This window comes from Oenanthe melanoleuca, chromosome 2 (assembly GCF_029582105.1).
Source record: "Oenanthe melanoleuca isolate GR-GAL-2019-014 chromosome 2, OMel1.0, whole genome shotgun sequence".
Lineage (NCBI taxonomy): Eukaryota > Metazoa > Chordata > Aves > Passeriformes > Muscicapidae > Oenanthe > Oenanthe melanoleuca.
Window position 1 is genome coordinate 121741951 of NC_079335.1, and position 140735 is coordinate 121882685.

General features: G+C 39.5%; 2 protein-coding genes across 2 annotated transcripts; both read right to left on the minus strand.

Annotated features, from left to right (window-relative positions):
* Window positions 1-17260: 17260 nt before the first annotated feature.
* Window positions 17261-20276, minus strand: ARL4A (ADP ribosylation factor like GTPase 4A). The gene is made up of 2 exons (XM_056485321.1): window positions 20014-20276; window positions 17261-19797 (listed from the first exon to the last, which is right to left on the minus strand). Exon 2 carries the CDS (start codon window positions 19729-19731, stop codon window positions 19129-19131), a length of 603 nt encoding a protein of 200 aa, XP_056341296.1. The 5' UTR covers window positions 19732-19797; window positions 20014-20276; the 3' UTR covers window positions 17261-19128.
* A 15164-nt stretch (window positions 20277-35440) lies between these two features.
* Window positions 35441-81380, minus strand: SCIN (scinderin). Its single transcript, XM_056484442.1, has 16 exons — window positions 81123-81380; window positions 77453-77607; window positions 75821-75982; window positions 64402-64551; window positions 49922-50014; window positions 48454-48586; window positions 46680-46768; window positions 46273-46488; window positions 45048-45169; window positions 44775-44865; window positions 42194-42364; window positions 41536-41713; window positions 40982-41103; window positions 39232-39309; window positions 37893-37953; window positions 35441-37139 (listed from the first exon to the last, which is right to left on the minus strand). Exons 1-16 carry the CDS (start codon window positions 81319-81321, stop codon window positions 37006-37008), a joined length of 2154 nt encoding a protein of 717 aa, XP_056340417.1. The 5' UTR covers window positions 81322-81380; the 3' UTR covers window positions 35441-37005.
* Between the last annotated feature and the right edge of the window lie 59355 nt (window positions 81381-140735).

Here is a 140735-nt window from a genome sequence, read left to right on the forward strand (position 1 = left end):
TCTGTGTTTGCACAGCCCTTTGCACAGTGATGTGCAGGTCCATAAGCAGGTCTTTAGTACAATGTTCTTACAAATTAGACCAGTAACATCAACCAACTGGGAGAGCCCTGGCTGTGGTACAAGTCCTAATATACTTGCTGTCTCAATTGTAAGAACAGTCAGTATTGGCCAACCAAGGACAAGAGATTTCAGTCAAAAAATCCTCCCAAGGAAAGCCAATCCCAGCCTTCATGTGCCTAAGAGTCCTGTCTCCATCAGTGACAGCCATGGTTGCTCATTAGTATTCCCAGTGCTCAACAAGTTTGGTTAATAGCCTAAAGCTCCATCTGTGATAGGCAGTATTTACTTAACAAGGAGATAGCCCACAGACTTCAGTGGTTGCTTATTTCTGCTCATGCTGCAGCAGGCCCACAGACTTAATACAGATGGAAGGAAGCAGATAGGATGTGCTTCTCCTTAGCTGACACAAGAGTCTTTCTGCTAAGAGGGCATAGAATAGGAATCTGAGTCAACATCTGCTGAAATTGGTGGAAAGACTCCTGCCCTTTATGCTCACTGTTTTTCTCCTTGTCTCCTTTTCTAATTCAAGGCCTGATGCAAGCATATGCAAGTAAGTTAAAATACATATTTTTCGGCCACTTACATTAAATCAGACACAAAAGTTCAGTTTTGGCTTCTTCAGCTTAGTTCAATCTGTTATCATATTGCTCTGGTTGGGAAAATCAGTTTAATAGTTTTTATTGCTTGCTGTAGGTAGATATTTCAGGCATCTAGCTCATTTCCAAAAAGAAAATTTTTCAGACAACACCCCCTCTGCACACACTATTTGTTCATAATGTATTTCTAAGTTTGTAGCAAGAAAGCATCTTTCAGTGGAATAAATTTAAACTTTCACTTTGAAAGAATCTTAGCTAAATTGAGACTGTTCACAAAAAGATAAATATAGGTTCTAAGATGAACACATTCCTACTAGAACATTCAATCACAGTGTTACTGTAGTAACAGTCACACATACTTGCACCTCCTCACAGCTATGGAAAAATAAGAGATGGATGACTGTCAGGCAAGTGCTGAAGCAAAGATCTCGGATCACATCCAAAAAGTGGTCATATCAGCTGAGGTGGCATCAAGAAGTGTGACTGATATTTCAATAACTCACTTTGGTTTTCATTAAGCAAGGAATGCTGATTAACATAATTCAGCTGCCAGGTTTAGCCAGCTAAGCTATTCCAGAATCATTTCCTCAACCTAGAGCTGTCCCTGCACACAATGCTGGACACCATTTGCATCAGACAGAGTAAGTAGGAGTCCAAGGCTCCTGCTACAAGGAGTCCAGACCCTACTGCACTTTGAGATATAAAGAAAAGACAGATTTCCTCAGAATTTCACTTGATTTTAGCAGCAAAGACTATATATTATGTCTGTCTGTCTGAAGCAAACTACCCAGAATTAAGTATACAGACCAAGGAAGAGTGCAAAGCCCAGCATCATTATTTATTTTTGTTCAGGCCCCACTTGCCTTTGAAACATGCAATGCTTGGCTATGTAGAGCAGACCTGGGCTGTTGTAGATGCCTGACCTAGTCCTGTGATGTTGAAGAAAGGACTTTGCCTCTGCTGTACCCTGACATGTGCCATAACGTGTACAGGGACAAAGTGGCCATAATTTCCTCCCAGGTGTGCCAGAGTCACCCCAAGCACATTCCAGATAACAGACTTGGTCACCAAATGAGCCTTGGAGACAAGCCCCAGTTCCACTACACACAGCCAGGAAGGTGTGTAGTGGTGTGGAGCAGTAACATCAAGGCAGGAACATATTGAAGGAGCAAGTCTTTGCAGTCACCATGGCAGATGACAGGCTAAGGATGCTGGAAGAAAGAACTTTTTCAGCTCTGACAGAGACTTCTTCATACATGCAAGTGTCTATAGCAGTGCTAACAAATGAACCAGCATTGGTCCCCTATGCCTTCACAAGCCTTGGAAGGAAAGAGACTACCAGATAAGCATCTTGTTATGAGCAAAAGTGACAATCCTCCCTTTGAAATTAATCTTTTCTAACTGATTATCCCCATTAGTTTATATGATCAGATTCAGATTAGGTAGGATGAGAAAGCCCCACCAAGATCACAGACTTCCCTAAGATAGACTAGTAAAACTGGAAGATCCTTCCTTATCTGCTACTTCATGTTATGAGTAAAGGTTTTTTTATTGTGGTATAATGCTTTAACTTCACTTACCTACCCAGCAAAATTATACCCAGCACAAGCATTTCTGTCTGTTGTGATCACATCTACGACACCAGCACACGTAAAAGCAATGCCAAAGTGTCATTCTGCATCAATGCCTCGCCAGCTGCAATTTCAAAGACGGAAGCACAAAGTCCAGCAGGTAAGAGATATAACTGCATCCTTGTTGGACCTTTTTAATACCCACTACCCCCTATCAGAGAATGATCACTGCAAAAAAAGATGGCAAAAAGAACAGGTGTATGAAATACTAACAGTGCAACGATAAGAATAACATCTGGGGACAGCAAGCAGGCAAGTCTCCCACGAGAAGGAGAGAGGGAGACATTCCCAAAGGCACTGCTGATCCCTTACATTTGATCTCATCCCCCACATCACTATCTACGCACGGGTTTTGGCAAGATGACAGGTAGATGGAGAGCAGTTTAACTCCTCTAGCAGTGGGATGACTTGGCATGGTACAAGAGGCACGTATCCTCACAACTACAAAGTTGGAGGGCTTAGCAGAACCACCCTGTTTGCTCAACAAAGTGACGTCAGCCACACAACCACGCAAGCACAGCCTTTGTTCTTTCCTCCAGCTATCCCTGTTTTTCCTCAGTGCCCTCCCACTAATTCCAAGTCTAGCCCAGAAGTCTGCAAACCTTAAAGCAGGTCCTGCATCTTTATAATGTCCAGGTGTGTTCTGAGCAGGCACTAAGCGTAGCTAATCACATAATAAACCTGAATTCCACTGTTGACAACTAGAATGGCCCTAGAAACACCACAGATACATATATATATATGGTTTACCATTAATAAATTCTGCTTTAGGAGGCTGAGCATATTAAAGAAATGATCATGCCTTACAAAGTATAGATGAACATTATTTATACCAAACAATTAACAGATGGTTATATAGTGTTATACTATTATAAGTTCAATTCTTAATAGAGATAGTTTACAGATAAAAACAGTGAAGCCTCCTATTGAAGTACTTAAGACATGCTACTTGTGTAACAGGATTATGGCATCTATTAATCAATTCCATTGAGGATAAACTCCTGATTTCTGAAGTGTGACAGAAAAAACAATTACCTCATACAAAACAGACTAAGCAGATCATAACAGATATTTACCCATACATCACAAAACACACAATCAAGGTAAGGAGAATCATACCTATCCTTTTTTATTATTACTATATATCTCAGCAGGCTTGTTTTCAGAAATTTAAAGATCTTTTGTCATTCCAGTACCCAAACAGAGAATTCACAATGAAGTCAGCCAGATTTAAAGGTAAACCACATTCCTTAGCTAAGACTATTATCACTTTAGATAATACAGCAGAACATCATTATATTTTTTTTGTCTAAACAGATGTAAGTGAAAGTCTATGAGGGACCAAATATGACTTGTCACCGTTTGCATTTATAAAACAATGAATACATTACTACTGTTTTATTAGCCCAGGTGTCTGGCCTGATACAGGCAGCACGCAGAAGGCAAGTGGGTGAGCCCCAGGCTGACAGGGCAGGGGTAGAGGGATGCTATGGGTGGCAGACAATTCCCTCAGCCAGCAGCACTGACAGGGAGGCCAAGGAACATGCAGCTTCCAACAGGGACAGCCCAAGCTCCCAGTGCTGTCACAACAACAGCTTGCTAATTTAGAAGAGAATGAAGAAGCTGAAACTTCCTTAAGTGCACACCCACACGTATTTAAACCCTAATAAATCCACACACAGGAAGTGAGACGGTGCTTTACCAGGAAAGAGGGAGCTCCTCTGCCTAAGTTCCAGTGTGTGCAGTCACCAGAGATAGAGAAGCCTCAGCAGTGAATCATCAGTTCCCAGGATCAATGTGAGCAGCACAGCAGACAGATGCTCTCTGTCTGCCAGAGCACCTCCTCATGCTGGAGTGAGAGCACCCAAACCAGCTGGAAGTGGCACTCAGGCTGCTATTGGACCTGTCCAGAAGCTCCTGGTGCAGCATCCTCCTGGTTTATGGCTCTTTTCCAGCCCCAGGAGCAGCCCCTGCTGCCTCTTGCCTCATGGGCTGCCCCTCCAACTGAGGAAGGAAGAGAATGGCAAAGCTCTGCTGCCAGGGGAGATCAATTACTAGGTAACCTAAACACTAATCAAAGAATTTGGCACAGTAACAGTAGCCAACACGGTCACTACTGCATCTTTTCAAGAGTTATTTATATCCATCTCAAAAGAAGCTACAGCTCACCTCCATCTGAAAGGAAAATAAACACCATCTGAGCCAAACAAATAATGTCTCACTTCAAACATTCAATTCAAAAACTTAAGTAGTGGAAGTAAAAGGGACATTTTGCTTTGTTATCAGCTTTCATACATGTCTAAAATTCTCTAGCCAAGAACTGAGTTGAAGCTGTCATTAGACAGTATCTACTAGATTCTACAAATATCACTTCAGAAACTGAATATGAAATTTGAAGAAAAATAATTTCACATCAGAATTTAAGCTGCAATATTACTTAATACTGAAGTTAGATATTGTGTATATTGAACAACCCCACATTAATTGAAGACAAAAAGCTTTAAGAGAAGGTACCTAGCAATGAGTTAAGAAAGCATGACATTTCTAAGGTATCACTTTTTCCTAACAGAGTTGGTGGGGGAACAAGAATAGGTAGAATTAAGATCAAGGTCTGCCTTTCTTATGCACATCAAGAAACAGCCAGTCAGGCTGAGGTACCACAGCATGATCCTCAGAACAGACAGTTCCTTGTCCTGAATCACCATGGTGTCTCCCTGGCTTTATTTGCCAGTCTTCAGGAGAGGAACAATCTGTCTTTGAAGGTTAGGAAAAAAAAAAAATCCCCAAAACAACTAACCGAAAAAACCAAACAAAACCCCACAACTAAACCTCCACACCAAAAAATTCCATAGGTATCACAAAAAATACTTTCCAACTCTTGGACAGTCATCACATCTTGTAATTGACCTCACAAACTTCCTGGTACCTGAGAAATTTTAAAATGCAATAACAGCTTTCAACCTCTGACTTCACCTTTTTTTCTTTCCAGACAGTTACTTAAAAGTGGCTTATGACATACTAGCCTACAAAATTTGCAGAAACAAGCTCTTATTCTGATCAATGAATCAGAGAGCAAATAAGTATAGCAATTGTACACTTGCAGTTTTCAGAAATTCAGACTCTTTGCTTTGAGACAGAAAAAAGATGACAGCAGTACACTGACAGTGATAGAAGAAAACATCGAAACAATACTAATAAGAAACTTCTTTAGATTATGGCAGACACTGTTAAGAACTAAGTTTCACCTCTTACTTCTGCTTAAAACAATTCCAGCTCATCACTTCCATGATGACAGCAGTGAGACCAATGACACCCCTCTAGGAAGGCTTTCAAGTCTGTAACAATTTTTTTCAGCTTTCACAAAGAAAGTATTATTTCATTTGTGCACATTGCCACTACTTTGCAAACACCAAGGGCCTGATTTCCTGATTCTTCAGCAGCAGTTAGGTACTCCCACCATTCAGCCCTGTCTTCTCTGCATGACTCCCTCCAGTTGTGCTGGCCTGGAGTCCAGCCAGCTGCAGTCTGAATTGATAAAAGGGAAGATAACCCAGGAATTTCACTGGAGCCAGATCAGCTCACTGTGAGGGCCACAATACAGCTGCACAGGTAACTGTGCCAGCACAGCTACAGCATGCAAATCAACATTTTTATTGACTGCTTCGTACCAAAGAGCCAAAGAATCTAGTTGTTCACATTTCTGAAAAACTTTTAAACTCTTCTGATTCATCCTAGTTATATGCACAAGTCAGAGATTCTATTTGCAAAATAAAATAATATCTAGCCTTAATACTAAGCTTAAGAAATAAATACACCATAATCCAAAGACCAAATAAACCTCCCAAGTTACTTTTAAAGATCATTAAAACCTTTGATAAGAAATTGTTGATACTGGAAATAACATTCTTAAAAGACAGAAAATTTGGTTGTGGGAAGGCCTTTATCCAGACAATACTCCCTGGGAGAAGCAGCACTCCATTGGATTATATCCCTTTTTCTTCATCACAGTGAAGAAATTTGGAGACTGTTAATACTTGGAAGCCACAGACAAGTTTGTAAGGAGACACACTGAAGTAGCTTCCCTCAAAAGGACCAGGCAGACAGGACAAACCCCAGAAATGGCACTGTTGTGCTGAAGCACCAGGAAAAGGAGTCAAGTACACACTGCCCAGACTGGATCTCTCCAGGTGCCTCGGATGGGCAGTGAGCAAGAGCAGATCCATCTCCCGCTGTCTTACAGAGGATGCAGAGCTGGCAGATCAGATCTGTAAGTTTCAATCAGGAGCTGCAACAGGACCCACTGTTCAGGGCAGGGCTTAGCACTGCATTTCCAAAGGAAGCACTCTGCTCCCCACTGATTATCAGAAGGGCAAGGGGAAGGGAGGGAAGGGAAGGGTGGCTTGCACTGCCAGATACCTCTAGCTGAACAAGTGAGAACAATTTATTGCCAAAGAGTCACCAGTGAAAGCATTCAAAAGGGAATCATAAGAAACACTCACTGCTTTTTTTTTTTCATATTAACTTCAGCAAAAAACAGATCATTTCATCAAACCAGCACAAACTGAAAGAGAGCACTATGGTGCCCAGAAAAGCCATAACCAGCCCAATGACCAGCAGTGAGGCCACCCTACCAACAGCCCATGCCAGAGGGGCTCTAATCCCTTTCCCCAAGGAGGGACTGCGAGCAGCAAGGCACATTTGGGAGCTCATTTGGGAGCTGGATGAAGTGCCTGGCTGGTCAGTCACTGCTCTGCAGGCCAGAGACACCCCATTGACAGTCTCTAGCTTTAGACACCCTGACCAAAGAAGTGCAGCAAAAGGCTCTTTAAACACAGTAACAACAAATTAGTCACTGCACTCCCCACCAAAATATTTCTCAAGAGATCCTACCTTAGGTTTCCATTCCTTATGGAAGAGTAGCAAGATCACTGCAATACTCTCAGTGTTCTCTTTGAGTTTTAAAATGCAGGAAAGAGGAAGAAAATTCAGCAGTCTGCTTGGCTATGGGATTATTTGATGTGCATCAGGATTTAAATCGAGCTTGTCACAGTACAGTACATGGATGGAAATGCATTAGAGTCCAACACCATCACTGCAGGGCACAGGAGTCTGAGAACATTAAGGAGGAATACAAAATTGGATCCTTGCTCACAGGTGACCTGTGCTGGCACTGAAAGAGCTTTTAATTGCTCAGAACACACAAGTTTGGGGGAGTCCTGCTACAGAGCTGGGTAAGGCAGACTCACAGAACATAAACCATGCTAGAGTTTGTTAAGAGGAGGGTTTCTGGGTGCCAGCAACAAGCTCTGGCTTTGCAACAAAAGTAACCGTATTTTTTTTTACAATAGCTCCCAAACATTGTCACATCTTTTTGCAGACTTTATTTTTTGAACTGGCGTAAGTCTTTGCTCCCACATCTCTGCTTTTAATTTTGTAATAATTAAAGCATGCTAAAAAAAAAAAAAAATTAAAAAAAATAAAAAAGCAACGGCCCAGCAATGTCCATATTAGAAATGGGATGAATGTTTGCTGGGTTCCAATCCTAAGAACAGAAAAACTCCTAACCACTCTACCCAAAACATCCAAGTGCAGCCTTGTTGGTCCTCTAGTCCTCTGCAGGATTATAATCCCTGCACCACTCTCCTTCAGAGCTGAAAACTCTTTGAATGCCAGTGTAACCACTTACTAGAGCTGAATTTTCCCTGTTATGCATTATTAAGTCGCTGCCCCAGGCCTGAGAAGCAATAGGTAAAGGCTTTCTAAGCACACCTGCAGAGGAAGAGAGAAGGTGAGCTCACAGGAACAATGCAGTTTCCAGCAGGAGTCTCAGTCCCAGTTTCGATGTCTTCCCAACCCGGTTTAATCCACACAATACACAGAGTGAACAGGATGTTTAGGGAAGCAGATAGTATCTGCTTTGGAGACCATGTACAGTTACTTTCTCACTAGAGATAACAGATAGGCTGTCGTAGCACCTGGTCTCACATCAGAGATAAGCCCCCAGGAGGTACACCCTCACTGTGCTTTCACATGGTGATAGGATGATTTAGGGAATGCAGAAATCCCCAGAAGCCTGCACAAAGGCTTTCTTTTAAGATCAAGCAATTAACTCAACAAAACAAAGTCTCACGCTTTCCCCGAGCCTACAGGAATACACAATACGGTCCTTTTAGTCATTTGCTGAAACCAAAACTCATAACAGCATACCTAAAATCTCTACTTTCAAGCTATGTTCCTCCCTCTACCCCAGCTTCCAGAACTTCAGCCTAGTTCCTAAAGAAATAAGTTATATGCAATTCCAAGTATTATCTGTAGTGGATTGAGCCTTCTAGGCAACAAGAAGTTCGACCATTATAAATACTTTAGAAAATATTAAACTATCACAACTTTCACAACATAGGGACAAGGAAGCCCCTTTTCCATACCCCCCTCTAAAGTCAGGGGTTTCTCATCAGGAAGGTTTTCAGTTACCTTATTAGACAGAAGGAAGATGGAGACATCACAGCAGGTTATAATGTCCTCTGCTTATGGAGCTCTGTGCTCACAGCCTGTTTCTCTGCTCAGGTCAGCCCAGAAGGCCAGCTAGCAAACTCTCTTTCAGCCACTCCCTCTCACCCTTTAACAATTTCAGGTTGATTGCCAGTGGCCTTTGTGTGGTCACAGCAGAGCAATTGCAACTCACAACACATGCAAAAGCAGGTGCAGATGCTGCTAGACTCAATTACATTATCAATGAGTAGGTGGGGATCTACTTTCATTTAAAAGAAAACCTGAAAAAACAACAACTAAAAAAAAACAACCCCTGACTCAAAAAAAAAAAGAACAAAAAAAAAAAAAGTCTAATACTTAAAAGCTTTTCTAGATGATTTCCTAGACAACAGTTTTGTTGCACAATTATAAAGCCTTATCTCCCACCCACTGAATTTGATGGAAAATCTACCTTTGCATGCACAAGTAGCTTTACTGAGACACTGTAAGAGGAAGTAATTTGGTTTACAATCTCTCTAACAAGAATATCTGGACTGTGAAATGTAGTCTTCATGGTAAATAAAACGTTTCACTGCACTTTGTAAAACAGATATTGTTTAATATACTGGTCTTTCTGTTTTCCTTCAAAGAGTGTTGCCATTGACCAACACCCAGCAGCACTGGGGTGGGTTTGCCAAGGCAAAGCACTGCATGAGGCTCTCAGCTGCCATAGATTGACACAGATTTCAAATGGCAGACACCTGCATTTTCCAGCAGAGGAGCTGGCACAGATTTGGGGCTATCATTTCAGATATAAATACAGACAGTTGGTGTAAAAGGCAGGTGTCTATATTTGAGTTAATCAGTTGATGCTGTCTGTAGAGCAGAGAGAGAAACAAGCCACAGCAGAGGGTGATTTATCTGACCTCCCTTAGATAGCACTCCTGAACTGAGTTACACCCTAGACAAAACTTGCTTTCCATGAATTGTGAAAAGACCTAGAGATGCCTAAATGAAAAAATGCCTAATTTTTATAGTTTTAATATTAAGTAAGTTGAATCCTGACTGCTGTGCCTGTGTTATAATAAAAACACACAGCATTTCTACTAAAGGGTATTATGGATGTGCTAAGTTGCCCATAGGTAAGAGAAAGAAATCAGGTTGAGTGGAAGAATACTCTAAACTTGACCCTAAAGTGCTTGAAGTGAATAAGGATTTTCCAACACAAAGCAGATAATTATGGCCTTCCCACTGAACCTGGGATTTGAATGGAAGGAGAAAAAAAAGTGGTGGGTTTTTTTCAACTCTAGAGGTTTTGTACCTTAATAAAACTGGCTGAGCAAAGAAAGACTGAAGAGCATGTCTTCTGAGCAGATCAGTGCTCCTTGAGAGGAGGAGAGCTTTGTGCAGGCACGTACATGCAGATGAAATGAACTCAAAGCAAGAATAAAGTACTGCAGATTCAAACTTGGATTCTTTACCCCCTGTGCAGAGGCTTAAGTGAATCCATAAGGGAAGAGCCAGAAGTGATTTAGGTTAGACTAAAGCTATCATTAATACAGGATCCCTGTACTAGTTCTGCCTTTAAGAAAAAATACACATCTATGCAACAGAGTATTATACCCAAGCAAGCTACACCCTTAGTAACCCTCAGGATAATTCCAGGGTTATCTAGAAAGGGTGAACAAACATCAAAAGATTCAATACTTCTATTGAGACTAGAGCCTGCTCCAATTTTTTTTTTAATAGTTTAGAAAACAGCCTGGAAATTTTACAAGCATGGGGATTTTTTTCCTCAAGATGGAGAAAAGCCTGCATTTGATTTACTTCAACATCAACCACTGTTAAGAAAATGGACTTTATTAAGGAGAGGATTTTAAATTATTAATTAGAAAAACAAATGAAAAGCATGTTCATCTTTCTGTTCTCTGTACATGTTCAATTTTACAACTGTTACTGCACAGAAATAGCTCTACTGACAGTGATGAGAGAGTTTCACTTGCTGTGAGTGAGCTCTGCAAGTTTGTATGATGTGTGTAGGCCTGATTTGCAAATGCTAAATATTGCAACTTAAGAAAAAAATTTCAAAGGTTTCCATTTGGAGCTACAAGTTCAAACCATTTAATTTCATAAACAAAATTAACTTTGAGATGGAAGAAGCAGCAAAACACAAACTTATTTTTTGTTTATTTACATTCCCCTCTAATATGTTTTTTTTATTTAATGTGGTAAAACGAATACTCTGTGCCAAGTTTTAGACATGTATGAAATTTCAAGGCTTATTATGTTATTAAGCTTCTGAAATAAGGATTTATATTTATGAAAGAAGTGCTGACACAACCTGAACTCTGAGCAGTGGTAATGTTACCAAGCAAGAACATGGTTCCCATGCAATGTGAACAGCCTAGATTACCTTAGCCCAATAAAATGAAAGATTTAAAACAGAGGAAATAATTTCAAAGAATCATATTTCTGCTGTCATGTTTGCAGTCACATTTGGGTTGAATGATGGGAAAACGTGAATCTATTTATATATTCTAAAGTTACACCCACAAAACAGGATCCCAGAGAAATTCTCACAAACAGGGTTTTCAAGAATACAGCAGAAGTGTGTGTAGGTAGATGTGGGTGCCTGGATGGATTATGTATGCAATCAACATGTAAAGCTCTGTAATACTGAAAATAATGAATTGTTGTGAAGGGGTAAGGGTGGAAAGTGCATTTTACATGGATTATCTGCCCTAGTTCCTGTTCTTATTTTTGGAAAGCAATCAGCTCTTCGTGAGAACTCAGCACCACGCTGAGCCACCCTGGGGCTTTTCATGGCCCAGCCCTTCACTTTGCATTATCATCTGTTAGCAGCCACATCCTGTGCAGACTGATTCATTACAGCCAAGAAAGGCTGCGAGAACAGGAGACCCTCTGAACCCTGAGGTCTGAAATCACACTAACATACTGCTCTCGGTGCACTATAGAAAATAAAGCTACTTTTCCAGAGCCATTTCTACTCATTTTTGTAATTATTTCAAATAAAAGCTTATTTTAAGAAAACATGTTATTTTAACTCAAGATCTTTGCAAATCACCATTACTTGAAAAACACTCATATAACTGATTTGGAAGACCATATGTTCATCCCAATTTAATTGAGACATAAAACTAAATACTTTTGATCACTTTTACTTAAGAGCTATGGTCAAACTCAAACAAAAATCAGGTAATCATAAACTGATTCAGTTTATGAATATTTAGTCATTGATGTATATGAAATATATTATTATTTTCAACTGTGGTAATATTTTTGCTTTCTGTGAAGCTAAAGTGCAGTCAGAGATAATACACTATGTTGAACTTGTATTTTTAAGCTCTAAAATGCATTACTTCTGAAATAGTATGATTTCCTGATGCATAACTATTGAACATAAGTATGTTGCAAGCCAATTGAAAAATCTGAATTAGTGTCACAGTTTATTACTTTTCATTTCACTGTATTTTTAAATATCCTAATATCTCACAGCGGTTTTTAGCATGAATTTAAATGTAAGAGCAACTACAAGATTCTTGTTTAACATATAGATGCAGAAACTTCAGAGGTAAAATGACCAACAAACAGTGGCTGGGCTGAATGTACTAAACTTCAGGCTTAAACTTCCAGTTTCCTGCATTAACTCTGGGACTTCAAATTCCATTTTTTGATGTATTTGTTTCAAAGTTGCAATGTACACCTGAGTCATTGTGCAGAATTTTTTCTGTGTCCTCTCATGATTACAGCAATAGCAGGACATAAGCAAGCTCTGCATATAAGCCAGTTCTATGACAGAGTGGCAGAAACACAATTGCTGAACCATGTAGAAACACAGCTTGCTGGTACCAGTGCTAGCATAGCAAAGAGTGAGGGATGTGTATTGATGTGGCAATAGGAGAGCTGTCAGAAAGCATCAGTGTGGGCACAGTCCATGAATCCATTTGTCTCCAGTGTAACACGACTGATTACAGCTAAATTACAGTGCCTTTAAATGTACAAGTCAATTTTCTCACCTAATTAAAATCAGGGAGACTAGTACTTCTACAGCTAGCAAAATTCAGCTTCTATACAAAATACAGCATAATCAAGAACAATGGCATATATATGTATGATTTAAATAGAAATTCACTGGCTGGAGTTCAAGGGAAACAGCACTACTAATAATCCATAGATTGCCATTTTACTGAATCCCTTATAACAGGAACCAAATAGGCATAAACTGTGTTTGCAGAGATATTGATACATTTCCCAAAGAATCAAGGTTCTATTAGAAACTAAATTAACCCACAGAAGCACCTCAAGACAACTGAAAACATACATCAAAGATATATATATATTTTCAGAAATACTGGGGAGACTTTTCACCTGTTGTCTGCAAACTACTGAAGGCAACTTGGAAGTCATCATGCAACTGGTGTTGCAACCCATGCTTCAACAGCATACAATAATTCTCAGACCTGTGTAGTTCAGCTAATGTTAGAGACAAGAGGATATTTTTAGAAAATTTCCCTCTTTATGGTCATCTTCATCCTGTTAAGCCTGCTTTACAAAAAGACTGGTTTTACCTAACCAAGTCACTAAAACGCAGGTGAACTCTTTCCTAATCCTCTCCATTCACAAACTCATCCTTTTGACACCAAATTCATTGATGTTCTAATATTAAAACAACCTGTTAAAGCTTTCAAGGAAAATTACACTAAAACACAAAAAAAAGGGATGAAAATGTTATGCTGCTCCAAAGGAAATCTTCCTAAATTATCATCAAGAAGATAAGAGGTTACAGGGTTGGTGGTACCTCTGGACTATGTGTAGTGTCTGAGGTATCAGGCTTCACACCTTTACTTTGTCTGACCTAAATTCTACCATTCTGGTATTTTTAGAAAGAGCCTTGAAATGTGGCAGCTGGTGAGCCAGCCAGGAGCCCTCAGCACATTTAACAAGGCTCAACAGCCCTGCTAACTTTCTCTTTTGTCAATTGAGATTAAGGCAGTGATTAGGTGACTTTCTTAAATGAGGTATTGTTTCATTTCAGCAATAGGAAAGCTACAGTGTATAAAATAATAAAGATTTTGAACCAATTAAGCAATCTAAAATCATATCTCTTTCCCTAGGGCTCAATGTGTCTTGAAACCCAACAGTTTCAAATCCTCTGTCCCTCCACACACCCCACAGCCAACAACCGTACTTGACCTTCTCCTTTCTAACTATTCTGTCATCTTTAGCTCTTAATTCTAGTGGAGCAGCTGTGTAAATATAGCTGGAACTAAGAAACCATAATCTTCAAAGCTCAGGGATTATTCTCTCTTACTTTCCTGAGCCGTTTGCAAGCAGGTATTTAGCCTGGAAGTGCTGTCAAGCCTCCCTGCCTACTTTTTAGCCTCAGATTTTGGGTTTGCCTTTGAATAAAATCAGTGTGTGACTACTCAGTCCCGTGGTGAGCAGGCAGGCAGCATCACCCACTCACCCGGAGGCCCTGGGCTCACTCCCAGCCAGCACCAACAGAACAGGACACTGGCAGGGAGGAAACCTGAGTCCTTCATTTGATGAGTGGGTCTTTTGTCAGCTATATCTACAAAACTGCATTTTTGCTCTTTTACATGTGGTTTAAGAAGACTGACTAATGCTCTAAAGAAGGGCAAGGTACCAGCTATGTATTGGCCCTTTATTTTGTTCTCAGATAGGCAGGATGGCTGTGGGAGCCCACATGACAGCCCCCAGCATTACCCTGCTGTGAAGCCAGCCTGTGTATTTCCCTTCAGTTTATTCACACAGCTCTGCAGTCTCGTACTGCTCCTAAAAATAATCACAGCCTGTAGAGCAGCATGAGGGGAAAGCCTTCACATACCTATGTCAGGATAAAAAAAAAAAAAAAAAAAAAAAAAAAAAAAAAAAAAAAAGAAAAAAAAGCTTTCCTCAACCCCCAGACTAAACAAACAGCTCCCTACACATCCCTCCCAGCAGCAACAAGGGTTGTTTTGGCTTGGGGACACAAATCTATCAGAGCAGGCTGTAAACTGTGACCCTCTCAAAAGATGAGTCACCCACCAGCAAAGTGAAAACACTGATCCTAAAAGCACTGATTCATGCCTAGATTTCTCTCTCAGAAGTTAGGCAGCATTATGAGCACACATTTGCCAGCCTTCATGCACTGCAACCTGACAGCTGATTCACGACTGCATGTTAGGACTAGTGCCCTATATATAGTGGATGCAAGTTGACTATGTTTTCCACACTCTGCCTTTCCAACTCCTTTGTACCATCAATTTGTAGTATCTAAATCCTCCCTCCGTGTCAAGAATGACACTGACCTCTCAACAAGTTTCAGCCAGACACTAATTAACACTCTGCTATTAGTAAACAAGTGATTCAAGATACAGATAATATCCCCCAAGAAGACAAAACTGCCTTCACCCAAAACCTGCTGAGGTCCAGAAGGGCTTAGCTAGCCCCCACCTGTCTGCTTCCAGCTCCTTGCTGGTCTGTGACCACAAAGTCCTAGGTGATGAAGTCCTGCAGGACCAGACTGCTGTGATCCAAGTCAGGCTGGGAAGCATGGGCTGGCTGTGGGTATTACTTTCCACACAAAGGATCAATCATGTCTCACTAAAACATGAAAACTTGAAGAGCAAAATGTTTCACTTATTTTTTTTCTTTTTCAGATATAAATGCACATTCAGTGCAACGCAATTTAAAATTGATGTGAGAACCTGAAGGAGCCTCATCACCCTGCAGTATTTTTCCTAGGTGAAACAGTCCGATGCTAATACACAGCTATGCAGCCAGAAAACAGAGACCAGGTCCTGAAGGCTGGTTAACTGTGATTGCATGTGCATAAATAGCTGAGGCAATGCTATGCAAACTTTTGTAAGATAAAACAAGTGATAAGGTGACAAGGCCTTGTGGTTGGTTCAATAACACCAATTCAGATGCAATTCCTTACCTGCTTAAAGAAGCAGGTTAAGATAGTCACCTGAAATCTTGAGGAACACAGTGTTCATGTGTAGCCCTTCTACTATAGCAAAAAGTATTTTTAAGATTTGTTACCCCAGAACTGTAACAAAATGACACCTGCTTATTCAGCTACTCTAAAGATTTTCTCACACATACCAATATTTAGGCTAGAACTGACAATTCATCATATGGAAAAAAAGTGATCCACAGCAGGCAGGACTGTGCCAGCAGGAACTCAAACAGTTCAGATACTGAACGCTCTCCTGCACCCATTGTTTTGTTCATAGTTGGAAGATTTTGTCATAGTAATACAAAACACAGTTTCAGAGGTATAGCTACATTTGTATACTGTACTCTCAGAACTGTCACTGTAAAATCCAGCAAAACACTTCTAATACAGATGAAGGCACAGCTTGAATTTAAAACTCATCCCCTAGAGTCTTCTACTTCCAAGTCAGTATTAAAACAGCAAGAGCCATGACATTTTAGAAACAGTACTCCCCACCATCTCTCACTTTTTCCTCCAGAGTGCTAGAGTACAGATCTGTCAAGTCTTTGTAATAAAAATCATCCACTGTTGTTTTTATGCATAGAAGAGTTTAGGGAGACTGCCACCAGATAAAACACTAGCATATTTAATATGCAGAACAAAACACAGGTTTTTTTTCTCAAGCAGTATGCCTTTTCATCTATTCCCAATAGAAGCCTAATGAGTATTGAAAATGAAGCAATTAGTATTTGGTATCAGTTTGTTTACCAGGTAAAAAGAGCCAGCCTGCCATCTCACCTTCCTTAGCCTAGGAGTATAGTGCATCCAATAGGAAGGAAAATATTAGCCAGATGACACCAGTTATACACCAAATTCACAGGACTCAGCATCACCAATATAACTTTTTCCTCAGGATTAAGACTAACCTACATTTTGATGTGCCATCAGTTACATCAACAAAAATTAAAACATCAGGGTTTTGAGAGAGATGATTGAGTATTCTTGCCCAAACTTAGCCATTTTCATTTGCAGGCTAAACAAAGTTTTTCTCATCTATGCATGGATCCTGAAAATAATTAGAAGCTTGCCATATGAACACATTCTACCCATTGCTGTAACATCCCAGAAGAAAACTCATTCAAGGCTTAACTGCAATGAATTCCCTCAGACAGCCTCATATACACAAGGCTAAAGACACTAAATCAAGTGCCACCTGATGTGATATATGCCCAACATTGCCTATTAAGTGTTGCACATAACAGGCTCAGCTATAAAGAAGATGTTTCAAATTAAGAAAGAGCCATCACTTTGGCAGAGTCACGGCAGCAGGTATTTTTTCCACGAATATAAAGTCATACTGTTGGTCCAAAGTTTTCAATGAGATATGTCCAATTTCTAACACTTTATAAGCCTCACCATATTTTAAGACTTTGGTTATTCAACAGAAATACTGATTTGAGTAACAGCAGAACTACGAGTACAGAGGTTGATAAGAATGTATCATTGCAGCACAAGAAGTCAGACACCTTCTCTCTGCAGGCTTGTTTTCAATTGTTTATTGAGGTTTAAGAAGTCATCCACATTTCTATAAATATAGACATTACTTGAGTAAGTGACTTACAATGTCACCAGTGCAGGTACATATATAACCAACATACAAAAGCTCCACTGGAAGCTACTTCAGTTTATTCAAAAAGGACCAAGATGTCATTAAAAAAACAAACAGCTGTCACTTTCAGTTATCGAAGACACTAAAGTGCATTTTTGGTTACCTCCTGGTTGAACAGCTGCTGGTTAAAAAGTTTGATTTTTTTTTTGTTTCTCAACATAGCTAAATTACATCAATTGACATTCAGGTTTGTAGCTGTCATCCTCCTGATACATGGCAGCAGGCAAGAAAAATGTGTTACTTTGCTGTTTGAGAGGAGGAAATTGATTTTGCTATTTTTTACTTTTTTTTAAAATCTGGTATTTCCAACAAAAAAATTTAATGATAATCTAACATTCTGATGAATTTCTACAGCACCACTAAAGTTAGTCTTAAAATTCCAGGCTCTGCTTTAGCCCTTTTAATTGCTAACCAAATATCTAAAGAGTCACTTGAAGCTCTGTACCAGTAAGAAAAACTACCCTCCCTTTTCTGTCAAGCACTATCCTGCCCAGTTAACACTGTTTGCACACTCTGTAAACAAGAACAGCTTAAAGCATAATTAAAGCAGAACACAGGCCCATCTTGAAAATCTTCTTCCCCTTTCCCTCCCACCCACCCCCGCCCCTGGTAGTGTCTAATGTTTTGAGTGTATAAAGCATTATTACATTCCTAACCACAAAATACTGTAAGAGTCACAAAAAAAAAAAAAAAAAAAAAAAAGCATACGTTGAAAGTGACATAGCAATACCACTTTAATAAAATGGGTTATTTTGGGGAGATACAAGATGTGCTCTGCTAATTTTAACTCCATCTTTACTTCATTATAATTATGCTATATTGCCAGGAAAGTCACCAATAGGGCAAAGAATGCTGCACTGGTTAGAACCACAGCAGCCATAGTTGTTCTTTATAGCTCCTTTACTGCAATTCATTGACTTTTGATACTAGGAGGACATAATACTCCCCATTCCGAAATAAATTACTGATTTTGAGTAACAGTTTAAATCTGATTAGCACTGTATAATGATGAATGGCTATTTCTAAAAAATAAAAACCTTACATATCAAAAAACATGCTATATGTTGGGAAATCACTTTTTCATGCTCCATCGTGTTGTTTACAGTTTTTGTCAGTCTTTCTTTTACCAGCTGAAGAATCCAAAGCACTTAAAATTTCAAGTGTTTGAACTGAACATAATTCAATTCCAGAAAGTGCCAAATTAAAAAAAACTACACGTGTAGCCAAGCTTTCATAGAAATCCTCAAATAAGGTAAAAAACCAGCCTCAACGAAAGTATGGGTTACTAGCTTCATACATGTTTTTAAAGCTGTATAATGTTCACCTAAGCACTCCACTTACGAGCATCAGAAATTTAAAAACACAGAACACCTTCAACGCAAATTGCTTGCAGAGGGCACCCTCAAACATATGAGTACAACACTAAGCAGAAAACCCTCGTTTTATTTGGCTATTTAGACATCCATGTCACATATACCCACCCATCCATTTCCTGATAGCATTACATCATCTATTAGGGCTTCTGAAATAATACAGAGCCAAAAAACTCAGAAGAGACTAGTTTAAAAAAAAAAAAATCCACAACTGCACAGCCTTCCTGCACACAGCAAGGTTGTGCAACTGATTGTTTAACGTAACTAAGCTTAACGGCATCCAAACAGGCAGGCCTGGGTTTGGACGCTGTCTTACGTCAAATTTTGACCATGTAACTACTCTAAAATAGAAAGGTCAAAAAAGAACTCATCTCTTCTTTTTCTGCTGCCTCAACATTTTCCTTCGCTTAATTATCATATCATGTAGTTTCTCCAGTCCCTCTTTAAGTCCGTCTCCAATGATTGCACAGGTAGGCTGCAAATGCCACGGCGTTGAAGAACTCAGCTCACTCATCGCCAACATTTTCTCGATTTCAGAAAGGGAGAGAGAGTTCCTCAGGTCCTGCTTGTTAGCAATGATAAGGACAGGCACTCCTTGATTCTCAGATATCCTAGTAATCTTATGAAGTTCTGTTTTGGCCTCCTCCATCCTCTCAACGTCGACGGAGTCCACCACAAACACGATGCCATCGGTGCACCTCGTGTACGACTTCCACAGCGGCCTCAGCTTCTCCTGGCCGCCCACATCCCAGAAGTGGAAAGTGACCGTCTTCGAGTTGCCCAGCGTCACTTTGATTTTCTCCGTATTAAATCCTTTAGTGGGGACCGTGTTGACGAACTCATTGAACTGCAGTCTGTAGAGCACCGTCGTCTTCCCGGCGCAGTCCAGCCCCAGGATGACGATGTGAAAGCTCTGGAAGGAAGGCAGGCTGGAGAGGATCGGCGTCTGGTCCGAGAGTCCATTCCCCATTGCCAGCAGGGAAGGTGACAGCAGGCTGCCACGAGCAGAGGCGGCTCCCGCGGCGGCGCTCGGATCCTGCCAACGACACAAGCGGCGTCACCGCCCGCTCCGCCGGCACCGGGGCCGCAACGCGCCGGCCGCGCCGCCGCCCCGACTGCGGGGGCGGCCGCGGGCAGCGCGACGCGGAACGCCGCACGTCCCCCGCCCCGCCCGGCGGCTGCGGCCGCTCCCGGCACTGCGGCTCGCCCGGCACCTGCGCGCCCGCCGCCCCTCGCCGCGCCCCGAGCCTACCGCTGCTCCCTCAGCGCGGGGAGGCGCGCGCTGCCCGCGGCCCCATGCCCCGCGCCGCCGCTGCTCCCGCTGCCGCTACTGCTGCTGCTCTCCCGCGGCCGCCGCTGCTCCCGCTGCCGCAAGTACTGCCGCTGCCGCAAGTACTGCCGCTCCCGCTGCCGGCTCTCCTCTAGCTGCCGCTCCCGCTGCCGGCTCTCCTCTAGCTGCCGCTCCCGCTGCCGCTGCCGCCTGTGGCGCCGCCGCCCGCGCGACTCTCCCCTGCATCTGCTGCCGGGGGCGCCTCCCAGCGCGCGCCTAGCCCCGCGCGCCCCTCCCCGCGCGTTCCCATTGGCCGCGCCGCGCGCGGGGGGCGGGGAGCGAGCCGCGCTCCGCCTCGCCCATTGGCCGGCGGCGCCGGCCACTCACGGAGAGCCCGAGTCCTACCGTCCGCAGCCGAGCGCTTCGGGCCGAGCGCGGCCGAGGGAACGGGCCGCCCCCGCCCACGGCCTGCCTTGAACGGCCCCCGCTCCTCCTCCTCCCGAGGGAGGCGGAGCCGCTGCCTCACGCGGCCGCTCGGGGGAAGGCAGAGCGGCCGCGCCCTCCGCCTGCGGCAGCGCCCCGCCCCTTCTCGGGAGAACGCGCGCTCATTGGGCGCTGTTGCTGTCTGTCACTCCATCCCGGCCCCGCGCTGCCCCGCCCCTCCTCGGGAGAGCGCTCGCTCATTGGATGAGGCGCTGTCACTCCAGCGCGCCCCCTGCCGGCCGCGGGCGGAGCCGCCCCGCGCACCTGCGCCGCTGCCGGGGGCGCGCGGCCCGGCCGGGGCGGGAGCGCGCCGTGCGCGCGCCCCCCTGCGCCGCTGAGGGCCCCGGGCGCGCCCGCGGCACGGGCGGTCTCGGAGGTGCTGCTTAAACAAAAGTGCCCCGGGCCCGGCTCTGCGCTCTCATCGTGCGTGTTGTGTCCGCCTGTGACCTGGCCCCGCGAAACCGGAGACACAGAGCGGAAGGGGCCGGGAATAACGCGGTGGATGACACCGTTCTGAGGGACGCGGCAGTGCTGGGGTCTGAGTGAGCACGCCACGGTACCTGCCGGGTTGCAAGAAAGGTTTCCCACAGCACAGAGATATGTTAAGTGATCCTGCATTTTCATATCTCAGGCTGATTCGAGCAGTGAAGTGTTTCCCAGAACTAATTAGGAGTGTGTGATAACACATTTTCTGCATTTCCTGTTTCCAGAGATGCAGGTGTCAGGGGAGGCCTGCAGGAGTATTTGTCTCAGCCCTTCTTGCTGTCGCACCACGGTTCTGCTCCTTCCCACTGCCCTTCCCACTTCGCCGCTGCAGTTTGCACAGCTGTGGCGATGCCACAGGTGGTTACTGCTGCCCGGATCACTGCAGCATACCACAGAAATCATCTATAGCCCTTGGATAAAAAATTAATAAAGCAATCTGTTGATAAAAGCATGCGTTTAACTGTTAGCTAAAGCTGTTGTGCTACTCTACTCTACCAGTCCAGTACTGTACTCAGTATCACAGTTATAGAATCATGGAATGGTTTGGGCTGGAAGAGGCTTTAAAGATCATTTAGTTGCAACCCCACTGCCATGGGCAGGGACACATTTCATTAGACCAGGTGGCTCAGGGCTCCATCCAACCTGGCCTTGAACACTTCCAGGGATGGGGCATCCATGGCTTCTCTGGGTGACCACCCAAACTTCGACCAGCTGGGCTTCAGTAAAAAAGGAGTGGCATTTTCAATTTTAGTCTTGCCTTTTTGTCTAGAGGACTTTACAAGAATATTCAGACAATCATATTTCTTTTTTTCTCCCTTTGAAAGCATTGTACTCCATATTTTAAATAACAGACAATTCTAAATAAAATAGAAGTAATTTAATAGTAAAGGGACATATAGTAGCAAAAAAAAAAAAAATAATCCACTGTGTGCTGTAGGCAATGTTTCATGTTATTAAAGTGTTAAGGTACCCATTCTAGTCCTACTAAAAATAGCAAAATTCTAATTTGCTTACATCTGAGATTAATATTTCAAAGCTTTTATCTTTGTTAGTTATTTACATCCTGATCTTGCAGCTGATTCTCTTTAGAGGAAGTGGCCTGTTGGTATAGGAAGGTGATTTTACATCTATGGAAAGGAGGGTTAAGTTACTACCCCTAAGGCCAGCTGGTAAGGCTTCTGGTTTGGCAGTATTTTACAGACTTTTGGAAAACATAAAGAACTGCACAGCGTATGTCTATAGTATGTAAAAGCAGAAAAAGCATCTATAGTGGCAGGAAAAGTGGGCCTTAATTATATCATGGATGGTTTTAGTAATTCAAAATGGGAGGAAACCAGCTAAAAATACCATATTAAGGAACATTACTGCAGATAATAGATTTATTCATAAAGCTTGACAAGCTGAAATAAATCAAATTGACCTTTATCTCCACCTCCAAAATTAACTATCCCCTATTTTTAATAGAAAAATAAGCCTATTATGGTCTTCATGTCTGATTGTTACCAAGATCTGTTCAAACTTTAACAGAGCTTCCTAATAATACATTTTACAATTAATTCCATGAGAGTGGGTATTGGCTAGATCCTACCCTCATGGAAGGTATTTTGATTTTAAACATAAAATGCATCTTGTTCTCTTGTTCTGCTGAAAAGCAGTCAATACATAATATTTTATTGAAAAGGGAGGGATAAAGATGTGTTTTTCTAAGGTATAGCATATCCAACACAGTAAATGGAGAAGGAATCTCATAAATTTTGCATTTCTTTGGAAAAAGAGTTTTATGTCATCAGGGAGGTCGTTTTAAGATTAGACAGAAATTAACATCTTCAACAACATGAGCGTACCTGTATTTGTAAATATATACATGGAAACAATCCATGCTCTCCAGAAAATGCTTGGACACTCCCTACAGTTAATTTATTACATTTGCCTGTTGTAACTTGCTATGAAGTCAATTATGATCTCTCTGGGGCTGAGACTATTTTTCACTGTAAGTCTTCTTTGCACCTTGATCTTAATTAATGCCTGTAGGCACTTCTGCAAAACAGCTATTAAATAACAATCCAAGTGGATCAACTCCTCCCATACACTTCATGCTACTTTAGAAGTCAAACGTGCAGACTGGGCAGGTGTTATGGAGTAATGGTATCTAAATTAGGGGGAGTGTAGAAGAGTTGACACATTCAACCTCTGGTAATTGAAGGTAAGGGTAAAGCAAGGCTTTGATTATCCTGTAGAAGTCTTGAATGAAGGAAGTGTACAGAAAGAAGTGTACTTTTCAAGTGTGTAGTTAAATGGGGGGAGTGGGCTGTTCTTAGATGTCTGCTGAAAATAACTGCAAGATACATGTAAGAGGAAACAATGGTGAAAGGCTTGAGCCATGTGCAGAATTTTTAATGCAAAATAAGGAGGTCCCTAATTTCTGTGTTGGGGTAATTTCACATACTGATAACTTTTCTCATTTCCTATCTAATCTCTACAGATCTGAGTTCTTTCTGCCTCAGCATTCCTTAGCTCATGAAAACAACTGCAACTTCAGCTTCTCTGGGCTAAAAACCTTCTCCCCTTTCCTGGATACGAGTTTACCAGTGGTTTACCAGTGTATATAGTAATATATTATTTTCTACATAGGTTTCTTACATATATGCTATAAATATTTCCCACACAGAAGAAGGCAGGACCTGGGACAAATCATTGTGTTTCAAGAAAAAGAAGCAGTACCTGCATAACATGCAGCTTCTTCACTATGGTAGTTTTTTTGTTGTTGTTGTTGTTGTTTTTGGTGGGTTTTTTTTTTGTTTTTGTTTTTGTTTTTGTTTGGTTTTTTTTTTGTTTGTTTGTTTGGTTGGTTGGTTTTTTTTTTTGTTTTTTTTTTTTTGTTTTGTTTTGATTTTGTTTTTGTTTGTTTTTTTTTAAATTTCTTAATGGCCCAAGGATAATTTTGGTTCAGGGAAGGTTTGAGAGGGTCACGCTTCCAATGCTGCAATTATTAACTGCCTCTGAGAAACCTAGATAGTCCTTATTAGGGATATGGACCATGAAATTGGTTGAAGTGTTGCCAAGAAAGAATTGCCATACAGTGGGAAGATAAGATTCTTGGAAATTTTAATATTATTACCCAGCAGAGACTTAGGTTACATGTTAATACATATCACCTTCTTCACTGCAGGAGCTGTCTCACAGTGCCCAGAGAAAAAAAATGCAAAGGATCATCAAACATCTACTTGCAAGGCTGTGTGTATTCTTCACAAGAAATCGTCTTTCATATGGAAATAGCAAGTCATGGAAATTAAATCTAGCAGTTCGTGAGAGGTTCACTGTACCAGGACATTAAATCAGAGCTTTCATTAGTGCTGGTCATTTTAAAGTTAAATTCCACTCAAGTAGATATGACTGTTGTTATACAACCACATCTAGTGATGCAGCAGATGAGAAATTACTTCCAAAGAAAAGATAGTGGGCTTGAATTTTTGTGGCCAGATAAGCACAATATTCCTTTTGTTTTCATTAAATATCATCATTCTGAAGAACAGGCTAATGGAATTTATTATCCAGTTCAATAGCTAATCACCTTAGAGTTATTTTTTAATAGCACCACGTGTTGTGTGTAGCAAATTTGATTCAAATCAAATGAAAAATGAAACATCAGACAAATGATCTTGAGGCCGTATACTGCAGATGCAGAGGGATATGGCCAGAACTAAAGAACAGTAAAAGACAGAAGCAAATATGAGCAAATGCTGAAGGAAGGATAGGAAGGAACTAGCTGCATCACAGAGCAGGGATCCCAACAACCCATCTTCATGAGACAGATGTATTAGCAACCTCACACCATGAATTATTGCTGCTGCATGGGGAAATCGAGCAGATTTCTCAATGTGTATGAAAGAGAAAATCAGTTGCATTTCCGTACAATGACATGGCAAACCTAGGCTGGGCTAATATGTATTAATGTTTGTGTAAAAGCAATAATGTTTATAATTGCAGTAACCAACTGCAGCTTGGTTGTACATTCAAAAATTGAAGTTACGTCTCTTCAACTATACCGTAGATCTCAGATTAGAGCTAAAAAATCCTGCTTTGAATTGGTATATGGTTCTGAAAGTATTGCTTTGAGTTGTTACATGGTACAGCAGTTTCACCATGAATTTTGAGAACCATCTTGACTGTGAGCAGTAAGAATGAAATAGCTGACAAATGGCAACACATGAGGTTTTAAGACTATCTCTTAAATTGATGTACAAAATGTTTTGCACAAAGAAGCCTTTTATCATCTTTGCTACGTCTGCTGAATTCTTTTATGATAGCTTACAAACTGCATGACTTTGCTTTGATTATTAAAAAGTAGTTGGTGGTAGAAAATCTAATTTATTTCCTCACAATAAATAAGCTTAGAGCAGTAGGAGATGGAGTTGCTGTGTTGCAATTTAAGTTACCACTCTGATTAGACCAGTTTATTAAATGTACTGTCATTTAATACGTATCTTCACATGAGGTCTAACATCTATGTTTTGCTACTTTCATTTTCATAAATAAACATAATGCCACATAGCAGGTTAACAAAAGCCTCTAAACAAAAAGCCTCTTCTTTGATACTGGCTTTGTTGCATCTTCAATTCTATTCAGGTGTGTTAGCTGAAAGCAAGCTGTACTAACTCATAAATGTTCTTAGTCACACTGAGCAAGTGTTGGCTCAGGGTAACTGAAATTGTAACCTCTGCCTTCCAAGCTCTATGAATTTTGGTTATTTCATCCTCGATGGGATGGCTGTAATGGTGGTGACTCCATGTTTGTGGAACATGGGGAATGGTCTGACCATTTTGTGTACACAGGGTTGTACGAGCAATGCACCTTCTGTGATAGGGTGGGACAGCAGAAGGATTGTCCCAAACAGCATCTCTTTGTTAAGGACTTGTATCACAAAACTCTCAGCTGCAGAGTGTTCATTTAATAGCAGAGTGTAATTAATAAGGGTTTAGCATAGAGCCTCTCTTCATATGATACAGAGTTTATAATCACAAAATCCAAATCCAGACACAGGAGTTGTTATGGGGAGTTTTAAAGAATAGAAAAAAAGCGTTTTGGGTTTTTTTTGTTTGTTTATTTTGTTTTGTGGGGTTTTTTGGGGGTTTTTTTTTTGTTTGTTTGTTTGTTTTTGGTTTTTTTTCAGGATCCCCTGGTTTCTGCCTCCACTTCACTAAGAAGCTGCTGCTAAAAACCCCCCAGCAAATATGTTTATTTAATAAATGGACAAAATACCTCCTACTTTAATTCTTTATTATGTGAGGTAAGACTTCTGCACCATGAGCAATTCCAGTGTTCAGTGTGTGATACTACAAACGAGCAAGTCTTGGCTTGCACATTTTCTTCGATGGTTGTGTACTGATCAAAGACTTACATTCATCTCAGCAGCAGGTTCCCCACCTCCTACCCCAGATTTGTGACAGCACTTTTGCTTTTATTGGGTTTTTTCCCTCTGGAACTACTGACTTGAGTCATCACACTCTTTTGCTGAGAATGCAGTGCTACTCAATGCTACTGTTCGAAAATCTTGCCAGTTAAGAAAATGGCTTCCAATATATTTTTTTTCCCCCAGTTTTTTTATTTTCCCCCAGAAAAGCCATGGGCACTTTTGAGGTGTTTGGTTTTTTGGGGGCATTTTTTGGTTATTTTTGTATGCCAGGGTGATTCTAAACAGTTTAAAATTCTATCAAACTGAGATTTCAGTTATCAGCTACTGTCTTTTGATATTGCTTCCTTTGAAAAGGGTTGCAGAGTTTTTAAAAATTTTTAATATGATGAGAGCAGTTTGCAAGAAGATTAAAAGCACTACAATTACAAATATAAGAGCAACATGTTTATTTTGCCCCTGTATTGATGGATTTAATATTTGAAGGTATTTTCTCAGCTTCAGAATAATAATGGAAATGTTGGTAGAATAACTACTGCTGTTTGAGATATTGCTAGCACAGAGTAACAATGAAGGAAAGAAAAAACTGCTGTTAAATATTTTTATTTTCTAAAGAACTTTATAAATATTGTATAACTGTTTAACATGTATAAAGGTGCTGACATTTGCTGGAATTGTAATAGATAAGAAAAACAAACAGACCTTGGACATCAGAACAAAGAAGGCTTTTCTTTGATAAATTTGTATCTCAGTTGATTTACTGTAGTGGAAAAAAGAGTTACAAGTTCTGACTGAAGCTTCTGACTAAGTGTTCATGGGATGAAACATTCATTTAAGCCAGTTATTTCCTAACAATCCATCTGCTTGCAACAATTACTTATTTAAAAGCTATGCTTTGTTCTTCAGGTGCTGCATATATCCAAAAGGAAGTGCCAGGACAGGAGGAAGCACACAGCACTCAGTTCACAGAGTCAGAGTTAGCATATGGTTAATGAAATGCTTAAATGCCAAATACAGTGCACTGAAACCTGCCATGAGTGCGTTTCAAAGACAGTCATAACAGACAAAGCACTGAAGCTCCACTACTTTGCAGGGACTGGCCTGTTCCTGTGGCTGGCTGGAGCAGGGAACCTGTGCCTTTGTGGTGTGCACAGCTGGCTCTTGGATGTGTTCTCACCATTTTGGCAACAACTGAGAGATAATGCCCATCGAATATACCAGCTTCACTGTGAGAACAAGCAGGCTGTTGGTCTGTAATAACTTTGTGTAAATCAAGTTAAGTGCACACCTTGAAGAGGAAATTCAGTTGCTCATCTCTCCTAAAAAGGCACAGCAGCAATAGAAACAGATTTCACAGAGATTGCACTGTATGGAAATAAAATTTTATGGGAGATATGCCTAAGCTCCCAGGAGGGCTGTGAAAAATCTAAAGTCTCTGCTTTAGTGTATAATAATGTAGGTAGTACAGTGATAATGTCACAGCTCCTTGAGCCTGGTGCTCAAGAGGCAACAGCTGAAAGAAGTCCCCATTGAGACAACGAAATACACCACAAAGAATTTGTTTGATGTTCTCCAACCACTGTTGGTAATTTATCAGTGCTCCTAATGATAGGAGCTTGTGAATGCTGCTTATTACTCCTGGTCACATACAGAACAAATAATATGGATTTTAACTATTCTCTGGCATTCTGAAAGCATCTCTTTCTTAGATGAGTGAAAACAGAGACCTGCTGGCTCCCTAGATAGAGGGGAGGGTTTTATTTTTATTTTTTGAAGAAAGAAACAATTTATCATTAATTTTAGATAACTGAGCTCAAATAAAGTTGTAATATCTTTAATGATATTAATTAATAGATTAACAATGTTCCTGAAGAAAATAAAAAAAAAACATGTTTTAACAGATAAATTAACTTGGTCTTTTCAAATCAGAGAAAACTGGTAAAGCCTACTGAGCATCTGTGCAGTCCACTGGTCTCATTCTCTGCAGTGCTTGCTTCACTTCTACCCGAAGTCTTTCCCAAGCACTTGATTTTAGCTCTATAGTTGTGAGGCATTTGTGAGTTTTGAAAAACTGTGTGTCACTAGCTGGATCTTTAACCTGTCTTTTTAGTCAACAGGCATCTGAAGTGCACAGTGAAATCCTTAATACAGCCCAGCAAAATAAAACATCAATTTTAATTTAATTTAAATTTATATAATTCAGAATTATATATGACCCAATTCTTTGCTTGCAAAGATGGTTATAGTTCTGAGTGGCTTTTCATTTGGAGACTTCCCAGGCACTAGGAGTTTTGAACTAGGACTTACCTGTGTTTGCCTCATTCCAACACAACAGCACTCCCAAGTGTAGTACATGCAAACCCTGAAATAGCAGGTCCTACAGCTTTGCCAGCTGTGTGGCAACTGCATCCAGTCCCTGTGCATGTTTGGATTTTGACCAATATATTAAATTTTATTTTGAAGCAAGAGGGTGTTAAAAATCAGCTTTCGAGGAGGGAATGGAAAGAGCAAATATTCCTTTGCTTTGATTTCTGGTATGAAAAGTAAACTTCAGTCAGCAGAATATGAATGAGAGCTAAGCATTCTAGATTGGATTTTTCACAAGCCAAAACAGAGTTGTTTGGCTGCCAGTGATAAGAACTACAGAGTTTCAGTCTTTCCCCCCAGGGCCATGGACAGTTTCACCAGCTAGCCTGAGCTGTGGCATGAAGGTTTCAGTCTCTTCCATTGAGAAATGCTGGGCATTGTATCCTTAAATACTGGCTATTTGTTGCAGTTTCTAAAACTTAAGCCAAATTAAAGAAAAGGAAAAAAAAAAAAAAGGAATAATTATTCTTCTCAGTTACAATACTTAAGAGGTTCAATGTGAAATCTGAGCCTATTACAGTGTGCTATAGCAAAAGGAAAGCCAACCCCTATTATAGAATTGTATTTATGTATAATACAAACCCTCTCAGGTTTGTATTTATGATGAGATGAAAAAGGGAAGAAGAAACAAACCAAAGAGAGGACGATGAAAGAATGTTTCAGGGAAGACAAACAGTGTGTGGGTGGGGAGGAGTAATTTCATCTCCTTGCTCAGCTGTAGCCCAGACTTTTAAAATCTTATCAGCTCACCATGTCTTCTTTTTAAGTTAACAGTAAATCTCAAAATTACTTCAGTGAATCCTACTGCTTGCTAAATGTTAAAAGCTAAGTCCCTTGAAAATTGATTTGAAAGCTAATCACAGGGGTGTTAGGCAGAAAGCTTTCTTTCACATCCTAGGTTTCAATTCTTGGAGGGAAACAACAGTAAACTCACCTTGAAGACATTATAAAACCTGTCCCTGCACAATCGTTTTTTATTTCCTCTTCCAGGGAATACGATTCAAACAAACCACATCACACATTCCAATTCCATAATGTTGAAAAAGAGAAGCCTTTCCGAGAATTCGGCACAGCTTCTACCACTAGGATTGTAAACCCGCACAAAACTCTGCCAAAATACTAATTTTTAAATGCATAATTTTTTAAGTTTTTTGTTGACATCACAGTATTTCAGTATTTTATCAGAATATAGGTTTCCTCTTCTCTGGCTCTCATGGCCACACCACACTACTTAGCACACTACTTAGCACACTACTTAGCAGGCTTTAAACAAAGTAAGGAATGCAAATAAACAAACCTGTGGAGGAACAGATTGTTTAGCTGAGATTTTAGTTGTGTTACTGAATTCCAGTGAATGGAGGCAATACTGCAAGAGCCAGTAGTTGAAGTGCTGCAAGAGTAAGCTCTACAGTTTTCATCTGTCTTTCATCTTTCTCTTCACCTCTACCAGGACTGATGATAGAAGATTAAGAGTCCAGGCAGGACTGTAGGGAGCTGAAGCAGCAGTGAGACACTAGGAACATAATAAATTTTTTTTTTCTAATTTAATTGTTTTATTCAAGGCCTCTCTACTCCTGGAAAAGTCAAACAAATAATACCTCCTTATGTGAGGAAAAAATAATCTATAGTAAACAGAAAGAATCTGTTTAAGGAAGTCTTCATGCTTTGAAGATTTTGTATTTCAGATGGTATACGATAAAGATACGATACATTCAGCACATGAGTAGATGCAACCCCAAACTGAATCTTCAGAGGAAGCATGAGAAAGCTTTAAAGAGGACAAATGGTTATATCCCTTCCTCCTGGTTTACTGATAGGACTCTGAAGCCATAGGTCATTCTGTGAAAGCTTGTTACTAAATCTGAGAGACTGTGCCTGCTGAGGGTCACTTAAAGAGCCCTGCCCTTCTGCTTAGGGACACTGATATCTGCAGTCTTTCATCACAGCACAACTGTAGATACAGGGATTTTAAAGTTAGCATCACTGCACTCCCTGCAAATCATTCATCTTTGAGTTCTTGCTGAGGATTGATTGAAGGCACAGCAGTCTGGCATATAAAGCATGTATGTGTTCCTGTGTTTTTCAGACCTGTGATAAGTCAGAGTTGAGATAAAATGATAACCTTAGCAGTCACCACAGAGGCCCTAACCCCAAGCTTTCACTGGGCCAGAGGGTTGAAATTGTGTGAAACCAACAGCAGCAGCCAGCAGACATTTGTTGAAGAATGGAGACCACATTTAAGTGCAAAACCAAAGCTTCAAAATGAACAAGAAATTGGTTAATCTTCATCCCTCCATCTGTAGTCAGTGAGCACTTTTTGTTTCTCTCAGTTCTACCCTTGACTGTGGACAGGACTCCTCATGCTCAGTCTCTGGACTGAAGCCATGTGAGTGGATGTCTGTTACCCAGTATAACTCAGTAATAATGAAAGGAAGATCCAATACATTATCAGCAGTCACAGTCCTTAAGTCAACCACAAAACAACATTTGCCAGAAACAAAATGAGCTGTACTGCAGAGAGGCCTCGTATCTTTAACAACAGATACCATCCCTTTCAAAAGCAAATCTTTTCATTCTCCAAGTTGAAGTAAAGAAGCACCTGAAAACTTTGCTATTTCTTTGTAAACACAGCAGAGCCTTATCTTCACTTCATACTTATAATCCCCAGAGCAGTTGCTCCCAATATGGAGAGAAATTTTTATGGACCTGATGCAAATACAGCCCTAGTTATAGCTTTCATGGAGTTCATGGAGTGTCAAGGCTGAACAGGCAAGGGTGAGAGATCTATTTTAGCTTATATTGTATTATAACATAAAAGCCTTATTCCTCAGTCGAGCAGGCCTCTGTCCTTCCTCTGCTGCCCTAATGCCATGGCTGGTGGAACTGCACCCATTCTTCAGCAGGTCTCTGGACAAGATGAGGCATTGCACTCATCCTGGCTAATCCTGCTCTGAGCAAGTCTGTGCAGCCTGGCACCAGTAACCTGGGCAGCTGTCTGGATTATGAGCAGTACTTACAAGATGACAGTGTTGAGAAGTGACTTGACTAGGTCAAGCACTGTACAAACACATGGTAAGAGACAGAGCAGCTTAAATAAACAGGGAATTGAGGAAGTCTTCATTTAATAATTAGAGAATAGGACTGAAATTCAGTGATTCACTTCACACAGACAACAGGAAATACAGGTACCAGAATTACTGTTTGCTACTTTGATTATCAGACAACTTTTCAATACCTTTCATCACACAATCTTAAAAACGATCACTTTAAACTATGGGAATTCCCACATGGGATTATTTGGATGCTGAAGTGAATTTGCAGATGCTAGGATGGGACAGCAGAATGCTGCCTGGACCTATCTAGAAAGAGATAGGGGATTTTTAGAGTGGGCATCTTGCCTGCTCTTGCTGGCAGGACATTCACAGCCACTTCTCACCCAGGTACAGTAGGAGAGTAGCAGGTTAGTGTTGGGAAGGACAGCAATCTTTGATTAGAGATATCTGCAGCTCGCTCAGCTGGTTAAATGGGAACTCTGATGTGCTGCAACGCCCAGTTCAGGAAACCTGTGACCTTTCTGAGACCACTCTGTGAAAATCTACACCTGGAGGGAAATTTGTAATCTTCCAATCAGTGTTCTAATGTAATCACAATTGTTTCTGTAGCTGCTTGTTCTGTAGCAAGGGTATCAGACAACACAAAGCATGGTGAACTGTTGGGCAAATGAACCAAAATCACCTGATTGCATCCAGCCTTCATGTTCCTATAACCAAATGCTGCTAAATCACACTGAGTCACCTCTGTGATATCTGTTGAGCAGCAAATAGAGCTGTTCAGCACCTGTCAAGAGGCTTTTTTAAAATAATCAAATCATTGTTACTGCAAAAGCAAATGTGTGTCTCGGCCTTTCAGTGGGATACTGTTCAGGTTGTTGCAGTCTCCCCTGCTTGCCTCCATGCAGCTAATTTTTGAGGCAATGATCTGCAGTTTAACAATAAAAATCAATGCTTTCACCTGATGCTTTCATTTCATGTGCATGGAGGCCCAAATTTCACTGCTGACTGATTAACTGTGATGGTAAAATATACATTGTTGTGGTTCTCAGTACACTCATAACAACCCTTTGAGAGAACACTCACAGGGTGGAAGTGTGGATGTGTTTAGGAAGAAATCTGATACAGGCTTTCACCTTCTGCTTGCCCTCCTGGAATAACTCTGTCTGCTATTATTAAAAAAAAAAAAAATTAGCTTACATATTCTATTCTGTAGAGGCTATTTTTTCCCCTGCAATGCAAATATGCTTTAATGTGAAAAGGAAAATGACAAGCAGAGGGAGAAGAGCCAAAATAATCATCCCTTAATTTTATGCCCTGGTGGGCCTCCCAGTTCCCATTGGTCAGCCCTTCTCCTCCTTGCACCCTGGAAGCTTTAATTGAGGTGAGTGTATTATTTTAATTTTTAACATAAAGTAATGGGCAATAGGCAGAGAAGGTCAAAGTAACTTTAGGCCGGTCAAGAGAGGATGCATTAGACATTAAGGACCTGTAGCAGACTAAAGATCTGATTGTGTTTTCAGAAGTTCCTTTGATTTTAGCATCAGAACTGCTAGCCATAAGAAGGGAAAAGTGTACTATTTCTTTATCTAAAGACAAAATTATTGTCTTCAAAAAAAAGAAAATGCAAGGACTTGTAGAGTCAGCAAAGTATTATATAGCTCTGGCTTTATTAAATAATAATTTTTGGCTTAAATACTTGCATTTGGCTCAATTAAGCCATAAAGGCTGAATTTCAGCGAAATGTTGCTGAAGCAGCTCTATCCTAAAGCAAAGTTTGAAGGTTTTTTCTGAAGCATTCCTATAATGAAGTCAACTCTGAAGAAGAATTTCAGTCCACAGAAAAAATAACCTTGTTTGGGCCAATTTTTTCTTTTTAATTCTTTTATATTCAGTAAAAATGAAGACTAAAAGAATATTAAAAAGTTCGTAACAAGAAGTGTTCCTATAGCCTGTAAAGATATCTAAAGATGTTTGAGAGCATCTCCTGCTACAGTCTAGTGAGCAAAACATTTTCTGTATGATTCCTCAGTTCTCTTGTGAGAGTACTGTCTACCATCTCCCATCACCAGCATTTTCTTGCTGCAGTTGAAGCTGCACTGGCAAGAAATCAAACCATTCAATTGAATTTAGCTGCATTTAACATAATCATTTACAGCAGATCTAATTTTATGTAGCACTATGTGCTATGGTCAAAATGGCTATTTAGAGCAGTGATTCCAGGAGCTGACTTCTGTCCTGTGCATAATCTACAGTTATACTTCTAAGATTGTGATATTTTATGTAATATAAATACTATGTAGTACTATGACATCCTGTTAGTTCTAAGGATTCCTAACACCTTTCTCTCGCAATGAAATAAAGATGAAAAATGATGCTGTGTTTATAGCCAATAGAACATGAATGCTGTTTTGTAGTAGCATAATGAGACTCCTAAATCAGGTTCTAATTTTGCCATTACAAGTAGAGTGAGCATACTATTGCTCTGTGATAATCCTGCAAGACATAGCTTATTCTTGACTCAACTTGACTGTACACAGATCTGCAGAATTTTTTCTATTATAAAAACAAGGCAGATTTGATATGTGTATTCATAAAGTTAGGTGCTTAAGTATTTTCTTGTAAACAGCTTAATCTTTGACATTTCTAAGCCCTCATAGTCCATCCTGTCTGTCCTGTCTCCTTCTCATTCTTCTTCTTGAGAAAGAAATACATCTTTGTGTGTACAGTGGATATACGTATGAAAAATAAACTTCCTCACTGGCAAGTAAACCCAAGAACAATGTTGCTAGCAGCTGTTGTGCTTAAAGCCCAGTGGAGAACACTGTTCCCTTATGAGCTCTCAATGCTCTTCTCAACATCAGTAATCAACATGCCAGAACAATGTATTACAAACTCAAAAGCCCAGGCCAGGAGACCACAAAAGCTCCTCTGTCTTGTGTGAGGGAACTGAAAAGAGGCTTTCACAGAGCTGGAGAATATGCTGGCAGACTGTGCCAGTTCAGAGCCCTCAGTGTCCCAGAAGATGTTTATGTACAAGAAGGACAAATCTTGTCTAATCCTTGACTCAGAAGCTATTATAACTGTTATTTTTTAAAAATGAAAAGAATCATATGTATGTGTTGAAGATGACAATCAGATAATTACAGGCTGCTCAGTGGCTGAGGCATTGAAAGGGTCTTTGTGCTCCTTCCAGCAGGAGAAGGACATCTTATCTACTGTCCCAAATAAAAAGCAAGATGTATCCTTTAAAAACAAACATAACCTATTTCCTCCTATTTTATAAAGTAGTTATTTCTGTACTCAATTATTTTTGCAAGCAAAAAGTTATAAAGCCAGAGAATTCGATTAATAACAATGGTGTTTTTTCTCAAAGATTAAAATAATCTAATAAGCACCTAGTTCTTTGATTTTCACTGAGGTTTGTAACTGTCAATTGTTGAGAAGAGTTAAGCTTCCATTGGGTAAAATGGCACCAAAGACAAAACAAGTAACTTCTCACTGCACTGTCCATTTAAAAGGAAGGTTAGGTTTTCAGAAGTCTTGCTAGATGCCAGTGGAAGCACTGCCCTACAATATGTCAGAGAGAGGAAGATCAGCTTGGCATATAGAATACTGGTTTTTGTAACTTTATTTTAAATGAAATTACATTCACATACAGCCCAACTATATTAGCAGACATTTAAACAAATGTTTAAAGCTAACTCGTATAATTAAGCTCTTAGCTTCACAATTCTTTTGTCATCAGTATTATAAGCTTAGACTAAATTCATTCTTTTGCATTACCCTGATTTAAAATCCCAAGCATGTTAAAAATATACAAAAATGTCTAAAATTTCACTTTCCTATCTAACTTACAAGAATAATAAAACTGCTGAAATGCTGTCATTAAAAAGCCACATTGGTATGGTTTACAATCGAGCTGTACAAACTGTTGTTTAAAACAAGCATTACTGGATAAGTGATCAAAGCAGTGCTAAAGATTTGAAAGAAGTTTTACCACTGCCCTTAAGCAGATTTTTTTCTGGCTAAGTTACAAATAAAAGCCACTTTGAAAACATACTTTTAAATACAACAGAATAAAAAAAAGCTCAAGTTAGTGTGCCTGAGAGAAAGGAGAAGGCCATATTCCATGGTGCACACTCACATTCCTAATTCCCAGAAATGCTACTGAAACCAAGGGTTTCCTTGCTTTTGATGTGTGTGATATTTGTCTAACACCTGCATACAAAATTGGAAAGACATTCTGCACCTGACAAGGTGAACAGTCTGCATGCTGAAGAAGAAGTGAGTACTGCTGAGTAAGGCAACTGAGGTGAAGTATGGCTTGAGAGCAATCTGGTTAAGGCAGAGTATGTGTTTTCAAAGCTGTTACTTTTGCTTCCACTTCAAAGCACTAGTGCACTACAACGTGTTTAAAAGCTTTAGTTAAAAAGACCTGGTGGAGCTGGAGCTGGTTCAGAGATAAATCTAACAGAACTCATCACAATACACCAGACAGTCCCTCAAAAAAACCTCTCTTGATTTCACATTCTGACAGTATTCAGTCTAAAGCTCCACACATATATGTATTAACAGGGTAAACAAACATGTTAAGCCCAGCTTTCTCCAAATATCCATTTATTATTTGCCCCCTGTGAGCCACAACTCCCACTGAGCATCAGACATTATCTGAAATTTTCAATGAGATTAACAATACGTGGGCCTAGTAATGAAATCAGGTGCATTCCTTTCCTTGTAATGGATAGTTTTATTCCTCTATCAGGCCAAATTCTGCACAGTATTATCTTGACCTTAATCTGAAGGAATTTCTGTGGCATCAATTTGGATTTTTAAGTGAAGAGAGAATTTGGTCCATTTTAGCACATTAAAATGAACTGACCCACAGCTTCTCTTTAAAGAATCAGTAAATTAAAGAAAATTTATTTCTTTCTTTTAAGATTAAAAATTGGTAGCACTTTCTGTATTTAGCACTAGAAAAGTCCCACTCACCCCATTTGGCCAGTTTACAAATATCATTTATCCTTTCCAGTGCTAAGAATTTCTAGGTTATTCACAGAAAAACATCAAAGCTCAGGAAATGCATGGTATTGTTGCATAAGTTTATGCTTAAAAATACTAGAAAGTAGCTAGGCTCTGATAATCCTTTGGCATGAAGCTGGGGTCTCCTTGGAGAGATCAGTTCTTCCATTTGTTTGAGTCCCAAGCCAGGAACCAGCCAGTGAATGTGGGGGGTTCATACCCTTGCTTCACAATTACAATGGGGGTTCCCTTATCTCTGCCAGAAGGATCTGTTTCTATATAGCGTTTGGCTAAAAACAGAGAGGAAATAAAACATGGAATATATTAGTTCATTCCTGTGGTATAAAAAATACATTGAAAGACATAGTGAAAGAACACAGGGCTGTTATAATACAGTATTCAATTAATTATTTCAAAGGCAATGAGATGATCAGGTAAAGGCTGATTTTTCCCAGCTGGCAGTGAAGGAATTTTCCATGAAGTTAAAACAGAGGGATTGCTTTCCTGAGCAGTTTGTTGCCATACAGCTGGGTTTTGGCTCTTAAACAGAAGAAAGCATTTGCTGGTGCTGTGAGGATGCACAAGCTTCATTCCCATTTTGTCCATGTAAAAGCCAGTGAGTGTAGTTTCCCTTGACATCTCAACATGACATCAATACATATGGAAACACAGGCAGGTAACCCTAGCTGCTCCAGAGAAACACGTGCAAGGGTTTTCAGCACAAACTTTGTCAGAATAGCTCAGCTGTATGAAGTCATACCAAGGATGACACATGATTTTTCAAGGAGGTATGTGCCACATAAGTTGTCTTGATTTGTTCTGTTTATTCTGTAATTGGAATTTCCTCCTACAAATTTAACTCAGTGAAGGGTGGCACTATAAGGACTTGCATATGTAAAGCACATCTCCTGTATTAAATCCTAATAAGCTCAGTAACACTTTGAGACACTGTAAACATAATTAGATTTCTACATCATATTTTCCCCTTTGTTAAGTAATATTGATGCTACTTCACTCAGAAATCTGCCATTGATTTGATTTACCTGATTTAACAGATTCCTGTCGCTCAGTTTCATTAGCGTCCTTCCCAATCCAGATGAAAACCTGCAAACAGAGGAAAGACATAACTCCCCTGGTGCTATAAGGATATTGTGTACAGCTGGTAAGGTACAAAATAGTTGATTCCTCTAGGAGAAAGAATACATGCTATGAAAAGACTGCAGAGATACAGAGCTCTCACAAACCACAACTGGTGTTTTTTTCTCCCTTGTGAGAAAGTGCAGTTATGCCCTCTGAAATCTCACTGCTTTCTATGACACTGGAAGGCCAGACCTTTATTCATTCTGATGAAAGGATCTCTAATTACCTTTTCCATAGGTATCTTTGACTTTTACAAGGAAATTGCTCTTTGGGTGCAGGTAGTAGTACTGTCTCTGGTTTGAGCTCTGTGTGCACATCAACATTTGTGCCCTGTGAAATGTGCTACCCTAGGTGACTGCTAGGTAGCCAACTGAAAAACCCAGCAACCAGAGCCTTGATCTGCAATCCCCTACACACCTTTTTTTTCTCCAGGATTTGCTTGGAAAATAGCTACATGTCCCAAGACTTCTTATCTGACTTGGTATGTCCCAACTACTTTCCACCCAGCTCTTCCCCACCACCCCCCATCACTCCTTTTCACATGAACCATGGACATTACTTCTTATTTCCAAAAACCTCAGCCTTTTGTTCCTTAAGGGTTAAGCTGAGGAAGACAAATAGGGCATCGTCCTTCTCTTCTTTCCCTCCAAGAGGAGAGGAAGGGTAGAGAGAACATACTGTGAGAAACAGATGTGTTCTCTAAATCTGCAGTGAGTTTGCCTGTCACTCAAAAAGCTCTCCACATTTTCAGTTTTCAGTGAACTGGGCAATGATGGGGATTATTTCTGTCACCCTTCATTCACTTTCTAGTATGAAGAAATTTTTGTGTCTATCTAGTGTTGGTCCCTTTCTCTACTAGGACTTTTTGTAGGTGGCTCCTGCTACAAGAATTTAGTGAATTCTAAACACATTTAATGCAAAAACTTTTAAAATAATTAATACAATTTTGTGATGAAGTCAAGAACACTATTGAAAACCTTTCCAAAACACTGCTGGGGCTTATTCTCTTGCAGCCTCCATTATTGGTTTAAATAAGAAGTGCCTGCCATGGTCTCACATTATGCTTGGAAATTCAATTGTATGTGTGAAAACCAGCACCACTATATAGCTTGAAAAGTATAGCTTTTTTTGGTATAATTTAAAGAAAACAAAATTGTTTTCTGTCAAGGTGATTGTTCCTCCCATCTTACAAACTATGTGATTTGATTATCACATAAAGCAGTGGTCAAGTACACATCTCACCTGCTCCCAAGCATCCAGCAACATGACATCATCTTCAGCCAAATCATCCTGAGTGAATTCTCCTGGGACCTCTTCAATCTAGAAAGGATATGTTTTAAAGGCGTTTTTTTGTTTTTAATGATTTATCAAGACATAAAATTTTGCAAAGACCTAACCTATTTTTATAATGTTAAGTGCAGAGGTAGATGAACAATCCTTTTGGCTCCTAAAGGGTCAAACCCTAAACTGATTTGATGAATGCATTAAGGGTGTTTCTCTGAAATGAAACAAATCACATAATGGCATGTCCTATAAAATCAGCTCTGTTTTTCAGAATTGGTAAGATATCCTCAGGAGAGGCAAAGATCTACATGATAATTGTTGACTACTGTAAAGTTGGGACTGAGGTCTGTCAGAAGAAGGAGACAGGGAAATTTGAACCAACCAAGTTGATATCAGCTGATACATTCATGCAGCTTACATTCATTAATTAGGAAAAGAACTGCTTTGGTTTGCAGTGGGTGAGCTCAGAGATGAAATACACACCCAACCAAGCTTCCCAGTCACTTGACTATGGGACAGTACAGTTGACTAAGCCACTGAGGATTAGTCCCCAAAGAAAAGGCAGAGTGCTTGCTTCTTCCAGGAAGATAGAAAGGTGGTTTAATATTATTCTGTACAAGAAGAGAGAATAATGTAGCCAATGGCTCCTACTTTTAAAGGATTGTCAAGGGTTTGGCTATGTGTGGTCATGTAAAAGTGTTAAAAGGAAGATAAGCAGATTGTGCTTAAAAAGACATTCCTTTTCCCCACCCTGTGTTACAGAGGCCAGAAGTCAAAGTGGTCTCACCTGCCTCCTCTGGGACCTCTAATGATGGTGATTCAGTTACTAGAGAAAGGCTACAAGAAAGAGGGGATTTCACAGAATTTGGAGGGAATTTAAAATAAAAACTAAGTCCATAGCTCCCAGCAGACAACTGCAGAGAAGTTGGTTCCTATTACTGTATTTCCCAGGAGTATTTTAGAAGCTTGTTAGAAGAATACACTTTCCTACTCTCATAAGATTTTAAAGTCCTTATTAAAGGATCCTATTTGTTTTATCCCTCTCCAAATGACTGCTGTGCCTTAAGGAGACTGCCAGCTATGTCCCCTACCTAAAAATGAGTGTGTCCTTGCCAACTGGTGACATAACATTGCCCTCCCAGAATACGGTAAGTAATTAAGCCTGAATCACAGACTTAATACCCAGTGCATAGCTCTGGGTATTTCTGCCATGGAAGTAGGTTTTCCTACCTCCTTGAGCACAGGCCAATACCTTACAGGCATAATTACACATCTTAAATCTCTATGGAAAATTTCAGACTGCTAGGGATTTTTGGCAAGCAGCATTTCTTTTCCTCACCACCACTGTCAAACACGTTAGGTGCAAGGCACTGACCTGCTCTTTCTCAACAAATAGATAGCAATCTGGTGATGCTCTGCAAGAATTAAATTGCTTTTGACTGGGCAAATGCCTTATCTTTTTGCATCTGCAAGCCTCTATTTCCAGACTGGAGCAGGCTCTGGATGCAAACTTCTGCAGTATTAATTATTCTGTTCATCCATCACATTTGGATTTAAAGCATCAAAGCATCAAATGTCCACTCTCTAGTTTTTGCCAAGCCTGTCTAACTAAGCCAGATCCCCAAATTCATTTAAAGACCACTGATTTCTAAGGCAAAATATACCAGAAACTATATAATTAAACAGAAAATATCCATCATATACTCACAATAAATCTGCCTGTCTTATTAGAACAACCATACAAGCGAGGGGGATGATCTTCAGCATTTGTCAAGAGTTGTGATGAAGTCTGGTATTGTTTTTTACCTCCAAGTGCTTTCCAGAATTCCCCTAAAATACACAATATATAATTTATTCACCAGCTGATTAAACATTTGATGTTTTAACTTGTTAGATAATGTTTCAGAAATCCCCAAACAATCTCTTTGCTGTCTCAAAGATAAATGTGTTTTCTTACAGTACTTCCTGCAGTTTGTCAAAATACCAGTATCAGTTGCATACCTAGAAAGAATCATAGAATTATAGAATGGCCTGGGTTGGAAAGGATCTTAAAGATCATCTAGTTCCAATGCCCCTTGGGACACCTTTCAGTACACCAGGCTGTACAGAGCTCCATCCAACCCTTCCTTAAAAAATTCCAGAGATGGGGCATCCACCACTTCTCTGGGCAACCTGTTCCAGTGCCTCACTAGCCTCACAGTAAAGAATTTTTTCCTAATATCTAATCTAAACCTACTGTTTCCATGCAGGCCTCATACAAACCTGGTTCCTGGCCTTCATTAATCTTAGTGGTCTGGCATTTGAGAACATTGGCAATGTATTGAGCTCCCTGTTCCTCTTCTTTACTTGCTCCTTTTCCTATCCACGTGTAGCCAGAGTTGTTTGGCAGTTTCAGAACAAAGACATCATTAGAGTTTAGTGACACTGCATCAACATCAACCTAGATTAAAAAAGAAATTGTTTTATTCTTCAGATCTTCAAATAATGTAATTACTATTTTGCACATTTGTATAAATGTGTAGACATGTTAATCTGCTATGCTTTTGGTCTTCAGTTCTCTTATATATTGATACAAGTTAGAGAAGGATTTAAGACAGGGAACTGACTTGCAGGGCAAACTTAGGACTGTTTGCAGTAGGAAAGACCATCTCATAGGGGTTGCTGACTTCTTGTCTATTCTTTGTTAACTGCTCACTGTGTGTATTCTTACAATTCCTCTGAATGATGCAGACTGATTCCAGCCAGCTACAGCATATTCTCTTTGGTTTATTGGACAGGTTCATCAAACAGAGCAGTGGATTGGATTTGGAGTTCTGTGTTCCTACCAGATATGACTACCCAACAAGATTAGTCAGAGAAGCTCATGCAGCTCTCTCATTTCCCCCTGGGGATGGCTGGTTTACTTAGCAGGTGACCCTACCTCTGCAATCCTAGTGATGGCTGCCAGGTTCCTGCGGATTTGGAAGAGTCGTGTCGGTGGGGCAGGTTTCTGACCTTCCTTCCTGGATGTCCCATCCTTGTAGACTATAAGTGGTTTGTTTTTGAACAAGCTCAGTAAATGTGCAGGCTCTTTGCCTTGACTGACTCGGATCTGTGCATACGTAAAGAAACGCAATAAAAGAAACAAAAGGACACAAGTGGTTATTTTTGGTCTTTGCTGAATAGCTTAGGGGATCTCAGCCAACAATGCAAAGTATGTTAGCAAAAAGCAGAAATGGCAAGCTGAAAGGGTCTAAAAATATAGTTCCAGACATACAGAGTTAGAGCATTTGAGAGACTTTTTTTTGTCAATCACAGTGACACAAAGACAAGATTCAAACTTCTAACACCATATTTAGCTGATTAAAATGGCTGCTATCTACTGTAATAAAAAAAAAATCACCCATTTTCAAAAGAACTGTCATTTCACAGTGTTTTATAGAATGACTTAATTCTCCTGAAAAACTGTCTTGGAAGTTTAGGTGCCCTGTATTTAAGTTGAAGAGAATGGTTGTTCATTTTATTCATTATTTCTATATGTGTTTTATCTGCAAGAGGATGAAAAAGAGTAGCATAAATTTTTCATCCAGAGGATAACATGGATGATGAAAATGAACTTCCATTACAGATGTAAAAGATGCTACTGCCATCTAAAAAAACCACATTGCACTATGAAGAATGACTATTTTTAGGTTGATGTATGATAAAAGTAATTTGTATGCAACCATTTAATTTTCCTTTATAACAGTACCATTGGCCAATGTAGAGGTCTGCAAGTCCCTGCCTTTCATTCCCATTAAGAAAGGGAATGAGACATGCTGTGTAGCATGTGGAGAGCCCTCAGTGAGGCCTGTGGCAGCTGAGAGCTGGGGTGCCCAGAGGGGCAGCTGCTTTTACTTATTTCACAGGTAGACAGACTGCTACAGTAGTTTGGTAAGGATAACCTAAGACACATACACCTCTAAGGGACAAACTGCAGCAGGATTTTTCAAATGGGGAAAAAAACCCCCCTCAAACCACAAAAATCCCCCCAAAAACTACAACCCAAATAAACTCAAAAAACCCCAAATCACCTAAACAGCACCGTGAAACACATTCATGCAAGCCCAACGTTTTAGCAGTCATTTGTACTGTTGTGCCATCTAGTGACCACACAAAATAGCACACTTAAAGCTTTCAGAAAAGCTGATAGAGATGTTAGGCACAGGTAATATATTCTGTTTGCATAAAAATGCACATATACATACATATGTACATATATATATACATAGAGATAGGTACACACATATATTCCTAAACTCATTGCAGGCTGAAAGTAGTTTTAAGTATCACATCTTCTGCAGTAAAATGGATCTCCTTCAGCTTTAATAAAAATACTTTTTAAGCACCTTACAATCGCAACAGTAATACTGTTAACAATGGTGATAATATTGTTATTACTTTAAGGTTTATATTATATATTATTATATATTAATATATAATGAGGCTGGACACAGTCCAAATACAGAGCACATGCTAGGAATATTTCAAGAAGCAATTATCTAAAGGTGTTCCAATCCTCCCTTAATATAATTTCTATCAGCAATCATAACAGATTAGTGGCTAAAAGTATGGGCTGCCATCTGAATTAACTGTACCTTGGTGAGTGGGGGAAGCCTTTTGCTTTTGTAATTAAGAAATGGGAATCATAGAATTATCTCCTGCTGCCTAGAAAATCTCTGCTTGTCCCTTGTCATCTTATAGCTTGAGCTTTTCTGTGAAAAAAGACCTCTCAGGTCTTCACCTCCCCACAACTCCTCAGTAGTGATAAAAGGAGAGCACACCCTGTCAAGCTAGGGACTAGCTTATCTACTCACACCTTTAGTTGCCAAGGTCCTGTGCCTTGCTTTGCACACTCCATTTCTCTGTGTGAGGATGTGCATCCTGCTTCCATGGAGCTGCAAGCACTATGGGATGGGAAAACCCATGTTCCTCACTGAGGCAAGGAAAAGTCAGACCCTGTTGCACAATTCCAGCAGGCTCTCCTCTTCTGTCTTTCATGTGGCTTTCAGTTCTCCCAGTTTTGACCCTCAAAAAGTCAAGTGTCTTGTCTGGGCTAAGTATCACAACTTCCTCCATAGTCACAAGGAGACGGGGAGCTCCCACAGGGCTATTGACTTGTCACACTCCTGTTTGGAGTGAGCTGCCCTGGGACAGTCTTATCACTCAGTCTCCACTGGCTAGCCACAGGGTTTGTAAGTCTTGGGAGGACTGAAACCTAATTCTAAAACAGTGGAAATCAAAGGAAAGAAAAGGCAGTTTTAGGTTCTGGCATGTCTGTGTTCTTTTGGACAACTGCATACAGAAAGGACGATTCAAATGGGCAATCTCTGGCAACTTTAACAGGATCCCATGGTGCTTGGCTTGATACAGACTGGAGCAATTGGCCTTTCCAGTCTTTAAATGCTAGCTCCTCCTTTCAATTCTCATCAAAATCTGCATATATCATATGCTCTGTTGGATTTTATCCAAAAGACACTAACCTGCACAGCCTGATCATTTAATGACCGATCCAGCTGAACAGTCAGAAATGCAGATGCAGTCAGTTCATCTTTTGTAGCATGAGCTCCTTGCCTGAGGAAGACAAGGAGAAAGACAATGGTTAAATTTAGCTTCAAAGTAACCCAGAGCTTGTGCTGTATGACAATTTCACAGTGAATGATCTAACATTTACGTATGTTCTCTCAAAAGGACATGGAGTCAACATACAATAATATCCACACACTGCAGGTCTGTGCAAAGGCAACCAAACATACCACGTATAGATGATCTGCCCTTTAGGGTAAGTGTAGAGGATAATGTAACAGTCACCCCCATAGAACTGTCCATATGTCTCGGGTCCCACAGGAACTCGGCCGCTGCTTTCCACACGCCAGATCTGGGGAAACAGGGAAATCACTGGAGATTGCTGAACTTCATCCTGAGACTCCTCACAAGGTATTTTACTATCTTATCCCTTGAGTGTCCTGTCTGTGCCCAAGTGTCATTGAATAGAAACAGGGAGGATTCTTCATGAAGTAGGTAAATACACCCTGTGCCACTGAATGAATGACAACCATCAACAAGGGACTGCAGCACACTTCTCTGTGTCTTGGTGCTTTATTGCCAACAATCACTTCACAATGCTATGCTGAACTTTCTTAACACCTTAAGGTGACAATATGACGTGGCACAACATAATGATCCATCATAAAACTAACATATCATTTTGGACAGGCACACTGCAGTCAGAAAATGTGGTGTTAGGCAGATTTATTCCTATTTTGTTCATTGAAGCCCAGTTCAGCTAACAATTGGCTGCTCAAACCTATGAGCCATCCCAAGTGTGAGGTCAGAAACCTAGAAAATACCCCAATGAGACTGTAGGTATTCATCCCTTCTTTTTCTTCCAGAAGCCCAACATGCAATTTGCATTCAACAGGCCATGTGGATACAATGCCATGCCAGCCCTGTGTAGCCCAGATAGTCCTGAAGTGGGATATGGGGAGGTGTAGTAAGACTGTACAATCATCTTTTTCTCTCCAAATCCAGGCTACTTGAGAGACACACTAAGCACAAAGAAGGTTCCTCCAGAAACCAGCCTACATAAAGACAGAGAACAGATTTCTGATTCCAAGCACAAATCTCCCCATTCCAGACTTCAAGCTGGTATGAGCTTGAAGTTTTTCCTTGAGACTAAGAATCATATTTAAAGTAAATATTTACAAGGTATTGTGTAGAAAGGGTAATATTTCTGGTGTTTGATTTCTCTTTGTGACTGGTACATCTTTTATAAGTAGCAAAAGAACACAACCCAGCATACAGCTGATATTCACCTACTTTAAAGTATCTTTTGTGGCACTAGAAGTAACACTTCTACTAATAAAGTGTTAATCTAAACAACAGTATAAAAATTAAAACATAGAGTAGCAGTTTATCCCATTACAAGTAGCAGAATACATTAGTCAGATAAGATAAAATTTATTACAACATGAAAATTACCTCTACTTTCCCTGAACCATCATCTACCATGTTATGCTGGGCAGCCATTTGTGGAGACTCATGTAACTTGGTAGCATCAAATTCAACCTGCTCAATTTTAGCCACTCTCTCTGTGACATATACTTTGCCAAAGCCATCACTTTGATCTTTATCCTTCCAGTCTCTGAAAAACTGTTTGAACATGGGCGTTTCCCCTCCTTCGGGAAGGACTTGAATCTGAAATGAAGGAAGACACATGAAACAGAAGGAAAACAGAACAGACACAGTTACTCAAACAGAAACTTTTATAGATTATATGTGAAGCATTGCCCTTATAAGCCCTTAAAAATATTTTTCTGCTGACTTAAAAACAATGTCTTTAACAGAGCTGAAGCTCTCCTGGTATCACCTCCATAAACAGATCGCACCTGTGTGTTGGCAGGATAATTCATCTGCTGAATGAATTGTTCAGCATTCTTCATGGCAGCTTTTCTCTCCTGAGGGTTAGCATCTTTGCCTGATTAAAACAGAAGGATAACAGTACATGGGAAAGGGCAATAAGCTCACAGAACCTTCAAAAAGCTCGAGCCAGGTTCTCTTTTACATTGCTCTTCCCTCAGTCCTAAACAAACACAAATGCTGGGCTTTGCATGAGCAAGAAGATGCATGTGAAGCTGAATGGCCAAAACAATACTTCAGTAGCTTTGAAAATGGTTAATGTAAAGGGGAAAAAAAAAAAAAAAAAAAGAGAGAGAGAGAAAAAGGTGGCATTTTGTTTTACTTAGTGTTTCTACCAAAATAAAAACTGTCTAATAATGCCTGCTTGGCTCAAGGTACCCTGACTCCTTTCTCTTACCTTTCCTTTGCTGGGCTGCAATATGGTCAATAAAGCTGAACTGCCTCCAGTTCTTCAGGCAGTGCAAAAGAGTAAAGGAAACTCCTGTTTTGTCTGGCTGGGCTTTGCAATTTATCCATTTCCCTAGCCACTGCTCCTTGCTCAGCCTTGCTCAGTGTTAGATATTTCTGGAAGTCTCTGTGGGATTGACACTGTCTAGAGGGTCTGTGTCCCAGCAGGCTGCAGTAACTACATTCCAAAGACCTCACAGTCTAATCAGGTGCTCTGAAAAGGTGTTCATTTGTGTCCCATTTTGAATGATACCACTATTGAAGTAATTCACACTTCTCAGCTTAGTGCCCTGAAGATTTCCAGCAGAGATGATAGCTGCAGTCTCCTGTGCAAGGGTGAGACTCACAGTCTAATGGGGGTTTCCCACACATTATTTTTATTGGCAGTAGCAAACTGAGGATACACAAAGGAGCACACAGGGCCACAGTTGAAGAACTTAAATCATATTTTATTTATTTTATGCCTGACCCTGTTGGCTTGGTTCTTCTAGGAGCTGTCATATGGAGTGACAATTGGGAATCAGGGGGTCAGCCATCTGAGCACAATGCTCCCCAAATGTTTTCTTTTAAAGGATGTTTCCCTAACTGCAAATAAAGTTTTAAAGCAAAATGCTTACAACGCTTCCTGGGCTGACTTGAGAGACTTGACAAATGCATCAAGTAATTATTTGGTATATAAAAATGCCAAAGAATAATTAATAAGCTGCCTCAGACCAAAAAAGGAGATACTCAGCACTGGATTTAATGGCAGCATTACAGCAATCCAGCTACAAAGTGTCAAGACCTAATTCCACAGTAGTAGTATTCTTCTCCAGGGAAACATTCAGACAAAGCAATTGCCAACTGATGATACCTCAGAGAAATATTTGCACAAAAAAAAGAGACATTACAGTATTTGCAAGCTTATGCTTTTAGTTTATGCCCTGGACATGCACCTTTCAATTTCACACCTCTGTGGAGGTGCCTCCCCACATGGAACGCTCAGATTTTGTCCCAGAAGATAGGGATTTGATGACAATATACAGAACTCATGGAATTATTTATGTTTGCTTTGTAATTGCCATTTAGATAAGCATTTAATCACCCAAGCTTACAGATATCTCAAAAATAGGGTCCTCAGACAAGACTCAGTCTTGAGGTCCTTACACAGGTGAGTAATCCCTTTCCACAGCCTGTACCAGGGAAGAGCTGTGTGCAGGGTACACTGTCCAGCCAGAATTAAATCCTTGCTAGTGTCCCAAGGTCCTTAGGTATCACTGCAGAGCTTCTGCATGTGCAATGCAAGTGACTTCTTACCTTTCCACACAAAGATCTTCCTGGCAGCACCATTGTCCAAAATGAAGCACTCCTCAGACAAAAGCATAGCCATAGAGAAGGGGTTTTCCTCTGCTACCAAGGACACCTTCATGGATCCACTTGCATCTGACACCTAAGAAAACAGTAATTTCAAATTTAGATCAACTCTGGATTTTATAGACAAAATTAATTTTTGTTCCTGAAATTAGTATAAAAATCAGTTGCCATTCCTATATAACTGGCTATATTACATTTGTGCACTGCTGGGAAGTAAAGTAGGCTAATGATTATTATTTTTTGTTCATTTCATTTTACATCCAATAGAGGGAGATGTAGTGTTAATTTTTAGAGTTTGTTGAATCCTTGTTTCGCAACTTCTTAAAACAAATCCATTTCTCTTCCACTGGTGTTGTCCCTGCTGCCAAGCAGCTCACACTGAAACCAAAGGTTCATGTACATGCTGAAAAACAGCATTTGGAACCATAATAAAACAGTCCTACACTGACACTAACAGGTGAAATGCCTACATTTATAACCTGCTGTTATTTTAATTGGAAAGTCTAATGTAAGACCTGTTGTAGAATCTGCTTTGTACCCTACACCACCACTGTAAGTTCATGTAGACCTCTAAAACCTTTTAAAAATCACTCCTGTATAGCTGAAAAGACCAGTTATTACTAGTGAAAATAGATTATTACTATTGTAATATTGTAATATTACTAATTGTAAAATTGTAATATTGTAATTTTCCATCAGTCTTTATTTCCTTTAATAATTAAGTATTAAACACACCATTATTTCTTGCATTTTATATTATGGAAATTCAAAGAGGAAATTACCACTGCACACAACAAATAAGTCAACCCTTATACCCACTTTGAGGGCTCACCATAGACCTGACTCCTGCCTTTGACACTCACTTTTAAATCTGCTAGACATTTAAATCTAGCAAACAGAGCTTTGTTAGCATGACCTGTGACTTACACTAATTTATCACATACTCCATGCTGTCAAGAGTGCTGCCACTTGTTAGCCAAATCCTCCTTGTTAAGTGATATTGGGAAAAGGAATAAAGTTACAGATATAGAAAATACAATGTAACTGTCCATCTTTCAAACTCTGCTAAGAATAACTAAGTCATATATGACTACTAAAAGTCTCCCTGTTAAAATTAAGAAGACAGGATGATTTAAGAGCAGTTAATTCTTCTTTGACCTCCACTGCATGGTGCACAGCCTATGCTTAACTTGTTTCCTGAGTAAACAGAAATGGAATTAATTTTTTCCCCTCAAATTACCTGCACTATCTTGATTGTACTCCTTTGAGAAACTTGTCCATTGGCTGCAAATAAACTAAATAAGAGCAGTTCTGTAAACGAAGCCAGAACTCCATATATGAGGAAGGAATGAATAAAAACATGAGTACTGTTGAGCATACCTAATTATAAGTAAATAAATAAATAACTTACCATATATAGCTTAGCACTTCTCCTGTTTGTGACATCAGCCCGTTCATCATCATCATCCTCACACTCAGGAAGCTCTGGCTTGTTCCCTAAAACCTGTATAAGAGAATAACAAATTCAATGCAGAGAGAGTAGGTGCTGAAGTGTAAACATCTGTACAGTAATGGGATAATTATAATAATAATTATAATAATTGGGATCATCTTTATATATAAGACAATCTGAAACCAAACTCATAGCTGACACAAACATACAGATACTTTTTAAAAACTGTGTCAGATCTCCAGCAACTTTATAGCTACATGATGCCTTTTCCACGGGTCCATTTGCTGGTTGCCTACATGGCACAAAATACACATAGAAAGGTGTATGTGATCCTACTCTATGTATGTGTTTACCTGTCTGTCTTCCTTTTTTCTTCCCAGTAACTTCTGAACTGTTGTCAAGCACATCTTTTAGTTTTTGGAATGACATTACTCTTAAAATGTTTAACAATACTAAAATTAAAACTGGCAGAATGAAACATATTAGTTGAAATTATAAAGTAATTAAATTAACCATATAAAATATCAGATTATGAGTTCTTTAATCTTAAAAGTTACAGATTCTTAATACCATTGAAGGGGAAAATTTAGCTAGGGTCTTGAAAATAATTTATGGTGTGAGAAAAACATTTTCTTGCTCTACCACCAGGCTATCAATTTTAACACTGTGGTAGTTTTACATCATGGGCAATATTATAATAACTATCACTACAAGAAATTTCCAGAGGTTCATCAAGAATATATTAGGTCAAGTAATCATTATTAAGTCCTAGTTACCCTTTCTTGATGATCTTGCCTTAATGATTCATATATGTGGATGGATCCAAAGGTTACACACAGATTATTATGTACTGCTATGAAATTATGTCCCAGAATGAATGCAATAATTGATATGTCTGAGAGACTAAATATTAACATAAAGTACAAGGGCAGTGCCAGCCTCCCTGTGAATTTGTGCATTATCTGTGTAACATGCTGTGCAATATAATGTGGAGTTGCAGGCAAAAGCCTTGTAAATATTTGATAACAGGGAAGCCAAATAAAGTATACAGCTGCAAACAATTTGGAAAGAAAAACAATATAAAATGAATATTTAATAGAAATCTGCCATCTGTGGAGTTTTCTTACCTGGTAAAGTCAGTAAAATAGTAAAATAAAGTAACATGAAAATAGCCTTTTCAAGTGCAATTGCTGCAGTTTAAGCCAGAAAATCTGTAACTCACTGAATGCAAGAAGACAATGCTCTGTTTAAGAAGGATGTTACCTATAGCTCTTCAGTAGCTATCAGTCAGCATTTCCTGAATTTACACTACAGGGCTGCAGATTTTCTACTCTATAGGCCAAGCAGGGCTCCATGTCCACCACAGAGTGCTGGTGAATGGCTAGAACAGTGGGCATGTGCAGTTTATTGGCACAGATTTCTAAAAATGTTTCCCTTCCTACCTGTCTTTGTAATGCCAGGGTCACAGAATTGCCAAATAACAATACTAACAATAATAATCTTTACCTGAGCAGGCACTGAACAAGTCTGGTTTTATAACATTTGACTTTCAGTAACCAATAAGAGGGTAAAAGAGTCCTGTTAATAAAACTCTCAGAAGTTTGTACTCACTAGTGCTCTGCTTAATTAGGCATTTACATTAAAAGAAAAAAGTAATCCCAAAAACCCAAAAAACAAAAACAAAAAACCCGAACCAAACAACAAACAAACCAACCAACAACCTCCAAAACAAACAAGTAAAAGACCCAAAAAACCCCACTAAATTTTGATTTCTGATACAAATAAAGTCAGTGTTTTCCCTTGCTGTGCATATAGAATACCTATGGCACCACAATTATTTTGCAGCATCTTTGTAAGTCATGCACGATGATATAAAATCCCTTTTTAACTATGCAGGTGTCACTCTGAATATTTCAAAGCAAATAGTGCCTGTTGGTGTTTGTGAAAGCACTTTTTTCAGAAGCTTCTCTATTTCCAGCAAGGTCTACATGCTGCAGTCTGGCAGCAATTAAAATTTAAAAATTGGGGTTTAAATTTGGGCCCAGCACAGGTCAGTTTGCTGGCCTGACCTGTTGCTGTCTTAAAACCAAATGCAGAAATGTTTTTCTGAAGTAGATAGAGAATTATGTCAGACTCACAAAGCTGGTCTTAGGAAATCTCAGTTCATGGGTACTAGCACAGGGAAAGGGGTTAGTGCAGGTTGTGCAGGTGCAGCTATAGATATGAGACATTCTGGTTCCAGGGAAACCCTTCCACAGCTCATTAAACAGCAGCTTCTCTGGCCAAAGAGCTTCTCTGCCCCTGTGCTTCAGGCACAGGAAAACAGAAAATACAAATTATTAATTTCTCTAATTCTTCTTCTCAGAAGGGCCCAAAAACAAATGGAGAAGGGCTTTGAGAGTGTCCCCTTCTCCTGCATTTTACGTCACAGCTGCTTGTAGATCCTGGCATTGTGGTGACCCTTGTTAAGAAGGACACAATGTGCTTCTCCTCTCACCAGGTAAGGAAACCCTGACTTGTGAGGAGGGCTGGGAGCCAACACAGCTGTCAGAAAGTGCCCTGAGCTCAATCACTAGCTGTACCTGCACGTGTTGGTATCAAAACCAGAAGATGATACGAGGTTAAATGACCTAAGGCCTGTGAAGGCACCAATTGTGAAGACATGTAGCATATATACATATAGATGTATACTCAATACATGAAGTGATATTGTATGAAATATATATAGTCAGTACATATCTGTATTGCTAGGAACAGTTGATGCAGTTTCCAACATGCATTTGTTTGTCTTACAGACTGGAGGATGAAACAGGGTCATGGAAGGAAAAATCCAGCACTTAAATACAAAGCATTAAAAAATGCTGGAATAATCATAAGTTCTTTCCCAGAGAAATGCCTTCCAGTGAAGTTCTCTTTACTCTTCCCAAGGCAGACTCCCATGCTATGTCTGCATGTTATGACAATTAGTAGTTTTATCAGTAAGATTACAACAGTATTTGAAGAACAGCCAGTTGCTGTGCTGAAATTGGGTTGTATCATTACATAAGCAGCTGCTGGCTGAGCTGTAGCTCTCTGGGCCACCTCCCTTTTTACTGAGAATTCTTATGTAATGGATCAAAAAGAAAACCAATTGCTCCAGCTGAGGCTGCAGTCACAGGCTCCCAAAGCTTTGCAGCGAGGTACCCCAATAAAATTATTTATACCAACAGACCTTTCGAAGGACATTGGGTCTTCTGATACTTTTGACATACACTCTTAAGTCTCACACAACTCCTATGGCAGCTATATACACAGGACTGTGCTCATATAATCCTCCCTGTACAGTCAGGCTGCTCCTGGGACTGTATGGCCACATCTTCGTAATTCTTTGGGTTTAGCATTGTTTTAGCAGAAGTATTATTTAACTCCATACCTTTAGATCTTGTCTGAAGGCATATAACAGGAAATCAGTCTGCATTAATCTTAAAATTTTGGGGTTTTTATGTTCAGTTAGACTTTTGTGTTGACACTCTTAGGTTAGTACAAGAATACCATTATGCAAACCAACAGAACATCAGTTCCTCTACAATTGCCCAAGTTCACTCTTCTGGTAAATGCAATGTAGCTTATCCTGCCTGCAAAACCTGTTTCATATTTGCATGTACACAAGCTCTTCTCTGTAAATCTCTGCACTCCCTCAGATAAGTGCAAAATACTCCACCCTTTAAGAAGAAATTTGGCAAATATTTTCTTCATAACTGGAGAAGCCAGCTCTGCATCATAAATGAGCTGGTATTGATTTAATGGGAGCGAGAAGTTTAAGGAGTTCAGTGAGGCTGAAAATCCACCTAAGAAAACAATACCTGAACAACATGTCAAGTGAAGGTTAATTAAGAGAGAAAACCAGTTTTATATAGTATAACTTGTGTGCACTAGCATTGTATTTGATTTTCTTTGTCACATACACACTTTGGGTTAGGTTTCTGGGTCTGAAACTGAACGGTTTGTTGTGGCTGTGATCCCAAATATAAATCTCAAAACCACTCAAACTCCCATTTTTATTTGCTAAGAGCAATAGAAAGAAGAGCAAGAAATTTATATAGCTTAAAGCTGTCTAAATGACCTGACATTTTATTACTTAATACTTCTGGAAAGCAGTCAGGGTCATAGCTCATCATTTACTTTCCTGTATGCTCTGACACAAGCATGTCCTGCTCCACAAATTCAAGGTATACATGTATGTTGTGGCACAGAATAAAGCCACTGTGCAGGACTACAGGTCTGAACAACAGACACAGTATGAACTCATTGGTAGATAAAGGCTTAGATTTTTATTTACCTTCAAAGCAGAGAAGAATATTACAAGGAACATCTCTCTGAAATAAGTATTCTCTCAAATATGTACTTGAGCAGGGAAAAAAAATCCATCAGAGAAAGGAAGAGATGAATGTGATGCAGGCTAGTAATTAACTGGCTGACCTGGGTACCAGCACAGAGGATCATCAGGCAAAGGTGGCTTTAGGGCTTCTCTGCTAAAGTAGCCACAGTTTAACTTCTAACTTGGGGTTACTGGTTCCTCTGACAGAGCACAACCACTGCTGAGAATATTCCAGGCCGGACAAAAATGACTTTTGACATTTGTCAGATTATGAATAACCAAATATGCTTATTTTCCTGATTATTGTAACCTGGAACTCTTCCATCAATTTGAACAAACTTTCATTATCCTCCAAAAACTTACCCTTTCACTGAACTGCTTACAGGGTTTCTGCCTGAAATGGCCTCTCACTAGCAATTCCAGCAACAACAGATCTCACTAACCTTGAGCAGACATCTCCCACCCCTGAACACAGATTGAAAATAAGATGGACACAGCCATAATGCACTGAGAAGTGGGCAAAAGGATGGTTTATGCTAACAAATAGTTCTGGCATGCTGTTAATTTCTGGGTGTTTACCATGTAATTTGTCAAAAGGATTTTCTGGCATTAAGGTCTAAATCTGATCTGTATGAATTCAGATTGCTATAAAACAGCAAAACACATCAGCTGCTCGTGGCACTTTTGATGCATAAATTATGGCCTGCATTTTTAGCAAGTTTCTGTTGTCTCAGGAATTTCAAATGCAAATCATAATTTTTTCAAAGCTTTGTGCTTAAGTGCCTAAAAATAGGGCATTAGGCTTTGGCAGCTTTTAATAAAATATTTGCAACTTTGCATATCTGTCTGGGATAATTTGAATATAAAGTCTTTACTTACAAGATAACAATATTCTAATATTAATTGTCTATTCTGTGAAACTGGCCATGGATAACATGTTTAGAGAAGAGGGTCTAGATCAGTCTTGAGAGTACAAATTTGGTTTTTCTGATAGTTTGGCTCCAAGGTAAAACAGGCATTCTGTCCTGCTGGGACTGAGCTACTGGCAGTACCTAAGCTGGTTATTTACTTGGAGACTGGGTGTGCATGAAATGAGGAAATCCCCAGCCTACACTATCTGTAAATATCTGGCTTTTAGGATGCCTCCAAGATGAACAGTGATCCTGTGCTAAAGAAACCAGGAAGGTGAAAGGCAGTAACTATGAAATGCAGCACTCTTTTCCTAACCATTACTGCTGCTGAATGAACATGGGAAAACTGAGCTGTTCAGCACCTGCCTACCTGCAGCATCATTAAAAATGAACTAATCAATCACCCCCACATATTTTTCACATTTATACATTTATACTCTTTCTACCTAAATTTTTAATCTCATTTTTTTGTTAACATTGTCCTCTGATACGAGAAGTAGCATTAAATATGGAACCCAAAGCCTGCAAAGACTTGTACATGTACTTGAGATGCCCATTTTTCCTGCTTTATTGGAACATAAATTGAGGCACACACTGAAGCCTTTGCAGCTTTGCAGATCTCTGTTTGAAGGCCTTGTGGATAAAATATCTTACGTGCTGCGTGACAGTGCATGCTTATGTGCTGGATAATAATGAAATAAATCAGTAACTAGTGCCAACAGGGAGCCTCAGACAGAAAGAATATTTATCTGATAAAATCCACAACACTCTCAGCTTTTCATTCCTTAAGTGCCTCCAGTTTTGCAGCTGGTCCCAAGGCTGTGGCTGGAGCATACCAATATGAGAGTGAAAGGAGCAGTGTGACACACACTCCATGAAGACTGAGCTGGAGGCTGCAGCCCAAGATTGGCATCCAGAGACCCTGCTAGAAAATCAGTGTTCCCAGGGGATGCACAGCAGCTGGAAGAGCAGCAGGCAGACGTGATACCAGCAGCAGCAGGGTGTGCAGAGGAGCTGCAGCAAGGTGTTTCAGCACTTAGACCATGAGAAAGGGGGTAGAAAAAGCCACTCAAGGCATTGGAATATTTCTGCAGTGCAATGCTGACTCTATTCACAAGCTCAGCATTTCCAGTCCCATACAGCAAACAGACCAGATATGCCAGGGGATGCTCTCTGGTGTGACACCAAACTCTTCAGTCCAAGACAGAGCACAGACTGGACTCTAACATTTAAGAAAGAAATTCAGAAAGTATTTTGACAGATATTCTCTAATGACTCCTGATGATGCCTGAAATAAATTAAATCTTTATTAACACAGAGAGAGCAAGAATGTACCTTTCACCTGGTGGTATAGGAGATATATCCTGCTTACCTCTTTCAAAATAATTTCCTCCTGCAAGTTTTGGTGCCCCTCACTAACTGATTTAGGTCTTTAAGTTTCTACATATCCTAAAATTTTGTGTAAAGGAGCCAAAACATTCTGCTATGATTTACAGTTCTTCGTAGCTAGAAGCTGCAGCACTTACTGCAGTATTTAAATCCATCTTCATTTACCTACCTTTTACTTTTAAAGGTAAAGCCTGTCATAGGCAGTTGTGTAAGCAGAAGACCTGGTCCTAACAGCCTGCTCTGCAGTGCCTGCAATAATTATATTCACAGATTTCTTCAGCATCACACACTGTGGTGGTGAAAATACTGAACTGATCCCCCAACACATGGGTTGCTTTCTTCCATACAGCTGTGCTTCACTCTGGCCCAAAATTCCATTTTTACATGGCCTGGACATGGAACAGCAATCTGTGCACATGCAGAGTTCATTAAAAAAAAAGAACACCCAACAAAGCAATCTACAAAGTTTTTCCTCCCTGAGCCCTTCCTGCGCTACAGAACTTTCACTAAGGAAAATTCAAAGGCAACCTTGCACACAGTTGCTCTGCAAGGGGCTGAGAGGAGACAAATCTGCAGGGAAAAAAAAAAAGAAGGAAAAAAAAATCCCTTCAAGATGCATTTCTGTTAGGGAGATGCAGGATTCTCAGAACTTTTTATACAGCAAAGAAAATCTACCCGTTCAGGTCTTCTCCATGGAATTCCCCTGCTGTAAGAAAGTACCTTGAAATAAGAGCTAACAACCACATGTAGAGATAAGTGCTAACATCTCTTGTCTTTGGCCTTCTCTTAATTATGCTCATTTAATAACTGAAAATTATAGTACTTTTTCAGCAATAGATTTCTTGATAGTATAGCACAGAAAGGAAAAAAGCCATTACAAACTCTATTCATATTCTAACATGTAATTATAAGATTATAATTGACTTATGTGGTAGCCCTGCAAGCACTACAGCTGCTAAAGAAGGAAACATAACAAAGATGAGTGGTTTTCTCACTCACAAGAATGCAAATGAGACATGTTATAATCTGATCACAAGCACTTCCAGAAAATCATTAGGATCTTAGAAATTCACTAGAATACCTAGTTTAGAAGCAACTTTCCTAGCATAAGAAATTAGGTTTTCAACCACCTGCTAGTAGAGCTGCTCATAAAGAATTTAGCTCATGCCATGCAGTATGGTAAACCTGAACATTTTCTTTTCTGAAATTAAATTTCTAATGGAGGCACTGAAATTCATAGAGACTTAATTAGAAGCCTGGCTTTCAGATGTGTTTGCCACCTGCAGCTCCTATTCAGTTCCCTGTCATTTAACTACCTGGCTTCAGGCAGCCAAGACTGAAAACTGCAGCTTGAAAAATATTATGGGCAGCTCCCAATGTTTAGGTAGATTCCTCCTTACCAGCCTCTGCCATTCTCTGGCCAAACCCCTCTAGATCTTCTACATGGGTCTGAGGAAAATGTTGGGCCAAATACTCAGCTGGTGCAAGGCAGCTAAGCTGTACTAGAATCCAGGCCAGGCAAGTTTTGTCTGGGTATGAGTTGTGTAATGTAGCCATTTAAATGTAAATTTGCATCATGAAAAGGGACTGTCCTTAACAAAGGAGACAGGCTCCATTGCTGTAAGGAAAACAGGACTCCTGGTTTTGACAGTTTGAAACTGGCACCCTGAAGGGCAAGGGGTTTGCACTTTGTACCCACATTCACAGCCCATCATAAAGCTTGATTAAACACTGGAATGTTTGGTAAGCTGCCACTCCTCAGACTGAACAGGTGTTGCTGTGAAAGGTGCACAGTCACGTGTAGGATTCTTACCCCTGTAGGTTTACTCCCCTGGACTATTTTGAGTTGTATCCAACAAACTCTTACTGCTCAAAATGACAGGAACAAATTCTTGCTGGCACCTGCATATACTCAAAATCACTCCAGTGTAGAAATGTATTCGACTTCCTGAGGGGTAAATTTGACCCACAGTATCAAAGCAGCCTGAGAAAGCTGTCTGATCATTTGAGTAGCCAATGTGACTACTAATACAAACTACAGCTAGTAGTTCTGCTTCCTTAAGTCTTCACATTCTCATGAAAATGTAGTTGACTTCTCTGTGTGCCTGTGTTACTGAGTCTTTGCACTGAAGTCTGGTACAACTTCCACTGTCCTCACCCCTCTCTCAATGCATTCATTTTCCTTTGAACATGACTGCTCAATACTGCCTCTACCCTGGGACTGAAACTCATTTCTAGTATTTATTTCACAAAATTCCTTCCAGCTGTCTCAATTTCTATAATAAAAGACATTACTTTGGTTTACATATGTCCAAAGTCATAGACAGGACTTCATTACTTTTCATATTGGGCATTTTTCTGGTCATGAACAGGTCAGGCTGGACCCTGACAGTTACATGCAATTCAGAGCTTATGAACATGCAGCATCTGAGTAAAACTGAGAACAAGCTACATGATTAAACAATTGTTTAATCCCTAGCAAATGCTTGGAGTTAGTAGTCCACAAAAAGAATATAATATTATTCTAAGAAGTTTCCCCTCTTCCTCCTCTTGCATCACCCTCACTCCCACTGTATACAAAACAAACAAACCTCCCCTGGCACAATGAGCAGTTTTTGCAGAGTTGTGATGGCAGATCCTGCTCTTGCTGGCTCTGGAAAGGAGCAGGTACCAAACCTGTGCCTTCACCAGTGGGGCACGTGCTGCTGTTCCAGCCTTGTGTAATGATCCATGTGACAGGGCCAGGAACTGCAGGAACCTGCACAGCTCCTTCAGAGCAACAGGTCCTTGCACTCTCACACCCACTGACATGTCACAGCAAGCCTCACTTTTCCCAGCTAGCTCACTGTGCTCCATGCTGGCCTTGGTTTGTAAAAAACAATTTTTAAGGGCTTGAATTTGATAAGAAAGGAAGGAGTGATCCTGCTCTTCCATCCATATGATCAGACATCCATCTAATTAGTTTTAAAGATTACTGGAGCTCCATGTTTTCAACATGTTTGCATTGTTTGGGTCTCTAGAGTCTGGAGCCTCTGTAACTTGCATTTGCAATGAATCTCTTTATTGTCTGTGCTCTTGGGATTTTATCCACGGGGCTGAGTTAGCACTGTGTAGTGCTGCCAGTCCCTTCCAGCTACAAAGGTAGAAAGGTGTGACTGGCTGTAATATGATCAGACCATTCACGTGTAGTATTTACACCACAGGCAAAAACAATCATCACTGAACACAATGGCATTCAGGAATTCTCACGACTAAGCATTGCTTAGGGGCTTTAAAGAAAAAGCAGGGAGGAGAAAGGCTGCCTTATCAGCAAGGAGGAGGAAGTTCCCCCTGATGCTCAGTATTTAGCTAGCTGAACCTTTACACAAGCATTTTATGAGGTTTGGACCCACCTGTTGTAAGGGCTCTAGAGTGCTCACAAAACAGGCACCTGACAACTGCAAATGCTGAGTAAATGAAAGTGGTGGAGCTTTATGCTGAAAGGCTGAGGAGTGATTCCAAACATGCATACTAACAAGATGATTCATTTTCTTGTGGTTTTGGACCTCAGCTGTCACATTTCTCAGGTTTCATTGTTTTCAATCATGAAAATCAAAAACCTTTGCAAAACCACAACAAAAAGTCTCAGCAGCAAAACCCACAACAATCATATAGCACCAAGAGCAGTTTTAAGGGAGTAATCTGTAGGGGGAGAACAAAGCAGTTCCTTGAATCAGACAGGCTTAGAGAAAACAGAAGCATCTTAAAGTGTTAGCTGAACTTGATTAAGTACAGGGGGAAGATGCAGGCTTAACACTTAGTTTAGGTAAAACTCAGTCTTATCCTACTTTTTCATTGGCTCTCATACCCTACAGACTGACACAGCTGCCCAACATTCTTGAAATGTATCACAGGGAGATGAGTCTATGCAAACAGAAAATACTGTCAACATAAACGTGTTTTAGGGTGTCTAATACTTCAAATTACATAAATAGAAGAAAACAAATATACTAAGACTTTCTTCTCCCCTCTACTTCATCTCTAGGGTTACAAGACCAGATCAAGGGATTGCTGCACAATGAAAGGAGGATTGGATGCTTTGCATCTTTCCCTTGAGTGACTCAGAACTGAAAGCTTCTATGCTTTCTTCATTACTGCAAGCACCTTCAGCTTGCTGGCTGACTAGAAATCTACATTCAGTAATTTCTGATTCCTTGCATCCATGTTTGCCATTACTCTACAATATTAAATAACAAGATTATGGGAAATTAGTTTTAAAATAGTTTCTCCAATTTTGTCTTCTCTTCAAAATTAGAGCAGAGATTCCAGCTAGAGTAGAAAATTGCCTGTCCTAAGCATGGCTGCCTATTACTTTGGCTGCTCTCAGTCCTCAGTGATCTCTTGGACAACTAAAAGCAGTGCTGTGAGATCTCTGCTTACCACTGCAAGCAGTGAGAAGGATGAGTATCAGTGTCAGCACAAGGGGCCCAAAGGGACAGATAGGACTAGTAACAGACACTAGAGGATTTTAGTCTTATGTTGTCTTTGAAATAATATATTTAGTCTTCCATCCTAGGAAAAAAAAAGCCAAACAAAAAAAAAGGAAGTGTAGGTAGCTTTAATTCTTACATGGTCACTCTGCAGCTACCAAACTGAGTCAAGCATTATTAAGATTTGTTTTTGGGTTGGTCCCATGAAGGTCAAAAAATTCCTGTAACACAGTTCAAACATTCAATGTAAGATTCAGCAGAAGAGGTAACTATTCAGTTGTTCACATGCAAAAATCAGAGCAGAGTTGTCATCTGGTGATTTTTTTGGTGTTCTGTTGAGACTGGTGACCAGTCACAGCAACAGCAGCAATTTGTCCAAGGGGGTCTGTTTCCCTTTTAACTTTCCAAGGTAGCAAGCCTATACAGCACTGCTTCCTTAAACCTGCCAGTCACTATCTCACCTAAAGCACAAACATGCAGGTGAAGCCAGATACATAAATATCTTTTATATTCTAGCACAGAAAGCTTCTGCCTTGTCTTCACAGTCAAGAGTTCTAATGATCCCTGAAGCATCTTATGAGAATTTCTGTGCTGCAAGTCTGAGCTTTCCAGACATGCTGCGTCTCCAGCAAGCACAGGATGGTCACTGCATGTTCCAAGGTGGCCCAAAAAAAGGGCTTGCTGCTGTCCAAACTACTCACATACCCACCTTCTAGTAATCCTCCTTTCCCAGGGCCAGGGAGCTGTATCTTGCTGGTCTGCCACAGCAATTCATCCAGTCCTACAGCAGCTCCAGACAGCTCTCTCCCATGGGCAAATTCAATGTACAGCCTGTTCCCAATGCTAAAAATGGTATCTGGGAGTAGGTAGCTGCCCTTATCAGACAAGTTCACCCTGCTGGCTGGGAAACACCACCTCATCACAGCACTGCTGCCTCTGCTAATCCTACTGCAGCACACAAGTGTGGCAGGGCTAGTTGAGCCAGCCTGTGTCTTGCCTCTGTGGTGGAATGCAGGCACAGAAGACTTGCTTTTCTGCTAGGGAATCACAACTCTGTGCTTCAGTATTGCTGATACTCATGCTGGGTATGTCAGCCCCTGCCTGAAGCTTCTACTGGCACTGCATGGCAAGTTTGGCCACTGAAATGGAAGCAGATTTCTAGCTCACAGGAAGGGGAATCATTCCTGACATTTGTCAGAGAACATTAATTTTCGGAAATCTCTTTCTTATTTCAGTGGCATACTGGATGACAAAATGAATATTTAAAGTATGCAATTCTTCTCCCTAGAAAATAAATCAACCTTTTTCTAAGAAAGCTGGAGATGCCAAAAATCCACCCTTCCTGATGTGGAGGGAAGAAACAAACAATGTCAGCTCAACAGCAGTTAGCCTGGGAGAGTGTAACTGCAAGTTAAGAGACAATTTTGTGGAAGCAAGGAGAAATCCAAACAAAGAGTACTAGGATACAATTTGAGCAGGAATAAGGATTAATGCATTTTATATGTTTGTGAGGTTAACTAGCACATTTCAGAGTGGACTGGGAGAGCCACAGCTGAGCTGCAGACCCTGTTATGGAAGCAGCACTTACAAAAGCAAGGCTAGCATGATGCTGACTAGAAGATAAACACTCACTCAAACTGGGCTCATCACAGTGGCAGCAATAAAAGCAATTAATCTAATTGCATTGAACTACCCATTTCTGTTCCCTCTATATTCAGAATCCCAAGAGAAAAGCAGAAACTTCTTCATAGACTGCTGTGCAAGTGAAGAAAAAATTTATTCCCTGATACAATAACAATGCACTACAGGATCAAAAGGCGACCTTAGTGTTTTCCTGCTCTTAAACGTGTGTCAAGGTTGCTACAGAACAACAGTTGCACATAAATGACAAAGAGATGCAGGGGTGAGGGCAGCATATCCCATATCCTTGCTGGGGCAGCACTAATCCAACTCATCTGCACCTCAGCCAGACAGGAGGGGCAAAGGGAGCTGCTCTGCATGCTCCCAAGGCACACAGGAGTGTATCAGAAGCTCTGCCCAGAGCCCCCAGTGGTAACCCCATGAATCCCAGTGCCACCCAGCCACAGCTGCAGCAGGATGCAACCCAATGCTGTGATTCAAACCAGGAACAGGAGGTTGCTCTCTAATTGCCAATCTGTGCTCTTTCCAAAAGAGTTATACATGTAAAATATGTGCCACATCAGAGCCAGTGTGGAAAGTTCATACAAGGAAGTAAAAATCCAGACAGAGGATTGTTTGCTTGGGTTTTTCCTCTTCAAAAATCTCTGGTACACTGGGTGCCACCTCCCCTACTCCTGAGCACAGCTGCATCTGCACTCACAGCCACAGGAATAAAGGTCTTTGCCAGCATATGGCCAGTCCACCCAAAGGGGTCCACAGCCAGCATGGTATGGGCTGGTGGCTCAGCATCTGCTTTGCTGCTCAGGCAGTAATTAATTATGCTACATATGACCACACTGAATGAAAGCACCACAGAAATAATTGCACTCCTGCATGCACCATTAGCTTTACTTCCTGAACTTAATCTGGAGTACAAGACAATATCCTAGCTGTACATATTCCATTTTATTGAAGGACTGCTTTGTGACCCTGCTTCCCTCTTCCTTCTTTTTAGAGAATGAATGGAAGAAGCTTAATTTAGGACACAAATGCCAAGTGCCAATGCTTTTATTAATATGTGGCCTGCAACAACACAAATGATTGTTCATTTTTTGAGATCTGAAAATTCATAAATTGGGAATTTTTTTCCATTCTACCTTGATCAGCTCAGTAATGATATCTAAAATCTGGGGATTTTAAATAAATGGCTAACCTTTCTAAACAAATGAGGTAGGGGGTCACTGGGGTTTCTAGAGGCTAGGTGCATGTGATGTTGAAATAGAAGCAGAAGTATGCAAAGCAGTGTGCAATACACAATTTGCTACATTCTTTTACTTTCTACGCACAGTAATTCTGTGTCTTTCCTCGTTTGGTGCTGTCCCAGATGGATGCTCCTTCCTCACACAGAGCTGATAGTGTGCATTGGTGTGTGCCATGCTGTTAATTCAGTCACTGTTATTAAGATAACCCAATAAAGCAAACATTTGTTCTTGTAAAAGTATTCTCAGATGATTAATTATCTCAGACTGTAAAGCCCAATTAACACTGCTGGATAAGGAAGGAAAAGGTATAAATTAGCCTACTATATCCTTTATCCGTCTTCCTAGCACAAACCCAACCTGATTTAGTTCCTGAGGTGTAAAAACTTTCTGTTCACAGCTATGTCAGCAGCAAGTTTGCACATTTCAGTACCTCTATGAGGCGTTCTGGCTCACCCCCTTCCTCCACAGTAATTAATTTAGACCTTCCATTCCGCTCATTGTCCCGAATGCCAACAGCAACCTGTGTAGCCTTCAGCCTCTCGTATTTATTGCAAGATGAGCCACACCACTGGTAGATTTCCTGAAATAATGAAAAGAACACACACATCAGCAGTAGGATTCAACACAGCAAAGTTATGAAATTCATTTTATTAACAATTATCCTACTGGATCGAAACCAGCGGAACATTGGTGAACCTGCATCTTTCAGAAGTACTTTCTAGAAGAGTTGCTCAATCATGTAGATATTTGCAGTATCTATGACATAATCTCAAACTGCACCAGGAGAGATCTAGGTTAGATCTTAGAAGTAACTTCTTCATGGAAGGGGTGAATAAACATTGGAATGGGCTGCCCAGGGAGGTGGTGGAGTCACACCCCTGGAGGTGTTTAAGAAAAGTCTGGATGTGGCACTCAGTGCTGTGGTTTGGTTGACAAGGTGGTGCTCAAAGGTTGGACTCTGATCTCAGAAGTCTTTTCCAACCTATTTCATTCTGTGATGCTGTAATATGCAAGATATTTACATAATACAATTTAACTTCCATATATTAGGAGATCACTTGAGCTCAGAACAGTCAGAGTTTTGATTTGACTGAATTTTCTCCCAATTACATATAGAACTTCAGCTAATTAAAGTACCAGAAACTCCTAAATTTGCTACTGCAAATTTTATATATGTCAGCTTATCTTCTATGGTACTTCAGTGGTGCTGGTACTCACCTGTGTCAAGAAAAAAATTAATTTCAAAATCTCAAGGAAGATCCTCATTGTATAAGTTACTAAAGCACAGTTAGACCTTTCAATCCAGTTTTTATTTGCTGACCTTTTTTTTTTTTTTTTTCCAGAATGCAGCATGTTCCCAGGGCACCTCTCAGGAAAGGCAGGCACTGGAACCAGCCTAAGACAAGTCACCTGATTCAGCCACACAGACCACAGACCCCCAGTTTTGGCAGCTCCTGTTACTTATCCAGAACTTGAAGCATTTCAGAATAAAGAATTTAGATTTCAGTTTTGATTAAAATTACTAACAAAAGGTACAAAATAACTAACAAAGTTATTACTAATAGCAAACTGCAGGGATGCTAGAGGCTGGACTGGAAGGAGGCAGTCCAAGGAAATTAGTCATCTTGGGCAGTTGCTTCCCCCACCTTCTCCTGGAAGAAGGTAATTTGATTCTTCACATGATTCTGTCAAATAGCTCAAATAGTACAGCAAAGGTACACAGTCATTTCCAGCTTTAAAAAGTTTCAACTGGTTTGTGTTCATCTGCAATGCAAATTTTAATCACAGCCCTCACTGAATAAATTACTTGGGCTTAGTTTTATGTTGTATATACAACTGTGTAAAACTTAGATTTGAGATGCGTTTCATAAAAGAAAAAGTCAAGTTATTTCTTCTGACCACTGTTGGTCTTTAACAGAATTTGAAAGGGTGGTTTCAGACATGAAAAGGGGATTAAAAGGGATGAAGCACAGCTTCTCAGTACTAGTAGATGCATATTTTTAGAAGACAGCTAACATTCATGGCATCTACATGCAAAACAACAACTTCCAACAGTTACTTTTCACTGGTTTGGACACAAAAAAATCCCACAGTGATCTCACTGTTCCCTTCCAACCTCCCTCCCCCTTTCAAAAGCACCTCTTCAAAGACAAAGTTTTAACCTTTGGTCAGGATTACAGCACAGATTCACAGAACTCTATTCCTTTCAACTTGCAGATGTTATGCAATGAAAGCTGTGAGGTTTTCAGCTTGCCTTTAACAACTTGACTGTAGGCTTAAATAAAAAATTGCTTCTAAGTTCTGGGTTAAATTAAAGTTTAAATTTAAAGTTTTGTCTGTTTACCAAGTTTCCAGAATCTGGAGACATAGCTGGTGTGTCAGGTCTGAACCTCATCTTAAATCTAACTTTCTGCATTTCTCCAGGAAAACAAAATATCTGTTCATACTTAGGGAAATAATTTTCTAAAGAACAAAATGTATAGAAAGTAAAATGTTCCAATCTGAGCAGGTTTTTTAATACATTTGTTATTGCCAGGCACTGCTTCAGCCCTTTCTACCAAATTAATGGAGATTTTCCATAACACAGACTCCTTAGCATCATTCTCATCTCAGCCTACATCCTACTAATTGAGCTTATTTGCAATTATGTGAGAAAAGAGGAGGCACTAGAGATACTGCAGCAATAAATGGGAATTCTTTATTTCCCATAGTCTGTAGAAGCAACAAGGAAGAGTAAGAAGTCATATCATAGAGAACAAGGGAAAGAGGTAAGGCAGCTGTTGCCTTATCTCAGATGTGGCAGTTTGTGGTGGAAATTGGTCATTCAGAAAATTTAGAAGTGGAGCATCAGTTCTACCCATAGTTGGCCTTCTCCTGGTTTTTTTTGGTAACTGGTGATGGAACCTCAAACAAGTAGTTGCATCTACAAAATGAATATTTTTGCTGTTCTGACCACAAAGGATATTGTGAGACTTAAACTGCCACTGCAAATTGCAAAGACCTTTACTTCTTGGACAATAAATGCATATTTTCTTTTCTTAGCATCTCCTAAAGGCCCCATTGCACCCAAGTTACTCCACATTCACAGTTTATTCTCTCTGTCTGCCTTCAGTCAGCAAGTGACTAAACTGAGCTCTCCTGCAGTCCACAGACTCTGGGCTTCAAATGAGCCTGAGGAAGGAGAAGGACCTTAAAAATAGTAATGGATTAAAAAAAATATTTAAAAAATTACAGTAATGGATTTCTGATTTTTAAATTTGCAGGTTTCATTATTTTCCTTATGGGGTCCATGTTCCAGGTTTTGTTCTACTGTATAAACTATATCACTTGAATCAACAAGCAGTATTTGAAAACATCCTTGATCTAGAGATTCACAAGTTCCATCTCACATAGTTATTTGAAAAATACTGATTTGAAAAGCTAGAGAAATAAGAATCTGCTTCCTTTTAGCACTAAAGTATAAAGACACTATTCTTTATCAAAAGCCTGAAAGCTAAACTTCAGGAACTGTATAAACAAAGTGAGGACATGAGCAGCCATAAGTCATGAAAATGTCCCAAAGTATATAGTATTGTAATGCATTTACTATGATCACTAAAATGTCTTAAACACCCAATCCTAGAAGCTTTCAGGAGTTGGATTTAAGTAGTTTTCTCTTCTGAGCTAAAATCATCTCATTTTCAATGTATCAAATTTTGAGGCCTCACACTAGAGAAGCTGAATATCTGTAAGTTTGCCTTCCTGATATAACTTACCCATTTCAGCCTCTAGGCAGATACAGGTTTTTCAACAATTTAAAACCAGAAAAAGAGTTTTAGAAGTTAAAGTCACTTCTTGAGAAGGCTAATATTTAGATCCAGATTTACCTGAAATACAGTAAATTAGTTATCTAACCATATCCAACAAATCATTGAGCTCTTGGGTCATATTTTATTATTCATGTATTTATTTTTTAGACAGATAAAATGCTCAGCTATGGGCCAAATATGATATTTAGCTTTAGCTCACTCACTACTTTCACAATTTCCTAGCTGTACTACACCTTCACTATTTTTAGGTTTGTTTTGCTAACTTTATTTGGAATTGGCAGGTTGACAAAAAATGTTTCCATTAAAATGAAAACAGACTTCAAGTGTTCACTACCCTCAAAATAAAAGAGCTTCATTCATCAGTAATTCCTGTGCCAAGCCCAGTTTATTTTCAGAAGTTTGCACTAGCAGTATTTATTTTTTAAACATCTTAAACAGAATTCTGAGAGATACCCTATATTAATGTCTGTTTATTTCAATATAGTTATTAGATCATGGTGGGGCAATTAACAGCAGAGGTTTTGAAAACATTATAATGAATAACATTAATAAAATGTTATAATGCAAAATGTTATAATGAAGAACAATGACCACCCTAGAGCTCCTGAGTGAGGCTGGGGAGGCAAGCTGCATCTGTGCCATGCACACTGTGGTCAGAACGAGCTCTCCCCTCAACTGCACATTTTGGGGACACAGTTTGGTCTTCCACACAGTATCAGAACTCACTGCTCTTACTCCTCATAGCTTCTGGCCTGCAGGGTGACCTTGTGCAAGTCACATGAGACTCCTACAGCACAGTAAAAATGACCCAGCATTTAGCCTTTATACAGAAGCTGTGCATCCGGATTATGCATGGCTCATGTGTAACCCTGAGCAAGAGCACTTGGCACTTCTCCCTGTATGGAGGGGGACTCTGAAAGTACACCTCCTGCTTCCTGCTTCAGCCCCAAATGGCAGGCACAGCAAGAGAAGGAAAAACAAACAAACAAAAATCACTTATTTGAGAAGCGACATAAAAAATAATTTTTTCCATCCCAACACATAGCCACCTCTGTATTCAACTGGCAGCCTCCTTAGTCTGAAGGCAAATGAAAATATACTCTTTTTCTGGATCTTTTGTGGTCATTTCTGTGGGTCTTAGCCAGGACAATGACAGGAAAAGCCAAGAAGCTTAAATTCATGAAGTTGTTTTTCTCTAGTTAAACAAGCCCTAAATATGCAAGTGTTTTAAACCTATATGGCTGCTGAAATATCTACTAATTTACAGGCCTCTATTGTTATTGCTGATTTGCATTCTCTTACATGAGGTTTCAAAACTCTAATTTGAAACAAGTTTTTTAGTGAAACTTCAATTTAGGTAGAAAATAACAGTGAAATGTTTAAGTCTCATTAACCTTAAATATTGAAATAAAATTTAAACTTTCATTAAGGAAAGAATTTAAGCCAAGCATCACCAGCTGGTATGCCTCTATTCTTTGTTTGGAGGTTGTGGTACACCTTAAACATGTCCACCTTTGCCCATATATACCTCAGAATATGTCTCAGAATGCAACAGCACCACAATTAAAAACAAATACCACTCTTAGCTGAGAGACAGCTAAAATCTGTAGTGCAGTAAAAGGCTGATGGTGGGTCAGGAGGAGAAGAGCTGTGATGTAGGGGTCCCCAAAACAGCCACTGGAAGGAAGCAAGGAAAAAAAAAAAAAAAAAAAAAAAAAAGCCCAGCATGCTAGAAGCAGATGGAACATACTTGAATATTGGCAAAGCTTTACACACATCTTATCATGCTACTATCAAAATAATGGGCAGGCACTCAACTGAGACTCTTCATGGCCATTAGGGAACAGCTACTCTGATAAGGCACGAGTTCCTTATAGCTCACTCAAAGGCTAGTCCTGTAATTATACTAAATATGCCTAAAGAAATACCAATACAAAATAGAAATAAATTTGGAAAAAAAAAATGATCTGCAAACAACAGAAATACTTCTAATGCCTTTAAATCTAAGTATTTGTAAAACAGTGGCATATTACATTGGTATTTGTGTTTAAAACACAAAGTTTTTGGAAATAAAACAGAGCCCTAAAGCAAGAGTGTGGAGTGCTTTTTTTAAATTTTATTTAAGTACAGAAAAATGTTAAATCAAGAAAAGTCCACGTGGTAGGGAAAATTACTGAAAAAAACAACTGGAATGCAGCACTTTTAGTCAGTTCACTGGCATCCAGGGTTTTTTTAGGAACTAACAATATATGTATTAATAAGAATGTTTGGATTCAACCAGATCAATATAGACCTCTGAAGGCATTTTCTCCTTAAATTAATATATTTTTTTCCTTTATTGATTGTGGAGTTCTTGATACAGGCAGGAAAAAAAAACCCTCTCATTTCACATATCCATCACATCTACCTTTCTTACATTTGTTGAAACTGCACTACAGTGAACCATTGAAAGTTGTGGAGTTTTGATAATCCAAAACAAACTCCAAATTCATTCAGCCAGAATACCTCTGAGGCCACCATGAGCCTGGCCCTAGTAAAATTACAATAGTGTCTTTGTAACCAGTCTTTGGAGTGTCCCATTTGACTCAAATGGAACACATTTTCAGACTAAAAATAAGTCAGATACAGCAGAGTCATGCACTCAGTACATTCAGTTTTCCTCTCACACCTGTTTTGCTAGCATGCACTAGGAATAGCTCTTGCTATATCACAGTAGATTAAAAATCAATACCAGGATAATCTTAATTCTAAACAGCAGCAGCTCAAGCTGCAAAACATCTGGATTTCCTACAACATCAGGAAGAAAAACAACTTAAATGAATCCTTGTGGATACATGTGTGTCCAGTCCACCTGAAGCTTAAACAATAATCTCTGTTTCAGATACTTTTCTGTCTACAGAAACTTTCCAGTCCGTAGAGTAAGAAGAAAAATCCATACTCCAAATACTTTAACTGAAGTAGGGGGCAAAAGGACCTAATTTTTTTTTCTTCCATCTGATGACTTTGAGATAGCAACTTCCAGAATGTTGACATTTACATTGCTGGAGTAACTGGTTCATGGAATTACAGAAAAATTGAGATGTTGCTTACCAAGATACACATTGTATAGACAGAATAACATTTTAATGCTGTTAATAAGTTAATAAAGAACCTAAGCACTTTAGTTCCTCAAGCTCAGCCACTTGTTTGGCAGCTCCCTGCTGCAGCATGAGCAATAGTTTAACTCTCAGCTGGGGGAAACTGAGGAAGAGGTTAGCTGTAGGAGAAACATGTGAATGGAAAACGGACATGAGTCAGTTGTTAGTCAGGGAAAGCAACTAGAAATGTACAGTTATGAACTGCAAAATGCAAGAATTACTCTTCCAGCCCTGTTTATACCTTAACAGTGACTTTATTAAAGCAATTACTATGCCTGTTGTGAACTGCTTTATCCAATGGAAGAAAAGCAAAGCCACCTAAGAGAAATAGTGAGGGAATATTACAGATGCCACCAAGACAACTATGCTTGAGGTTACAATGTGATGCTGAATCATACCCAGTGGTCATAATCATAAAGCAAGCATCTGTTATCTTGCTCTTTAAAAAGCAGAAGTTACTTCTCTTTTTGTAAACATAATCTAGTCTATACCAAGTTAACAGCTGTTATGAAAAGCAGCTGTCAAAAAAGCCAGCCTTTTTGCCTGATGTATTTCTTCTAGTGTCTTTGTTGCAAGGCAGCAATTTTTCTCCTTCTGACATGCTTATTTATGTCAGGTGTTCTAGTAGGAACACACAGATACATGATGACAACAACTCTGTTCAGTCCCATCTTTTGAGTTTCACAAATAACCAGCATACACCAATATATGCAGGGTTAATGCCACAATACTGGCAAGTTTCCTTCCCACTTTAAACCACGAAAATTCACAAAAGATATTAAAGTCATATCTTATCAGAAATAGACATATGTACAATATATTTACATTTGCATCTAGATGAATACTAAAATAGCCTTGAACACTGTATGTATGTTATTCACTAAATGGCACAGTGATTCATCTCTTCCCTTGCCTTCATGATCATTTTCCATGTCCTCCTGCTCCTTGCTGTTTTGAGAATTTTCTTGGTGATGAAGGAAGTCCAAGGATTATGTGTTAAGGGGAGGTGGCTGAGGATGGGGTGAAACAGAGAGAGCTGCATCTGGAGGTAGAGAGGAGCACAGAGCAAGGCCACCAAGGACTGCCAAACCCATCCTGGTGCCTCTCAGGTGGGAAACCAGCAATAGTTCAGGACAGGATTGGAAAGGCCTTGAGGAGAAGCCATATGAGGATCAGCTGAGGTCACTTGGTCTGTTCAGCCTGGAGGAGACTGAGGGGAGACCTCACTGCAGCCACAACTTTCTCAAGAAGGGAAGAGGAGGGGCAGACACTGATCTCTTCTCTGTGGTGCTCAGTCACAGGACCCACAGGAATGGCCTGAAGTTGCATCAGAGGAGTTTAGGCTGGGTATTAGAAAAAGGTTCTTCACCCAGATGATGGCTGGGCACTGGAGTGGGCTCCTCAGGGACACAGCCACAGCACTAAGCCTACAGAGCTCAAGAGGAATTTGGACAGTGCTCTCAATGTGACTCCTGGGGCTGTCCTGGATAGGGCTAAGAGTTTGATTTGAAAATCCTTGTGGGTCCTTTCCACCTTAGCATATTCTGTGACTGTGTGGCAGAAAATTCCAGCTCCTGGGAAGCCTTGAACAGAGCTACACCTGGACAAGATGCACTAAGCAGCACCTGACAAAGTAACATGTGCTCCACTCCAGGCCTTCTCACTTGTCCTGCCTGCCCAAAGGCTCCTTACAGAGATTCCCAGGCTCAAAGAGGTGATGTGGAAACCCCACATAGAAAAAACACCCCAACATGAATCAGGGTCTGGCACCCAGCACTCTCCTGGCTCAATCACTCAACAGGAAGATCAGCTCAGTCACAGCTCTCAGTTCATGTCAGAAGTCAGAAGACTGCTTAACTAAAAGGTCTTCACACATTTCCCACAGCTAACTCCCCTCATAGCACACACAGTGCTTACCCTGCCCTCTGCAGCTATTTTCTCTTCCAGCCCAGAGAGCTCAAAAGAAGCAAGATGAGATCTGGGCAGGGTATTTGAAGTGCTGTAAATGTAGCTTAGTAACAAATCAGCCAAGCTGCTGGTGGGCTGTGCTCATGGTACACGGCCCCATGGGATCCTGACCACTTTTAACAGAGGGGTCAGGAGACAGGCAGTTACAACACTATTTTTTGATCTTATTTCCAGCCAAGGTTTGACTCTAATAACTTAGAAGGCTGGATCAAGATAGAGTAACTTTCATTCAAGGTCAGGCTGAACAGAGCTCAGAGAAACCTCAGCTTGTTGAGGATGTCCCTGCTCATTGCAGGGGGAGTTGATCTAGATGACCTTTAAAGGTCACTTCCAACCAAAACTATTCTATGATCTAGGTAGGAGATAAGCATCAGAACTTGAACTGGAAACATGAGAACCTAGCTTGAAATGCCCTCACACACTTTTTGCTTAAAGCATTATCTCTGTAAATGAAATCCTCGTGCTAAGTAATGATTTTATTCCTATTCATCATTATCTTTCATAATTTTCCCTTATCTGTTGAAACAGTTTAAAATACTGCAGTAATTGAGCTTGACAGGAAAACTGAAATGATTTTTATTATATTAGATAAGTGCCTTGATAAAATATAACAGGAAATGGACAGCATAAGCAATTTTTCAGTGCCATAGAGACCATCCTTTTGGTTAGGTAAGAGACTGGGGAAAGTAAATCCTGGAAATTCATCTTATTGAACATACCACAATTTGTTATTACAAGCATTGACCATAAACTCATTTTATGCAATTACTGCTCATTATTCTTAGACAATGAGTCTGCAGGGTCTGCAATAAATACCAACTCAAAAGCAATCCTATTTAAGATTAATTTTATTCCAATTTTTAAGAAAAGGAATCTACATTAGCCAAAATACTTTTCTTTTTTCAAAGGAAACTTAAATTCAATTAAGAGCTCCTGTATAGACTCAAAGCATGGGCCTCTAGTCATGGAAAATTTCAATTTGAAGTGGAGTTATTTCAGCTTGAAATACAGTTCTTATAAAACTTGAGCAAGGTTTCTCCTGTGAAATCGTCTTTTCTATCACACCCATTTATTTAGAGGTACTTCACTAGACTTGTCTATCTCCATTCTGAACTGTGTCACACATTTTCATCTCCCATAAGCATGGTCTGGTTTATGCAATAACCTAAGACCATAAATATCCAGATGCTAAAACACTTTTGTCCTTGTCAGCACATCCAGAAAAACCCATCACTCTTACACAACTGACATGACAAGACTGAGAACTGTTTTAAACATGTGATTTGACTGACATTTCTCACAGAATGGCAAAAAAAAAGTGAATCTAGATATGGTTCACATCTAATCTTTCTTCCTCCAAAGGCACAGCACTGCATTGCTGCTTGGCCTCTGTCTTGTCAAACACTGAATCAGAAACCAGTGACATTGCAGTAAAAAAGTAAAAGGCTCCCAATGTACATTCAGTATCAGGTAAGGACTCTAAAGCCATATTACATTTAAATTGCTTAGTGACAGCACTCTCCTCTCCAAAAGGGATGGGCCCCAAGCTATACATGTAGCACTGCAAATCACCCACATGCATTTCATCTGGGTCATTGCCATGCCTGCACTGTGGCCTGAGTACCTGCTCAGGGTCATCTGGGTAACTGCAGCACAAAGAGGGTCAGAACAAGGTGAATTCATGGAGTACACTCAGTTCCACAGCATGGCCATGGGAGGTGAACTCAAGAAAAGTTTGGGAAAACTCAAGCCCAATTACAGATACTGCAAAAGCAGCATTTTCTAGCAATGTTTGGTTCCAAACTCTCCACCATGGGTTAACTCTGGAAGGGAATAGATAATTTGGGTCTTCTATGCAAAGTGACATAGAGAGATTACTTTGGATATTGATCACCAGGCTGGTCCAGATGATTAAACCAACAGATGTAAGAGGAATAGGATTATTCTCAAAAAACACCATTTGGTGTTTCTTCTGAAGGCTGTGAAGCATAATAAAAATCAAAGACATATTGGTATCCAAGCTGTATTGATTACCTTCAACTGTCACACTAGGGGACTTTTTCAGAGAAAAATGCCAAATGCACACCATTAATTCAGAAGAGTCCATTTTTTAAGAGGTCAGGGGAACTCTGAGATCTTGATGCAGCTGACCACTTCTTTGTGAAATACTACAGTTAAAACCAACTGCAGATAAACTATTTCCTTTCACATGCTTTCCATTTTCTACATGTGAGCACATCAGGCATGGGAATAATTTTAAATTGGTAACTAGCATCTAATTAGTGCAGACTACATTCCAGCTGCTACTCTTAGTATCAGAAAGTCTTACTATGTATTCTGGGGTGACAGCACTACACTTTAAGTCATTTGAAACAAGCAGAATTATCTTCTGTGTCAATATTGTTCTGTCCTGTCCACTCATTCTGAGCAGAAAGCCTTGAAGCACAGGATTGCTTCTCAAGTGATCTCTTGAAATATTCAAATAGTTTTATAATCACTTTGGCAGCTATTTCTTTAGGGTCAACTGTCACTATCAAAGTTGGATGACTATGAAGAAATGCTCTTAGGAGAATGGTTGAATCTGTGTTCTGTTCTGAACACTAGCACTGATCCCATTCATCTGGTAGAGAGTGCCAAACTCAGACTGGACTCACAGTGAACTGTTTAAGCTGTTCAAACCAGCAGTGAAAAACCCCAACGCCTTGAATGGGAAAGAGAACTGTCTCTTGAGGAATTATCTGTGCACACTTCAGGAAACATTTAGGGCAGTTTGAAACCTTTCAAGTGGTGTGACACTAAAACTAGTTTTCTAAAGCAGATTATTTCTGCTGGTTCACATGAGTGACAGAATCAGTTTTGCATTTTAGGGGATGACTCAAATCTTGGAAGGGATGCAGCTCTTACTTTTCAGCATTTTGCTCTAGAAAATACTTACACTTCCAAGGTCAATAATGAAACAATCTCCTTTGTTGAAGCTGGTCCAAGCCAGGGGGACTTCTGTGGCTCTTACAACTCTCCGGCCCTTGATATGCAGCAGCCTCTGAGCACTCAGATCATTAGTAACAACATGATTAAATCCAGAGGCAACACCACCTGCCTGAATAAAACAAAACAAAGCAGCCAGCTTTATTTCAGCTTCATTTCTGCAGTTACTTTTTTTGCTACAGATGAGTGACTAGCAGTGGAAAAATAATGGTTTAAGCAACAAGGAACAAGCTAAAGTAATGTACTGTTTAAGAGTGCTGAACACAGACACCACTGCTGAACGTTCAGGTGTGAACTTCAGCCAAAGGAGCAGAAGTCACCCTCCTTCAAAGGCTTTTCAGATAAACAGCAAAAGTGAAAGCACAGAATTTACAGCACTCTCCAGCTTCCATCAGAGGATGAGATAATACTGAAAGTCATTGTTAGGACAACAGTCAAGGACTGAGGAAAAGGAGAGAAATATGCAACTCCTTTTGAGGTGTTCCAAACTTGAATCTCAGAGGTCCAGGTGGTTTTAGTCCCTGGCTACATGTAGATGGATGGATAATTCCACAGCTCTGTAATTTTATGAAAGAGCTGAAAATATTTCAGAGTCAACCTGGAGAGGAGTCAACCTGTCAAGGAGTACCAAACTAGGCAAACTGTTGATTTACAATCTGTGAGTGTAAATATAAACATAATCTTGTAAACTGGCTTGGATGTCTGCCTCTGTGAGGCAGTATTCATTCTCCACTCTTCCAGACACAGACCTTGTGTTGGAACAGAGTGGCTCATGAAATTACAAAAAAAAATGTAAAAAATAAAAATTGGATTAGTCACTGTCAACCTCACTTATGCAGAGTTAAAAACTTAGTTGTATAGACAAAGAAGTTACAAACCTTCAAAATGAGGAAAAAAAAAAGGCTGAGTGAGCCATGGCTGCCAGAGCTTCTACTATGGAGTTATTCTCAGGAGATACCTTACTTTATTGTTAAAAAAACCTCACAGGTGTTGCAAAAAGTTACTTTTCATCTATTCAGCCTCTGGAAGTGACACAAGCACACTGACACCACACCTTCCCAAAAGCTAAAATTTTTCAAAAAAATTTGGAAGGTTGTTTTATCTCCTTCAGAAAAAACTGCAGTAGGATTGCAAAAGCGTAATTTTTAGATTCAAGTGAATTTCTGGTCTTCTTGACTCTATTCATGTTTCTAACCACTTGAGCACACTGGGTTCTACATTTGAACAAAAATATTTGGTCTGCAAGACAAATTATTTCTGTGAGATTTGACACCTCCCAGACACAGAGAGCTCCTACTGTGAGCACTCTTAGACACGCAAGTATGAAATTTCAGGACAGCTTTATTTTGGGGAAAAAATCTGGGAAAGGTTTTCACATGTCAGAAGAGGCAGTGACAAACAAACTGCTGCTTTTGTACAAGCACTGGGACTCCTGCAGTTTAAGATGCATAATTCAGATCTAAACCCACAAAGCATTAATAAACTATTTTTAAAATCTCCATTTACAAAGAAAAACATTTGATTTTTACATAGGGAAAAATATTACATACAATTTCAAAATGTATTTCAACAGACTCTTTACCTTGTATTTAATTCCTCCTTTGAAGTAACCCACAAACTCAGTAGACTCATACCCTTGAATTTCTCTACTCTGCACAGGCTTTCCTCCTAGATAGTCATCCATTTGAACAGCAAAGATAGCTGCAGCTGTGCTCTCATCCTGGGTGCACTCTTTCCCTGAAATAAGAGGAAAGATGCCAGTAAAGCATTAATATAGTTTTGAATTCTGTTGGAGAAAATATTTCTGCAACAATTGGGCACTGCCTTCAACAGGTTGTATAACCCATGTTTATTTGTAAACAAAGCACTGAAACAACCTTGTTCACCACCACATAACATGATCTTCCAAACCATTTCTTGACTGCTTGTAGAATTGCATTCATAAGAAAAAAAAGAGTGAAAAATAGTGAAGTTCATCTTCTCTTAGAATCTTCAAACAAAAGAATAATTTGAGCATGGCAAGTGTCAGCTGTAATGATTTTTAGACTCTTAGCTGAAGTTCAAAGAAACAAAAGTCATGGAAAGGACTGTCTGGATGGTAAGACATACATTTATTCTAAGAACAACTCACCAAGCCATAAAGCCAAAATAATTCAAAAGCAGTCCTCTTAACACTATAATGCCAGCAAGATATTTTGCCTGGTACAGCTGAGAGAAAGAATAGCATCTTTGGAGCTCAGATATTTGCTTCATGAGGTCACACTTTGTTTTGTACCTTATAGAAAATAGCCTATTCACAAGTCTGTGGCAAAATGGCCTCTTGACCTAGTGTGCTGATTCCTGCACGTGCAGAAAATAGGCTGCATATTAAACCAGGTTTCTCAGTAACTATAGGAGAAAAAGGAAAGGTAAGGTCTTCCATTTGGTTCCCAATCACTCCATGACAGAACTTGTAATGTTCCAATATGCTTTCTCAGACCTGGGTACCACCTAAAAGTTGGTGTTAAAGCTTTGGAGGTTTTAGGGGTGTTCTGTTTCTTAGAAAAACAAGTAGGGGTAATCATATCCATTAATACTAGATCCTTCTAAATAATTATTTGCAATCACATAGCAGGGTTCAGGGTTAAAGAAAAATGGTTTTTTGAACAGATAAGAACTACTATCAGACTTGGTCTCATAGCTGTTATGCAATAAAATACTCAGTGAAACTCCATTAAAAAAAAAATAATTAAAAAAATCAAGCATCAGTCCAAGCATAAGTTACTCAAGCTTGTGTGAAAACCAGATTTATCTTACAGTGTAGGGTACAAACAGCTATAAATAAGCCACAATATAAAGGAAAAAACAAGTTTTTGCCAAACAGATCCTGGTTGACATAGACAGACCTTATGACTTCATCTCTGGGGACAAGGGTTAAATAATAGTTTAATAACACCATGCATGATTTTGTTAATGATGCTAAGTGGGGTAGAGCCAATCTCAATAGCACAAGTAGTTTCATACTGGCACAGTGCATGCTGTTTCCATTAATGATGGCTTCAAGTCCAGACAGCTCCCTTAGGATTAGTACAGCTACTGAGGCATCCCTCAAGTGCCAGCAGAGACAACTGAGTCAGGATGTCTGAGCAAGGTTAAAAGTGGATACAGCTGCAGCAAAACAGATCTGACTGCTTGGCCATGCCAACAATGTTGATACACCCAGGTTGGCTTGCTCAGAAATTATCCAACCTCAACAGCATCAGTGTATGTGAGATACTTGGTTAAACAGCAGCTTTTCCATAGGAAGCTTCAGCATGGCAGAACAAGTGTGGGGTCACTTTACCCATGGGATGCCAGTCACAGCTGAAGACTGTCAGCACTGAGGTCAGAGACCATGCTTCTGTGGTCTAGATTATCTTTTAATCCATTGAGTGTGCCTAAGCAAGAAATCAGGAGCACCTTTGCCACTATGTAACAGGAAAATTTGATGTTGGGGGTCTTTTGTCTGGTCAGAACCCCTTCACACACACAGCTCCCGTATGTGGCTGCCACAATTACATACCATTGATGAGAAGCAGGAGTAGGACTGCTTCAGCAAATGACAAGGCCCTTGTAAGTACCTACGACCACAGTCTGCAGTGTTTCCCCCATCACAATATTTCTTTCTTTATATCCCAAAGTCTGAGTAGTAGTGGCTGCTGCAGCTGTCCAGAGGCACTTATAGGAAGTCTTCAGAAAGATTCTCTTGTGATCTTCCTGGCCCACAGGTTATACAGTCTTTGCATTCAGGGAAAACTTTGGTGTACATAACCATGTGAATCAGTTAAAAATACCAACATGATTCTATGGTTCTTGCCCTGAGTGTGACTGGCTCTCCCAATACTCCTTGTTTGACGTCCTGGTCTCTTGTTGCTATTAAATGTGCAGCAGTGTTTGGGATTTTCCCACCCCACTGCTGAGGTATTTTGCAAGTAGGGTTTTGCCAGCAGTGAGCCTCCCTGCTGTCACCTTGCCAGCTGCACAACAGGGGTGCCCAGGTCGCCTGAAGCCATTTACACTATTTCATAGATATATCAGCACAACATGTGCATCAATGTGTATAAATAAAGCTCTTCAGCCACCAGCAATGAGGTTTTAATTGCTGCAAATGTCAGTCACTGTTCTACTTCCCTTCCCAAGGGCTGCAAGCAGTCCTTAACTCACTCCCTGTGATGTCTACTAGACCTTCACTAAAACACGGGTAGTTCCAGCTTCATTAACAAAGCTCTATGCAGCCAAACCCTGCTACTAATTAGCAGCACTGCTGACAAAGTCTCTGCCAAAATTCATCCACACTGCCATCTATGATTATACTGTTACCAGAGACAGACACTATCCTGCTTGCCAGCTGAAAAACTCCAAAAACATGCAAAATTCAACACTCAAACATCTATGCAGAAACAATCCCAGCTTTATCTACAATTATTTTTCAATGCATGAAAAAATATGAGAACTGCAGCAACTCAAGCACATTAATGTTAATACACCTATCTTTTCGTGCATTCATTGAGATGATAGCCTACAAACACAAACTTGTTGGTGAAACAAGCAAAAAAGTAGTAAGTTTCAAGCAAGCTAAACAGCAAACACTACGGCAGGATGACTCTGTGGACAGATGGGGAAGTCACATGAAACCTCCAGGAGATGAGGAAATCATGTAAAACACAACCTTATGTCAGGCATCAGCTCCGATGTAAAGTGGGCTAGTCAAGGTAGAAGGCAAAAAGACATCGGTCCAGTTCTAATTTCAGTAGGCTGCCAGACTGATATTAACGAGGTTTTAAAGAAAACCCGGTGTCTTTGGACATGATCTCTGTACCATCAGAAAGCAAAACTAATCCAGCTGGAAAAGGCACACGCAGACACTAACCAGGGCAACACCACAGGGAGAGGGCCAAGAGGACATTTTCATCCACATGGAAACAAAGGCAAGAAAACTTTTCATGCGAAGGAAGGCAGGATTTCACTCCAGAACCGCTGTCGGGCGCAGCCAAGATTTAACACTTCAGTACTTTTCTGCCATACCCCACTGCCCCACCACCGAGCCCCTCAGCACGGGGAGGGACGGCGCTCGGCAGCACCCCGATCCCTGGTGGCAGCCCCACTCCCACGCCACTCGGGTATCCCTCCTGGAAGCCTCGCACCCGCAGCTTGCGGAGGAAGGCGGGGAAAGCCCCTGGAGCCCAGAGCCCCTCCGGCAGCAGCAGCAGCAGCAGGGGCTGCCCTGCCCCTACCCAGCCAGTAGTGCAGGCGGTAGGCGACGCCGTCCCCGCGGCGCTCCGTGCGCAGCACCAGGTACGCGTCCCCAACGAAGAAGTCTCCGTGGAGGCTCGGCGGCACCGGCACCAGCTCCAGCCGCTCGACACGCCACACCTGCAGCCCGCTGTGCCGCCCGGCCTCGGCGAACGCCGGCGAGGGCCGCTCGGGAGCCATGGCTGCGAGGGGATGAGCGGCGGAGCCCGCAGCGCCCGGTTATAGCGCGGGGAGCGGGGCGGGGCGGCGCTGGGCGGTGCGCGGCCGAGCGGAGCCGAGCGGAGCCGAGAGATGCCCCTGTCCCAGCCCTGCCCCTGTCCCTATCCTTGTCCCTGCCCCTGTCCCTGTCCCTGTCCTAGCCCTGTCCCTGTCCCAATCCCTGTCCCTGTCCCAATCCCTGTCCCTGCCCCTGTCCGAGCCCTGCCCCTGTCCCTATCCTTGCCCTTGCCCCTGCCCCTGTCCCAGCCCTGCGCCTGTCCCTGCCCCGTCCCTGCCCCGTCCCTGTCCGTGTCCCAGCCCTGCCCGCCCAGTTATTCCTTTCCAACACGCCTGTAAAACAAACTCACCGGGAATCCCTTTTGCTTCCGCGCCCAGCGCCGTAGCGGGGGTGTTATAAAAATATCACCCACCCTCACTGTAAACAGAGAATGTTTCTCCATTCTAAAATAATAGGTGAAAACCTCAGAAAAGACAAGAAAGAAGAGTACAAGCGGGCTAATCCAGTGTCTGTGCGTGTTGTAGCATTGTGCTGTTTGCTTCTATAATTATCACATCTGCTTTGTATGAACTGCTCATACCAAAATACAAAGAGTTTCTATTCTACAGCTCGCACTTGTGGGTTTTTCATCCCCGGCTGGAATGGCAGAGCACAGCTCTCATTCACCCAGTAATCTCATTTCTTTTGTTCAACACTGATAGGAATCTTTCTGGGGGGAAGGAGGGGGGGAATCTTTCATTTGGGATTCCAGATGAAGCCCAGAATTTTTATAATTTTCCTTTTCTCAGAAAATGTTAAAGAGGTCTGCTGGTGTTTTTCTAAAACGGTGCAGCAGCCCAAAAAGTTTTAAACTCAATTCCTACTTGTCTGTCTCCTTTATAAATGTTTGGTGCACAATGACAATTGCAGTTTTCATTGCAATATGAAAATTACAGCAAATCACTGTTTTCCATCTAATGTATTGGGTACAATACAAGCAGATGCAGTGCAAACTATCAGTATATCAAAAGATACATTTCAGAAGAGGTTTTGTTTAGCTTCATCATCTTATCCACCTGGATGAGTTTTGAAGCTCCTAATTTCCCCACTGGGTTGCCAAGTTAATACAAGAGTGCAAGAATCCACCCACAGGCAAATCAGGGCTCCCTCAGCAAGTGGGAGAGGCACTGCTCAAAGCAACAAAGCAGCTGGAGAGCATCTTTGCTGGTAAAAAAAAAAAAGTACACCACAACTAAGAAATTCATGTAACTATTCGTGTAACTATCTTCCCATCTTCTCTTTATACTGTCTTGATGCAAAAGATGACCTTACACGGTGTGTATCCACTATCATCTCCCATTTTAGTGGGCACCCTCTCATCAGTTTGCCAGACAGATGTTGCCAAAAAATTCCAGCAGTTCCAGTTTCAATATAGTATCAGAATATTTTGAAAAATTCAAAAGTGATTTCTCAAATTTGTCCTCACATTTATGCCAATTGTTCTTCTGTTCACTTTTACTCACTTAATAACACTAAGCAGAATTGCATGCCTTTTTGTATTGTTGTGCATTAATTTGCTTCAGTGAGGGTAGAAGTTACCACATACTCTATAATTGTATGGGTTTATTATTTCTTCTGAAGTTGTCCAGGTGAACCACTTTGCAATTGTTCTGTTTTGCCCATACAGGAGCTCAAACCAGCCCAGTGTTACTCAGCCTCATGTCTCCTACATGTTCTACTTTTCTGGCCAAGATAAAGTTGTTCGTGCACAGATTGCACAGAATAGATTGGTTAAATTTATCTCTCCTTATTACAGCTTCAAATTTTAAATCTACAGACTTAATACTGAACTAAATGGAATGCCTCTTGCTGGCATGAGATGCATGCTGTTTGTTTAGCATTGACCATTCCCAGTATCACACACCAATGGACAAAGGTTAAAGACACAAGAACAGTTTAATTGCTTTGTCTCAGTGTCTGTGGCACTACCCAGACACAAAGGATGTTAGTACTCACAGCAGTTTTCTCATGCCTGAGTTTGTCTTACTAGGATTATGTAATCTCTTACTGGCTGCTGGCAAAAAAAAAACTTGGATTGAAGTTTGTATCCTAAGTGCCAGGATACTTGTTTGTACTCTTCAATTTAATTTAATTTTTGACGGTTTGCAAATCTTGCTTTTGCAATCTCACTTCTAATGAAAGTTGTAATGTCTTCTGTCTTCATCCATCCTTTTTTGTAGCAAGCATAAGAACTAACATTCATGTTTACATGACAGATTTTAATACATTTTTAAATAATCAAGAACTTTCTAACATGGTTAATCAAAAGTGAAATTTTGGAGTATCTTAAAAGTTGCACATTCAGAAAGAATATTTATAATTACTTTTTATGTGCTTTTGCATGTCCTTTAACATAGCAATTGGAGAGGACTAAAAATAACATTGCTTTTGTGACTCAGAAGTCCTTGGTCAAATAGTAATTACTACATTCATTAGAAATTGCACTGTAATGGAATTTTAGATTATCTCAAGATTTAAAAAAAATTTTTTCTAATTTACTGAAGATTATATCTTGCTGATAAACTGTGGCTTTCTCAGAAGGATGGCAAAGGCCTAGCACTGTTTCAGCTTGTGGTGGCAAGGAGAAATAATTTTGCGTCACACATTTTCCTCGGCCGGATGTAGCAGTTGGCTGCTGTCACAGCCCAGGAGACACTCAGGGGGTAAAGATGCAGCTTTCTGCTTGAGGTATGGCCAACTTTAAATACCTGTCTTTTTCCCAAGTCCTGATAGATCACACAGAAGTGTTAGAAGATGTTTGTGCTCCTCATCTAGTCCTTGAAAAAGCAGTTTCAGTGTATTGAATTTAAAGCTATAATGTGACTCAAAGAATTCAAGGATTTATGAAAAACTTTGCCATTTAATTTTGCTCATTTATTTCCTAAGTATTTTGTTATATTGAATAAGGGATATTTTTCCCCTCAAAGTATTGTTGTCATATACTGCATACATGCAGAGCGTGTGTGCATGCACCAGAATACCAAAATACAATGTCCTGAGTTCTGATTTTTGTCCCAGTTAGGGGAAAGGTTCACAAAAACACAAGATGATGTTTCCATGTGACAGACACAAGAAACCTAAAAGGACTCTAAGAAGTTAAGCCCCAGCATCTTTCCCAGCAGGAGTAACTTTCAGTTTATACAAAGTCTAAGGCTTAAGTTCTACAAAGCCTGACTTACAGTTCCAGGAGCTAACAATGGGAGGAATGAAAAGGAATGAAAGGGGAGAGAATAGTTTGAAATATCTCATATGTCTCCTTCTACAAAGCTTGTTCCTTCTTCACCACAATTGGCAAATGCCCTCCTGACCTCTATAACCATACCTAAGCAAGAGGATTACACATGTTTAGTTTTGCCTCTAGTTTCATATGACAAAGTTTGCTGTACATGGTATGTGTCAAAAGCACACTCTTGTCCAAACAGTCACAGAAGTCAAGCTCTGTTCTCATCTATCCTGTTGCTGAATCAACGGTTATTAATAGGTTTAGCCTAAATGGAGCAAGTCAGTTCCAAGATCTGAGCTAAATTCTTATTGAAATATTCATCTAAAAAGTAATGATTACTGATAATGTAAGAGCTGAAGGAGAATTTGGCCGTACACCTTTGAAAGCCAAGTTATCAAAACAAGATGTGGAATTATGTTACCACTTGCTAATTCTCTCCATTCTCTCATCATCCTTCCATCCTGTGTGGTAACTCAGCTCCAACTGGAGAGAACACACTGAAGAAAGACTGAAATCCAACTTTCCTCTGAATTGGCAAGGTTTGAGTTATGAGGCAGCCAGATGAGAGGTATGAAAAACCTGGCATAAACGTATGAAGTCCTCCTTTACCTTCAAGATAGGAATCTGGTTTTAATCCTTCAATCCACAGCAAATAAAGGGCCTCAGTGTGTAGCTTTGAGGCAGGTGCCTAAGGCAGAGAGAGGGTAGGCTCACTGCTGCACTGTGTGCCCCACCTGGCAGCTGGCTGGCTCCTCCCTGCCCAGTGAGCACTGTCACTGCCTGTGGCAGTCCTTGTGCTGCCTGGACAGGCCATGAGGGATTCTCCAGGGGCACCCACCACTCTCACCTGTGCAGGCAAAGACACCACGGGTCCAGCAGCTGAGAAGCTCTGACTCTCCAAACTCATCCTTCAGCAATGGGACTAAGTAGGGCATGTAGAGAAAACCATCTGAGTGTTGGCTGCAGTAACAGAATCTAGGTAAACATTTTTGACACCAGGATAGGAGAAATAAAGTGTTAATTATGAAGTATGTTATAGCTCCCTGAATTTTTCTTATGTTCTTCCCTTGAAATATTCAATGAGCAGCATAAATGTTTAATCAAGAAATTCTGGTTTTATGTTAATCTCAAGCCACAGTATTATAGCATTATTTATTATATTTCAAGAAGTCACAGAGAAGGAATTGAAGCACTCTTTCAAAAATCACCTATCTTCCAAAAGACAGAAGGTCTCCTTTATATTCTGGTGACATGACATTTCATATGATAATCGTGAGATTAGATAAGATTTAGATAAATATGTTCTCAGGCTCATCATTTTACCCATCTTGACTATCTAGATAGAGAAATGTTGCCATGATTCTCATCAATGATTAATCATCCTGTCCACATTACGTGCTCATTTGGCCTACCAAAGGAATAAATCATGCTGTTCTCTATGTGGCCCAGTAAGTTTCACCAAGACCATCCCACGGATCCTTAAGCTTACTTTCTTATATTTAAATATAGTGGTCTCAAGTTTTATGGGGAAAATATCCAGCCCTTTTCAAAAAGTTCAAATTTCAGTGGATTGGTGTATGTTTATTTAAACTAGAAAAATGGAAAGGCCATTCTTTATTGAGAAATATTCAGAAGTACTGACCAGAAGGTATTTGTCAGAAATTTTAATTAAAACAAGACTATTTTATATTAGGTGATACCTTTGATTATTGCTACAAAGCCTCTTTCACCTGCCTTTATCAATTTCCACAGTATTGCTGGGACGCAGGTGTACACTGCTTTGTGAAAAAAATATTGCATAGGATGGATAGAAATTAAACCTGATTTCTGCATTTATGTATTTAATCATGTAGAAAAGTTCAAATACATAGGCTAAAGAGAGCTACTATAAGGTGGTTACAGAATTTGTCTGCATAGACTGATATTCTTTAACTCTCAAAGAGTATGATTATCCATTTTGGAATTGAAAATACTGTAAATCTGGTCTGACTATAATTTCCTAATTATATTTTGTGTGCTAAGAAATGATAATGTAAGCTTCTTATTTCTATATTGCAGCTACAGGTTTTGACAACAGCTTAAGTTATTTTTGAATACTTGGAAAAGAGGGACAAGGAAACAGCCACACTTCCATTTACCATCAGTGCAGTAATTAGCATGGTTAAAAGCATCTAAATAAAACTGAGGAAGAGAAAAGAGAAAGAGAGTTTTACTCAGAAACAAGAATTCAAGAACAATTTGAAGAAAGCACAGTCGTCTTCTGGACCCATTTATTAAATATGCAACATCCACTAAGGTCAAACTCTCCAACAAGAGGTCCTTAAATCTGTTTCCATTGGCACTCTGGAGGAGTGCCAATGGAAATATTGGATATGGCAGTACAGAGAGTGCAGAGAACCCAGGGGAATCAATCTTCTCCATCTGTATAAACCAGTGGCTCTTCTATATGTTTACTCAAAAAAAGGAAAGTGGTAACAATCAAATCTATAGAAAAGTGGTAATAAGCACAACTGCTGGTAGTTGTATAAACTGAAGGAAGATTTCAATTTAATATTTTTCATTGCATTCTTAAATAGTAGATGTTTCCCTTATTTTCTTGATACTAACTTGTCTGAGAAGGTTGCTGAAATTAATATAGAAAGGAACAATCATTGTGCAATGTTAAACTAAGATCCTCAGAAAAGGATATTTTTTAATAAGCTTCTAATTATAGGTGTGTTTTGACATAAATTTATTCTGAGATAGCTTTTTCTCTTGCATGAAAACCATGTCAATGCCTTTTATGCAGTTAAAGGTGCTGGGTGTGAGAAGCAGAGTACTCACACCATGTGCATCTTTTACCCCCATTTAGCAAGTAGCTCCTCTGAATTCTCACTGAAGGAATAATCTGATTCATTGTAGCTGATTTCAGTGGTAGATATCCATGCAATAGGCCAAATTCTATATTTCAGGCAAGGCAGTCATAAGATTATTTAACCATGAATAAAAATAGGATTTAAGCTTCTTTAAGCTTTTAAAAATTTTCAGAATAACAAGGTTCACTGTAATAGTATGGCTGTTTTCTAAATAGAGAGTAGCTTGTCATTTTCATCAAATCTCACACATATCTGAAGCAGAAAAGAAGGGGAGAAAAAGAGGAAGACTTTCTCTTTTCTGACTTTGTAAAAAAAAAAGATTTCTTGGGTTTATTACAGCAGCTTGAGAAAATAAACATTTTCTGGACTGTTCAAAATATCCAGTTCTTACCAAGCTCATATAGGAAAGTGCTTATGCCTCACATTTATTTTTTAAGCACACGTGTATTGTCATATTTTCATTTATGAAAGTGGTTTTAAACTCTCCAAGAATAACACATTTGAGGATTATGAACTTTGTTACTGTGTGTCAGCATTTATGTATTAGCCAAGTTGCCAACACAACACTAAGATTACCAACAAAAGCTCTGTCACAGCATTTTATAGTTAATAGTTTCAGCACTGCTTCAGTTTCAGCAGGGCAGCAAAGCTTCCTTGATCAGCAGTCCCCAATTACATGAGTAGTTTCTAAGATCACCAACATTTATTTGGGGTCAGCCCATTGAATTTAAGAGACCTGAAAGTGAAATTCTCTGAAGAGCAAAGGCATCCATACATCTGGTTCTACATCATCTGGGGCACTAGATTTATAAAATTAACTTCTCCCTTTTCTCTGAGGTATTGAAAGTATACTAATTTGCCAAAAAGCTGCTGACATTTGCAATTCTGCTGAAGGCAGCTTCTAAAATAATTATCTCTTGGTAGCCCACGTTCAAGATGGGATCTTGGTATTGCTCAAGAAGTCTACAGAAAGATCTATTTTAAATCTAATTCCTGTTTCAAGAGTCTGAGACATACTTACTGGAAAAGGACCCCAACCTCTTTGTTTTCTGATTAGCACTGTACCAAGAAAGCATGGAGGTGCCGTGAGATTAAATGTTGACCTGCCAGCAGGTTTTTTTTGAAGCTGCTTTTGCAAGGCTATTGTTAGGCTTTTTTGCCACTCATCAGGTGCAAGAAAGTCTGAAGAACACACATTTCCTACCAACTGAAGTCTGATTAGTAAATCATACATGTCCCTCAGCCTTAGATGCCAATGCAAAAGTTAATCCTATAGGAATCAATACACCTTCTTAGTGCCATGATTTGAAGAGCCTATTATCCTAGAGAAGGCATGTCCTCAGGGACACAGTGCATTATCTTTGCAGACACTGTTCTCCTGATTCCTCTTCCTATTTGATTGCCCACTGACAAAGGGCAGATACCAAATAAAATAAAACATAGGGTAAAATGCATAACTGATTTGAAACAGTGAAATGTGCAGTTAATTTACATACTCCCTATCCTAGCTAGCATTAGGCATAACTCTCAAATAAATTAATTTTCTCACTAAGAAAAACTTAAAACCTAATGTCTCTGATATTTTTCATCCCCTTATTTCCTTCATGTTAATAATACGTGGGAATGCTAATGGTAATGACTCAAAACATATGTGAGAGACTGAAATGTTAATGGTAATGACTCAAAACAATGGGCCATTTGCAAAAGCCACAGAGTGCTCTGGTGACCTGGGGCACAGCAGCCATCCTCATGCAGAGGGAGTGCACATCCACCACAGAGGCTACAAGCTGGGGTTTGAGCAAGTTAAAGGAAGAGGCCAATAACAAGCAGATCCTGCAAGGTGTGACAGTGCTTTTTATCATGCCAATGCTCTCTCTTAGATAATTGGCTCAGATGTGAAAACTCCTCTCTGGGGAAGTACAGGGACATTCACACAGAGGCCATAATTCACCCAACTATGCTGATGAGCTGTAATGTCTTAGAAGGGGTCATAAACCATCAAAGACCCCAAAAGTGCCCCATGATCCACATGATCACACAGAGTAAAACTTGCCTCAGGAGGAGGTACCTGGGAATTCCCACAAAACCTGAGAGCATGTTAACCCATTCAACTTTGTGTTTTGTGGGCTTTCCCCATCCCCAATGGATCAGGACTGCCACCATCACTCATCAAAATTGCAACCAAGTCTTGCTGCTGGACCCACAGATGGCAACTACATATCTTTCTACTCTTATCCCTTATTTCTTTTCCCTTATACATTTTCTTAAGTGTTATTTTTATGCTTCTTATTATTATAGACAGGAACCAAAATGTCTACAGTGCTTTCCATTGCAACCAAATTGTTCTAAAATAAACCCTACAGATATATATGTATATAAACATTGGTCATTCAGTGTTGTTTCCCTCTAATACACCCCAAGGGATCTATTATCAAGTACCTGGCTTACCCTCCCCTTCTGGGGCTGTAATAAATGCTGTATATACATGTGCTCCCAAAGAGATCTACAGCATTCACTACTTCCAGAATAAAACTGTTGAACAGATACCAAGAAGCCTTTAGCTTCTCTTACAGATCAGTAGTTTAGGTCTTTTCCCCAATCTTCACTTTATCCTATTAAGTTAAATTCCATCCTCCTCCTCTGTGCAATGCTCTGAAGTCTCTGATATTTTCCTGTCATGTTTCCAAGCCTTCTTGACTAGACCTGCTAGAAGACTAGCATAAATGTTATTTGTACCCCAACCATTCTCCATTCCTATATGACTTCTGAGAGTACATTTCTCAAATACATATTTCTAAAGATAAAACCCTAAACAGTACCACAAAAGAATGGGCGACACCCAGTCTTCCAAAACCTACAATGCTGTGAAACTGTGATATCCTGTGTGATGCCAGAACCAGAACAAACAAAACAAACAAACCCTCCCCCACAAACTCCCATTACAATAAAGTCAATAAATAAATTTATAAATTTTGGGCTCTCTTTTGTTCAGTGACATTGCAACAAAAAACTACATGTACAGACAGTGTGCTTGAAATTGCAGTAATGGAAGGCACTTAAGGCTTTATCCTTCCTGGATTTGAGAGAAGTATTTTCCTTGTATTTTTCTTGCTCAATCCAAGGCAGCCAATATGACGCACTTGCACAGCTCCTGCATGGCAGGGCTCACGTTTTGCACAGGCCATGCCAGCCAGTTTTAAAGACACAATCAGAGGGGCATAATCAAAAGGAGGGGTGCATATTGTAACATTTGTTCCAATACATGGCATGATATCCCCTTTCCTTCCTTGCCTTTACCACAAGGTCAGTAAATTTCCTCTGTTGGGAACTACTGTTGTTTGCTATTCTTTGACTTTCTCTGGTTTTAGTTATTTTCACTAGTAACATTTTGTTATTTGCTTTCAAAAGTACATAACAATCAACAAGAACGACTATACTCACAGGAAAAACGCAGGAACACAGCTTTTTATGGCTCTGTGTTTTGGCATTCTACTGGCTGTCATGCAATTACTGTTTTCCTATCCTCTTGAGATTGACATTCAAGAAATAACCATCACTGCTTGACTACCATTTTCTTCAAATAAGCAAGTAAGAGGCAAGTGAAAATAACCTGTTTCTCTTTACCAAGAAAAAAATGATAAGCAAAGAGTCAGTTGAACAACACATTATTACAGATAAGTTTATTTTCCAAAGCATAAATTTAGTACAACCTGCATGACAGACACTTCCTTGATTTACTTTTTCCAGCTAAGAAAAGGCCTCTGTGGAGGAAAAGTAGCACTTCAATGTTATAAAGCTTGATGTTTTAAACAGTTAGAGAATAGATTTTCTGTGTTTCACACACTGTCTGTTGGTTTGTAACTTGAGGAAATCCCAGGGTACTAAAACTAAACTGACTCTTTATGAAAAGAACCATGTACAGGCAGCCTGCAGCCACAGCTGCCTTTCCAGCTATGCACATCCCACTGCCTCTGCCAAAGCCTCCTCCTCACAACTTTTCATCTCCCTCTTCTTTTCCCAGTCTCATCCCTGCTTATTGTTCTTCCCCACAGTACAATATTTAGCCAGAACAGTCTCAGTGCTTCCTGAGCTGTTATAGTGGTTGGTATCAAAGGAAAAGAGGGTATTATTCTCATCTAAGTGAAAGAAGGAATCCCACAATATTTTTCATTTGGCTTCACTCCTTTATTTAGCATTGCACAGGTCTCTATGTGTCTTTTGGGATGCAGTTAGTGCCTTATTACAGATGGTCCCTTATATAAAATAAATAAATATTTTTCTTCATTATATGAACTAAATAGTGCTGTGTTAGCTAACTGCAGTTGTGTTATTAAGGTAATAAAATTACCCTACTGCTATCAGCACAACATGATAAGGTATAATGCAGTGCTCAAAGCAATATTCAGTGGAGCAGAGAAGTATCTAGCAGAAAATTATTTTTCCGGTTTTTTTCCAGTATATTAATTTTAATTGTGGTCAATACAAGATTTTTTTTTTTTATTGCAAACCAACCGGTTGTCTTTACCATCTCTTGTAAATCAGGCCTCAGAAAGATTTTAATAAATAATTCTCTAAATGTTAGATTTTTAATACATTGTTAAGTTGATTATTTAATGTCTTTTTATTATTTTGTTCCCCAGGAAAGGCATAAAATTTGGTATTTCAAAGGCTCAGTGGGACAAAGATATTAACACTTTCAATGGAACTTAAAATTTGATGACCACCTGAATACTCTGGGTGTGTGCAAATATTTTCAAATGTATGCATTTGCCATGGGGGAAGGATATAGAAAAATGTCTTTTAGTTGAACATGGGCATAAATCCATGGTAAAGAATGTGATCAAAGTTATTGAAGCATTGATAGATCTTAGATTAGAATTAGGAGTCACAGGATCACAGAATTAACTAGGCTGGAAAAGAACTTTGAGATCACCAAGTCCAACCTATGACCTAACACCACATTGTAAACTGGACCACGGCCCTAAGTGCCATATCCAGTCTTTTCTTAAAGTCCTGTGTGTAATTTGAACACTGGTTTTAACCTGCATGGTAATCGTCTGAGAGCTCCAGAAATCACAGTGGACACGGCTACATCTAACCCAAAGTACAACAGTTGCAGACATTACATTGAATTTGAAGTATATGGGGGATGGCAGAGGATGTCCTGAGCAGAGACCTTGAAATCTGCTTTATTATAAAGTTTGTTTTATAATAAAAATATATAGGATAAGTTCTATACATATGCAAAATACTAGTATTAATAACTTAGAGGATCTACTGATTTGGCTTTATAGGGTCAGTATGTGTGGGTGACAGATCTGAACATACTTTGTGTAACACTTGGTCCTTCTGGTCATTTATGAAACCACAATATTTACAGTTGACCTGCAAGGCTGCTTCTTCCTTTTAGTATTTCAGAAAGTATCCACATTCTCTCTGCATCTATGTAAGTTGTAGATGTTTTCATAAAGCAGATTCTAAAGAAACAATTTCATAGTGCTGCCTAGAACAAAATAATTCACCTTCATTAAGCCTGTTTCAAAGTACACTGAAGTTAATGGAAAAATACCGACTGACTGGAGCAGATTTTAGATCAGTGACGTTGGTAATGGCTGCTGTGCATTACCTGTATACTGGGCTAAGAGGTGCTCACACTGAAGCTGACCATGTGCCCAAAGGCTAACATAGCTGTCAGCAGCATTTACAGTGCATTTTCACCCCCACAATGAGCATGCCAAAGTAAAGAGAGTGAAGAGATTTTGCCTGTGTGACAAACTGCTGCGGCATGAGAAGAATATCACTTTAGCCACTTCTTGATGAAAAAACCTCACTCCACTTCCTCTGAATTTTGAGAGCTTTGCAACATGAGTCAGAGGAGATGGAGATCAGCCTGAATAGCAACATCTCTGCAGGGCAGTCTCGGGCCCTTTGGACTCTGAATTTTAGTGTGTAACAGGGGCACAAATTGATGCTAATCTGAGGCCAACATGAATAGTTGTCAGAGCACTCTGCTCAGGTGCTGCACTTCCTCCAGGTGTACCTATGAAACAGTGCAATGGGCAACGATGCAGAGACACAGCAGCATGCCAGTGACACTGCATTCCTGCTGGGCACTGCTGGATGCTGCTGCCATGCACCAAGCCAACACTGCAGTGCAAGCAGAACTGCTCTCTGCAGACTCTCTCAATCTCCATGCTGTAAAGCACCACCAGCATTTTCAGATTAAGCCAGTGCACTGTATTGGTAAGCCTGGGTGGGTAATGGGGGCTTCTGTCTGCACTGGATAACAGCTGGATAACAGCACTGCAGCTGCCTTTCACAACAGCTCCAGCTGTGTCACACCCCTGTAGGAATTTGGAAGCAAAAGTATCTGTCCTGCCAGTAGCAGTAATGCTCTTAAAGCTGCTTTCTTGCAAGGATGTGCTGTTGGAAGAAAAAACTTTATACTTCTTCATAGAGTTCTTAACAGGAAAAGCTGGGGTTTTCTTATATATATATATATCACATATGGTAAAGGCATTTAGCATAAACAAAGCAGGTAAACAAAACAAGTCAGCACTTTCAAAAAATTCTCCATTTATATTCTTAAGGTATTTCTTATTGTGTATTTGGGAGTAAAGAGGATTATCCATGCATAGATTTTACTGTAGGTACCTTTGTTTCCTTAATAACCTTTGTACCCCAGAGTGCCCAGCAATTGCACTCTCCTCACTGCAGAGCAGCTCAGTGGTTTTTTTCTGACTCTTTCTAAGTGAAAGAATAAAGTTGCCTAAGCCAGGAAATGAGTGTCTGTAACATGTCCATGTGTCTCACTTTCCACTGCAGATTAGCACAAGAGCTACCTCCATCATAATGAAGACACCCCATTTTTAAAGATGAGGTGTCATTCACAGAGGTTAAAGACAAGTTCGTTCCTCTTTTCCTCATGAGCACTAGAAATGCTTCCACATGTGTTGTAAGAGACCAAATTTACTTGCAAGAGTTTTTCTGAGATTGACTCTTCCCTCAGGCATTTGGGGCAATTAATTAACCTGCTCTGTGCTTCCTTTTCCCCATCTGTCAAAACACCAAGTCAATATAATTCCTTTGAAGGACTTCCATGTGTGTCATTAGATTATACTGTCACTCCTATCACTATGGGGAAGTCTGGCAAAAACTCTGTCATAATCCATGATTAGAACAGATACAATGCTCTTATCTTATGTCTACCAAGCTCTAACAAGAAAGAGCTCCAGATCCTAACAACCTCTGAATTTTAATTTGTCCCAAGCCTTTTAGTTGCCATGCACAGAGAAATCACCTTTTATTGGACTGGGTTTACATGGCATTCAGGAAATGAGTAATTTCCAAGCAGAATGGGGACTTTCATCCTTTCCAAACTGAAATTTGGGGAACTGCAAATTTCAAACAGTGTCTGGAGATTCATTGCAATTGACAGGAAGCTCTCTTGAACAAAAAATGCGCACTTTTTTATTGTCAACATCTTGCACAATTTTTATTTTCAAGAGCTGCATCTGGGGAATCCTGGAGAAATGCCAGCCACCACCACAGTGCACACAGAGCCAGAGGATCCTCACATAAAGGATTTTCACTAGTGTCCCTAGCTTTCCACAGTGGTATATAGCTCACTGTCTTTGGAAAAGGCAAAATATTCCAACATACAATTTTCTGTACTAAATCACTTCCTGGGGTGCATTTACCATGCAGATACACACAGTCTAGAGATTTGTGTCCAAGTATGGCTCTGAGTGCACCTCTAAACCAAAGCCCTCAGCCATGCAGACTATGACTAAAAAGTGCTTCCCCCTGTTGCACTCAACATCCCCACACACTTCTTGGAAAAGGAATTGAAACTACCTGACTGTGAGGAGCTTTCAGCAGTCCATTCCTAGTAATCACAGTCAAGAGCTGAGCAGATGTGTCTATTGAAGGAAGAGGGAATGTATGAGGGTTTATTTTTGCACAATCTGCTGATCCCCAGCTTCTGGGTGCAGAGGACAGGCAGTTTCCAAAGCAAGCTCATTATGGCACTCAGCATCTGTAGTTACCAGGAGCTTGATGGGCTGTACCCTTTCTTTCATCTCCAGATAACTGAGGGGTGGTTAGAGAAAAGAATTAGTGATTTGGAAGTGTTGGTAAGTAATTTTTAGCAACAGTGAGGGGAATTTATTAAGATATAGTAATATTGATTTCAATACTATTTCAGAAATTTGGGCCTAAGGGAAAGAGGTAAAATACTCACTAATATACCAGACAAAGTGCATTTAGTGTGTTTTTAGTCCATGCTGGTATTTACAGTTATATATATGCTATTTTCCCCTCTATGCTCTATTTGTTAATCTTCAGTAATGTAAATGGGAGCTGTTTTATAAGCAAAGGCATTCTGGTTTGGAGATCTCTACATTTAAGAGTTTGGTATGTATATATAAACCATAAAAACATCCACCCAGCATCTGCTTATTCTGAAATAGCCTGTGTCTTTGTACAGTCTAATACACTCACCTTGATTCCTAAAAGTGAATTGCCACATGCAATACTGTGTAATTTTCTGCTAGAGGCTGAAATAAGAAAATGTTCTACTACAGACTATATTTCCAACTCCACCAAAGCTCTCAGCAAGAGCTAGAGAAAGAATCACACTCTTGAAAAGCTAAAGGAAATTAATGCTCTGTGTCCCTATACCTCCAGTGACATTTCCCTTAGGATATGCCAGATATCTTCTCAAGACTGCCTGATTCAAAATATTCAGAAATTAATATAACTATTATTGTTGTTATTATTATTTTTGTTGTTATTTCAAAATATTTTCACGCAGATAAAAGAAGAAGTTGCCTTTTAATTTGACTAACCAGTAATGAAGCAGATTTGGGTGGCCAGGGACTCCTTGGCAGCAGCTGTGGATCCCACTTGCTTTCATGAGGGTTGTATGTAAGAAATCTCCTGTCAGGGTCCTTTTGCTTTCCTTTCAGTGGTTCAAGTTCAGGATCTGAAAATATTAAGCAAACAGTATTTATCGGCTATAGGAAAAACTGTCAGGATTCTAGGATTTAAAAAGCTGTGCTTTTTGTTAATCAGCTAGGATCCAGAAAAAGGATCACTCAGACATATATAGTAAACATTATAAGCATAAAATATTCTGTCCACAGCCTTGTTGTGAACAAAGCCTTGCCTTTGCCTAGAAAGGCAGTAGTGTTTTATGCTGCATGGTATGTATGTTTGTGTACTTTCATTTATGTGTAGTTAATTATTTTCAAAGAAGCTGACCTTATAGGATGCGAAGCTATAGAAACACTTGAGGGCAGGCACCCCATGGACCATACACCACAGTGGGATTGCAGATATGGATCATTGTATCTACAATGAGTACACAGACATTGGACTTGAACCAGTTGCCTGGGAATAACCCCCGTTACAAGGCTGAAATTGCAGTCTTATCAGAAGAATCAAGATTAACAAGCAGTTTTCAGATACTAATTCTACTTTTATCAGGTGTCCCTAAACCCAAGTGTTTTGCATGAGTGAACTAGTGTACTTTCTATGATCTGAGTCTGTTATTTAGAGCTCAGAAGTGGAATTTTTCTGATATTGAAACTTAGGGGAAGAACTACTCTTTGATCTTCAAGTTTCTTGAAGGCCGCTTAAGACAGGTTTGAGGGTTCTGCGCTCAAATTCCTGTTCCTTACTGTTGAAGCAATGTTCCTAAATTCTCTAACTCAGTAAATGTGCATGTCTCCACATGCTGCCCACAGCGACAGCCCTAACCACATCTGAGGATGCTGTTTTAGGGTTAGGGTTGTCTCTGTGGAGAATTTCCATTCTAGAAAGGAAATAAAATCTTGAAGTAAGTGCAGGAAGTTGAAGAAACAGTCTGGAAAGGACACATGATAAAATCAAATGCAATTAAAAAAAAGAATTTGGAAAAGGAGTCACTAGAAATTGGGTGAGATTAAAGAAGTGGAGTGAAAAGGACTGAAATTTGCCAAAATTATATGCAATGAAATCTTGAAATCAGGAAATGTAGTGAAGGGACAAAAGAAATTGAAGAAATGAAATGCCATTAAAAAAAATTTGAAAGAAAGTGAAAACAATAAAATGGAAAGGGATGACATGAAGTGCAGGGAAATTTTATCGAATTCATACTCCTTGAAATCACAAGGTTTAATTTCCTGTCAAGAAATGAAAGGAAATTAGATCTTGTAAACAGAGAACAAGGTGTAACAAACCCTCTAGAACAGAGATATGGTAAAATCAAATGCAATTAAAAAAAGTTAATTTAGAAATGGAGTGAATTCAATGAAATGAATTTTGATAAGATGAAGTGCAGGGAGATGCCTTGCCAAATCAATCCTCACTGAAATCACAAGATTGAAATTCTTCATTTCATCAAAGGAAATGAAATCTTGAAATCAGAGAGCAAAGTGTAACAAATATTCCAGAAAGGAAATATGATAAGATCAAATGCAATTAAAAAGAAAAAAAAGCAACTTTGGAAATGGAGTAAATACGAGGAAATGGACTGGGATAACATCAAGTCCAGTTTCAAGGTCTGAAACTTGCCAAAATGATACTCACTGAAATCTCAAAATCAGGAAACCAAGTGAAATGAAGGGACAGGAGAAGAAATTGAAGAAATTAAATGACATTTTAAAAAAAAGTCTAATGGGAGTGAAACCAATGAAATCCAATGGGATGTGATCATTGGATATCATGAGGTGGGATGAAGTTTATAGGTAATGAAAGACACGTGTTCCTACTGAAGGGCTGTAGAACAGAGAGCGGGGAAGGAAAACGAGAGAAGACAAGGACAGCGTTACCTGCACCTCGGGGCACCACACAGGTGTCTGTTCAGCAGATGGATGGTGTGTGCTGTGAGCAGCCATCAGCCATCAGCCATCAGCCTGTGTAGCTCTTGTGACCAGCAGGGCGCGATTCCCCAGCGGTGGCGAGCAGCCTGGTCTGGTGTTTGCCTCAGCCAGCTGCTGAGGCCTGGTTCTGGGCAGAGCTGGGAACATGTGTCGGGTTGATGTGGCCAGAAATGTGTATTCTATCACCATCTGTTAAAACTGGGTGGGGTAGTGATTCCTTATCTCCGTCGCACATACCGTCTGCTAATGGGCCATCTTTAAGGCAAGATGGGGCAATCATCTTTATCTTTTCCACAACCCATCCTCCCTCCAGGAAGATATCATCTGCTGCTGGGCCATTGAGTCCCAGTGCATGACTTATAAAATTACATCATCCCACTGGGAGATGCTCCAGCCGGGGGGGGGGAGCCAAGCCTTTCCCACGGAGATTTTGGACAGCAAGATACCTTCTTTCCACTGGATTCCAGAGGAAAACTGGACCTTTCCACATCATCCCTGGACTTCTGGAGGAAGGCTGTACCCTTCTACAGGAGCACTGCTTCAGTTGAACCACATCTGCCACTGCAGGAGGATGCAGCCACCATTTAATGGGACTGCTACCGACACCCTGAATGACAGGGTGCCAGGTGGTATATCTGTCAGGGTTGGGATTGTTCTCTGTAATACTGTACTTCAATTTTAATTTTCCCAGTAAAGAACTGTTATTCCTAATTCCCATCTCTTTGCCTGAGAGCCCCTTAATTTCAAATTCATAATAATTTGGAGGGAGGGGGTTTGCATTCTCCATTTCGAAGAGAAGCTTCTGCCTTTATTGGCAGATACCTGTCCGTCACACCAGGACAGAACACCATGGGTGCAGGCCAGGTGCAGGCTGAGTGCAGGCTGGGTGCAGGCCGTGTGTGGACCAGGTGTGGGCTGGGTGCAGGCCGGGTGCAGGCCAGGTGTGGGCTGGGTGCAGGCCGGGTGCAGGCTGAGTGCAGGCTGGGTGCAGGCCGTGTGTGGACCAGGTGTGAGCTGGGTGCAGGCCGGGTGCAGGCTGAGTGCAGGCTGGGTGCAGGCCGGGTGCAGGCCAGGTGTGGGCTGGGTGCAGGCCGGGTGTGGACCAGATGTGGGCTGGGTACAGGCCAGGTGTGGGCTGGGTGCAGGCTGGGTGCAGGCCGGGTGCAGGCCGTGTGCGGACCAGGTGTGGGCTGGGTACAGGCCAGGTGTGGGCTGGGTGCAGGCCGCAGCCGCCCTGTCGGGGAAAGAGCAGAGCATGGGGCTGTGGTGGCCACGAGCTACCTGGGGAAAAGTGGTGAAGGAGAGGAGTGGTGTGGAAAGGACTGACACTATTTTCGTCCAAGAAAACCAGAAAATGGCAGCCCCAGGAGTGTGGCACTGGCTTTTATGTACTAAGGCTCTTCAAAAAAGCCCAATTTACCTGGCATTTTTAAACTGGGAAGCTGGTGATCTAGCCCACCTGCAAGGGGGAGGCCTTCCAAATCATGGAAGTTTCTCTCCCCTCATTGCCAGTCAAATGAAGTTGCTTGAGGACTGGGCTTCCTACCATGTCTGTACAGCACATCATGGGGAAAAATACTTCTGAATACCAGCTTCCTCTAAACCAAGACCTGCAAGATACATCTCAATACCATCTTCCTGTAAACCAAGACCTGCCTTCATCAGAATTAATTGTTTTCCAGACATGGTTTTGTCCAGCCCAACGCAGAGAAAGAAAACTACATGAATATGCGAAACAAGGAAAGGAAAGAAAGACCTCTTCTCCAGGCTAGGAAAAACTGTATAAAACCGGGACTGAGCAAGGTGGCTGTGTGAACACTGGGGGATATGATGCACTAGAGATTGGATCAGAGTGTGTTCACCCAGCACCAATCCCGGGCTCGGCGCTGCCCTTTGCGATTGTGGCTGTTGAGGACTGTATTTCGGTCGTGAAATAAATTATCACTTATTTTGATTATATTTAATTCGGCTGAATCTCTTTATTGTCTATAACAGTGGTGAAGCAGGAGAGGAATGGTGGACAGGACAGACAGCCAGGGGAGAAGCTGCACCACAGGGAGAAAAAGGTGAGGACGGGGCAGACCTGACATTCTTTTCGTCCAAGAAACCAGAAAATGGCAGCCCCAGGAGCGTGGCACTGGTAACTGCTTTTATGTACTAAGGCTCCTCAAAAAAGCCCAATTTACCTGGCGTTTTTTAACTGGGAAGCCGGAGATCTAGCCCACCTACAAGGGGGAGGCCTTTGAAGACAAATCATGGAAGTTTCTCTCCCCTCATTGCAAGTCAAATGAAGTCGTTCAAGGACTGGGCTTCCTACCATGTCAGTGTTAGGAAAATTAATCCACAAACACCAGAGGTTTATGTCCAAAAAGGAGACAGAGGAGTCCTTTTTGCTTTATTCGAATAAAGGGAGAGGCCATGGGACATTCTCCTGGGATCTCTCAAATTTTTGGAGGATGCAGCCTCCTTTTAATCCTATTTTCCCAGCCGCTTTTCCCTCTCTCTTTCCCCATTGGCTGAAGTACTTGAGAGGCACAGACTTCCTGGAACACCTGACACCTGAGATTTCCCTCTGATGTATAACCCTCCCTTTTAGTTTTTAATTCTTATAGAATTTATAGTTTTCCCCTGTTGCTTCTTTCATCTTCCAATATCCAATTTCATTTATCAGCAAACCTACAGTTTGTTTGTAAAGGCAAATTTCCTTTCCCATTCATCAATCAGTGGAATTTCTCCCATTGTTTCTTTTATCTCTCTCTCAGTACTAACTTTATCTACCAGCAGATCTACAGCTTGTTTATAAAGGCAAATGCAACATTCCTCTCATCAGTACAGCAGCTAGAGAAAGTTTCCACATCATGTATAACATATAGTGAGGCATAAATAAAAATAAGCTTAGTCCTCCATACATGGTTGTGCCAAGGAGCAAGGTGTGGAGAGAGCAATGCTGGGGCAGTGCCATGCTCCCCTTGGTGTGCCTTTTGTAGTGTCAGTGTCCCTGGAGCTCTGGACTTTGTGGTTTTCTGAACCCTGACACTAAGGGTAACCCTAACCCTAGGCAGAGCAGTAAAAGCTGCCTGTGGCTGAGGATGAGATGCCAAACACATGAGTGCTGCCAAAGAAAAAGGTGTGGAGGGAGCAATGTTGGGGCAGTGCTGTGTCCCCCTTGTGCCTTTTGTAGTGGTTGTGGTTTTCTGAACCCTAATCCTAAGCACAGCTCTGGCATGACTGTGGCTTCAGGGGTCCTTTTTGTCTTCAGTTCCCCTTTTCCCTTTCCTTGTGGCTTCTAAGGAAGGTTGGATGACTTACAGATCTGGTATCTAAAATCAGGAGGTTGTTTCAGCCATAAATCTGTGTTGGCTTTGAATTGCTGTGCTGCAGTTTGTTGTTGTGAGAAAGGCCAGTCAAGGCTTGCAGAAAATTTGCCTTGAGTTTCAAATCAAAATTTTCTCTCTTCTTCATGGAAGATGAACATAATGGCCTGATGATTATTTTTGTCTTTTCAAATTTTGCAATCCCTGGCAAAAAGTAAAAGAAAAACCCAATACACACATATACAACAGTACATGTATTACTGATCACTACTTTCACTCTGACTACACTTGTCTGCACAACCCAGACAATGTTCACTGAAGATAAATATGTGGTTGTATTTTAGGAAATAACTTTTGTACCTTGTAACTTTTTGTACCTGTGCTTAGATGAAGAAGCACTGCTTTTTGGTTTTGTCTTTCAGTACTGCAAAGTAACCTGATGAAGAAAACCCCTGAGCCTAGAGAAAGCCCATCTGAACTCAGAAACATGCATGTTAGGAATTTACACATTCATAACAGCCTGTAGGAACAGGAGCTCTGAATTTTATTTTACCTGGAATACTGATCACTATGTAACAGCACAAATACACCCTTTTTTCATATTTTAATTCTTGTCCAATTAAGCAGTACATCCCTGGCAGAGATTAAACCTGTGCACATGCAGGGCAGCACAGCAGGGGCTTGGGGTTATAATGAGGCACAACTGGGGGGAACACTAGTCTCACTTTGCACAAGTAGAAGTGGCAAAAAGAACCTCAAAAGAGGGAAATGTTGAAGCTCTGCTCTCCCTTCTTCCTGGTGAATTTTCATCTTTCTCTGCATTCCTGGGCACACCCAGGGCACAATGTTAATTAGAGCTACCCCATTGCTATCCTAATATGTGCCCAGGTATTATGTCCTGTCATGGCCCATCTCATCAGCCATGAGCTTCATCTTTTTGCCCAGAGGTAGAGGAATGCTCCTTCCTACACCCAAGGATGCCTCTGGGCAGGATGAAAGACCATTGGAGCAGCATTAACACCCTGAATAGGCAGTAACGTATTTCACTCTGTGCACTAACTGGACACTACCTTATCCATGTTTTGTGTTTTATCTCCATGTTCTAAAAGCTGCTCCCAGATTGTTACCTTTCTTGCACAAGAGCTCCTTTTATGCCCTGAAAATGTGGAAGATATGGATCATAAGGGTATTCCAGCAGGCCAAACACAATACAAACAATTTTTTTCCTACTCTAATACTTAATGCTCAGCAAACCTGAAGGAAAGCTCTAACATTACAACTTTCTCTTCTTTGTACTTATTTATTCTGAGAACCAAATGGTTTTTTTTTCTAAAAGATCATGGTCCATTGATGGATAAGGGCATATGGAAGTATGTCCTTACCAATAAAGCTGCGCTTCTGAGCAAGGATTTGAGTGGGCAGCTTTCTGGAGATAAATCAAGTACCCACAAATTACTTCTGGAAGATCACATTTCTGTGCTCTTTTTTTTTAGTTCCCAGGCCATGCTCAGCTGTCCTGTGCTGCCAAGACAGGTTCCTTCCAGCCCAGGACCACATGGCTGGAACACTTCCAGCGACAGCAGATCCCTGCTGCAGGACAGCCTTTGGGAAGGGGCCAAAACTCAGTCTCTACTTCACAGATCATACTCAGGCTATCCAAACACTGAAGCACAATCTGGCCCCATTCCTGCTTAGGAGGAGGTGAGTAGGCTTGAATGGGCACTTTGCTTCTGTGTTCGGAGGTGGCCCAGGCTTCCCATCAAGTGTGTGTGGGCAGTCTACAGGCAAACCACCTGTCCCACCAGAGCCAGCTGCTGTGTTTACCTCATGATTTAGTAAATTTTGGGAAAAAATTGGCAGTTGATACTTTATACATGTAAAGAAGCCTTTTCTTGTTTTGCAGCTAAACTGAGATACTGGCAGACTGACTAGAGCAGCTTTAGGTTCAGGAAAAACAGGTACCTGCCAAGGTCAGTGGGATGAATAGCACAAGTGCTTCTGTTCTTCTACTCTGTGCCAAAATTGTACTATCTGAGACTTTGCATTGCTGCTGTTGCCACCATGAAAAGATGATGTATGCACCTCCTCAGGCATCAGGAGCAGAAAGGTTCAGCTCTGCAGAGATGTTTGTCCTTCTCTGTCCCCTTTCCTCTCCCCTGTACTCCTCCTCTCCGTGGCAATGTTAGTCCCACAGTCCAGAGGCAGCAAAATTCTGAATTTTCCTATGTTGCCAAAAAATCTCAAAACTGCCTAACACTTTGCAGAGATTGTGTTACAAGGATAACTTTTCTCCATCTCAAACACAGGTAACAGACCACTAACACATTAGTTGCATTTCCTCCTTACCTCTCAATCCTCTACCCATTTTCTCCAGCCCCGGTTTCTTTCCTAAAATCAAGGGTTTGCACCCAGAGTTTCTAAAGCTATGCAATTCTCTGAGTCTTCATTAATTTCACCAGAGCAAAAAGTCTGTGTGTTTTCATACATCCCACCTCTGCCAGCTTTGTTACCATTGATTTTTAGTGCCTATATTTGTATCTCAGAAACTGAAATTCACTGATCCAAAGTACCTACAGATCCATGCACACAGTGGTGAATAAAGACCCCAGAGAGATGCAGAAAACAGGAAAAATAGAGATATGACTCACCACTCTGCAAAGACAGGGACTTCCAGACAAACTTCATCTGCTGTACCACAGAAGGCTTCCCTTTCCTCTCTTCTCTGGGAAGTTAAGTGAAGCAATGGACTTGCAGCACACACTTACTCAGGGAATTGTTTATTTTCCATTGTACAAAAGAGCTGGAATATACAGTCTACCCATCTGTGTTGCTAAGAAACAGGGCACTGCTGCCTTGGGACTTGATTCAGAATTCAAAAAAGAGAAGAATGTCTCAGTAGACTGCATAAATGCAGCTTGAAACCTAGCAACAAGGACACAAGTTCAATATGCTTCTCTTATATGCTAGAAAACATGGGTATTAGAAGGAAAATATATGACTGAGGAAAAGAAAACAGTAATTTGACAATAAAACAGTGGTGTTCTATCACCAATTTTCCGAATGGATGGAACTATGTTTTGCTAAACATACTTTTATGACCTGTAAGATCTGATGCTGCCCTGTGCTTTAAGCAGGTTCATATTTACTAAAACAACTGAATAGAAAGGAGCAACAGTATTTACCACAGTATTTCCTAAATATTCATATTTTTCAGTACAAGTAACAACATAAGAGTCAGGAGAGCAGAATTAATTTCCATTTGTATTTCAGTTTTCAAGCATTCTGCCAATAGAACAGTTTAATAGCTGCTACACACACCTTGAAATGGTCACTTGAAAAGGCCTGGATTGTATAATTGGGTGCAATTACTTAGCCACATACACATAGACTGTTTTCCCTATTTGCTTATGTACAAGTGAAGTATAAATTATAAATAAAAAATACAGTATACACCCTTTCACCTTAACAAGTGGTCATTATGTGCTGTTGGAAATTACATTGGTTCAACCAGGTATTTAATTGTAAAACCTGTTCTCTCTGGTTGCAGAATGTCACTACACCACTGAACTTTGGCCAGCACTCCAGCAGGGGAGGCCAGGTTTGAGCTGAATTATGGTTCTCAGCTCATTAAACAGAGCTTGCTTGAGTTTTTTTTCCCTTTTTGATGTTCTATCATGAAATTATAGAGATATTCTTCAGATGATATGATTGTGTACATAGTGGATTTAACTGGAGATGAAGAAGGAAGTAAAATTCAGAAGCACAAATCACCTAGAGCTACCCAACAGTTATCACATTTGTTCCCTTGTTTTTCTTCTTATAAAATATAGTACTTCAAAAACAAAGAAAAGAACAAAAGCCTTCATCCTTAAATATTTCTAAGTTTACCGCACTTCCATGCAGGTCCTTCAGTGTTTATATTTTTAAATTTTCAGGGTCAGGACCAAAAGACTATCTGGGAAAATACAGTTTTGTTTGTTTGGTTTTAAAGGATATTCAAAATCCTTTGAGAGGGTCCACCTTTTTCTCTTTCTTTAAGGAAGCTTACGTTTTTTTCAGGCTTTTAGCTGAAAAGAAATTTGGAGGTTATAGTTGAGCTTTGTGATAGGACTTTGCATCAGTTCGAGTTAAAAGGATTTCATAGGGATCCTGAAGTAAAATATAAGATTTAATTGAATGGTGCTTTGCAAGTTTATGCTGCCCAAATACCTACAGTTTTACTGAAGAGAAAATAACATCATACAAACTTCCTTAAGAATTTGAAGATTTATATTCCTTAAATCACTTGAAGAAATAAAATAATTTCTCATTGCCAGCAGATGGCAGCATGTTACTTACTTTTTAAACAAGGGTGCTTTAAAACCCAGGCAAGCCAAAGAGTGAGCCTTTCTGCTCTACCATAGAATAGCAAGAGGGCATGACATTTCCCTACACAAAACCACCTCATCTTTTCAGCTAAATATAAGCTGTTTGTAGACTTAAATAAGATTAAGGAGATGTTAAGAGTTCAAGCTGGAAAAAGCAGTAAAGCTAGTCAGGATCCTGGTCTGAGCTGCAGAATCGTCTTAGGGACAGGCAAGCACAGATGGAATATCATACCCGGATTTAACCCTGAAAACTGGAGCTGTAGCCAGCAGTATCAACTTTTTACCTTGAGAGAAGGTATTTCAGGGGGAAAAAAAAAGATAAAAAATCCAGAAAGAAAGAGCAAAAAATAATATAAACCCTTCCCATTCATTATTTCTAAATGGTGAAAGAAAAAGAGATGAAATGTATTTTTTTCAATCATGTTATCAATCAAACCAAGATTGTAAGAAAAACACATCCCTTGACAGGACCATAAGCATAACATTTGGAGCATGTTGTGCTCTTTGATTTTTTTTAGTTTTTTTTAAACTTTAATCGGTCTAGGCTGTACTGATCCCAAAAAATCAACAACAACAACAACAAGAGAAAGAAATAAAGAAAAAAGGAAGTTTACTTTTGATTTTGGAAACAGATAATTCTTATCACCACTTTCCAGCCTGTATTAGAAATGGAATATTTTCTTTCCCTTAGGCCTTCAGATTCTTGGGGTAGTGACCTACTTTTTTCCTGTATTTCTGTGTCAGCTAAGACAAAAAATTTCAGGGCACTTGCTTGGGATATATCCTGGCAATGCTCAAAAAAATGAGAAAGAAGACACTAGGTGTTTCTGATTAAGTTCTTGCACTCAGGCAGAATCTGAGTATGTCCACTGAAGTCAGTGTAAAGGCATTGTAAATCAGAATTAATTATTGAAAACCACTGCTGGAGCAACAGGAAGAAAGATTACATTACAGCAGTTTGCATTCTGTACAAAATGCTGATCAGTATGTGATAACAGGATAATATTTCATTGTTCCTTAACTAGGATATACAGTGGTGTTTGAGGGTAAATGAGGGCTTAGTGGTCCCTTGCTATAACTCATTTAGGCAAAGAACAAGCCTACAGATTTCATAAATCCACTTCTTACTTCTCAAATCTTATTAGATACTGAGTACAATAAATCCTGGTTTGCACTAAAATAACTGTTTCATTTCCCTCACTCTGAGTAGCTGTTCATCAAACCAGGGGATTCAACTCTGAAATATCCCAGCTGACTCCAGGATCAATGCCTGTGGGTCCAGGCCAAGGTGACACATGCATTGTTGCTATTTAGTCTTCATATTCAGTGTCATGCAAACATAGCTCTTTTGCATTTCAGTGATGGAGCTGAGAAATGCAAGCCAGCTCAGACCTATTTTAGGCTCTTCTGTGCTGCCCAAGGAGTTGTGAGGATAATTCATTATCATCATTCCTTCCACAGAAATGAAGGAAAAATAGAACAGTCTCAAAAGCTCGGCAGGGGCAATTCCTATTTCTTGAAAATGTAATAAACATGAAAAACAGCTGGATACCTAGAATAACAAACCAAACAATAACAAAACCCAAAACCTTCAAACTAGCACCAACACTTGTCCAATTTGAGTTCTTATAAATTTCTCCTCTTATCTGGGTATGCCTTCAAATGTCTTCATTATAGTTTACTGTAAGACATTGTATGAGTCAAAAATAAAAGTCTCATTGTCTCTCTCAGAATTACCACAGAATTATTTTAAATGGAAAATTTGGAAAGTGACTCATTAAAATCATAAGAAAAATTATTTTGTTTTTCTAGTCCATTCTGATAGCAGTCTTTCATTCTGCTGTTTCCAAATCACATAGAACTGAAAAAATAAACACACAATAAGTCAGCAGTAGAAAACATTAGCAAAAAATTCTCTTATGATTTGTAATGTCCTTCTACAGCTAAATTGAACTGGATAGCAATTTTCTCCCTCTTATACTTGTCCTCTCCAGTAAGAGCAACAAATATACGTGTGTATATGTGTATAAAATCAGATTGCATATATTTGGTATTTCTACACTTTAAAAGAGTTATCACCTGTATAGTGTTCTCACACCTTGAAACAATTATCACCCCATAATCTCAGTCTAAGACAAGTTATGGCCTTAACCTTTATCACCAGGTTCTAAATTCCTCACAAGTAGGATTTAATTTAAAATTTCTGACAAAACCAAAACAGGGAATCTACATTGCTATGGATTTGAGTCACTGCATTAGTTGCTGATGAAATGTTCTCTTTTCTGAGTTGGACTTCAGTGGGATTGGATTCTCTGAATTTTGAATTAATAAAAAACTGCATACTATAACAGGCACAGTGATTCAGAATATATATATTTATTTGGTTAAATAATTTGACAGATGGGATATCCACAACTACTCTGGGCTGCCTGTTCAAGTGCCTCACATTCATACACAACAGAGAGTTTAATGAGTTTAAGCACAACATATGAACAATGTATAAATATAATAAATGTTCTGGAAAGCTACTTGTCTGTGAGTTTTACAGTAGTCAAAATTACAGTGTCATTCCCACCTGCCAAAATAAGTAGGGGAGAGGTGAGAAATATCTATAAATACCTGAGAGAACAAGGGTTTAAAAACCTTTAAACTTCACAGAAGTGCCTATCTCTATCAGATATTTATGACTCAGACCAACTTCTACAAATTAAGAGCAATGTGTAACAAAACAATCTTGGAAATATAGCCAAGAATGACATTTTCTTTTTAAAGCAAGAAACTGAACACCAGAATAAATACTATTTCTTGATTTAGGTGCTCCTACAGCCCACTGGATTGTTGCAAATTGAATCCTGGGAATCCAACTGTCCCCATTCAATATTCTCTGTCTCAATCATATGAATCACTTTTAGAGCCAGGCTCCCAACCTGAAGGCATTACAGCAGTATGCAGCACAGCTCCTAAAATATATGCTGTTGGATACATCCTGGTGATTCTCTACACACCACTAGATTTAACAGGCTGTAAACTGGGCAGAGGAGAGAGTGGAGTTGCAAGAAAATCAAGAGGGAGTGGCCAAGTCCCAGAGAGCATCATAGGCATAGCCATGATATGGGAGAAGGAACTGGACCAGTCTTGATTAGCTCTACATTCAGACTTGCAAACAGTGCACAAGAGAATACTGGTTCTGTCCACTGTGAATAAGTAGGGACCTAACAAATATTCTGTGCAATTGTCTTTGAAAAACAGTTTCAGTCATTACTTTGCTGTTATTTGCTAAATACAAATAATTTTCTGCAGGATGTTTTTACTAGCAGGAAACTCATTTCTTAAACAGAAGACAAAATTTTCTTTTACTAGAATTCAATAATTTCTTAATGAAGTTAATTCTTTAATTGTATAAGTTATTTCCTCTTACAAATTATTTTTCCAGTAATCTCCACATTTCTCTAATAGATGAAAATAATTATATTCGCTGTGCTGACAAACTTTATATCATGAAAGTACTTTAGCTAAACATAGTTTTATGAAACAGCAAAATGAACACTGTCTTTGTAATGTAGATCTGCAATCTCAAATGCTTTATAATATAAACACAAAATTCTACCATTAGAGGTTAAATATATCAACCAGAACTCTTTCAGGTAAATTGACTAATCATTTTCCAACACACTAAATTGTAAACTGCACAATAAGGAATTAAACTTTCTGAATTCACAAGTCTTTCTTCACTGTTTCAGAAGCCAAATTTGCATTACTACAAAGGTGTTAACAAATATACACTGCTTCCAAAGGCTGAATATAAACTTAAATAGATTGTGTATGTGCACAGCTGTAAATCAGATTAATTTATAAATGGAAATCATTAATTCAACCAGTATATTATGTTAATATGTCACATTGTCAGAACTCTTATATATTCACATCAAGGTAGATGGAGTTTGTTTTCATTATTCAATATGTTTAGCCTCCAAAAATAAATGGAAAACAATAACGAGTCAGATTGATGTGAGCAGATCAGTGCATAAAAAAGCCAGGCTCTTATTTATTTAGCAATAAAATAAATTTCAAAAGAAAATGCTTATCTAACAACACCCAGATGTTACATTTGTAAAACAATAAATATCTGTCTGCCAAGCTTTTCTTATTGTGAAGTGCATTGGTGAAAGCATCCTCTCATGAGCTAAACCTTTGTATGAGAGTTCCCTTGTGAAGAGCCATGAAAACACATAGCCTTTACCATCCTTTACTGACATGCCAACTTTAACATGTTCCTCTATTAATTCTTCACAGTTTTATTTCTCCTTCTGTCTCTGTTGTAGTCCCTTGGCTTTTGTCTTTTTTCACTTTACTCTCTCCCACTGCAGGGGTGGTAGGATGGTACAGCACCTGTTGGTGGCTCTGCAGAGGTTGGACACCTTTTGTCATGACTAAGCTGAATGTTGAGATATTAGATGTACAGCATATTTTTTTTTTTTAGAACTGCTCCAGAATTCATGTCTTCATGGCCCACTGTACAGGGATTGTTGCAGATGCAGGAAGGCAAAGCAAGCAAATGTTCTTCATAACACTTTTGTACTTTGTCCTATGAAATGCAGGTTTTTTTCAGAGAAGGGTTCTACAAATCTTCCAAATGAACATTTTGTCTGTCTGAAACAGTTCAATTTCAGTATTTCCTTGTATCATCTCAAAGATGTTGATGCCATGTGGAGCTGGTAGACACTACTTCCTAAACAAAACTGTGCTTTAACAACAGGTTCACCTTGTATCCTCCTGACTTTCCTCTATCAAATATCTCACATCAGCTGCATGGTTCTCACTGAAAGGAACCAACCACTTTTTTTTGTTACTACCTACTGTTTTATGTCACAGCTCTTTCAGCAATTAGCCACTAAGTTGAGAATGTCAACCCCGCTGTTTGGTGAAATGCAACCATCTACTTCAGAGATTCTCTGAATAAATACAAATTTAATTACATGGAAAAGGGTCTTACTAAACTGAGGTGCTTGTTCTAAAGCATGAACCTGTGTGACACATGATTAAAACCTGCCAGTGCCCAGTACTTGATAACAATGTTCTGTACCTGGTATCTGTGTACATGCTCTGGGTCCAAATGCAACTCTTGTAATGCAAGGGCAACAATATATACTAGGGTTTGACTCTCAGCTGTTTTGGCAAAAAGGTAGTGAAAAGGTAGTCAAACATTCAGAAGGAAGAGCTGCCCACTGAGCATCTTTATTTCTATAACTTTATGAATGCTATCTATATAAAAATAAATCAGGGCAGCATCTTTAGCACTCTGAATTCTGCATGTTTGTAGTCGAAAAAGCAAAGTTAAAATTTTCCCTTCAAACCAGATGATAATACATGCTCATGCTAATAGAGATCAAGTTAAAAACAAGTTTCTATTGAACAAGAATGTTTAGATCTTGTATGGCTGTCTGACTGACAAACTCCCTTGAGTAAGGACTGATGGAGATGGTTAGGCAGTAAAAGCCAGGGCAGTGAAACAAAGTTCAGTGGAAGCTTATGAGTGAAACCACAAGGAGTAACCCCTAAATCCAGACTGGGATGTGTCATCTGTCAGGCAAGGCTTATCTGGGTGTGTATCCCTCACTAGACACAATTTGAGCTGCTGTTTTTTAAGCAAGAGATCAGCTCCAAATATCCCTCACTTTTAAAAGATAAGCAATTCATGGTCTGGGAGGCTTTAAACGATGTCTCCCAGTTCTAGATATTCTGAAATATTTCCCCAGTGCTGCATCTTGAAAAAATAGGTGATACCAATGAATGTTAACAATGAATGAAGTTACTAGCAGTGAGTGAAGTTACTACCTATCAGTAATCTCCTGGAAATTCATAATAGGCTTTATACAGAGCTTCTGTAATAGTGATTGGTGTGGCAGAAAACCAAAAGCCACTCTGAGTTCAAATTGCCTTGAATCAGGACAGTTGACTGTACAGATGAATAAGCTATTAACAGAGCTTTGAAGAAAAACAGCTAGACACCTCCATCTTGAAATGGAGTGGAAACACAATCATTGTCATAAAGCAAAAGAGAAAATGTAAATTAGTAAAGGTGAAAGTGCTCTTTTATGTGCTTGTGTGCTGAGGTCTCTTCACCTGGATGAACTACTCTTCATCTGCACAGTATGCCTGCAGAGATGCCTGGCTAAAAAGAGCTGTGAGTATAACCATGTAGGTAAGTGTTGTTTCTGGAATGAACATTAATACCTGAAAACCTCATTTTTATTGTTAGTTCACTTTGCCAAGAATAATAGTGTTTGGTTTCTGGGAGGAAAAATGCATTGCATAATCTAGAGGAATTGACACAGAAGTAGAGACACCAGAGAGTTTTATATCACAGATCTGAAGGATGCAGAAAGGCCCAAAGTTCTTTTGGATAATAAATTTGGAGGGCATAGATACAATATAAATATTCATAAGAAATATTCTGCCTAAATAGTCTGCCATGATGAGGTCATGGTAGAAAAATTCCAATACCTCAGGAAAGCCAGGATAAAGTTACAGGAAGATCTTTTTTGTCTCCTAATCCCACTATGATAATGACAATCATAACTCATAATGACAATCAATTAATTTGCTGACAGACTGATATTGACTTAATTTAAGGATGTTGAGATAGATAGATTATATTTCCATCTCAGAAAATTCCTTTTATTTTTTGGTCAATGTAGAATTCCTGAGGATCTACTTCAGACAGAGAGAGATGTTGATCTGAATGGTATCACTCTGTCTCAAGCTGCCACCAAGGCTTACTGCTGGCTTTACAGGGAACAGAGATGTTTCTCCTAATCTGTAAATACTGAAAAACAAACTAGAGATGGACTGAGTTTCTAAATCAGCTGTTATCATTTCAAAACAGACACAAGAAAAGCTTTGAAGTGACTTCTCATTTCAGTCTGTTCATTGATAGCAAAATATCTGCTTTATGACCAATTTCCAGCTGTGGTGTCTAGGTCTCAGATTGTAATTCTGACCTCTAACAAAACTGAAAAAAGTCAACAGATTCAAACCAGTTATATTCCCCTTTGGGGTAGGGGTATTCTCTCACTTCCCCACCTCATATATGTTGCAGGATGCCAAGGTCTGGAGACATATTTTATTGATATGATGAGATAAGTGAAGAGAACTGTAACACTGTGGTTAAGCCTCTGGAAAGGCCAGAACCTTTAGCTTGCTTGATTCATACCTGGCTCTGTGCCAGGTTCAGCTTACAGCACAAGTGCAATTGCAGATGTGGTGCTGACTTATATGTACAAGCAGAGGCAGCATCCACCAAAGAATTTGCTGTGCATCCTCACCCTGTGGAAGAGAGGAAAGAAGGGTGGAGCTGAAGCCATATTTCCTAGTTCTTAGAGAAGTGCTGCAAAGGAAGGCAGCAGAAGAGCTCTTTGTTACTTCTCCTGGTGAAGCACAACCACCAGGAAATCATCCTTCTTGGGAGAACCAGGAATAAGAGAATGAAAAACTAATGGGCTGACTCCATCACTCAGCAAAGGCCATTGTCCTGGAAGATGGAATTTTGAATCCTCTTACTGAGGCTGTGTCTCCACATGAGTCATTGTAGTGATCTGTTTCCTGTGCCCATCACTCAGCCACATTAGAGGCCACAACTTCCCCTGTGCCCTTCCTGTCGTGTCTGCCCCAACCAGTCACACAAGTGCAGTAAAAAAAACATGGGTTAGGTCTGAAGAGTGAAAGATCTTTACAGATTTGTGCTCAAGCAAAATCAGTTTATTTCAATTTGTGTTACATCTAAATCAAATATGCTTCCCATGTCTTTACTCAGTGATAGAGAGCAATCAAACAAGATAGTCTTCCAGATCCCACAAACAGCTGTCTCAACACAACTGAATAGTCAAGAGCTTCTTAAGCCCACTATCATGAAAGTATGGTTTACCACGTTAGAAATTAATAGATTAAATAAAAAAAAGAGCACAACTTGTTTCCTATCACACAGGTCTTGCAGCTTCCTTTCTATTGACTAATAAATCCAGAATTTCACACAACATATTTCAATTGAATACTCTTAAGAATAAGTTGTATACATAGAGCTGGTAGGATTATGATTTTCAGTTCTATGGCAAAACACAGGTCCTGAAAGATACGTCTGGAAATCACAATAGAAGCTTTATGTTCCTTCAAAACCATGTGCTTTATGTTATGTGAATTGCATAATTTTAAAACAGATCAACTGTTTGTTCCTTTCAAATTTAGCAAGTTTTCTTGTATCATGATCACTGAATAGTCAAACCTTCCCTTTGTCAAAGACCTTAAAATCAATTAATTTTGTTAAAAGATTTATGACAGGTCACTAGTTCAAGACTAGATTCAGTTCACAGCTGAATAATTCCTGTTCTTGCCTATCTGTGTATACAACTGAAATCCACATAAGTAAGCCTTGTGAACATCAGAAAAAGCTTTTTACTGCTCCATGGCAAAGGGCACTTCAAAAATGAGTCCTCAGTAACCAACAGCAATGCCTGGTCTGATGTCAGACACCTGTTAAAAGAGAACTTCATTTCTGACAATAATGATGTATCTGAGATTTGCATTTTCAACTTCCCAAGGCCACTTTTTGACTTGTTAGCAAAGTAACAGACATACAGTATGCCAAGAAAAATACAGTTCAGTACATAAACCAGCAATATTTAGCTTTGTATAAAATAATTTGTGATATACTGAAAGATAGCCTTTGATATATCCCTAATGATAGTCTAATTATGCAGGTAATGTAAATGGAAGCATACATTTAGGTGAGGTCTAAAGCTTTAAGGAAAATTAGGATTCTTTGCAGAAAAGTCTTCTTTCTAGCAGGAGTAATATGTTGCATTTAGGAAAAAAAAAAGAGATTAGTTTAAACAGACACTTTCTTTGGTATATCCTCCTTGATTTGTCAGTCTTAACATTGGGTGCAGCAGATGTCTTTCAAAGCTCTCTCTCTAATTGTGCTCAGATGGCTTTTTTGCTGAATTTCTAGAATTCATTTTTTTAAACTATTTAAAAGTCTGGTAGGCCAAATATTTGTTATAATTATACAACTTGGAAAAAAGAGTGGTGTTGTTTTTTTTTTACTGGAGACTTGATTTTTTGAGCAAATGCCCTCCAGTCCTTGTTTTCTGAGAATTTTTTCCTATTTGTTTTCTTCACCCCACTCAAGTTTAATAATTCCCTACCATGTTCTTCACCTGAGGGACTTTTTTTCCAAGCAGTAGAGTCCTGCCATGGGACAAAATCTAATGCAAAATCCAGGGCAAAGGCCAGGTGTTTTCAAGTAAGTGCTCCCATAAGCATCAACTGGAAACCCAGGATTGCACCTGATCCCTAGAACCATGGGTTTTTCAGCCAAAGTCTTGTTTTCAGTGTTTCTCAGTGTCTCTAATCTTGATGCATGTCTCCTTTGCAGAAGTGTGTTTTTTACTTTCAGACATGTCAGGCACAGTGCCACAGCCAGCACTGTAACAGCATTCAGCAGCACTCCAGGGTTACCTCCCTGTTACTCAGTTGATTTCCAGCAGTTAAGGCTTTACCTTCTACCTGTATTCCATTAACAAAGGGAAATGTTTTTGATGGAAGCAGAGATATTTCTGTTCTCCTGCTGGCATCATACTAAATGAAACATGAAATCAATACTGAAGCGATGAGGAATAGAGATTGTCAGAGTTTCAGGATGCTGGTTTTCATTAAATGTTACCAAAAATATTTTAAAAATCTAATTTGCATTTCAAATGTTTACATTTTGCATTGGATGAGCCTGATTCAGTGGAACAAACACTGTTTGTCTAACAGGATGTAGGCTCCTGAAAAGTGTTCTGGTAAAACAAACCCATTATCTGAGAACCTTAGGGTCCATCTACTTTGTTAATCCCTCATTCTTTCATCTTCAACCAAAGACAATGATTCTGTCCCAGCAAACACTACTCATTCAATGAGTCTTTTCTTTGGGAAAAAGGTTATACAAAAGGGAAAAAAACACCTTAATCCAAACCAAACATTCTTACTCTATCAAGTTCCTTCCTGCCATGGTGTCAATGTCTGTTTTCACTAAATAAAGATTAGATATTACTTATATAGGGCAAATGCAGAATTGCAGAAACATTTTCAATAAAGCCAGTGTATTTGGTATCTCAGGAAAGAAACTTACTCTGCTCTCCAGTTCACTACAACTCTTCCAAGTAAAAAGATGTGCCATATACCTGAAGCACTATCAAAACTTTCCAACTTGTACATAGTACATGCAATTTGTGGATCAGCTTTTCTCACTTATGAGAAAAATTACAAATATGAAAGATGCTCTAGAGAATTTAGTGATCAGTACCAAAACAAGAAAGATTTAAAGATTAGGTGCTATGAATCCAGGAGGAAACCAGTATATATCTCTTTTGCCTTCTGTCTTGGTTTCAGGACACCTACCAAGACTTTGAGTCCCAGAGGGAGGAAATGAGCTCCACAGGTGGCTCATTGTTTGTAAAGATGGTGCATAAATGCCATTATATCTTCTCTGTAATTACAGTTTGAAATGACATATGATTATGATGCATTTCACAAACTGCATATTAGCAAATATAGGAAAAGAAAGGTGGTCAATTACAGTTACAGAAATCCAACCATAAAGGAAATTATTCTAGTTTAGGTGTTCCTGACTCAGACATATAATTATTGTGTAACAGGCCAGAATCAGCTGCTATTCTGGAGTCAGAAAATTGGACAGATCAGCACTGCTCTGATGCACTGCTTTGCTGGGGTTTCTTTGCCATGTCTCTAGCCACCATCCTTACTGCAGTATGTGCTGGCCCCTTGTCCCCTACTGCCTTTTTAAACAAAATACAACAGCCCCTCCCTTCCCTGCAGCAGCAGCCCTTTATCCCCCATCTACAGAGCTCCCTTGGCTCTGAAGCCTGCATGTCCTGCAGCATGCAGGGACAGAGCTGTGGCTGCCTCAGCTGTGGCCAAGCAGCACATTCCCTTGCCAGCCATTCCTGCTGAGAGTGGTAAGGGAAAGAAAATGCTCAGCAGGACACATGAGGCCCATCTGCCACGTACCCTATAGATATATTCTAAAGGAATGTGTACAAACTGTGAACTATACAGACAAACAAGAAGAATTTCTCCTAGGCAGCTGTGCATAGTTCAAAATCCCTGTGATTTCTGGGTTTTGTTTCTATTTTTTTCCCTGTCTCTTTCAAGACAAAACCTGTAAAAGTATAAGGACTTCAGAAAGAGGCTGAAGTGCCCAGAAAACTTCAAAAGCAATTTCCCAGTGGAAACTGCAAAGCTGAGGAGTCTTCTCCATAATTTCTTGTTTATACTGTAAATGAAATATAGCATCTTATATTTTATTCTCCATATACAAACAGAAGTGTTACCATAGTTTAAACACTAGAACAGGAAATTTGAATTCGCATCTACTTGCAAAAAGGTAAAGCCTGTCATTCAGTTTCTGCTCATAAATAATGCAAATATAACACATATTTCACAAACCCTTCCATATCTTTTTTGAATTAATCTCATGTTTTCTGATTCTTTGTAAAGAAGAAGAAAATTTGGAAGGCATTGCACATATCCAGCAGCACAGAGCCATGCTCCAACACTTTTACTTAGATTTATTAAGATTTTATTTTGGATGAATGTACATAAAAAATTAGTAAAAATTGGTTCTTCCTGTCTGACCAATCACAACCACGCATCATCTACAATTACAGTTTTAAAGAAGTATGTGCAAAAGCATGGAAGAAAATGGACAATAAAAAATTCCCTGTGAAAAATTACAAAGTAAGTCTTTGAGCATCTCCAAAAGTAAAAATTCTCTCTTTACTAAAAGATGATGACATGAAGCATAGGCCTTTCACATTACTGTCCTTAAGAATTACAGAATCACAGAATGGTTTGGGTTGGAAGGGACCTTGAAGATTCCAACCCCCTGCCATGGGCACCTTCCATTAGACCAGGCTGCTGAAAGTTTGCAATCCACATGAGATAAAATCCAAAAGGCTTGCATGCTCCATATACATAATAAATATCACTTCCCCAGCAGCTACATACTGTGCACACCTGCTGTATAACCAACAAAAGACAGAAAAACCTCCAAGTTCACCAGGCAGGCACCAGCCTCTCTCATGGCACAGAGCCATTCTTCATTCCCAACCCAAACATTTTACTGCTTTTCAGTTTTTCAGTACCACACAGACAGTCACTATCTTTCAAAATCCAGTGCACTCCATTACTTGTAGGTCTGTGCCAATGCCAGACCTACAATCCAGCCAGAACTTTTCTGGCTTTTTACCTCTGAAAAGTTCACTTCAGCTAATTAAGGACTTCATCGGTCTTTTACTAGAGATCTATGAAGAAAATTTTGCAAAAGGCAAAAAACTTAAGAATTTTTAAAAGCAATCCACTCTGATACTCACTCTGGTCCCTACTGCAGTCTGTGGTAAAACTTGCTTGAATGTTATGTGCCCAAATTTCTCTTGTCACAATTTGAGAGATGTAAAAGAAAATAGCAGGAAGGGTCTGAAATGATCCAGTGTTTCTGAAAACTGAAAAGTCATACAGAGTGGCCAAGAAAAGGGTTCTGATGAACTGATGTTCTCCCTAAATATGAGTCTGTCACTGCCTGCAACTGAAAATAACTACAAATAGTAAATTCTCCCATTAATTTTAGAAAAGCCTTGCACTATTTTTACTTCTGTGAGAAACTGCCTAGTCAACAAAAGAGATTGTGACAGAAATCTCATGCTTAAAGAGATAATAGATGAGGTATTTAACATGCATAGCACTTGGGATCCAGTTAAATGAGGAATGTAGGCTGCAAATGCTCAAGGGGATCTATTAGCAACAATGTCCTGCAGTGAGAGTACCAGCAAGGTAAAACAATCATTTGTAATAAGGGTATTCCTCAGAAAAAAATAAATCATTAATGTGTTCCTGCTGTGCTAGGAGTACTCATGACTTATGGAGAGACAGCAGTGGCAACTGGGCTGGAGGAGTAAAACAAGGAGTCCTTTTTACAAAATTGATGGTGTTATTTTATACCAACCTGGTACAGGGGGGAGTAAAACCAATATGTCTAATGGCAGCTCACTAGAGAGGTTATTTATGCTGTGCCAGAAGATTTCAGATGCTGAACTCATGCAGCCACACCAAAGAAGCGTGGAGAAAGAGCAGTAAGACTTGAGACTTAGTTCAGTTTCCAGTTCTGCCTCAGTCACTATCCCACCATACATTACCAAGGGTAAGAATTTAGTTATAGACTCAAAAAATTCCACAATTTCAGATTTTTTTTCACAATTTGCAGACCATATTTCAGAAATCTTTCTGTGTATGGGAGTCAAGTACCCTGAAAACGAATGAAAGAATTCTTATCAACACTAATGAACATTTAATCAGAACCTAAAAGGAAAGAAACTAACTGCATACATCAGCTCTTTCTCAAGTTATATTCTTTTGACAGTAAGAGTCTGTGTAATCTGTGAGTGACTTTCTTCTAACATACTCAATTTTTCATTGGCTTACTGAGGGATGATGCCCTTTGATAACAGAGAGTTAATGGATTTCCTGGCACTTACAGACTTTTGAAAATTCTGACTATCTCCTTTGCAGAGAATTACATAAACTTGTTAGTGTTTACTGAATGTCTTTCCTCTGAAGGAAAGTTTTAGATAAGGCATTGGTTTTTGTCTCTGATAGTTTAACTTGGGATTTGCCTTGATGCTGAACAGAGCATTCAGGGGAAAGCCAGAAATCTTCTGGACTTTGGAAGATTCAATCTTACTTCTTAAGCAAGAGAAAGAAAAAATACTGGTACTCACTATTTTACTTCCCTGATGATATATGCAATTATAAAGAGTTTAATTTGTAAATTCTGGGAAAACAAACAAAAATTTGACAGCATCTCTCACTAGTGTCCTTTGAAAATGGTCCTGGAAGGGAAGAAAAAATATTTTTTTTATTTATTCCAGAAGCTCAGAATTTACATGAACAGGAAATATATCCCATGATGGTCTATCACAAGCAACTACTGAAAGCCAGGAAATTGGATGTATTACTTTATGCTTTTCAACAGGGGCTTTAGGAATTTAGAAAGAGTGACTCTCTTTATGAAAAACCTGAAAATTTCTCTTCTCCAGTTCCTCTTGAGATTTGGGCTTCCTTTTTGCCAATGCAATATTGTTGTGTTTTTCCTATTCCATTAATTCATCTTTAATTCAGTCAGTCAGTCAGTCAGATCAAAGTAAATTAATATCTTTTTGAGAAATTATAAGCAGAGTGAAAAGACAGACACTTTCAACATATTCATTAACTAGTACAGTAACTCCATTTTATTCCTCTCTCAGGTTTTGCTTCCTGGCATACAGTAGTTTACCTATTGTCTTCAACCCTCAACCACTGCATACAGAAAAGGGAAATTACTGGGTAAACAGATTGATTAAAATATTTTTAGAGCACCACAGCAATATAATATAATTTCTAAACCCTTTTGTTGCAAAAATATCCAACATATCCAATGTAGATTTCTGATTTGCGTTGATTTCTCCTAAAAACACCCATATAATTAATATTTTCTAAAAGCTACTTAAGTGTAAGTTTTCAGCCCTTGAAACAACAGCTCTGGTATACTGATTTTGGTGGTGACATGATCATTTTGAAAAGTTACTTTGGAGCTTCTGTTCTATTTTCCTTCCTAGATACATTCTAATTATTAGTGGTGTAAAAGCCCAGTGTCTACTTATGAGCTCCTCCACACAGAAGGGTCATGGACACACTGGAGCAAGTTGGTGAAGGGCCATGGAGATGATTAAGGGGCTGGAGCATCCACTGAGAAGAGGCTGAGAGCTGGGGCTGTTTAGCCTGAAGGAGGAGCTCAGACAGATCTCACCAGGATGTAGAAAATAGATTTCTTATGCAGTTTCAATGCTTCTTGCATCAGGGCTTCAGGGCAGTTTGTGGCAGTTAAAAAGTTTAGCACAGTTCTGAAGTTTCTAAAACAGTATCCCATCAACATTTTCTTCTATTTTTTGACTCTCTGTTTAGTCAGTCTTTCACTCTGAAAAGTCCAAGACTCTGTGTCAGGATAGTCACATTGAACCATGTAATATTCTCATTTAGTCACAAACAAAGCAAACGCTTTCTCCATGAGACAGTGTGCTAAGGAATGCCTCTGAGCTGTGCCTCTAATGTTCTGCAAATCCCACTATAAGAGATGGAGTGGGGATAAATGTAATTGGACCTCATAGACTGGGGCAGGGGAAAGCAATCAAGCAGGCAAGTAAGCTGTATGATTCTTACTGTGTTACAGGAACCTGTAGGCTAAGAGACTTCTTTTGTGTGACTCTTTTAGCAAACCATTTTTATAGCTGTATTTGCAATCATCTCAGCAGATTTTTTCTGTAATATGAATGCATGTTCAGGGACTTAAATGGGAAATCTGTTCAGAAGTAATTGCAGAACTAAGTCCTTAATGATAAGGCTATCAAAAATAATTACAATTATATACAGAGATGAGGCTGAATTCTGCACTGCCTTGTACTGTGCAAGGCATAAACCAGATAGCAAAATAATTGATATCTTAGAACCTATTCAAATTATCTACTATTCATTTTTCATCTGCTTTTGGTCTAATTTTTTAATACTTCTGATAGGAAAGCTGTCTGATAATATGCTGAAGAACTAACTAATGATCTGTACTGGAAGAGTTATAAAGGAAATTACAGTCCTACATGGAAGATTCTGCAACAAACATAGTTTATGAAAGCTTTAAAATGACATCACGGGTACTACTGGAAAAACAAGAACAGGAGGAAAAGTGCAGAATGCTATAAACAAGAAAAGAGGATTGAAAACATCTGTGGAAACAAGTACCATCTCTACAAATAATATTTTTAATGATATTTTCCAACTATTTTAATGTACAGAACTATCTGCTTGAGGCAGTGCAGAAGGGTGAGAATGAATATATCCTCAGCATGCCAGCTGTTGCTCTGCAGATAGATAGGCTATTTTATGCCAGGCAACATTTAGGTTTATAAGAAACCTCTGCACATGATTTTGGAATAGGTGACTCAATGGGATTCCATTGCCAGGAGCAGCAAGATCAAATATATTATCTTAGATTACAATTACCAACTCATTGCACGAGCAGGAATTAAATTTACAGTCAAGAACATCAGGATGCAGAGGCAATAATCCCACCCTATAAAGCCACCCCACTGGTTTTTTTTAAGCAAACATAAATGGGTAGATATTCATTAAGCTGTTTGGAAAGTGGTAACCTGCCAGCTCTACTGACCACACTTGATTTGGGTGGGTGGGCACCTCGGTGAGAAATCTGATTAGTAGGAGATAGTGCAAAAGCCTCAGTGAAATGTTTTGTGAAAATAGACAGCCCTGCTGTGCAATATTGTTGTATCTCAGCCATGCCCTGCTGGGATAACAGATAAAGCAGGAGTAGTTATAGCTATAAAAATTCACCATATGACTGCAATGCAGCAAAAGGATTAAACCTCTTTTAGTGACAGCACTCAACTTTAATTGTATCAACATCACCAGAAGGGGAAATTCTGCTGAACAGAGAAAAGAGCTGTAATTTTCACAGTTTTCAGTGCTGCTACCAAATACACAGCCCAATTCTGGCATAACCAAGTTCTTGGCCATTTTCACTTTTTATGTCTGAGAAAATATTTGTTGCACATCCAAATGGTTATCTGATTGGTATAAGTATAACAAAATTCAGACTGTGAAGGAGTTAAAATTTTTGAACACTAGTGTGCTGATGTAAAACTATGTCTTGTACTTTCATCTGCATTGTGCTTTTTTCTTAAAATAGGGTATATTATGGTGAAAAAGAACAATTTTAACTCATTTTGCCAAGTACTTTGGCTTAATCTCATTGAACAAAGCCACTTGTTCTCCTGCACTGTCAAACCTTTGGGCTTTTGACACACATTTAAAAATTTATTTTGACGTAAACAATATAGAAATGCCTTTATGAGTAGCTATTTAAAAAGCTCTGAGTGTCCCTTCTGCTATTGCTCATATGCTACTAACAAAGACAAAGAAATAACCAAGAAAGACAGTGCCTTAAGCTCCTATGACAAATTTTGCTTGTTGACACTCAGCATTCTGGGAATATGAACAACTCTGCCTGAGTATTTTTCCTCCTTTAATTGGCAATGTATTGTGACATTTACTCTCAAATTAGATCCAGACTAGACAGGAGCAATTTTATAGTCATTACTTTGTTAGGTTCACTTTGAGTGAACCTAAGCTTGACTGGACACTACTTTATTACTGAAATCTGAAGTGCTGCATCAAGGCAAAAATTACAGCAATCAGAAAATACTCTTAGACATGTCCATACTTCAGTAGAGACAAAAGGAAATTCATCATTCATTGAAGTGCTTGGACTTTTTGATGCCTCAGGTTGCTTGAGAAAAACTTCTGAGAAAATCCTTGCTGCCTGTGTTCAGCCACCTTCTTGTTCTTCCTGTTTTTAGGAAATGTTTACCAGGATGATTGGCTTCACCACCTTCCCAAGGTTCAAGATGAGGTTGATCAGCCTACAACTTCTGGATCCTCCTTGCTATGCTTCTTGGACACCGTGGAGACATTTGATTTCTTCCCAACCTCAGGAATCTCCCCTGAGGGCCATTGCATTTCAAAGATAATTGAGACATTGGCCAGCTCCCCCAGTATATCTGGCTGTTTTCCACACAGTCCCAAAAATTTATGTCCAGTTAGTTCAGATGTTCCCTAACCCAATCTTCCTTTCACCTAAGAGAGTTCATTTGGAATGATTCAACTGGCTTTATTTGTTAGATTTCAATAATTCAGTATCTTAATTCATTTCTGGACCTTACAGTAGCTCAAGTAAAGCATTATCAATTGTTGCAAAGCAATCTTACTAATGTTCTACAAAAATCTTCAGTTTTCTACAAAAATATTCAAAATTTCAAATTGCAGTTGTATTGCTACTGGAACAAAAGTATTAAACCTGCTGATCCAGAGCCCTTTTCTTTCAGCTGTGATTTCATATTTGATGTATTCTCTGGACAGTAAATATTAAGACTACTTTTCCAATATGTGAAAATTTATCTAAATAAAAGTAAAATGGATTGAACAAGATATTGACAGTCTAATAAATAGGGTACAATAGTGACCTAAAATTTTGAAAAACATTGAAAATGCAAATTAGAAACATGAAAATGTAATAATCGAGTTTTGTGTATGAGACCTTGTGTCTCATTCTATGGAAAAATTCACATCTTTCAACGAACACAAGGAATTGCTTATGGTTTTCTGTGAGCTTAATGTAAAATGTAAGTTCATTTTAGCTTTGATTTTTCTTAAATCTTGGAGAACAGCTATAACTGTCTAGGCAGAAAAGAAAATGAGGTACTAGAATACACCTGCAAAGTGCTGGTACTTAAATAAGCTGGTTATAAATCTGTAGGCAAGTTTTCCAGGACCTCACTAATATATGTGCATACAATATATTGCTTTATCTTCCCATGAATTTTTTGTAACTGCAGTCCATGGGATCTGGAGGGGTCAAGGGATTAATAGATAGCATCAAAACTATGTAGAAAAACATTTCTCAGCTGCTTGGGAGCAGCACGTTTTGTCAGCGGTTCAGCACACAGGCGTGCTCGCTGTCCTTGGCTGTGTGCTCACCTTGCTCTGCTCAGCACAACATCTGGCACTGTGGCTGTGAGTGGAGATGTCCCACACCACAGCTCTGCAGGGCTGGGAGGGCTGCACGCCTCTGTGCCTGCTCCTGGTTATTTCAGTGCTGGCTGAAGGCAGTTTTCAGGGAAAAAAAAGAGTTCCATAAAAGCTTGCTGAATATACATTCAAGAAGACTTCGATGAGATAGCTGTAAGCCACTGAGACCCATTTGTACTAGAAAATAAAAACATCTGTTTACTTCTTTCAAAGCTCTGCTATCACAGATTTCTCAAGCATATGCTCCAGAAAAACATAACAAAACAATAGAAAACAAAAAACTTGGATATCTGCCATTTCTTGTAGCAGTACATTAATGAAATAAAAGCTACATTTTTGTTATTGGTAAGATAGCATCTTTTTCCTTTGAAAATGTTTTTCTGTTGTGTATATTTTTCTGTAAAAAAAAGTACAATATTAAAAAACCTTTCAGTCAGAAAGGTTAGTTCTCTCTAGAAGTATTTGCAAACAAAATATCATGGGGGCAATTGTGTCATGTTTTCTCAATGCTTTAGGCCAGAATTCTACAAAAATGTAAGAAAATCCATTTTATTACAAACATTCCAATTCATGTAAATCATGTGTACAGGGCTTTAGCAACATCCTGACATGAAAAATTTCTTTCTTCCTTCTATACACTATCTCCTAGAGAATCCCCAGGCTCTTTAAGAGCTGCCACAAACCAAATCAACATTTTCACACACACACCCCTCAGTATTTAGATTATTTCTCTGTAAACAATTATCATAATTTAAGAAATGGAATATTTGAAAGAATCTTGCAGACTAAAAATTATTTAAATAAAAATCTTGCATGAAACATGTAAGAGATTTTCTTTAATCTTGTGACTCAGCTTAAAGACAAGTTTTTCAGACAACTTCTTTTATTATATGTAGAAGAATCACTCTAATTTTGTGTGACTTTCTAAACTAGATCTAAGTGACAGCGATGACTGAACATGGAGATAGTCCCATACAGTGATTTCCTTTTCCTAGAAAGCAAAACCATATTTACTCTAATTGGAAATGACTTAAATAAAATTCTGAATACTTGGTAGATGTGAAAATCATTCCTTTGGTATTATAGTATATTTTTTTTTTGCTTAGATGTCAGTATTTATCTACTTGAGAACCTTATTCTTAAAAAAACAAAATAAAAAATCACAGTTTCTGACAACTTTTCACATATCTCAAAAGTTCCTTCTAAATAGGACTAAGTAGAAATGCAGGAAGCATGAAGAATGCTGTGAGGATTTGGAGCACAAGTAGCGTTTTGTGAAGGATGCAATTTAGAAAACAACTTTAATGATGATCTTTAGACAGTAATGATGGCTTTGAAACTGGCTTGTTTTCTTAACCAATTCAAATGCAGAATGTTGCTCCAGGGTACATGTTTTCCTGACCATCTCTTTTTTTTTGCCATGAGACTACCATCAGATCAAAGGGCAGTTTACTTCCAGGACTGATGAAAAACAGTGTGCTGACGGAGGATTGTAACACAGGGTTCAAAAATGGCCAAACCTGCTTGTTGAATGAAGCAATGTGTTACTTCACAGCTTATCTTGCCATTCAGCTCTTATTACTCAAAAGGAAGTGCATCTCCTAGTCACTGCTTGTCATAATGACAATGCCAGCAGCAACTGAATTTACTGGGGAGAAAATTTTGTTCAGCTTCTAGTGTCCTTGTAAACAGATTATACCTGTTGTAGTGATCTTTGCCTCTTCATTTTATGGGGTCCTTTAAAAAGAAAACTTTTCTTCTGTTTGTTTGTGCCATTCAAGGACATGATAGGCTTAATTTGAATTTTGCAGCAAATATAACCTTAGAAATATCAATGAGTCTTTAATCTGTTCCATGAGTCTAGGAATATCTTTTACTTATATATGTGTATATGAAGCAAAAGCACACGAACACATAGATGTAAGAAAACGAAAAGTTGTTCAAAATACTCTTCACCTATCTTATACATGTGAAAAAATATTGGTTTAGAAGTGAAACTGGAAATAGCCGAAGGGCTACAAACAGCTATAGTTTTCTGTAGTTTCTACTCAGCCAAACCTCTCTGTTTTTGAGCTCTGTGGCAAAATAAAATATCTTTATGGAAACCTGATTTGTACTTTTATTTGTAGATAGCTGAATACTTCTCAGTCTCTGAAATCTTTTTGTTTTATTCAGCTTTGGATATATATATTTCAATTCCACTCAGTCATCTTAAACATACATCTGTTGTCATATTAATTAGTAATGAATGCATATTCTCATGTACATTTCTGTTTGAAAATGAGCTCCATTAATTGTTGCTGCATGGGATTCATGAGGAGAGGCATAATATGTAGTGTCTTCTTTGTTAGAACTGTTATTGCCTTTCATATCCAGAAATGGGCGGAAGGGGAAAAGTCAGACCACAGGACATCACTGCATGTGCCTTCTTATCTGGTGTGGGTGGGATGGCAGTAGGCTCAGAATTTCATTGGCCATGAAGCCAGATAAAATATTCTGAGGGAATGACATAAAAGTCCAGTGACATAAAATGCCAGTGAGGTAGAGATAACTACGTTGTATTAATTCTAAGGCTTCTCAAAATATCAACATGGACAGGTCTGTAATTATGCTGTAATTAGCTCCCCAACTGTGACTGTTTGCAACCCCTTCCATTTCCTACCAGGAGGTCTGTGAATGCATGGAACAAGAAAAATCTAGTCTAAATTAGAACAGTTTGGCAAAACTTCCAACAAAACACTATTTCCTGAGGAAAAATACCTTAATTCCTGTGAAATTTAGCTTGCCCAGCAGCATGTCCATCTTCAGAGTCATCAGGGTATGGTTCAGCTAGACATGGCAGATGATTCTGGCATCTCACAGAAGCCATCTCCATGGCCACCCCACTACCAAAAACCAGGCCATGCAAAACAAACACACATATTCAATATGTACCTGAATAACTTGGTAGTGCACAGAACACAGCATGAGTCATTTCTGCAAAAGTCAGCATAAGGCTTTTGAATCATGGTTTAATAGGACTTAAGTGATGCACTGGCTTTGTACTGGCTTTCATACCGTGGGGACTGTGGGTCAGACTCTTAAAATTATGAATCCCTAGCTAAATATAAATACCTAGCTCTTCAGTGGAAGTCAAACAGCTTCTGGGGACTTTAGCATCTTATTTATTTTTGTATGTCTTAAATATCTGGTATCATGTGGCTTTCAGATTTGAGATGTTAACATTACTGTTGTTTTATCTTAAAGCTGAATTAATCCCCTTGAAATCAAGTGGTGAAGGCAGTGGTGGCTATCTCATTTGTAGTTAATTCTCTGTAGGATCAGTCCTGAAGGGCTCTTTTACTTTCCTGCACTAAGGGCTGTTCCACTATGTATACCTTCTATGTACTAGTAACATTTTCTATTAGAAAAAAAATTGATGGTTTGTGTTATTAAAGACTATTTTGTTAGAGAAATGAAGTTCACAAATGTGTCACAGAAGTGTCACAAATACAGCCTTCAGATAAAAAAGTTATGTGTCAGCTACAGATGCACTGCCAGTTGAGCAGTCAATGACATGGGAAGAACTGGTGGGTGGTAAAGTTAGTTTGCTGCCTCACACACCAGCTCAGCTTTTAATTCTCTTCATAACTATATATGGGAACATATTATACAAGCAATCAGGCTCAGGGGAAGCCCTCTTATTTATTATCTGAATAAAGTACATTGACATTAAATAACTATCATGAAGAAGTAAGTCATTGTCTCCCACAGGAGAGCTGTTCTTTTATCTTGTCTCAAAGATTGATCATTTCAGAGCCCACAGACAGGTCTCATCTTCTTTACCATGTTTTTCCATTTACATATGCTAATGGCTACTCTGTAAATGGTACCACTTTCCTAAAGCCATTCTTACAGAAAATTAAATTTCTCAGAATTGATTGATGACACAGTTAAAAATGTGACTTTATTAAAATGTATAATTACTAATATGTGAGCTAACCTTGACAGAAAAAATATAGCATAAGGAGTAGACTTAAACAAGTGCTATCAGAAAAATAAGCAATATAATACATTTATTTTGATCACTCAGATCCCATACCTGATGAACAAAACAGCTATTCTGCTACTGTAAAGATTATCAGAGTTATTCTCCTCAAGGAAATAAAATTTGTCCTTGATTCTTGTGAGTGGAAACATAACTGCCTACTTAAAGTTTTATAAGAGTATTTTAAGCTTTCTAGTGTAGTAGTCACAGATGCCAATACAGTTTATGTTGCTGAATGAGGAAAGAAACACTTTATGCAGAAATGCGTCCTTCACTACTGTGTAATTTAATGTCATGTTTATTTTCTGAGGAAAGTGCTGTGCATTAGGGTTTCAATTTCTCATACACATCAAAGAGGAGGGAAAGAAGAAAGTAATGTCTGCCTTTACAGCTAAATCTTTTATTGAAACTTGTGTGGCACATAGATGAATTTCCAGAATCCAAAGAACCTTTTGGCAGGGAGAAGATAAAGTGGCACTACACCTCCTCCATCTGTGATGATTTGCTGCCTACAGTTCCTATGCTCAAATCTCCCAAGTTGCCCAGCTCTGCAGTTGCACAGGGTTTAAAAACAGATTCAGCACTGTTTCCCTCTTGACTTTGCCAAATGCCAGCTCAGTTACAAACCACAATCATATTTTATTTATGTTCAAAAGCTGAGGTTGCATTTAGAAGCAAGATACCCCATTACAAGAGACAGGGAAGAGAATGTCCTTCAGAACAGCTGGACAGCATTGTTTAAGAAGTCTGCAGTGGCAAGAAGGAAGAGAGGACAGGTTTTATGTCTAGGGCTTCTACCAATCTAGCATTACATCTATATGTAAATGGCATAAATATGTTTGAATTAATCAATCCTGAAATGGAATCTCTCATACAAGGTACTTAACCAGGCTGGTCTTCATGTTCCTGAGGAACATGTCAGTAGGTTTTAATCTTAGAATTGAAAAATGGCCTGGATTGGAAGTGACCTTACAGATCATCTAGTTCTAACACCCATGCCATGTACAAGGAGATGAAGATTGGACTGTTTCTATGGTCCTTCATCTGTTCTCTGATAAGATTGGACAATACTCACCAGAGCTATTCATGTAACCTTTTTTGTGATTCTTAAAGGCTTCACAAAGAAAAAAAAAAAAAAAACAAAACAGCAGTTTTCTTATAGAAGATTTTAGCAGGGAATTGATAGCATCAGGTCTTGAATGCAAAAACCCACCCCATATATATTAATATTTATTGTCTGTAATGTGACTTGCATTGAACACAAAACTATGGTATCATGCAGTAAAAAATTGTGCATAGTTGCTATAGGCAGATTTACAGTTAAACCATAGGACAAAACAATAAACCTAGTATATCCATCAATCTCATGAGGTATGTTTAATATATGAAAGGTACATGTATATGCATTTACAGACACATACAAGTATATCCTTTATATGAACTTATAAATATATACACATACATGTAAGTTATGATGGACTGCTTCAGACCAGCATTGAATGGAGGCACAGAGATGTAGAGATGGAATTTAAGATTAGAAAAAAAAAGGAAAAGGAATATTTGGTGGGTTTAACTATTTTCTAATTTGTAAACTAAATCCTAGTCAATGGTCTGGAATATTGAAAATTGCCCAGAGCTTTGCTAGCCAAAACAGAATACAAGGAAGCAATGGATAATTTGTAGAGCTGGACAGAAAACAAAATGTTTTAAAATTTCCACAAAAGAGGGGTAAATGTTCTAAGGAATATTTGGCAATTCTTTTCTTTGCTTGTTTTTTTCCCCAGCAAGCTTATTCTTGTCATTATCATGTCTACTTATGTAAGTTCACGAGTACACACATGCACACTAAGGAGATTAGATCACTCAAACAAGATGATAAATCCCAGATGCAAGCCATGGATGTTCTCCATTTATACATAAAAGACAACCCCTTGGGGAAATCTAGCCACTCTTCAACTGCAAAACATTTAATGGTGCAGAGAGGATGTGGATCTTGATCCTGCAAACACTTAAACATGTGCTGCAGTGTAAGCTGTTAAATAGTCTGAAGAAGTCAAGTGTGTAAAGCTAAGTACATAATTTAGTTGCAAATTGAAGGTTTTAAAACACATCAGAACGTATTGCTTCTAAAACTTTTAATTTTTTTTTTTCTTAGCAATACCACACAAAGCCAGAAGAGATAATCACAGCTTGAAAATCTTTTAGTAGAATTCTTGTAAAACCAAAGATTACAGTCAGAAGGGGCAACTGTCATAACCTTTATGCTCACAGATGCCGAAAAGATGCTGGTGGTCCAGGGATTATCTTCAAACACACAATGCTAAGACTCCAGTTGAACAGCAGGATATCTGTTCTTAGCAAGTCTCGAAACAAGGAGGTAAGAACATCACAGAGCCACAGATCTGTAGAAGGGGAATTCCTAGTTTTGCAAATCAGCAAATGTAAAAGCTCTAGATTAAGTCTGTGTCATCAAAGAGGAAAGATGTGAGTAGGGTCTGACTGATAAGATTGCCTTTGCAGAGAAGGCTTAAAGACTGAATGTTTTAACTTCATTAAACATGCTGTTAATGGGTTGTGAAGTTTAAAATGACCATTCAACCTCAAAATACAGATGAGCTGGCTTCTATATTTGCAGCAGTATTCTGAAAAGATAAGCCAAGGAGGTTATTAAGGACTGGGTGGGAAAGAAATGCTACAGAGCACATTTTCTTAAAAACATGTTCTTAGTTCTGAGACTGTCACTTTATGAAAGGCAAATAGCAATCTTTCAGCCTCCACTACATTATATTTCTTCTTCTTGACTGACAGTCCTTTTTTCTATGAACAAGTAGAGAAAAATTAACACATTTAAAACCCCGCTCCTTTGTAATATATGTAAGCATAGACCAGTCTAAATACAGTGGAATGAAAGGAACTATTTCATTGTCTTAATTGTTTTTCCTTTTAAAATTGTCACTTCTGAGTGATAATCACGTTAGGCTAATAACTAAACAAATCACATTTGCTTTACAACAGTTAAAAAACAGCATTGACCAGGGTAATTATTCTTTTCATTGGAATGCAGAGGGCATCAGCTTGGAATAGTCCTGGTGGGACACAGTAGATGTGTTTGAGATATATTTTATCTATCAATCTGTACGTGAAGCTTTAAACTGTGATATTTTACATTTTCACAAGGGACTTGTAAGCAGTGATTTCCATCACATTTCAGTGCATGTTACAAAACAAATTCTAACAGGTGTTTGAGGGCTGTTGAAGATATGGGAACTTTTATTATCCAGGGCTTTTCACAACCTTGTTTTTTGTTTTTATATTTGCAGACTGTATTTTAAATTCATGATACTGGATTTTGTGAAAGTAATGCATGCACTGGAGAGCTAAAAACATACAAGCAGGACTGAAAGAAAATCCACTTAATGCAAATTCTTTTCCTAATTACTGGAACTGCATAAAAATGAGATAAATCCAGCAGCCAAATTTTATCAGCACGAAGTCATGTAGTTCTGTGGGGCCCACCAGTGTAACAGGGGCTATTACAACAACCAACATTTTCAATTCTATTCAACCTTTCTCCCTCAACCTGCAGTCAGACATTGATGCAGTTTAACAGTATAATTTGGCTTTGATTTTTACAGTTTTTTTTCTGGTATCTTTTATGTTGATTTCATGTGACAGTTTCAGCAAGGACATGCTGCAAGTATTCTCCAAGCCCCTGGGTGGTCTCTGAGCCATAAAGAAAAGGAGTTGAAAACTGAACAGTATTATAGAGCAATAGGCCTAAGATGAGATTATTATTAATATGGCATATTCATTTAATTTTAAATTATCATAGCTCAGGCCTACAAAAATGAAGACTTAGAATATCAATAGCAGTAGGATGCTACAGTAACAGTAATTCTGTTGCTCCTTAAAGCACTGCAGCTCCAAGCTCTTCCAGGTGATGAATTTTACTTAACTTCAAATCGAGATATGTCAGGAAATAGGTCTGGATTTTAGCAGCACTAGCCTTTCCACTACTGACAAAAGAGACATAAGGGTTTTTGGCTTTGCTGTAGTCACCTATCAAAACCTTCAGGTATTTGTCAAAATCACATTTCCTCATCAGAAAGAGCACAAGCTGCTGACATCTGAATATTTTCAAGTTTGAAGGAGTGCTGTATGATATTACGCATATGATGCCTTGAGATTAGTAATTATGCAACACCTATGAACTCAGGTTAAGAATATTGTTTTTACAGCAAGGGAGATAATTTGCTCTAACAGGTCACAGCAAATCTTTGCATAAAGAACACAAAGAGGGAGCTCACTCTTAACTCAGCTGCTTATGTGTTTTCTCAAACACAAACACTACCAAATGTAATGTCAGCCATGGTTTCCCTTTGTCAGGACCACAGATGTAACCAGAGCAGCTCTGAAGCCAGAGAGGTATGGTACAGAAAGGATGTACTTTTATCTGGAGAAAATCCGCAAGAAATTGTTATGGGTGTAGGGTTTGGGGAAGGATTAAGGCAAAGACAAATGTCTACACATATTTTTTGTAGGAGACACAATTTGTGGGAAGCAGATTCACTACAGCCTTTTACAGCTGAAGAAATGAACTAGCTTGCCCTGTGTAGTCATTGGAACCAAAATTGTATCATAAACTAAAAAAAGAAACCATAAGGATTTATTTGTTCCCCCACTGACCATCTGGCTTTCATTCTCAGATCTACTTATGATCTATTGCTAAAATGACAAAACTGCAATGATTAACAATATTAAATGTTAGAATACAGAAGTTAATTTTTTTATTCCTACTCAAAACTCTGTCTCCATAAGCCATTTAATTCTTTCCAGTCCCATCTGAGTGCCAGAATAATATATTTAATACAGTTCATATCAAAATTCCTAACTACAGAGGAAGAAAGGTAGTGAAACAGAATCTTCATGTTACAGGAACATTGAGAGAGTTGTCAGAAAGATACACAATTTTAAAAATGACATAGCATTTACCATAATTGTACTGCCCATAAAAGGAGAATTAATCTTTTAAACTAATATATTTTTTTCTGTATCTCTCAGTATATCTTTATTTCCACAAAATTTCTGTTCCTTCCTATTGTTAGCTTAAGAACCTTAGGTATAGATTGATGAGCCAGTTTCTCATTTAAATCTGTCAATGGTTAGGTAGCTGTTTATCTTGTAATTTTGTACAAGTCTTTTTTTTTTGCATTTCTACTCTTTACTAAAGATTAAGAGCATAACAAAAATCAAACCACATATTGCTCAATACCAGTGCATGAGAGGGACCAATACCATCCTGCTTAGAGAAAACAGAACACACATATGAAATAATTCCTTGTCCTGTTCTTACTTTTGTCTGATCTGATGCTTTGGTTTTCCTGAGCCAGACACTGTAGCTGTGTTTAACATTTCTTCAAATCTAAAACTTCATTAGATTAATATCCCTCAATTCAGTGTAATTTAGCACCAGCCTTTTAAATCTGGTATACTACTGAATTAACATTTTAGTGGATTTTCAGATTTTTTTATTTCTTAGAAATCAAATTAGTAATACTACTTTACATGAATTTATAAAACAGTTTTTGAACACTTTGTTCCCTTCTTCTTTAAAACCAGTCTGTGCTTTGTTCCTGTGTCAATAGGCTTCTGTCAGATCATGTCATCCTTTGTTTTTTTAAGCATAATAAAACCAATGGTGTTAACCTAAAAATTGAGATGGCCAAACCATCACAGAGGGAAGTTAACAGGGCACCAGGCAGAGATTGTCCTTCAGTTTCTTCAAACTACAGATGATAAAAAACATTTTCATAATCTGCTGTGCCAAGAAAATTCAATCTGTAGTGAGATATCTTACTCCTATCCAAGAAAAAGACTTCATTTTATCTGGGGAACAGACAGTGAACATATTTTCCATTAGAGTGAGGCAGGGGGATCTGTTTTCCTCAAAATACTTGTCTAAAGCCTCAACAAAGCCCAGTGGGAGGGAGAAAAAATCACATCTGCTTCTCTCTATGAGGACACTTTTGTTTCTTCATACTGTATAAAGATATACATGAAAACAAGCATGCTGAGTGAAATCCTCAGCAAAAACCAGTGGAACTTCACGCAATAAACCTATTATATAAGCTGTGCTTCTGCTCCTTTAGCGTGCATCTGTTCTTACCATCCCACCCTATATTAAGTCAATAAATATTGTTTATTCTCTACAATGCAGAGAAAGGCTTATGGAAAGTCACAGCCTAGCTCAGTGTAGTAGCCAAAGCTGAGGAACCCTTCTGCATGTGCTTGCTTCCTTTTATGATCCTCAGCTGTGAGCTCCCTCCTTCAGAGACCACAGAGAACTTTTCATAAAACAAAGGCAAAAAATGTGCTTTTCCTGGCTTGGTGAATGCATCTTTTTCTTACCAGGCCAGCCACGGGTTATTTGTTTTTATAATCAGGGTTATCAAACAGTCATGGATTGTGTATAACCTAATAGTAGGATGTGCCCCTTATCAGGGGTGCCATGCCTGCATTTGGACCTAGCCAGAGGTGGCTGCTCAGCGACCTTATGGACTTACTACCCAGGAAGCTGTTTGACTTATAAAGCAAAAGCTAGGAGGAGAAATGATAGGCCCAGAAAGAAAGAACACAGCTTTTACCACTAGGATATGGGATCCGGGAGATTTTTAATCCCCCTTCTTCTTGTGGGATTTTAATAAAACATGTTTTAGTGTCTACGTGATCAAAGCTTTTGCTAATAACAAAGGTAATCCAAGAATTTGAGAAAAAATATTCTATTATTTGTTTCTCATCTGCATAGGTTACATATTTTGAGAATATTTTTTCTTATCTGCATCTTAGAAGATCACATAACTTAGTCAAGACTTTTACCCAGTAATGTTAATTCTTACTTCACAAATATTAGAAACAGTGGTGCAAATACAAATAGATGAAAGCCAATATGAAGTACACCATTACCTATGAGATCAATGTTCTGCACCTTACTCAAATAGCATTTATTCTATATAGGTTAAATAATTAATTCCATGGTGTCCTACTTTTCAAAAATTGCTACTAACTGAGCTGTACACACACAAAGACAAACCACATGGGAGACAGAAAGAGACAAAACACTGGTTGAGAATTGTATCATACTCAGCTAATCAATGCAATTACATGTCAGTTCTACATTTCTGTATGTGTAAAACAAAGATGATTCCATTAATATTCCACTAGCCAAGGGACTTCCCAGACTTCAAAATATTCTGACACATTCTGAATAAATACAGCTGACAGATCATGAATCAAGAATATTAAAAATACTTGAGAAAAATAAAAGAGTAAGTGGTTGATCCAAAGATGATTGAAGTTAATAGAAAGCCTAACACTGACTTTATTCGACTCTTAATAACTCCTGGAGACAGATCTCCCATCATTTACATTAACTCTTAGACTGCTTATCAAAGCAGTACCTTACATTAGATTTTTAAACTGAAGTCCTTTACTGCATAGGTCAAATATAGTATATACAAGAGGTCAAATATACAAGAGAATTAGGGACTAAAACATACTAAAGATGTCATTATTTCTGAAAGTTAAACAGACTGTCAACGCTGAGTACATTTACATGGCAGATTAAAAAATACCCTCTACAAATTTTAAAAGCATTTTGGAAAACAAATGTCACTCAAAAGCCCTTCAATTTTCTGAAAAAGCCGCCAGCAGAATAAACATGAGTAAAATAAAACTGTTGTGATTCTGCAATATTAGCCACAGAATGACCAAAATTAATAAATGTGCATGATCATTACCTATTCTCTGTTTCTATTTATTTGGTGTCAAAGATAGGAAGGGGGACAGAATCAAATATTTCATTCTGAACTAGAACTGTCTTAGTGTGTGACATTTCAGGACATTATTTTCAGAGCTGTTAAACCATGTTTTTAAATCAAATGAACCTTAGCTAAGTTAAAAGTCACACAACCTACAATTTGAAGGGAAGGCTGGAATTTGACTTTAAGGGCAGAATTGATTAGACAAAGAATGTTAACAATTTATTGCTTTGGAAAGGACTAGTTCACCTACCATTCATACATATGAATTGGCACAAGCAAAAAGAAATTATTTTTACACAAAGAAAGAACTAAAACCAGTAAGGGGTAAATGTAAGAGAACTCATCCCTCTCTGATGCTTTTGGATCTGCCCAGGGCTGCAGGCTATCTGCTCAGCCATCTGCTCCTTCCAGGAGGGGTGTTATCTGCTGAAGGTAACTCTTTCCAAACATTCAGCACTTGGCAATACTGCAATAACCCTTTGAAGCTTTGCAGAGAAATTTCTCCCAGCTTCCAAGTTCTGCTCACAGCTTTATTTGGAGTTGTCATCCATGCTCTATCTCTGCACAGATAACAAACACAGCAGCACAGATTTAAAGGGCTTATTCAGATTTACCTTGCCTTACACTACAGATATACTTAGTGGCATAGCATGAAAGATTCATTTAAGAAAGAATGCATTGTACTTCCATTTGTACTCTTAGCTACACAGTTAGAAAGACAAGGTTTATAATTAATCAGATATAGTGAGCAATTTTAGCTTAAGCTTAATCAGATTCTTCTCTAAGTGTTTACCTGAGTTTACAAAACCTGGCTAAGAACTTCTGAGTGTTAGAGTGAGAAAATCCCTGGGTGTCAGACCTGGGGATTCATTGTTCAGGACAGCATTCACCTACTCAGCTGTCTTCAGCTCTCAACCTCTGCTTCCCCCTTTTTGTGCCCTACCTACCTAAGGATTTATTATTTCAAGGAGCCCACCACAAGTACTGTCTTGTAGGTGATCCCCTTATTTACCTTCAAGTTGAGAGTTTTGGTACAACTAGAAAAAGAGTTTATGGCTTTGTCTAGAGATAACTACTTTTAAAACTCAAGGTGATTCTTCATTTCCAGTTACACCTGAGCATCTACATACCCCTATTTTTATGCATTTTGGCTAACACTGCTGATTGCTCTTCTTAGCATAGTTACCAAAAATAATCTTTAATCAATCTGCCAGCCACTTGGCTGCAGAGTGGTTGCTGCTCAGTCTGGACTGTTCCCCCAAATGCAATGTGAGATAATGACGTCTTGCTAAATAATGTATAGACATGTACTTTGTATACATTGAGTTAATGATCTGAGGTGTAGTGCTACAAACATCCCGCTGGCATGTGAGCAATAGAAGTGCCAGATGACAAAGTTGCTGTGTTGGCCATGTTTATGAGAAAATTCCTTTTTTGCCCTTGGACATTTTTTGTAGGATTCCTGTTACCCATACACACATGCTGGAGCTGCATAGCCATGATTTTATGCAGATAACCCTTAAACCAGAACAATCTAGCTGCAGATCCAAGAACTTAGTGTCAGCAGAGCCACCTTCGTTATCTGAATTTTTAACTCTATTTCCAGCATTGCCCAAGTTGTGTTCCTTGTCATCCAACACGTCTCTTTTCTTCAATTTATCACTATGCTCTTCCCTGCCTTATGAGACAGTCATGAGTCAGCAAAAGCACTTCTGCTCAGGCTTTGCTCAAATAATTAATTTAATTTATTAATAGACTGGACTTCATAATCCACCTTAAAAAAAAATATATATATCTATATCTAAAAGGTTTATTGAACAGGCTGAGATTACTAAACTCTAAGTTAGCTTTGGAATAATTTTCAAAACCAACCTTAAATCTCTCTTTCTTCATTGTAAATCATAAAATCCACTCTGGGAAATGGTGCTTTGTGCTGCCACATCTAAATGCTTCCTAGAATTTATATCATCGCTCCTTGTGCCATGTTTTCCGTGGAATATTAAGTAATGACTTGGATTTCATAACCATGATAGTATCTTAAATTCTTCATGCAACAGTCTTGGTTTGCCTCCCAAACATCCTGCTATTTAATAATATACAGATACAAAATTGCAGCTTGACTTCACATTCCACTGTAAATGAAAGAAGGGTTTTTAGCAGAGCAACACAATTTTACCTAGTCTATGAATTACTTAATTGAAACAATGGAAATTACTGACAGAAACTATCTGAAATTTAACCTGCTGGAAAGCCCTATTCTCCTATTATAAGCATGAGATTGCCCTAGAATTGCTTTCGTTTCCCATAAATTCACTGTCACTGACACAGTTCTGTTAGCACGAGTGCCAAGTACTACTTTTGGCAAGTTGTCAGCTCTTTTAACCACAATATGCTCTTTCTCTGCTGTCACTGTAAGAGGCTACAAGGCTGATAGTAGCAGAGGGAGCTGGCAGAAGAAAACCAGTCTGGAAAAGATGAAAGGTGCCTGTACTCCAGCAGCCATTACTGCCACCTCTTTCTATCCCCTGAATGATCCATGACAAAAGGTGTTAATCCTCCTGTAAATACCACTCCATCATGAATAGCAGAGGTCAAAGAAGTAGCCCAATGTTTAAATTTTGTCAAAGCTTCTCACATCTCTCTTTCTAGGTCTTAACTTTGTAACTTGTTTTGTAAAATACCTCTTTACTCTTGTTTACTTTATAAACATGTGGTTTGGGAAAAAAGAGAAATAAAACCCAAACAAATTTCAGACATGTGCAGCATTTCAGAATAAAAGTTTGTCATATCTGCTGACAAAAAACCAAGAGAGTTGAGTAAACAATTAAGAAAACTTATTCTTAAAATTTCCCCGAATCTTTAGGACAAAAGTATCTGCCTTAGACAACTGACAGGAATCCAAGACACTGGATTTAATTCTCAGGCTTTGACAGAGATTCCTTTTAAAAACTCACTGCCATCATGGAGCTGAACTGTTTCTTGCAATAAACTCAGGGCAGATGAGCAAAAGAGGACTGAAGTTACCCCCAGCAGTGCTGCTCTGCCCCTGCCTTGACTCCAAGCCCTGGTGCCTCCTCAGCAGGGAAAGCTGCTCTGCAAAGAGCACCCAGGCCAGTCCCCATGGAAGCAGTCTTGGCTGACCATTGCAGCCTGGCAGATGTTAGTGGATGGCAGTAAGGTATGCTTTAGTGCCATCAATTTTCATTTTTAACTTAGGCCAACACATGCTACAGAGAATGTGAAACATTTCTGCAGACTGCTGTAGTGTTTGGTGTGTGCAAAGCTCGATGACTGCATAACCTCAGGCCTACAGTGAAAAATACCAGCACTGCCCAATCTTAAATGCTGAGATTTGTCCTGCTCTTTGTCCTCTGACAGGCATCTCTAAACAGGAGCATCTCTTAGCAAATCTCAGGCTCTTGTTAAATATTTGCTAAACTCAGTCTGCTTAACGGTAATGAAGATTACATACAGTAAAAGTGAAAAATATATAAAATGCTGTTGGTGATCTGTCAAAGGACCAATTTGAAACAGGCTCTTCAGCATTTTACTGAACGTCAGAAAGTAAAAGCAGTTCTGGGCTGGAGGGCAATAGGACATTGCTGATGGTGCCGACCGCTTTGGGTCTGTTTGGACCACTTTGGGATACGGACAAGCATCTTCACAGAGCCGCCGACGAGAACCAAGGACTGTATCGTTTTCTTGCAGAGAATCCCGAGGGGCAGGGGATGCCAGAGCGGCCCGGGCACAACCCGCGGCTGTGGCGGCCCCGGAGCCGGGCCAGGGCACGGACACCCCCTCAGCCACCCCGGCGGGGCCGGGCCGGGCCGGGCAGGGGGCGGGCCGAGCCCCCGGGGAGGGACGGGCTGGGCGGAGGAGCGGGGTGGGCGCAGGGAGCGGCCACAGGAGCCGGGAGCCGCTGCCGGGCCGGCGGAGCCCGCGGCTGGGAGCGGAGCGAGGGCAGCGGAGCGGCGGGGCCATGGCGGGGGCCGCCCCCTCAGCCCCGCGCCTCTGGCTCGGCGCCGCCCTGCTGGGCTGGCTGGCGGCGGCCGGGGCCCGCCGGCGAGGTAAGGGACCGGGACACCGGGAACGGGACAGAGGGAACGAGACCGGGACACCGGGA

Excerpts from the sequence above, each read along its gene's own strand:
- ARL4A (XM_056485321.1), bottom strand. The coding sequence starts at position 19,731 with ATGGGGAATGGACTCTCGGACCAGACGCCGATCCTCTCCAGCCTGCCT.
- SCIN (XM_056484442.1), bottom strand. The coding sequence starts at position 81,321 with ATGGCTCCCGAGCGGCCCTCGCCGGCGTTCGCCGAGGCCGGGCGGCAC. Across the intron at positions 46,489-46,679 it reads ATTATCCTGCCAACACACAG|ATTCAAGTCCTTCCCGAAGG; the intron begins GTGCGATCTGTT and ends CCTTCATTTCAG. Across the intron at positions 42,365-44,774 it reads TAAATGATCAGGCTGTGCAG|ATCCGAGTCAGTCAAGGCAA; the intron begins GTTAGTGTCTTT and ends ACGTATGCACAG.